This window comes from Nicotiana tabacum, chromosome 8 (genome assembly GCF_000715075.1).
Source record: "Nicotiana tabacum cultivar K326 chromosome 8, ASM71507v2, whole genome shotgun sequence".
Taxonomy (NCBI): Eukaryota; Viridiplantae; Streptophyta; class Magnoliopsida; order Solanales; family Solanaceae; genus Nicotiana; species Nicotiana tabacum.
In genome coordinates this window covers 2,139,657-2,283,835 of record NC_134087.1, presented here as the reverse complement: position 1 = coordinate 2,283,835, position 144,179 = coordinate 2,139,657, and the positions used below count along the sequence as shown (strand labels likewise).

The 144,179-nt window shown below is 38.4% G+C and overlaps 5 protein-coding genes, 1 long non-coding RNA gene, 1 other non-coding gene and 2 pseudogenes across 9 annotated transcripts; 2 read left to right on the top strand and 7 right to left on the bottom strand.

Annotated features, from left to right (window-relative positions):
- The first annotated feature begins 51,418 nt into the window (after positions 1–51,418).
- On the top strand, positions 51,419–63,303 carry LOC107773463 (suppressor of mec-8 and unc-52 protein homolog 1-like; annotated as a pseudogene). The gene is made up of 16 exons (XR_012693849.1): positions 51,419–51,600; positions 52,438–52,648; positions 53,064–53,216; positions 53,533–53,581; positions 54,282–54,365; positions 55,134–55,238; positions 56,375–56,461; positions 56,571–56,624; positions 57,459–57,554; positions 58,242–58,369; positions 58,589–58,715; positions 58,837–58,896; positions 59,022–59,129; positions 59,674–59,774; positions 61,138–61,189; positions 62,848–63,303. The product of XR_012693849.1 is annotated as a suppressor of mec-8 and unc-52 protein homolog 1-like (transcript).
- Positions 63,304–63,784: 481 nt separating this feature from the next.
- LOC142162627 (uncharacterized) lies at positions 63,785–72,409 on the bottom strand. Its single transcript, XR_012693850.1, has 3 exons — positions 72,294–72,409; positions 71,304–71,362; positions 63,785–63,920 (listed from the first exon to the last, which is right to left on the bottom strand). It is a non-coding gene; the product is annotated as an uncharacterized LOC142162627 (long non-coding RNA).
- On the top strand, positions 65,149–70,095 carry LOC107773473 (GDSL esterase/lipase At1g71691-like). The gene is made up of 5 exons (XM_016592889.2): positions 65,149–65,495; positions 66,216–66,337; positions 67,669–67,908; positions 68,793–69,042; positions 69,780–70,095. Exons 1-5 carry the CDS (start codon positions 65,234–65,236, stop codon positions 69,998–70,000), a joined length of 1,095 nt encoding a protein of 364 aa, XP_016448375.1. The 5' UTR covers positions 65,149–65,233; the 3' UTR covers positions 70,001–70,095.
- A 15,187-nt stretch (positions 72,410–87,596) lies between the features above and the next one.
- LOC107816116 (uncharacterized) lies at positions 87,597–90,904 on the bottom strand. The gene is made up of 3 exons (XM_016641797.2): positions 90,645–90,904; positions 88,434–88,548; positions 87,597–87,793 (listed from the first exon to the last, which is right to left on the bottom strand). The coding sequence occupies exons 1-3, from the start codon at positions 90,867–90,869 to the stop codon at positions 87,720–87,722; spliced, it is 414 nt and encodes a 137-aa protein (XP_016497283.1). The 5' UTR covers positions 90,870–90,904; the 3' UTR covers positions 87,597–87,719.
- Positions 90,905–92,218: 1,314 nt separating this feature from the next.
- On the bottom strand, positions 92,219–93,286 carry LOC107816114 (glucuronoxylan 4-O-methyltransferase 3-like). Its single transcript, XM_016641796.1, has one exon. It carries the CDS (start codon positions 93,270–93,272, stop codon positions 92,424–92,426), a length of 849 nt encoding a protein of 282 aa, XP_016497282.1. The 5' UTR covers positions 93,273–93,286; the 3' UTR covers positions 92,219–92,423.
- A 5,499-nt stretch (positions 93,287–98,785) lies between these two features.
- LOC142162877 (putative late blight resistance protein homolog R1B-12) lies at positions 98,786–100,610 on the bottom strand. The gene is made up of 6 exons (XM_075219911.1): positions 100,382–100,610; positions 99,993–100,206; positions 99,712–99,906; positions 99,096–99,523; positions 98,928–98,989; positions 98,786–98,812 (listed from the first exon to the last, which is right to left on the bottom strand). Exons 1-6 carry the CDS (start codon positions 100,608–100,610, stop codon positions 98,786–98,788), a joined length of 1,155 nt encoding a protein of 384 aa, XP_075076012.1.
- Positions 100,611–106,547: 5,937 nt separating this feature from the next.
- Positions 106,548–107,489, bottom strand: LOC142162872 (putative late blight resistance protein homolog R1A-3; annotated as a pseudogene).
- Positions 107,490–107,875: 386 nt separating this feature from the next.
- LOC142163708 (small nucleolar RNA U3) lies at positions 107,876–108,090 on the bottom strand. Its single transcript, XR_012694650.1, has one exon. It is a non-coding gene; the product is annotated as a small nucleolar RNA U3 (small nucleolar RNA).
- A 7,026-nt stretch (positions 108,091–115,116) lies between these two features.
- On the bottom strand, positions 115,117–119,698 carry LOC107816117 (putative late blight resistance protein homolog R1B-16). Of its 2 annotated transcripts, none has more exons than XM_016641798.2 (3): positions 119,463–119,698; positions 115,882–118,350; positions 115,117–115,508 (listed from the first exon to the last, which is right to left on the bottom strand). In XM_016641798.2, the coding sequence occupies exon 2, from the start codon at positions 117,777–117,779 to the stop codon at positions 115,887–115,889; it is 1,893 nt and encodes a 630-aa protein (XP_016497284.1). In that variant the 5' UTR covers positions 117,780–118,350; positions 119,463–119,698; the 3' UTR covers positions 115,117–115,508; positions 115,882–115,886. The 2 variants fall into 2 exon arrangements, with proteins under 2 accessions (XP_016497284.1, XP_016497285.1); XM_016641799.2 differs by lacking the exon at positions 119,463–119,698 and adding an exon at positions 118,627–119,444.
- Positions 119,699–144,179: the final 24,481 nt, after the last annotated feature.

Sequence of the window (144,179 nt, the reverse complement as noted above, 5' to 3'; positions counted from 1 at the left end):
TGCCCCTGATGTGGATCACCGCTACCTGCTTGCCTTGGCATTTCCCGAAGACTGATCGGAACGTCTTTCTTTGGACCGTAATGTGGCTTTCGGATGGGTTTAGAAAGGAAGGGTATAAAAATCTCAAAACAATTTGATTGGGTTCAAATTTACAACCTTCGGAATCAGATTTCTTACAACAACCACAATTTCTGCCCTAGTTTCTTGCTTGAGGACTTTTGGATTTTTATTTTGATGGGACCGAACCGTGAGGCTGCCTACGCATCCTTAAAAGGTATCAGGTCGAATGTAGTTCATGACATAGGAATTACTTTGTTGTTGTGACTTTCTCTTATTTTCTTCTTTTGTTCTTCTTTTGTTGTTTTCTTCTTCTTTTCTTCTTTTCTCCTTTTCCTTTTCTTTTCTTTTTCCTTTCATTCTTTTCTTTTTCTTTCCATTCTTTTCTTTCTCTTTTTATTCTTTCTTTCTCTTTTCTTTTTCCCTTCTCTTTTCTCTCCTTACTTTACTTATCTTTACGCCTGTGTTTCCAATATTTACTATCAATTCCGAAGGAGGGGTATGAAAGAAAATAAATGAGGCTCGAAGGAGTAATGAGGGATAAAGTTTTTAGATAACAGAACAAAATGCCTTTGTCATTTCAATATTCGAGACATGCCAAATACAAACAAGTACAATCAAAGACAGAAATCATACATAGTATCTCTTGACTGCATCAGAATTGATAGTCATTTCTACACATTTGCCTTCTACATCTATCCAATACAATGCACCATTGGACAACACTCTAATCATAACGAACGACCCCTACCAATTTGGGGCGAATTTTCCTTTTGCTTCAACTTGATGTGGAAGAATGCGTTTCAATACTAACTGCCCCCACTTCAAACTTCCGTGAACGCACCTTCTTGTTGTATGCTCTTGCCATTATCTGTTGATACAACTGGCCATGACACACTGCTGCCAGTCTCTTCTCATCGATCAAACTCAATTGTTCTAAGCGGGTTTTGACCCACTCCTCATCATCGATCTCAGCCTCCGCGACAATTCGAAGGGATGGATTTTCCACTTCTGCAGGTATCACTGCTTCGGTGCCATACACCAACAAATAAGGAGTCGCCCCTACTAAGGTTCGAACCGTAGTGCAATAACCTAACAATGCAAACGGTAGCTTTTCATGTCATTGCCTAGAACCTTCCACCATTTTTCGAAGTATCTTCTTTATATTCTTGTTGGCCGCCTCAACTACTCTGTTTGCCTTAGGGCGGTATGGGGTAGAATTGCAATGTGTAATCTTGAACTGCTGGCATACCTCTTTCATCAGATGACTATTGAGATTAGACCCATTGTCTATAATGATCACCTTCGGTATCCCAAACCGTCAGATGATATTTGAATACACAAAATCAACCACCGCCTTCTTGGTTACAGACTTGAATGTTTTAGCCTCTACCCACTTAGTAAAATAATCGATTGCCACAAGAATAAACTTGTGCCTGTTGGACGTTGCTGGCTCAATTGGTCCAATGACATACATTCCCCAAGCAACAAAAGGTCATGGTGCAGACATTGTATGTAATTCAGATGGTGGAGAATGAATCAAATCTCCATGCACTTGGCATTGATGACATTTACACACGAAACTGATACAGTCTCGCTCCATGGTGAGCTAATAATAACCTGCCCGGAGAATCTTTTTTGCCAGCACATACCCACTCATGTGCGGTCCACAGACTTCAGAATGTACTTCGGTCATGATAGTCGTGGCATGTCTGGCATCTACACATCTTAATAACCCAAGATCTGGAGTTCTTTTGTACAAAACTCCTCCATTGAAGAAAAATCTACTTGCCAAGCGACAAATTGTTCTCTTTTGATCACCTGTTGCTTGTAACAGATATACTCCCCTTCGGATGTATTCCTTTATGTCGTGAAACCAAGGCTCCCCATCGAGCTCTTCCTCCACCATGTTACAATAAGCATGTTGATCATGAACCTGAATATGCAACGGGTCAACATAGGCCTTATCCGGATGATGTAAGATTGACGTCAAAGTAGCCAAAGCATCAGCGACCTCATTGTGGATCCTCGGAATATGCCTGAACTCTATTGATTGAAACCGTTGGCAGAGATCTTGCAAGCATTACCAGTACGGTATGAGTTTTACATCTCATGTTTCCCATTCTCCCTAAATCTGGTGTACCAGAAGGTCCGAGTCACCCAAGACCAAGACTTCCTGGACACCTATATCCACAGCCATCCTCAAACCCAAAATGCATGCCTCGTATTCCGCCATGTTGTTAGTACAGTAGAACCGAAGTTGAGCCATAACAGGGTAATGATGCCCTGTTTCAGAAACAAGCACCGCTCTTATCCCAACGCCTTTCATGTTAGCAGCTCCATCAAAGAAAAGTTTCCATCCTGGCCTTTCAATCTATTCCAACTCATCAATGTGCATTACCTCTTCATCAGGGAAGTAAGTCTTCAAAGGTTTGTATTCTTCATCCACAGGATTCTCAGCCAAGTGGTCGGCCAATGCTTGTGCTTTCATCGCAGTCCTAGTCACATAGACAATGTCGAATTCTGTGAGCAAGATCTGCCACTTTGCGAGCCTTCCCATTGGCATAGGCTTCTGGAAGATATACTTCAATGGATCCAAGCGAGAGATGAGGTAAGTAGTATAAGAGGACAAATCATGTTTCAGCTTCTAGGCTACCCAAGTTAGGGCGCAACATGTCCTCTCAAGATGAGTGTACATAACCTCGTAAGATGTGAACTTCTTGCTGAGATAATATATGGCCTGCTCCTTTCTGCCAGTGATGTCATGCTGTCGCAACACATATCCAAATGAATTGTCCAAGACTGTCAAATATAAAATCAAAGGTCTCCATGGTTCTGGTGGGACCAACACAGGTGGGTTTGACAAGTACCCCTTTATCCTATCAAATGCTTCCTGACATTCATCTGTCCACTTAACCGCAACATCTTTCTTTAACAGTTTGAAGATGGGCTCACAAGTTGTCGTGAGCTGAGCAATAAACCTGCTGATGTAATTCAATATTCCCAATAGACTCATCACCTCAGTCTTGTTCTTTGGGAGCGACAACTCCTGGATAGCTTTGATCTTTGATGGGTCTAATTCAATACCTCGTCGGCTGACTATGAATCCCAACAACTTTCCAGACGGAACACCGAACGCGCATTTTGCAGGATTGAGTTTGATATTGTACCTGCGAAGCCTTTGGAAGAACTTTCTCAGATCTCTGACATGGTCAGACTACTTTCTAGACTTTACAATCACATCATCCACATAAACCTCAATCTCCCTGTGTATCATGTCGTGGAATATGGTCGTCATTGCCCTCATGTACGTTGCCCCGACATTTTTCAAACCAAATGGCATGACTCGATAGTAGTACGTTCCCCATGGCGTGATGAATATTGTCTTTTCTGCGTCTTCTTCATCTATTAAGATCTGGTGGTAGCCCGCATAACAATCCACAAAAGAACCAAACTCATGTTTGGCACAATTATCGATCAATATATGGATGTTCGGCAGTGAGAAGTTATCTTTGAGACTTGTCTTGTTGAGGTCTCGATAATCAACACATACCCTGGTCTTGCCATCCTTCTTCGGCACAGGCACTACATTGGCTAACCAAGTGGGATATCGAGTGACCCCAATGACCTTGGCCTCAAACTGTTTGGTGACCTCTTCCTTAATTTTTACACTCATATCAGTTTTAAATTTCCTCAGCTTCTGCTTGACAGGGGGGAATGCCGGATCAGTGGGCATTTTGTGAACCACAAAACCAGTGCTTAGACCTAGCATGTCATCATAGGACCATGCAAAAACATCTTTATACTCGAACAGTGTTTTAATTATCTCCTCTCTGAGTCGTGGTTCAAGATGGACACTTATTTTAGTTTCCCGGACATTATCTTGGTCCCCTAAATTGATTGCTTCTGTATCACTCAGGTTAGGCTTGGGTTTTTCTTCAAAATGGCTTAATTCCTTACTAATCTCTTCAAAGGCTTCATCCTCGTCATATTCTGATTCAACATCACACTCTATTTCTTGAATTACTATTTCAGAATTAGATTGGCTTTTAATACTTGGCCGGAGATTCCGCATGCATGTCATATCATTGAGGCCAGCATAAAAAGAACTGTACAAGGAAGAAAGGAAAACAAAAATAAAACTATCAGGAAGAAAGGAAAAGAGAAATTGCATTTCATTGAAATTAAAGACAACGGGGTTTATACATCCAAACGGACGGAACATAGAATCTGAATTACAACCCTAGAATACTCCAGATAAATTGAAAGAAAATCAAAGCAAACTACCAAAACTCCCTCCTAGTGGGGAGATGAGTAGCTTCCCAATTGTTAATCTTTGTACCGGGCCCAACAAATTGCACATTCGCCTTGCTAGAACCCTCTCCAGCTTCCAACATGTTCACATTGGTGAATATCCTCTCGAACCTCTCCATCAAATCTTCATCCACATCAACCACCGAAATGGGAACCGCCGTCACTGGGCGCTTTCTAGTACCGGGCTTGACAAATGATCGAGAAAGAAGCGGGACTGGATTTGAAAGGGCCCATGCTCTCTGTTTCATTTTTCTATCTCTTCTCACGTCTGCGACTGTGGGCTTGAACCCCAAACCAAATGTATCCAAGTTTTAAGGAAGAGAAACCGGCTGTACGATACCTTGCAGAGATGCTCCCAAAACTTTGCCCGGTACAAAACCATTTTTCAACATTTCAATGGCTACCATGACTGATGCAGCAGCTACCCTTGGAGTCGGCACGCACTTCTCTTCAGGGATTTTCTCTATCGATACCGTGTCAACAACCTGATAAACCCATGACCCCTTGTCGTCTTTAAACTCTATGAATGGAACAATGGCATCACTGGGAACACACAAATTGTCTTCGCCATGCACAATATTTTCATGTCTATCCCATTCAAACTTAACAATTTGATGTAGAGTGGACAAGACCGCTTTGGCAGCATGAATCCAGGGTCGTCCTAACAATATATTGTAAGAAACAGCCACATCGAGTCCCCGACTGAATCTTTCCCTCCACCATCGAATCCTCGAACACAGATACTATTCTTATGAATTCCATCATCCACCTTCAACTTGTTCAGAGTGGAAAGAGGGCAAATATTTGCACTAGAACCATTGTCAACTAGTACCCGAGTAACCACGGAATCTTCATATTTCACCGTCAGATAGAGGGCTCTATTGTGCTCAGTACCCTCCACGGGCAACTCATCATCAGAAAAAGTGACTCGGTTTACCTCAAATATCTTGTTAGCTATCTTTTCCAAATGGTTTACTGAGATTTTGTCAGGAACGTGGGCCTCGTTCAAGATCTTCATCAAAGCCCGATGCTGCTCGTCTGAATGGATCAATAATGATAGGAGCGAGATCTGAGCCGGTGTCTTCCTTAACTGCTCCACAATGGAATAGTCCTGTACTTTCATCTTTCTCAGAAATTCTTCTGCTTCTTCCTCGGTCACCACTTTCTTCACGAACACTGGATTATCTTTTGCGGTCTTAGCTTTTCTCAACTCTTCGGGGGCAAAGCATCTCCCCAATCGAGTCAAACCATGAGTCTCACACACTTCTTCTTTAACCTCTTTCCCCTTGTAAGTCACTGTCACTCGTTCATAATTCCATGGGACTGCCTTGTTGTTGACTATCAGTAATTGAGTTACCGGTTTGATAACAACTGGATCTGTGGGGGCACCCTTCACAATTACCACAGGCTTGTTCATCACTCCTGGCACAACCACTTTTGCTCTTTGATGTTTTCCTGCAACGTCACTTGATGACACCTTCTTGACCTCCACAGATGGTTCGTTATTTGCCCCATTCAACTTGATCACAGACTTCTCACTTGTTGACTTTTCAAATGGCTTGGCTTCACTAGCCCGAATCATCATGACGGTTTGCGAAGGCTTCTTAGGCTCCCCTCCCTTATGCACTATCTCAATCATATTGGTCTCATGATGGGCCGGCAACGGGTTCTGGTTGATATTGGGTGCCTCCGGGGTTTGGACCTCAATCCGATTAGTATCATTGAGATCTTGAATAGCTGTTTTCAACTTCCAGCATTTCTCTGTGTCGTGACCCGGGGTCCCTGAACAATACTCGCAACTCACCGAGCGGTCAAGATTTCTGGGAGGGGGATTTGGTAGTTTAGCCTCGATCGGATTCAACATACCCAACTGTCTCAGTCGATGGAAAAGACTAGCATATGATTCTCCCAAAGGAGTGAAGGTCTTCTGTTTCTACAACCTCTCATTCTTAAAGGATTAATTTGGCCGAAAACCTATTCCAGATGGATTTCTGTAGGCTCTCGGGGGTGTATGGGCATTTTGTGGAACCAGGTATGGACTTTGTGGAGCTGGCGCACGCTATTGTGCGTGAGCGGGAGGTTGGGTATAGGTTTGTGTGTGATGGACGGAAAAATAGGGATCGGGCGGTGGGTAGTAGTGTTGTGGTGGACAATATGTAGTGTGGGGGTAAATTTGGTGGTAGGGTCGAGGTGGGTTTGTAGTAACGTGGAAGGTTCCTGGATCCAACCCAAGCTCCTGACTCAATTGTAGCAACATCCTTTTTCTTCTTCTTCCCGAGTACACCTTCAATACCGTTTTGAATGACCTGGGTGGTTGCTTTGATTGCTGAATAACTCATGATCTTGTTGGACTTGAGTCCCTCCTCAACCATGCCTCCCATTTTTACAACTTCATTAAAGGACTTACCCACTGCTGACACCAAGTGACCAAAATAAGTAGGTTCCAAAGCCTGCAAGATATAATCAACCATCTCACTCTCTTTCATCGGAGGGTCAACCCTCGTTGCTTGCTCTCTCCACCGGAATCCATATTCCATGAAGCTCTCACCGGGCTTCTTCTAAATTTTTGTCAATGACAGACGATCTGGGATAATTTTGAGGTTGTACTGAAAATGGCAGGCAAAGGCTTGGGCCAAATTATTCCATGTGTACCACCTGCTGTGATCTTGTCTGGTATACCATTCTAATGCCGATTCGCTCAAACTTTGGTTGAAATATGCCATCAACAACTCATCTTTTCCACCTGCCCCTCTCATCTTGCTACAAAATCCTCTTAAGTTTGCTATTGGGTCACCATGCCCGTCCTACAGATCAAACTTGAGCATTTTGAACCCTGCTGGTAACTGAACATCTGGGAACAGACATAAATCTTTATAGGCCACACTTACGTGACCACCCAACCCCCTCATATCTCTGAACGATTGTTCTAAGTTTTTGACCTTTTTGATCATCTCTTCATGCTCGGGATTTTTAGGTGGCTTCTTGGTCTCTGCCGGGAGATCAAGATGAGGGGTGCAAGAATATGGTTCTGGAACTTTGAAGGTAGGTTCAGGGGGATAGTACTGATTGTCGTGAGTTTGGAACAGAGGTTCACTGGAAGATCGATGTAATGTAGTAGGTGGAGGGGCCACAAAAACATGTGTAATTGGTGGGGGAGGGTATGGGACTTGTTTGGGTGGTGGAGCTTGAGAAGTATGGGAAGTGGTGCCATAGCATTGTTGGTAGAGGGGAAAGGCTGGAGATGAGTTCACAGTGGGAGGCTCCGGAGGTTGGGCTGATGGTGGGATATAAGAAGGGTTGGCGGGATAAACTGGTGGTGGATGCCCCTTTGCCCAGACTTGGTACATTTTAGCCATCTGCTGCTTTATCTTATACATCTCTTCCTTCATTGCATTAACATCTAGTTCTTCCACCTCTTTTGACGGGTCAACAATACTTGTCTCCGGTTCATGGTTGGCCATATTCAGCCTGTCTTTTGATCAGGTATTGTATGAGTGAGTTGCCAGAATGCCAATCAACTAACCACCTGCCTGATCTCAACATATCAAACAATAACCTTGTTAGCGATTAGTCTTTAACAGATTGGTAACCGCACATTGGGCATGAATGCACCTAAACAGTTAACTGTTCTCTCTTTGTTTTTATTCTCTCTTAATTTCTTATTTTCTCTCTTTTCTTTCTTGTTTTTCCTCACTTTTTCTTTTCTTACTCTCTTGTTTTTCCTCTTATTTTATTTCTTTCTTTCTCATTTGGTTACGGTTGAATCCTATGGAGATTGCCTACGTATCATGACCCCGCATGAATCAAACCAAGCGTAGTTCTTGGAGATAAAAATAATAAAACATTTTTGGAATTTTCAAATTTTTTCATAATAGGATTCAGAAATAAACTTAAACAAAAACTAACAGACTCTAATGAAAGACAAAATATAGACTCGAAAACAAACAACCCACATATAAAAGAAATACAGACTCCGAGACAAACTGGCAGACTTTAACAGAAAGAAAATACAGACACAAGAAATCACGAATACATCAGTGCCTCAATTGCCCCCAGGACCCGCGGGGCATCATTCGGCCTCACCGCGGGCCGACTCGCTAAATCCCCTTGGAGGTGGTAAAGATCTTCCATTACCCGGCGAACAAAAATCATCACAGTAGCGAAGAACATAGATCTAGTCATATCCTCACAGCTACTGCACTTCATCGCGATGTAGTTGGCGACCCTTTTGACTCGCTCTCTTATGACGCCCTTCTCTTGCAACAAATACCCAATATGTTCGGTTCTGGCTTCCAAAGTTTATTCGGCTACCTGGTTCTGCTCTTGGAGTTGTTGCAAGTGTTTTTCTAGCCATGCCATTAAGGCGTATCAATGTTCTCTTTCAGCCTTAAAATTTTTGGCTTGTTTAGCAATTTCACCTTCGAGGTTGCCAAATGCTTTTTCCCAACCTGTGACCCCTTTTTCATATCTTTCTTTCATCTGTTGAACGGAAGTTGCACGCCTTTCGGTGCTTTTAGCCAACCTCGCCTGTGTTTTTGATAGTTCAGACTCAGCTTTCTGTAGGTCATCTTCATAGTCACGTACCTTTTGAGTAAGGTTATAAATGAGCCTTTCATCTTTCATGCTTCGGCCTGGGTTCTCGGCCTCAATTTTCAACTGTCGAACCTGAGCTCTGAGAGCTTCATTTTCTCGCACCAATCTTCTCCTCTCACCTTCAGCCTCTTGTGCCTGCAAATCATTGTTGAAGGTGACATTTCTCAACTCTTCTCATAGATTATGGATGATGGCCTTATATTCCTTTTCCTTCTCCCCCCAGGCTAACCTCTCCTGAATTTTATCATCAAAGGCTTGAACATGAGACCTTTTGGCGGGCCTCTCGGACTCTGGCTCGTTATTTACATAAGACATTTTCTCAAACCAAGCAGCACAATTTGGATCTGCTTCCCCTTTGGCGATATCTGGTACCTGGGTGCCATTTTTTAGATACTGGCAGCTATTCCAATCCTGCTGAACTACAGCCTCGGGTAATGCAACTTCTGGATGTAACTCTATGACATGGGTGCTTAGATCTTCATCTTCAGGCACAATCTAATACCTTCCCAATTGCCTCAAGACCCTCTGCGGTGCATATGGCTGAATACTCCTTACGCCCATTAACCTCAGGTAGCCTTTGGTAGCAGTCATATAGATGGCTTATGTCCTCGGGAGCCATCCTATAGTCCACTCGACCTGACCTGCGTTAAGAACTTTCAAGTGAGAGATCCATGCTTCAAACCCTTCTGGTGCGTTGTAATCGTTTACCCTCTCCTCGTAACTAGTGATGAAGTTATTCGGGCTCGAACCATAACTCATGAATCTGGGATGATGGTGAAGGTGCTCGATCAACCACATTTGCAGAAGGATGTTGTGACCTTCAAAAAATTGAGCCCCTGCTTTGCATAAAGTCAATGCTCGATAAATATCTGCCAGCACCAACGGGGCAAGTGTATGATCTTCCTTGGTAGTGAGGATTTGTGAAATTCTAGCCATATGAATATCTACCGTCCCTTTCTCATTTGGAAAAACCATGATCCCCAAGAATGCCACAATAAATGCGAACCGACGATGAATTTGCCAAAGGCCCTTGTCTTGTTTGTTGCTCAGACCTTTTTCATGCATTTCAAAACTAGCAGAGTGCCCGAAACTGAAGTATAAGAAATGGAAAGCACAACACCCATTGCTCACACGTTCTTTATTCGTCTGTTTACTGATATTCAGGAGGTCAAAGAACTTGTGCACCAATGAAGCCCTTGGAAATATAAGTTGTTGCTTCCTCAAATCCCGTCTGAATTCAATGTACCCGGCTATCTCCTCCAAAGTAGGGGTGATCTCAAAATCCGAGAAACGAAAGACATTGTGGACAGGATCCCAGAAAGTTACCAAAGCCTTTATCAGATCTTCCCATGGTTTGATGTCAAAAATGTTTATAAGAGCACCCAATTGCTTTTTCACCCATTTATAACCATCTTCATCTAGATCATTCCACCACATACACAAGTGCAACTAAGCATGTTCCCTGACCACTTCTGGCGGATCCTGGATGGTATTCATTCTGTTCATGTGGAAGGTTAAGTTTAGGGTTGACTCGAGTGGACCCTTTTGTAAATAGGTTTTTGAAGAAGAAAAGAAAAAAGAGAGAGAAAAGAAAAGAAGAAAAGAAAAAAAACAAATCAAAGGACCATGATTTCTCCCCCTATATGCCAATTTTAGCCAAGTGACTATTTTTACAAATGCGGCCCCTTCCCAATTTCACTTGAATTTTGAGGCCGGGGAGGATTATTTTATGACCCTTCACAAACTTGTCCATTCTTTTACGAAAATAGCCTTTCGACAACTGAAAAATACTCTCAGGCTATCTCGGCAAAAATGGTTTAAGACATTGCCGAAGCTGGATCGGCTTATTTTGATCAAGAATCCAGACTGCATTCACTCGACCGCCGACTTTCTTTTCTTGTTTTTCTTTCTTTTTTTTCAAAATAAGGCCGAGCCTTATGTAGGTTGCCTACGTATCCCACATCCGGTGAGAATCAGATCTGTGTAGTTCGATTAGTTTTGACACATTTGGAAGAACACAGTGTTTGACTCTTTTGAAATAACTTTCTTTTTTGAAAGATTTTGGCAGAGCTTCGGGACATTTTTCAAATACCGGGGTTTTCTTTAGAATCGAGCTTTATTTCCTTCCCTACATCACTCTTGGTTTTTCTTTCTGCTTTATTTTCCCTAGCGGTCAGCATGCAAGCCAAAACAAATAAATGTACACATAGCACATAGAATGCATCAGGATGGTTTGTTGTTTCGGGAACACCTGTCCTAGACGGACTCAACCCCTGTGTTAAGTCCCCTAAGTCAAATGCACATGATGCAAACAAACGCTCCTATTAGGGATCCGGCATGAAGCTGTGTTTTTCTAGGTTTAACTCCTGGGGTTTTGGTCTAGACTTGGGTACCCGAGCAGAAAATTGGGGCCGAAGAGGGGGCGACGTTTTGGGAGCACTAAAGTCTACCCGGCCTTGTCGCTTGCCAGCCTCATTCTATTTGGTATAATTTTTACAGAAAAAGCGGGTCACGCGAACGTGTGCACCATTTTCAGAAGACTGAGAGAGGTGGCGTAAGAAAACATTTTATATACAATTCAAACAATAATAAAGCAGTAAACAAATAACATTTTGCACAAAAGACTCACAAAATACAGTATATTAGCAATAAATGAAGCCAAGTAAAAATCATTAACAAGCTTGAATTCTTGAACCCTGAACCAGAGATTCTGGGTTCGATCCCCAATAGAGTCGCCAGAGCTGTTACACCTCCTTTTTACCTACACCCCCGGAAGGGTGTATAAGTATAAGGGAGTTTTTCCAATTAAAGGACAATTGAAACGAGATTTATTATAAAAAAGATTCAGAGTCGCCACTTGGGAGATTTATGGTGTCCCAAGTCACCGGTTGAATCCCGAATCGAGGAAAAGCTTGACTCTATTTATGGTTTGCGAACACAGAAATCTAGGTAAGGAATTCTGTTAACCCGGGAGAAGGTGTTAGGCATTCCCGAGTTCCGTGGTTCTAGCACGATCGCTTTGATCATACTCTGCTTACTAAATTGTTTACTTACTCATTTTGGAACCTATGTGCTTTCACCTCTCAACCACTTTTAAATTAAATAAAATATCTTGAAAACGGGTCACGCGTATGTGTACCCATTTGTTTGGCGCGTCAAAAACCATGTCACGCAGACGTGTCCACAATTATTGACCCTTTATTATTATTAAGAAAGTTCAGTCGAAGTTGCGCGAACGCATACTCCGGTTTTCGTTTTTAGAAACCGTAATCATGTCATGCGAACGTGTCCATAATTAGGATAGTATATTAAACGTACATAAGCAAACTCTGTACATTTGTCAATTTTTATATCTAAATTAATACGAAGGCCATGCAATTGGCATTTGTTCGTCAAGACGCATCTTGATTTATTAAAAAACGATACTTAGTTAGACGAGCTTGAGAGGTTTGAACCTATTCTAGACTACATGAGGAGGTTTGGGCCAATGCACCCATTAATTGAGAGCCGATTCGAATAAAACAAACAAAATAAAAAAATGTGAGCTTCATGCATGTACAAGTCCTGCTTGTAAAAGGGCCTTAGACTTGGGCCTGGGCGAGCCCAAGTTTCTTTTGGACGACTCGGCATCGAGTCTAGATAGAGTCTCGTCACCCAATTCGAGTAAGGAAGTTAGACTCCAAATGACTATTGCAGAATCACGACGAACGAGCATGGTTGTTCAAATTAGGCTGCTGTTACGATTCCTAAACAAATTATTCAAGTTCATGCTAACATGATTTCCAAACTCAGTATTAGTATGTTAATAGCTACTCTCACTTTATCTTATTTTCCTGACCATCATTCTCAGACAACTCCAAACCAGCAGTTGATTTTTAACATAAAACACCCAACTAATATTCATATCATACAACTCAACCTATCAAACGGTAACATGAAATCCTGGGTATACATTAGGCCTCAACATTCAAATGAGCTACAAGGGCATAAAGGATATAACACTGCTTAATTACAAAATTTAACTAATGATCAATACTTTGTCAAGTTCACGTTTCTCAACAGTTCAAGACCAGCTATAATAACAGGAATTTCAAAGGCAAACAACATTTAACTACAAGGCCTTATTAATTTCAAACAGATGCAAACTAGCTATGGATTCTCATATCGAACATACAATGCATCAATTAACTCAAAGAAACTGAAAATAAACTAAAGGATCTGAACATGTAGAAGTCATATTTGGACCTCCAGATTTCATTTTACTTCAATATCAGGCCTCATATGAGGTGAGTCTAGAAACATGTACCTGAAATATGAAATGAAAGAAACAGGAGGAGGTCAGTAGTCAAACAGCAAAGCAGCAGAGCCCAACAACTAGGAAGAAACCAGCCAAACCAGAAAACCAATTCGACTAAACTATGACCTCGACAACTTCAAACCAAACCTCTACAAGCCCAATCTCAATTCATTTTAACCAGATTCTTAGCTTTCAGAAGTTTTCCAAAAATTTAAAACCAACAAAATGGCTCAGAGAATTAAAACCAAGCAAACAACATCAGTTTCATTCGACCTTCAACAATTGAAAACTAAGAAAATCAAAGAAGGATTTCGATAGCACGGTCCTTCTATGGATTTCTTCCCTATTTTCGTTGTTCATATTTTCAGAGTTCAGGATTTTAGGTTTTTCTTAACTCTTGGGTCTGCCTTGAAAGGCAAGAAATGGTGCTTTATAGGCAAGTTACTAGGGCAGCCTTGCAGATTTGTTTTTACCTTTTTAGTCCCTTTTTAAATCTTCTTTTAGCTTAAAAGTCCCTCACATATTGGCTTGTTACTCAAGTTATATTGTTAAAAGTCTGAAATTCACAGAGAAACCCTCACCAGAAACTTCCAAATCAGTTACACTAAAGATTCCTTATGCCAATTCCATAGACTAACCCCACCTAGACTTCCCAAGTTGCCCCTGAACCCCTGTTAATATACTAGACAGACCGAATGGGCCATGGGTCAATTTGACCCAACTGTTCAGCCCCAAAAGAGCCGGAATAGACCCAAAACCCAACCCTGAAGATCAAAAATCTATTCGGCCCAACTAGCAATTATCTAATTAACAAATTGTAAACACCGAGTACCACAGGACAATTAACACTTTAGCCTAAATGATTTACTAACTAAACTTAACCAAACTAACAGTTTTAAAACTAATCTAATTACAACCTAACTATACTAACTAAAAACAAGACTCTAATTACTCATGCATGAATAAATAAACTCCAGAACAAATGAAGAATGATTCAAGAATAGGAGAAGAGATAGAAAATCGAAAAACAAATGGAGAACAGATTAAACCAAGAGAAGAAAAGAAGAATACCTAAGAAAGGTTCAGAAAATGAAAGAGGGGGCCTGGGTCTTCAGATCCTCGGATTTTCTGGACAAATCTGATGTTAATCGTGCGTTCTTATGAAGAACACACGAATAAAATCGGATTCGACACCAAATTTCGCCAAAACTTGACTTGAGATTTCTGGGGTTCATTTCTGATCTAAGATTCGAGGAACTATGGCAATATTCGAGGGTAATGGAGTATGGATTTGGAAAGAGGGGAGTGAGGAGGCTATAGGGTGTGATTTTGGTGGCGTTTGGAGGGGGTGCCGCCACCGGAGGCTGGTGGGAAAGGGTGGCAGCTATTAGGATTTAGGTTTGGTCTCCGGCGTGAGAGAGATAATTGAACTAGGGGGAAAGAATTCGGACCTATAAATACTAACGGGAACCCTAGTTCCTGTCTGTTGGATTAGGCACGATCAACGGCTCAGATCAAGGTTTAACGAAATGACGCTGTTTGGTTGGGGTGTGGGACGGACCGGGTTGGGGCCAATCTGGGCCGGATCTGAGGGAAAAAAATGGTTGGGCCTGGAATTGTTAAAACAAAAGCTGGCCCAATTTTGGGTTCTTACAAAGGAGACTCAATTTTTGATTACCTTTTCTTTTCTTTTCAAATTAAAACTCAAAATCTAAATTAATTCTTAATAAAGTTATCCTACAAAGTAAAATAAATTAATTAACTTTAAATCAATATTACCATAAATAATTAGATACCAAATTAAAAGAAAGACTACCAAAATTTGAAGCTAATAATTAAAAGTTACTTTTTTTTCTTTTGATTTTTCTATTTTTATAAAACAATTAAATTACTAATTAATTTTTAAGAAAATGCAAAGTTAAACTCTAAATGCAAATGCAACATATTTTTGTATTTTTCATTAACTAAAATGCACACATAAAATGCAAATAACAGAACATGTCATGAAAATCCACAATATTGCGAACACTGAAAGAAATTATTTTGTTTTGAATTTATGGGAGTAATTCATATATGGCAAAAATCACGTGCTCACAACATGTACCTCCACCTCTAATACCTCTACCTCCACCTCTAGCACCTCTACCTCCACCTGTAAAACCTCTACCTCCACCTCTAGCTGATTGAGCGGGTTGAACGAGTCCCTCAATGAACCTCATCACTCTCTCTCTCTCAGTAGAAGTATAAGAAGAGCATGACGGGTAAAACCATTAAACCTGGTTTCGTACTAAGTAACAGTCATAGAACTCCGCTAAAGGTGCTCAAACTGTCTCGGGCAGATCTCTCTCTGAGTGATAGGACGAAACTTCTCCAAAAATAGTTAAGAAACTGATCCCAAGTCAAAGTTGATGACCTAACTGGTCTAGCCAAACAATAATCTCTCCAACAAGTCTTGGCAGATCCAGACAAGCGAAAAGTAGCAAAGTCGACCCTATTGGTCTCCACTATCCCCATGTTCCTAAAAACCTCATGACAAATGTCTAGATAATCCTGGGGATCCTCAGAAGATGCACCGCTAAAAGTGATAGCGAAGAGCTTGGTGAAACCTATCCAACCTCCGCAAAGCCTCCGAAGATGTAGTTGATATAACACCGGTCTGTGCTGTTGTTAGGCTGAAGAAGCGGTACGTGACCTCGCCATTCGTGAAAGGACAAGAGTAGAGGTTTCAATTTAGCATTGAGAAAACAAAATTGCACGACAGGAAAGAATAGATGAGAAGTTTTTTTTCCTAACTCTGTAGCCTCTGGGATAAATACAGACGTCTCCGTACCGATCCCTCAGACTCTACTAAGCTTGCCCGTGAATTGTGAGACCTATGTAACTTAGAGCTCTTATACCAACTTGTCACAACCCAAATTTTCCACTCTCGGGAGTCGTGATGACGCCTACTCGTGAAAGTTAGGCAAGCCGCGTAATATAGAATCCCTAACTCTTTTATTTAGCCTCTTTAACAATTTAAGTTAACAATGAAATAATAGTGAAATATTAAAAATTGATACTAGCGGAGGACTTAATCTGATAAATTAACCATAACCAATGTAGACACGTGATTTTTGACCCTCCCCGAGAATTTTCATATTTTTAGCGTGAATATTTGAAATTGGGTCTAATATAGCTATTTGGACTATTTTACTTTATTTCATTGCAAAAAAGAAAAATTACAAAAAATATATATATAAATTTTTAGTTTATGTATTTCTCATAAACTTGAAAAATACGAAAAATAGTACCTTATCTTGTACTTTACATAATTTCGAAAATTACTAAAAAATATAGTTCTATTAATGTTTTGTAGTCATTTTAATTTTGAAAAAATACAAAAAATATTACTTTATATTTTATCTTTATATAAAAACGAAAATTACAAAAAAATAGTTTTATTAATATTTTGTAGCTATTTTAATCTTGAAAAAATATTAAAAAAAAGATATAGTTTTGTTTTAAATATTAGTCTTATTTTTGGTAGTTATTTTGCTTACATAGGATTAGTTAAGCAACGTCGTGTTCTTATTCTCGGATCCGGGCAAAAGAATAATATTCGGGTTCAAACTACCCGGTTTTTAGGCCTAATTTTCGGACCTAGCCCATAATAATCCGAGTCCACCACACATGAGGGACACGCGTGGGGAACACGGACGGAACACCGTACACGGGGAACCCCACCGTGCATGGGGGAAACAAATCTTGGACCCCTACACACGTGGGGTCCATTTTTTGGCAATGGGTACAAAAATACACGGGAAGGCAAAGGAAAAAATGGACAGACTTTGAAAATTTTTTGGAGGAGGAGCACTATTCATCATCTCCTCCAAAAGCAAAACCTAAGAAAAACCCTAACAAACCCTACTCCAAAAACCACCAGCCCCCACTCCCCCGACACCATAAACACCACCTCCATCGACACCGCCCAAACGACCCCTCGCTCCCCAGCAATGAATCAAACCCAGCGACCATAACCCCACTCCCCCACGTCGTCGCTGCCCTTCGAGCGTGGCTGCTCAAGCAGTCTAGCAAACGACCACCTCCAAACGACCCTACACCAAACAGACCCTTCCACCACCAAAACCACCATAAACAACACCACCAAACGACCACCCCGTCTCCTCCCAAACTCCATCGCAACCAGTCCGTCACCTTCCCCATCACCCTCCCATCGTGAAACCACCATCACCATCGTCGACCACTGTCCAAACCACCACCAAACAGGCCCGTTAGCATCCCTCCCCCTCGTTGTCACTGCCCAGTTCGTCAGCCTCACGCACAGCCCGAACAAAAACCAGCAGTTTCACCATTTTCAGTCCAACGAGCAGCTATTGCTGCGTGCCAAACAGTCGTTGCTGCGTTTCCGAGCAGCTGTTGCTACGTGTCTTCGCCTTCGTCGCCAACGACCCCTCGTATTCCCAGCAACCAGTAGCAGCGTCGTCACTGCCCGTCGACCCTACGTCCAAACGCCATAACCATTGTCATCACTTTCTTCGTCATTCAGCCCGTCGACTCTACTGTTGCGTCGCCAGTCGGGCAGCAGCTGTTGCTGCTTTGCCGAGCAGCTGTGGCCACATTTCTTCTCCTTCGTCGACCACTGGCCAAACGACCCTCCATAGCTGCCCCTTCCTCAAGCCAAACGACCACCTAAGCCAGCCTCTCCTCGTCTCAAAACCCCCAGAAATGACCAACTAGGCAGCCATGAAACCATTCTTGAGGTTGCCGTTCGTGTTATGAGTTCCGTCGAGGTTGTTGCTGTCCATTTTTTGCGAGTTCGAGATGTTGAAACTCAACGTTGCTGTTAAACGTGAGTATTCATGTTACGGCTCGGTATGTCCTTTGCTTTCACGTCTTGTCTCGGTAAATTTGAGTAGTAGTAATATACTTGTCATATTTTAAAGTTTATATCGTCATGTTAGTTTATCACTGATTGTTAATGTTATGTTCTGTTGTTAATTTTATATTTTGTTTATCACTGATTGTCAGATGTTTGCCATTTATTGTTAGATTACTAGCTTATATTTCATTAAGCTAGATTAAGAAGAAAGAGAATGATAGTTTAAAAAATAGCATCCAATTAGTGATTTGTGGCAACGTTGGTGTTTATATGTAATTAGATTAAAGGAACCGGGAGTACATTTCATGTGACCCGGCTCCAATTTGGAACGAGGTTAAATAGAACTTGTCGTGAACCACGAGTGCATTACATATAGCATGACTTGCAATATGTTTTAAGTAATCTTGAATTAACTCTTTAAATAAGTATAGCAGAATGTAGTTCTCTTTTAAAAAATATAAATGAGACGAGCCTCGCTAAATAAATCACACATCGCCGGGGCCCTCAATAAAATACATAACCATTGACTAGACTTTGGACTTGGCCGTTTAATGAACCTTCACGGCCTCTTCCTAAAATAACAATACGTTAGTCTCTTTAGGACGCGCCTTAATAAACCTTACCTTCTTAAACTCGGATGCACATTTATGTGACCCAAATCCAAATCTCAACGGAGTCGAAATATGTCTCTAATTACGGGTACATTGATTGTGACGTGGTTCGAGATGCGTGTCCATGACGTTGCCAATTCCTTTTAAAAAAATAAGAATGAGATGAGCCTCGCCAAATAAAAAATACAAAATTGCGGGGCCCTCAATAAATATTTGCCTTAAAATTGCTTAGACTTCGGGATGGATCGTTTAGTAAAATTCCACGGCCCTACCCAAAGTAAATGATACGCTAGTCGCTTTAGGCGCGCCTTTAATAATTTAATTTCCTTAAACTCGGGTGCACATTGATGTGACCCAAATCCAAATCTCAACGGAGTCAAAGTGTGTCGACGACCACGGGTACATTGATTGTAACGCGGTTCGAGATACATTTTCACAACGTTGCAATTCCTTGTAAAAAATAATAATAATAATTATGAAAGCGGTCAAAAGTTAAAATTTGCACATAAGTTCATATATGTATAAAATCAGATAATCAAGCCGAATATAACAGTTGAGCGACCGTGCTAGAACCACGGAATTCGGGAATGCCTAACACCTTCTCCCGGGTTAACAGAATTCCTTATCCGGATTTCTGGTACGCAGACTGTAATATGGAGTCATTCTTTTCCTCGATTCGGGATTAAAATTGGTGACTTGGGACACCCTAAATCTCCCAAGTGGCGACTCTGAAATAAATAAACCAATCCCGTTTTCGATTGTCCTTTAATTGGAAAAACTCCCTTGTACCCATGCGGGGGCGGAAAAAGGAGGTGTGACAGCTCTGGCGACTCTGCTGGGGACAAACTCCAGAACCACTGGTTTAGGGTTAGAATTTGAGCTTAGATAAATTGTTATATTTGGTTTTATCTGATTTTTACATATTTGAGCCTAATGTGCTAAATGCTGCTTTTACCGCTTTGATATTATCTGAACTGTATATAAACTGTGCCGAAACCTTTCTCTTCTTACCTCCGGGGAGAAGCTCGCTGGTCGAGGCTCCCTATTCTATTAGTGTCAATACCTGAAATAAGAAAGAGGACGGATAAGTTACGAAGCCGGATGGCCTTTTGGTTCCCGATAAGTTGCCCCCTCCTCGACTCGAGTTGTCCGCTCGGGTACACAGTCTAGAACATATACCCAGGTTATAAACCTAGTATAACGAAACCTCATGCCGGATCCCTAGTAGGAACGCTTATTTGCATCACGTTGCATTTGACTTAGGGGACTCAACACAGGGGTTGGGTCCGTTTAGGACAAGCAACCTGAAAATAATGGACCATCTTTTGGCATCCTATGTGCTACATGTTGTATTTATTCAAGGGTGATTGGGTCATTCGGCGGACCAATGATAGTTGAGGACAAATGACACTCCTTATCATGCTGATCACGTTAAATAAGAAAGTTGCACGATTTTTTAGATAAACATGCTATTATGTTAATTAAGCACATGGGGAACATTGTGGAATTCAAGAAGCCTTGGTATTCCACATGTCCCCCACGCTTCATTTTTTGGGAAAAGCACATGGGGAACATTTGTGGAATCCAAGAAGTCTTGGAATCCTCTATGTCCCTCATGCTTCATTTTTGGGAAAAGCACATGGGGACCATTTGTGGAATCCAAGAAGTCTTGGAATCCTCTATGTCCCTCATGCTTCATTTTTGGGAAAAGCACATGGGGACCATTTGCGGAATCCAAGAAGTCTTGGAATTCTCTATGTCCCCCACGCTTCATTTTTGGGAAAAAACACATGGGGAACATTTGTGGAATCCAAGAAGTCTTGGAATTCCCTATGTCCCCCATGCCACATTTTTGAAAAATAATAATAAATATAAAAAATAAATATATATATAAAAAACATGAAAATTCAAATATATATATATATGTATATATAAAACATGAAAATTCAAAAGATTTTGTATGTTGTCATCATTTTCCACAAATTAAAAAAAAATCGTGAAAAGAGGAGAAAATAACAGTGTAGAGATATAGCTACTTATTTTTAGAAAAAAAAAACAATGTCCAAGTAGTATCGAAACTCTGCCGAAATTCTGGAAAAAAGAAGAAGGAATGTTTTATGTTTTACGTTAGTTTGTTTGTTTGTTATGAACGAAAAATAATAGTTTGTTTGTTTGTTGTGAAAAAAAATAGAAAATAGAAAAGGGTCTTCTCAAAAATAGTTTATTTGCCCGAACTACGCGGGTTTGATTCTCACCAGATGTGAGATACGTAGGCAACCCTCATCGGGTCCAACCCCACCATTTTGCTAAAATAACCAAAAACAAATAAATAACAAAAAATATATATGTCAAATTTTAAAAAAGAAGTCAGGTGATGCTGTTTTGTCATAAATAGCCGAATGTTCCCGAAAGGGACGCCGGAAGGCTAACTTTGCATAAACAGCCACCTTCGGGTTATTTTTAAGATTTGGTCCAGTTGACCCACACAGCCTTAAAAATCTTCGTCCCCGAGACGTTGAAAGGCCGTGTTTGCAATATTGACTTTTTTTATTCGAAAAACGATAAAAAGAGTCATAAATAAGTCAGGTGATGTTGTTTTGTCATAAATAGCCGAATGTTCCCGAAAGGGACGCCGGAAGGCTGACTTTGCATAAATAGCCACCTTTTGGGTCATGTTTAGGATTTTTGGTCTAGTTGACCCACACAGCCTTATAAATCTTCGTCCCCGAGGCGCTGAAGGGTCGTGTTTGCAACACCACGTTTTCATTGTAATTTGAAAAAAAAACAAAGAGTCCGCGGTTAGGTGAATACCGTTTGAATTTTTAGTCAAAAAATAAGTCGAGCCAGCTTCGGTCGCGTCTTAAACTGTTCTTGCCGAAATAGCCTTAGAGTATCTTTCAGTTGTCGAAAGGCTATTTTCGTAAAAGAACGGACAAGTTTGTCAAATGTCATAAAATAATCCTCACCGGCCTCAAATTCATGTGAAATTTGGAGGGGCCTACGTTTGCAAAAATAACCGTTCGGTTGCATATGCCAAACGGAGAAAGGAAGCTGGCCATTTGTTTTTGGAGTTTGTAAATCTTTTTATTAGAATATGTGGGTTGTTTGATTTTCGAGTTTGTAGGTCATCTTCAAACCTTTGAAACCCAGTTTTGTTTAATATGAAAATCGAAAAAAATGTCTATTAATGTTTATCTTTATTGCACGGACTACGCAAGGTTTGATTCATGCGCGGTCATGATACGTAGGCAATCTCCATAAGATTCGACCATAACATAAAAAAAAAAAAAAATCGAAAAAAAAAGAAAGAAAAAAGAAAGAAGAAAAAAATGTTGTTAATAATGAGGACCGACTGAGTCCATTCTAACCTGTTTGTTTCGCAAATAAAGTTAAGGTGGTTGGTTTGTGGTAAGCCGGACAATGACACCCAGAATCCTTTACTGGTATCCCATGATACACACTCTGCGGGGATCAGGCCTGATAACAGAAGCACTCAAATCCTATTTGGGAACTTGTTGACGGAGGTTGATGATATTGAAGGAAATGGTCTTGACAATACTGATGCAAAGCTCAGTGGCTAAGATGCCAGTTTTGATAAAGTGGGAGAACGCTCCGTTCCTTGGTTAACAAGAAAGGGGCATTTGGTGGCTTATTTTGTTGTCATTTCTGTTGTTCGGATTATTAGGATTGTAATTCGGATTTTGTCCTGTGTCAAACCTTCTTATCTTTCCATTTTTCGTCATAGCGGTTTGTTCAAGTTTTGTCCAGGTTGTTTAGGATTTTATTCCGGTTTGTTTTGTTTTTTCAAACCATTTCACCGGTAATCTAATACAAAAGCTGGTCTTTTATTATTTCCAGTCATCTTTTTGTTTAGTCCTTCTATCATTTTTGTTCAGCACCGATTCTAGTGACATGACATGCGCACACAGTTTGGGCCTAATCTTAAAAGTTAATCATAAAACCTCGGAAAGGCTATCAAAGCATTTAAAGGAAATAAGTACGGTTTGATATTATTCGGAGCTCGAGTCATGTGGAACTAGGGCAAGTTAAACACAAAGAAAACCGTTAAAAGCAAAGATTCGCCAAATTGGCATGAGGGTCGTTCATAATAATGAGAATGAGAGTGTCACCCAACGGTGCTTTAGAAGTGACAAATGAACAAACAGATGTTGAATATAATTGTTAAGTCAAGCACCATCAGAAGAGGCTACGAATTTAAATTGTGTTGTTTGCACTTGGCATGTTTTGAAGACTGGAATGACGAAGGCATTTTGTTCTGCTACCTAAACACTTTATCATTCGTTACCCCTTTTGAGCCTTATTTATTTTTCTTTCATACCCCTCGTTCGGAATCAGTAGCAACGAAAAAAAAAGAGAAAGAAAGAAAACAACAAAACGAAAAAAAAGAGAAAAAAAAAAGAAAAGAAAATGATAACAAAGAAAAAAAGAAAGATGAAAAAGAGGAATTGGGAACTACGTTTGACCTGATTCCTCAAAGAGGATACGTAGGTGCTTCACGGCTCGGTCATAGTTTTGGAAAAAAAAATCAATCAATTAAGATATTCCCAAGCAAGAAACTGGGGCAGAGGTTGCGTTCGTTGTAAATAAATCTAGTTCCGAAGGTTGTAATTAATGACCCAAAATCGATGAATTTTTTTTTTGAGCCTTTAATACCCTTTTTTTTTTCTAGCCCTATCCAAAACCCACATTACGGTCCAAAGAAAGACCTTCTGATCGGTCTTCAAAAGATGCCAAGTCAGATAAATGAAGAGTCTTACCGGCGAACATAACATTCTGTTCCACAGCAGAAATGACTCTAACCTCCAGCAGAAAGAGTCATACCGGCGACACTCCAAATCCCCAGCTGGGAAGTGATACAAATGAGAGAGTCTTATCGGTGAAAACCTTCACGGGCACCATAAGGCGATGAAAGCTGAGAGAAAAACCAAAAATGAGAGAGACTTGATAGTGAAAACCCTTCGGGCACTACAAGTCGAATAGGATTGAGAATCAGATGGGGAATTTCCAATTGAGGATCTTGAAGGATGATTGGCGGTAGAGGATAGGCTACATGTGCATGTCATGACCATTAGAGTCGGTATCTGCATTTGATAGGTTTTTACTTATAGTTTCTTTTGTTAAAGAGTCATCTTTTTCCTTTGTCTTTTTATTCTGTCCCCTTTTATCTTTTTCCTTTCATAGAAAAATCCCCAATAGAGTCTGTTTGGTCAGAACAAATGTGAATTGACTTCAAAATATGCCATCAGCTTTCCAAATATGCAAGATGAGATCTGACTAGTACATCCAAGTGGTATAGTCAGCAAGGAACAAGCGCGAGGCCAGTGTCAAAAAAGATATCCCCAGCAAAAGGAAATTGACAAAAAGATTGACAAGTGTAAAGAGGGATACCCTTGCCAAAATCAAAGGTTATAAACCTCAAGGCCGAAGCCCGTGGGCAAATCAAGGAGAGCAATGAGCATGATTTGGGAAATTCTTACTAGACTAAAAGGTCGGGGAAATGCCAGTTTCCGAGCTATGTCACAAAAGAAGAGGGATATCCCCAGCAGAAAGGGATTATCCCCAGCAAATAATATCATCCCCAACAAGTTGTGGAGCACAGAGCAAGGAAGGAGAAAGGGAACTCCATCACAACCAACCACCGCATTTTAAACTAATAAATTTTGTTTGATTTGAAGCAGGTAGAAGAGATGGCATTGATGCAAGAAATGCATGCACAGGGATATTATCAAACTGGGGCAGAAAATTTTCCTTCCATTTAGAAAATTTTCTGGAAGTCAGGTACCCATTCGGGGAAGAATAAAAGATAACGCCAGTCTCGAGGGAAGTGGTCTTAGAACCAGTGTTGCCCCCAACATAATAAGTTTCAATGGAGGAAGTTGTTCCCCAGCAAAGGGATGAAACTTGAGATCAGAAAAAGCAAGAGGCCAACATCATTCCCAACGGCCTTCCGAAGAGTGAAGCACTAGTTCTGAAGGAATCAAAATCCCCCGGCAGTGTTATCCTCAACAGCGTTATCCCCAGCTGATAACATGTTACCCCCAACGGTAAGTAAATAATCCCCCAACAGTGTTATCCCTAGCAGTTTCGAGGAGTCCAACACAAGGTTGGAAAGTCGGTATCCTCAGCGGTTCCTTTCGGGGAAAGGCAAAATGACTCTCAAGGGAGGTAGTCTTCGAAGGAAGAAGCTATGCAAAAACAAAACAAAGAATAAAAAAAATAATAAAAAAAAAGAATAAAAAGATAATAATGAGAAAAGAAAAGAAAAGGAAAGTCATCCCCATCAAAATAATCCCCCAGCAGTTTCAAGGGAAGACAACACAGGTAAGTAAATAATTCAGGAAGAAGGAAATAGTTCACGCATAGGAGACGCACTTCCTAAGCGAAGATTTCATTAATAGGAGACGCACTTCCTAGTTTGAAATCATTGGAGTTTTACCCATAGGAGATGCATTTCCTCCTAAGTTTAGTTTTTACCCATAGGAGATGCATTTCCTCCTAAGTTTGTTTTAGTTTCACCCATAGGAGACGCATTTCCTTCTAAGTTTGTTTTTACCCATAGGAGATGCATTTCCTCCTAAGTTGGTTTTAGTTTCACCCATAGGAGATGCATTTCCTCCTAAGTTTGTTTTAGTTTCACCCATAGGAGACGCATTTCCTCCTAAGTTTATTTTACCCATAGGAGATGCATTTCCTCTTAAGTTGTATGCAAAAAAAAAAGAATAAAAAGTATATACAAAAAAAAAGACCTAGTCTGATGAACCTTCTCCTAGGATCAAAATCTTAGTCTGACGAATTTTTCTCCTAAGATAGAGACCTAGTCTGATGAACCTTCTCCTAGGATCAAAATCTTAGTCTGATGAATCTTTCTCCTAAGATACCAAAAAAAAACCTAGTCTGATGAACCTTCTCCTAGGATCAAAATCTTAGTCTAACGAATTTTTCTCCTAAGATAGAGACCTAGTCTGATGAACCTTCTCCTAGGATCAAAATCTTAGTCTGATGAATCTTTCTCCTAAGATACCAAAAAAAAAGACCTAGTCTGATGAACCTTCTCCTAGGATCGAAATCTTAGTCTGACGAATTTTTCTCCTAAGATAGAGACCTAGTCTGATGAACCTTCTCCTAGGATCCAAATCTTAGTCTAATGAATCTTTCTCCTAAGATACCAAAAAAAAAAGACCTAGCCTGATGAACCTTCTCCTAGGATCGAAATCTTAGTCTGACGAATTTTTCTCCTAAGATAGAGACCTAGTCTGATGAACCTTCTCCTAGGATCCAAATCTTAGTCTGATGAATCTTTCTCCTAAGATACCAAAAAAAAGACCTAGTCTGATGAACCTTCTCCTAGGATCAAAATCTTAGTCTGATGAATTTTTCTCCTAAGATAGAGACCTAGTCTGACGAACCTTCTCCTAGGATCAAAATCTTAGTCTGATGAATCTTTCTCCTAAGATAATAAAAAACAAGACCTAGTCCGATGAATTTTCTCCTAGGATAAAAAAAAAGAGTCATTTTTAGCTTTTTAGATTATCAATGTTTAATTTTCCTAAAGCCAGGTGCCCACCTGTATAACGAGAGGAATACATTTCAGTCTTTTCATTTCAAGTGTCGAAGCCAGGCGCCCACCTGTATAACAAGGGAATACATTCCATGTCGTACCAATAGGAGACGCACTTCCCAGCTTGGCTTTTCAGGTTATATTTTATTTTAGGAGACTCACTTCCTAAATTGAGATTTTACTCGTAGGAGATGCACATCCTAGTCTAGTCTTTAGTTCACTCTCAGCACTGCATCAGTAGTATCGGTGGGTTACGATTTTGCTAACAACTCACAAACCTTCCCAGTGCAAACTGGGTTAGGAAATTTCAGTTGTGTTGTTTGTTTTGGTTGTCAGAAGCCTGCTTGTAGAGCGGAGGTTGTTATACGTCGAAGATTGAAGAAGTTAGGGGTCCGCCTGTAGAACAGAGGAACATCGTTCAAGGTCAAGCCGTAACCCATTGGAAGGCAGAAGGCTACAACAAAAATCCCCAGCATTCAATCCAAGTTAGAAACAACAAGAAGCTCGCCTCAAGAATGCGAGTCAACAGTCTGAGATAGTCAGCAAAAGCTAGTCACAAAAACAAAAAAAAACAAAAAAGAAAGAAGAAGAAAAAAAAAATGAATCCAAAGTACGGAAGTGGAGAACAGATGTGGTCTGCTCAAGAACTAGCACCTACAACTAGCAAGTGTCAAGGTTCAAATCTAAAGTCTGTATGAAGCACCATTCAAGAATCAAGACCAAGTTTCAGAAGACTTAAAGATAGGAATCCTTGTAACTAGTAGCTGATAGGCTTAGTTAGTCTTTTTCAGTTTTCATCTTTGATGAAATGACAAGACCGCGGACCGGAACCTCAACGGAACGGCACCTCGATCGGCTCTTCACCTCGGTACACTTTACCATCTCTCTCATTTCCGAACTACACGTGGCCTGATTCCTGTATAACCAAGGATATGTAGGCAGCTCAGATACCAGGGCTCGGTCACATTCCCTTTTTTTCCTTAGTGTAGTCCGTCCAAGTAATGGTCGGGTCAAAAACATGTCTAGTCGTTCTTTGTAGGAAAACTCTTCGTGTTTCCAGTCAAAGAGGGGCAGTTGTAGACACGTGATTTTTGACCCTCCCCGAGAATTTTCATATTTTTAGCGTGAATATTTGAAATTGGGTCTAATATAGCTATTTGGACTACTTTACTTTATTTCATTGCAAAAAAGAAAAATTACAAAAAATATATATATAAATTTTTAGTTTATGTATTTCTCATAAACTTGAAAAATACAAAAAATAGTAGCTTATCTTGTACTTTATATAATTTCGAAAATTACCAAAAAATATAGTTCTATTAATGTTTTGTAGTCATTTTAATTTTGAAAAAATACAAAAAAATATTACTTTATATTTTATCTTTATATAAAAACGAAAATTACAAAAAAATAGTTTTATTAATATTTTGTAGCTATTTTAATCTTGAAAAAATATTAAAAAAAAGATATAGTTTTGTTTTAAATATTAGTCTTATTTTTGGTAGTTATTTTGCTTACATAGGATTAGTTAAGCAACGTCGTGTTCTTATTCTCGGATCCGGGCAAAAGAATAATATTCGGGTTCAAACTACCCGGTTTTTAGGCCTAATTTTCGGACCTAGCCAATAATAATCCGAGTCCACCACACATGAGGGACACGCGTGGGGAACACGGACGGAACACCGTACACGGGGAACCCCACCGCGCATGGGGGACACAAATCTGTAGGGGTCCATTTTTTGGCAAAGGGTACAAAACTACACGGGAAGGCAAAGGAAAAACGGACAGACTTTGAAAATTTTTTGGAGGAGGAGCACTATTCATCATCTCCTCCAAAAGCAAAACCTAAGAAAACCCCTACTCCAAAAACCACCAGGCCCCACTCCCCCGACGCCATAAACACCACCTCCATCGACACCGCCCAAACGACCCCTCGCTCCCCAGCAATGAATCAAACCCAGCGACCATAACCCCACTCCCCCACGTCGTCGCTGCCCTTCGAGCGTGGCTGCTCAAGCAGTCTAGCAAACGACCACCTCCAAACGACCCTACACCAAACAGACCCTTCCACCACCAAAACCACCATAAACAACACCACCAAACGACCACCCCGTCTCCTCCCAAACTCCATCGCAACCAGTCCGTCACCTTCCCCATCACCCTCCCATCGTGAAACCACCATCACCATCGTCGACCACTGTCCAAACCACCACCAAACAGGCCCGTTAGCATCCCTCCCCCTCGTTGTCACTGCCCAGTTCGTCAGCCTCACGCACAGCCCGAACAAAAACCAGCAGTTTCACCATTTTCAGTCCAACGAGCAGCTATTGCTGCGTGCCAAACAGTCGTTGCTGCATTTTCGAGCAGTTGTTGTTGCGTGTCTACGCCTTCATCGCCAACGACCCCTCGTATTCCAAGCAACCAGTAGCAGCGTCGTCACTGCCCGTCGACCCTACGTCCAAACGCCATAACCATTGTCATCACTTTCTTCGTCATTCAGCCCGTCGACTCTACTGTTGCGTCGCCAGTCGGGCAGCAGCTGTTGCTGCTTTGCCGAACAGCTGTGGCCACATTTCTTCTCCTTCGTCGACCACTGGCCAAACGACCCTCCATAGCTTCCCCTTCCTCAAGCCAAACGACCACCTAAGCCAGCCTCTCCTCGTCTCAAAACCCCCAGAAATGACCAACTAGGCAGCCATGAAACCATTCTTGAGGTTGCCGTTCGTGTTATGAGTTCCGTCGAGGTTGCTGCTGTCCATTTTTTGCGAGTTCGAGATGTTAAAACTCAACGTTGCTGTTAAACGTGAGTATTCATGTTACGGCTCGGTATGTCCTTTGCTTTCACGTCTTGTCTCGGTAAATTTGAGTAGTAGTAATATACTTGTCATATTTTAAAGTTTATATCGTCATGTTAGTTTATCACTGATTGTTAATGTTATGTTCTGTTGTTAATTTTATATTTTGTTTATCACTGATTGTAAGATGTTTGCCATTTATTGTTAGATTACTAGCTTATATTTCATTAAGCTAGATTAAGAAGAAAGAGAATGATAGTTTAAAAAATAGCGTCCAATTAGTGATTTGTGGCAACGTTGGTGTTTATATGTAATTAGATTAAAGGAACCGGGAGTGCATTTCATGTGACCCGGCTCCAATTTGGAACGAGGTTAAATAGAACTTGTCGTGAACCATGAGTGCATTACATATAGCATGGCTTGCAATATGTTTTAAGTAATCTTGAATTAACTCTTTAAATAAGTATAGCGGAATGTAGTTCTCTTTTAAAAAATATAAATGAGACGAGCCTTGCTAAATAAATCACACATCGCCGGGGCCCTCAATAAAATACATAACCATTGACTAGACTTTGGACTTGGCCGTTTAATGAACCATCACGGCCTCTTCCTAAAATAACAATACTTTAGTCTCTTTAGGACGCGCCTTAATAAACCTTACCTTCTTAAACTCGGGTGCACATTTATGTGACCCAAATCCAAATCTCAACGGAGTCGAAATGTGTCTCTAATTACGGGTACATTGATTGTGACGTGGTTCGAGATGCGTGTCCATGACGTTGCCAATTCCTTTTAAAAAAATAAGAATGAGATGAGCCTCGCCAAATAAAAAATACAAAATTGTGGGGCCCTCAATAAATATTTGCCTTAAAATTGCTTAGACTTCGGGATGGATCGTTTAGTAAAATTCCACGGCCCTACCCAAAGTAAATGATACGCTAGTCGCTTTAGGCGCGCCTTTAATAATTTAATTTCCTTAAACTTGGGTGCACATTGATGTGACCCAAATCCAAATCTCAACGGAGTCAAAGTGTGTCGACGACCACGGGTACATTGATTGTAACGCGGTTCGAGATATATTTTCACAACGTTGTAATTCCTTGTAAAAAATAATAATAATAATTATGAAAGCGGTCAAAAGTTAAAATTTGCACATAAGTTCATATATGTATAAAATCAGATAATCAAGCCGAATATAACAGTTGAGCGACCGTGCTAGAACCACGGAATTCGGGAATGCCTAACACCTTTTCCCGGGTTAACAGAATTCCTTATCCGGATTTCTGGTACGCAGACTGTAATATGGAGTCATTCTTTTCCTCGATTCGGGATTAAAATTGGTGACTTGGGACACCCTAAATCTCCCAAGTGGCGACTCTGAAATAAATAAACCAATCCCGTTTTCGATTGTCCTTTAATTGGAAAAACTCCCTTGTACCCACGCGGGGGCGGAAAAAGGAGGTGTGACAACCATACGACAATGCCAACATACATCTTTTGTTACAACCCATATCCACATGTGTTAGTTCATGCCATATATTAGTTAACATAAATCCAAGAAGGAATTATCTTTGACATGATAAGAAGTCAATCCTATTGGTCTTAAGTGATACAAGAGTGCATAAGGGTGATTAACCAGTATTAGAAGTTAAACGAATCAAGGATGTTGTAACTCGTATTTTCAGGTAATCTAGCGGTGCTTAATACACTCAAGAGGTCATTTATTAAGGTATTTTAATCATATAATATCCGTATCATAAGTCTTGAAGTCAAACGAGTTATGAAACAAAAGTCGACAAAAGTTGTCGCAACTTAGGTTCATAATTTTACTTAAACATTAGGTCAAATGTTTCTAATCTTTTCTCATAATTTACAAGGAATTATGGGGTGATCTACCAACCAAATTAAAGATCTATGAGTCTAGTTTCCAACTCATTAAACCGTTCATCGATACGATCTCGGAGTAGAGAGATATTCGCATTTTCGCGAGACTGCGCCAAGCACCTCTCTATGGGGCCCACTAAGTCGGTTTAAGATATTTGGACCTATATAGGATGCCTCCAACCCGTTTTAAGTCATTTCTTTTCACTATTTTCAGACCTTAGAACCCTAGGAACATCCTCTCAAGGTTCTCTCAAGATTCAAGACCCAACAAAAGGGCAAACAACACAAATCAAGTGTCGAGAATTCCGTGGCGCTAGTAAGTCTCTTGTTCTTCTTGTTGTTGCTCATTTTTGTGTCGTTTCAGCTCGTGTGGGAGGTTGTTTTAAAGGGTTTATGTTCTGTAAATACTCCCTAATGTTCTTAATATCAATCCTAGGTGATTTCAAGCCTTCTAAAGTGATTCTAGTGCCGAAAAACTCTAATTGATCGCTAGTTTCGCTTTTTTGTTGTTGTGGCAGCATTGGAGGGATATTTCATGGAAATTTAAGGTCAAATTGGAGTTGTTCTTTCTGTATAAAGGTAAGAAACCTCTTACTCTATATGTATTTAAGATTATCCAAGTTGCGGCTAAGCCATTGAAGCTAGAACTTGTGAGATATATATCGAAAGGCTTGGTAGTAATGTTATTGTTTTGTGGACTGTTTTGCGTTGTTGTTGGGCTGCGTATTTTACTACTATCTTGTGGAGTTTTGGAGGAGTAAGGGTGTGGAGAAACACCATATATATGTAGGGTTATGGGCTGATAGTTATTCGTAACATTTCCAGGTTGTTTGACACGACTACGGTGGTCGTCGTATGTATGGAGTGATTAGGCTATGTGTGGACTATTTTGGGAGGCTCAATATGTTTATTATTGATGTTGTTTGGGCTGTTTGGTGACTGTTTTGAATGGTGTGAGGTCATATATATAGGGGAGGTGCTGTCCGTTTCATCGTAAAATAGGTTGTGGTCGATACATAATAGTTATGACGCTTAAATGATAACGATAGTATCGTTTCTCTTATTGTAGACTAAGGAGTTTTGACAATTGCATAGCTTGAGATTGGGGCAGTATATACAAGGTATGTTAGGCTATCCCTTTCCTTCTTTTGCACGACTCCGATTGCACATAATGTAATGAACGATCTTCCAAGATACTCTACTCTTAGAAGCTAGCAGTACTTACATTGTTTTCCCTCTTATGGAACGATTGATGTTAATGTTGCTTCTCTTAGTCTTATGTTATCAATGTTATTGGTACTTCCTGATTCTTATAAGGTTCATAGTGAAGAGTTAGTCCTAATAACGTGTACAGAGGATACCGACCTTACGTCACTCCGAAAGGTTTAGAATGTGATTCCATGAGTCGAGCATGCATTATATATATGTATCTATTTTACTCTACCGAGCCACGCTATAGTTGGCCGGGTACGACACCTATTGTGAAACCACTGATCAGTTGGGTTTTACCGAGCTCCACGTGGCCGGGTACGATATGATGATGATGATGCCCATAGAGGCGAATGCTTTAAAGGTTTATGTATTTATACATATGTATCATGCATTTCATGTAAGTAGCCCTCAGAGGTGCTAAGATGTTACAGGTTGTATATTCTTTATCCTTGCTTACATTACTGATCGTATTTATGGTTCCTTGCCTTACATACTCAGTACTTTATTCGTACTGACGTCCTTTTATTTGTGGACGCTGCATGTCGTGCTGCAGGTCCTGATAGACAGGCAGGTGCAGCTCCCCCACCACAGTAGACTGTCAAGTTCAACGGTGATTGGCGAGATCCCTTCTCCGGACTTGCCTTGATCTTGGTATGCAATTTTTGTTATAGACATTATGGGTATGTCGGGGCCCTGTTCCGGCTATGTTGCAACACTTATGTTCTTTTAGAGGCTAATAGACAGGTGTCGGCTCATGTATAGTTTGGTATGCCTTGTCGGCTAGTTTTTGTTGTATAGTCTTTCATAGTAGCGTGGTAGCTCATACCTTATATGTAGTTTCTTGATTGTCTGGTCATCCCCTGCTATGTATGTTCATGCCGTCATATTTTATTGCTGGTTGTCTATGATCTAGGTCTACCATTTATATTGATCTCGTCAGCCCTAAAAGATAATAATGAAGGTTATATGAAATGTGCATTGGTGCTCGGCAAGTGTGGTCGGGTGCTAGTCATGGCCCTTCAGTTTGGGTCGTGACAAACTTGGTATCAGAGCAAGTCTGTCCTAGGGGTTGTCTATGAGCCGTGTCTAGTAGAGTCTTGATTATGGATGTGTAGCGCGCCACATTTATAATCAGGAGGCTACATGACATCTAGGGTTGTTACCTTCTTCCTGAATCTAGATCGTGCGTAGAGTTGAGTCGTAAGTGTTCGTCTCTAATATTCACCTTGTTTTTTTTCAGTGATGCCTTCGACTAGGAAGCAAACGATTAGTAGACGGCTTGATACAGCAGCGGGAGAGGGTACCAGTCAGGTGCCCCAAGTCAGAGCAGGACAAAGTGAGGCTCAAAGTGAGATGCCCTCTCATACCTCATCTACTCCATCTCCTCCAGAGGATATTAGAAGGCACCCAGCGCCTCCAGTTCCTCCGTCTGGCACTCCAGACCAGGATATGCGGAGTGCTTTGCAGTTATTGACTAGCTTGGTAGCTGCTCAGAGGCAGAATACAGGTGCTGCTGAGAAACCAGTTAGTACAAGAGTTCGTGATTTTATTAATTTAGACCCTCCAGTGTTTACCGGATCAGACCCCAAGGAGGACCCACAGACTTTTATTGACTAGGTTCATCGTACACTTCGGGTTATGCATGTTAGTGATACAGAGGCAGTAGAGTTGGCTTCTTATCGGCTACGGGATTTAACGGTTCTCTGGTATGATAGTTGGGAGAGATCCAGGGGTCCGAACCCTCCTCCAGCTGTGTGGAAGGAATTTTCTGAGGCCTTTCTTCATCACTACTTGCCAGTTGAGATACGACGAGCTAGAGCTGATAAGTTCTTGAACCTTAGACAAGGTAATATGAGTGTGCGAGAGTACAGTATGCAGTTTGATTCTTTGGCAAGGTATGCTCCCCATATGGTGGCCGAGATGAGTGATAGGGTGCATATGTTCGTGAATGGGTTGGGACCACATCTGATAAATGAGTGTACGACAGCCTCCTTGGTGGAGGGCATGGATATTTCCCGTATTCAAGCTTATGCCCAGACCCTAGAGGATCGTAAGCGCCAGCAGAGGGCAGTTAGGGAGCAGGATAGGGGCCAGCATAAGAGGGCGAGATTTGCAGGGTATTCTGATGACTTCAGAGGCCGCATCCGGCCACAGTTTTCGAGGAGTTCGGCGTCACCTGTAGCTAGTGCTCCTCCACAGTTTCAGAGGCCTCGATATGATCGATCCTATTCTGGTCCAGGTTAGAGTTCGCGGGCATCTGGCTCGCAACATCACAGGGATACTAGTCAGATGAGACCCCCAACACCACATTGTGATCAGTGCGGCAAGGCCCACTTTGGACTGTGTCATCGAGGTTCTGATGCATGCTATTCGTGCGGGCAGCCTGGCCATATGATGCGGGATTGTCCTAATAGAGGAGGTGATGGTATGGCTCAGCCGACTGGATCTATGTCTGGTTCTTCCTCATCAGTTCGACCTCCAGCACGGGGTTTTCAGCAGTCGACAGGTCGTGGTAGGGGTAGAGGTGCAGTGCCGAGTTCGAGTGGTGCTCAAAATCGAACCTATGCTCTAGTAGGTCGACAGGATCTCGAGTCGTCTCCAGATGTTGTTACAGGTATTATATCTGTGTTTTCTTATGATGTATATGCGCTGATTGATCCGAGATCTACATTATCATATGTTACACCCTTTGTGGCTAATAAGTTTGGCATTGAACCTGAATTGATAAGTAAACCCCTCGCGGTATCTACTCCAATAGGAGATTCTGTGATTGCTAGAAGGGTATATAGAGGTTGCACTGTGATGATTTGTAGTCGTCAAACCTCGGCAAATTTATTTGAGTTAGAAATGGTTGATTTTGATGTGATAATGGGAATGGACTGGTTGGCCTCATGCTATGCAAATGTTGACTGTCGTACGAAGATGGTTAGGTTCCAATTTCCGGGTGAACACGTCATTGAATGGAAAGGGAACATTGCTACACCGAAAGGTAGGTTTATTTCCTATCTTAAGGCAAGGAAAATGATCTCAAAAGGTTACATTTATCATCTCGTTCGCGTTAGGGATGCGGAGGCGAAACCGCCTACTTTACAATCAATCCCTGTGGTCAACGAATTCCCAGATGTTTTCCCAGATGAACTCTCAGGCCTTCCTCCTGAAAGGGAGATTGAGTTTAGCATTGATGTGTTGCCTGACACTCAACCGATCTCTATTCCTCCATACAGAATGGCCCCGGCAGAGTTGTGAGAGTTGAAGGTGCAGTTGAAGGACTTGCTGGATAAGGGCTTTATTAGGCCTAGCACTTCACCTTGGGGTGCACCAGTCCTATTCGTGCGGAAGAAAGGCGGGTCGTTACGGATGTGTATCGACTATCGACAGTTGAATAAGTCTACTATAAAGAACAAGTATCCACTTCCAAGAATTGATGACCTGTTTGACCAACTCCAGGGTGCCAAGTATTTCTCTAATATTGATTTACGTTCAGGGTATCATCAGGTGAGGGTTAGGGAGAAGGATATTCCAAAGACGGCCTTCCGGACAAGATATGGGCACTTTGAGTTCTTGGTGATGTCGTTTGGGCTAACAAATGCCCCAGCAGCTTTTATGGATCTCATGAATACTATATTCAGGCCCTATCTTGATGTGTTCGTGATTGTATTCATTGATGACATTCTAGTATATTCTCGTTCGGAGGCGGAACATGCGGGCCACTTGCGGATAGTATTACATATGCTTCAGGATCGTAAGTTATATGCTAAGCTCTCCAAATGTGAATTCTGGCTGAACTCAGTAGCATTCCTTGGCCATGTGATATCTGATGAGGGTATTAGTGTCGACACTCAGAAGATCGATGCAGTAAAGAATTGGCCGAGACCTACAACACCATCAGAAGTCCGCAGCTTCCTAGGGCTAGCAGGATATTATAGGCGGTTTGTAGAAGGATTTTCCTCTATATCATCACCATTGACTAAGTTAACACAAAAAGCTACCAAATTCCAGTGGTCTGACACTTGTGAACGTAGTTTTCAGGAGTTGAAGAATCGATTGACATCTGCACCAGTGCTCACTCTTCCTGAAGGAACAGAAGGTTATGTGGTATATTGTGATGCCTCAGGTATAGGTTTGGGGTGCGTATTGATGCAGCGTGGGAATGTGATTGCTTATGCATCAAGACAATTGAAGAAGCATGAAAAGAATTATCCAACCCATGATTTGGAATTGGCTGCAGTAATATATGCTTTGAAGATATGGCGGCACTACTTATACGGCGTCCATGTTGACATCTACTCAGATCACAAGAGTTTACAATACATCTTCAAGCAGAAAGAGTTGAATTTGAGGCAGCGTAGGTGGCTTGAATTATTGAAAGACTACGACGTCGAGATATTGTATCATCCCGGTAAAACCAATGTTGTGGCAGACGCTCTCAGCCGTAAATCAATGGGAAGCTTAGTACATATTGAGGCAGGTAGATGGGGGTTGATTAAAGAGCTTCATCAGCTAGCCAATATGAGAATCAGATTGTTAGACTCTGATGACGGAGGTGTTACTGTACAGAATACATCAGAATCATCTTTGGTAGCCGAGGTAAAAGCACGACAATATGAAGATCCTATCTTAGTACGATTAAGAGAAAGCATTCAACAGTGTAAAAGTATGGCTTTTGGGATCGGAAAAGATGGGGCACTGAGATACCAGAGCCGATTGTGTGTGCCTAATGTGGCAGGGTTGCGAGAGAAGATTATGAATAAGATTCATCAATCCCGATATTCCATCCATCCCGGCTCGACAAAGATGTATCAATGATGTCAAGGAGCAATATTGGTGGGATAATATGAAGAAGTCTATTGCAGAATTTGTAGCCCAGTGTCCCAATTGTCAACAAGTAAAGATAGAACATCAGAAACCCGGTGGATTGCTTCAAAATATAGAGATTCCGACTTGGAAGTGAGAGGTGATTAATATGGACTTCATTATTGGATTACCTCGCTCTTATCATAAGTTTGACTCCATCTGGGTGATAATTGATCGACTTACAAAATGTGCCCATTTTCTGCCAGTGAAGACAACTTACACGGCTGAAGATTATGCAAAGTTGTATATCAAGGAGATTGTTAGGCTTCATGGTGTGCCCATATCTATTATATCAGATCGAGGAGCTCAATTTACGGCTAACTTTTGGAGGTCTTTCCAGAAGGGTTTAGGCACACAAGTAAATCTCAGCACTGCATTTCATCCGCAGACTGACGGACAGGCTGAACGTACCATTCAGACACTGGAAGATATGCTACGAGCATGTGTTCTAGATTTTAAGGGGAATTGGGATGATCATCTTCCACTCATAGAATTCACCTATAACAATAGCTACCATTCCAGTATTAAAATGGCCTCATACGAGGCACTATACGGGAGGAGATGTAGATCACCAGTTGGATGGTTCGAAGTCGGTGAAACAGAATTATATGGGCCAGATTTGATTCACCAAGCTATTGAGAAGGTGAAAGTGATACATGAGCGATTGAGGACGGCACAAAGCAGGCAAAAATCTTATTCTGATGTCCGACGTCGTGATCTAGAGTTTGAGGTTGGTGATTGGGTTTTCCTGAGGATCTCACCAATGAAGGGTATTATGCGTTTTGGGAAGAAAGGTAAGATGAGTCCAAGGTATATCGGGCCGTATAAAATTCTTCGACGGATTGGACAGGTTGCTTATGAGTTAGAATTGCCATCCGAATTGGAATTTGTCCACCCGGTATTCCATGTATCTATGTTGAGAAAATGTATTGGAGACCCTTCTCGAGTCGTCCTTATCAAAGATGTACAAGTTACAGAGGACCTATCATATGAAGAAGTGCCAGTGGCGATATTAGATCGGTAAGTCCGCAAGCTGAGAACAAAAGATGTAGCTTCCGTCAAAGTATTGTGGAGGAACAAAAATATGGAAGAAATGACATGGGAAGCAGAAGAGGAGATGAAGTCTAAATACCCTTACTTATTCCAGAATGAAGATAACAAGGATGCTGGTGGAAGACAGGATACATTGGAAGAAGAAACGGCTCTATGAGGTAAGCAATAATTTGAGAATACTCCTCCTTAATACAAAATGGTGATATGTAGATAATGTAAATACGCATAATGCTTTGTGTAGCCTTGTGAAGCCATATGTTGGGCTTAATTACTTGCAAGTTTTGCTAGTGACCATTTTATAGGGGAAAATTGATCGGAAATTTCCATTGGAATCCACGATGATTTAAACTCCCCATAAACCCTTACATTCGAGGACGAATGTTCCTAAGGGGGAGGGTGTTACAACCTATATCCACATGTGTTAGTTCATGCCATATATTAGTTAACATAAATCCAAGAAGGAATTATCTTTTAGATGATAAGAAGTCAATCCTATTGGTCTTAAGTGATACAAGAGTGTATAAGGGTGATTAACCAGTATTAGAAGTTAAATGAATCAAGGATGTTGTAACTCGTATTTTCAGGTAATCTAGCGGTGCTTAATACACTCAAGAGGTCATTTATTAAGGTATTTTAATCATATAATATCCGTATCATAAGTCTTGAAGTCAAACGAGTTATGAAACAAAAGTCGACAAAAGTTGTCGCAACTTAGGTTCATAATTTTACTTAAACATTAGGTTAAATGTTTCTAATCTTTTCTCATAATTTACAAGGAATTACGGGATGATATACCAACCAAATTAAATATCTATGAGTCTAGTTTCCAACTCATTAAACCGTTCATCGATACGATCTCGGAGTAGAGAGATATTCGCATTTTCGCGAGACTGCGCCAAGCACCTCTCTATGGGGCCCACTAAGTCGGTTTAAGATATTTGGACCTATATAGGATGCCTCCAACCCATTTTAAGTCATTTCTTTTCACTATTTTCAGACCTTAGAACCCTAGGAACATCCTCTCAAGGTTCTCTCAAGATTCAAGACCCAAAAAAGGGCAAACAACACAAATCAAGTGTCGGGAATTCCGTGGCGCTAGTAAGTCTCTTGTTCTTCTTGTTGTTGCTCATTTTTATGTCGTTTCAGCTCGTGTGGGAGGTTGTTTTAAAGGGTTTATGTTCTGTAAATACTCCCTCATGTTCTTAATATCAATCCTAGGTGATTTCAAGCCTTCTAAAGTGATTCTAGTGCCGAAAAACACTAATTGATCGCTAGTTTCACTTTTTTGTTGTTGTGGCAGCATTGGAGGGATATTTCATGGAAATTTAAGGTCAAATTGGAGTTGTTCTTTCTGTATAAAGGTAAGGAACCTCTTACTCTATATGTATTTAAGATTATCCAAGTTGCGGCTAAGCCATTGAAGCTAGAACTTGTGAGATATATATCGAAAGGCTTGGTAGTAATGTTATTGTTTTGTGGACTGTTTTGCGTTGTTGTTGGGCTGCGTATTTTACTACTATCTTGTGGAGTTTTGGAGGAGGAAGGGTGTGGAGAAACACCATATATATGTAGGGTTATGGGCTGATAGTTATTCGTAACATTTCCAGGTTGTTTGACACGACTACGGTGGTCGTCGTATGTATGGAGTGATTAGGCTATGTGTGGACTATTTTGGGAGGCTCAATATGTTTATTATTGATGTTGTTTGGGCTGTTTGGTGACTGTTTTGAATGGTGTGAGGTCATATATATAGGGGAGGTGATGTCCGTTTCATCGTAAAATAGGTTGTGGTCGATACATAATAGTTATGACGCTTAAATGATAACGATAGTATCGTTTCTCTTATTGTAGACTAAGGAGTTTTGACAATTGCATAGCTTGAGATTGGGGCAGTATATACAAGGTATGTTAGGCTATCCCTTTCCTTCTTTTGCACGACTCCGATTGTACATAATGTAATGAACGATCTTCCAAGATACTCTACTCTTAGAAGCTAGCAGTACTTACATTGTTTTCCCTCTTATGGAACGATTGATGTTAATGTTGCTTCTCTTAGTCTTATGTTATCAATGTTGTTGGTACTTCCTGATTCTTATAAGGTTCATAGTGAAGAGTTAGTCCTAATAACGTGTACAGAGGATACCGACCTTACGTCACTCCGAAAGGTTTAGAATGTGATTCCATGAGTCGAGCATGCATTATATATATGTATCTATTTTACTCTACCGAGCCACACTATAGTTGGCCGGGTACGGCACCTATTGTGCAACCACTGATCAGTTGGGTTTTACCGAGCTCCACGTGGCCGGGTACGATATGATGATGATGATGCCCATAGAGGCGAATGCTTTAAAGGTTTATGTATTTATACATATGTATCATGCATTTCATGTAAGTAGCCCTCAGAGGTGCTAAGATGTTACAGGTTGTATATTCTTTATCCTTGCTTACATTACTGATCGTATTTATGGTTCCTTGCCTTACATACTCAGTACTTTATTCGTACTGACGTCCTTTTATTTGTGGACGCTGCATGTCGTGCTGCAGGTCCTGATAGACAGGCAGGTGCAACTCCCCCACCACAGTAGACTGTCCAGTTCAGCGGTGATTGGCGAGATCCCTTCTCCGGACTTGCCTTGGTCTTGGTATGCAATTTTTGTTATAGACATTATGGGTATGTCGGGGCCCTGTTCCGGCTATGTTGCAACACTTATGTTCTTTTAGAGGCTCATAGACAGGTGTCGGCTCATGTATAGTTTGGTATGCCTTGTCGGCTAGTTTTTGTTGTATAGTCTTTCATAGTAGCGTGGTAGCTCATATCTTATATGTAGTTTCTTGATTGTCTGGTCATCCCCTGCTATGTATGTTCATGCCGTCATATTTTATTGCTGGTTGTCTATGATCTAGGTCTACCATTTATATTGATCTCGTCAGCCCTAAAAGATAATAATGAAGGTTATATGAAATGTGCATTGGTGCTCGGCAAGTGTGGTCGGGTGCTAGTCATGGCCCTTCAGTTTGGGTCGTGACATCTTTACCCAGAATTTGGTGTCACAATATCACAAACTGTCTACGAATTACTACATACAAATGTCTGAAAGGAAAGTACAATCTGTTTCAGAAGCAAATGAAAACAGAATACATATAAAGATAGAAGAGAACGCCAGGTCTGCAGACGCCTGCAGGAGTACCTCGGGATCTCTAGCTGGACCGAAGGCAGCCACCCAATGCTACGGTCCAAAAGCTGCCGCTCCGGGATCTGCACATAGTGTAGAGTGTAGTATCAGCACAACTGACCCCATGTGCTGGTAAGTGCCTGGCCTAACCCCTACAAAATAGTGACGAGGCAGGACCAGACTACCAAATAAACCTGTGTAATTATATAATATGCAGCGGAAAATAAAACATGAATAAACAAGTAAAGATGGGAGGGGTACATGTTGTGGGGGAATATCAGTACCAACAGTAAATTAAGAGAAAAGCATAAGAACAATTTAGAATTTTGCAGCCAAACAATAAGGAACTCGTAACCAATCTATGAACACTTCGTATTACCAATTGTTGCAGCGCGCAACCCGATCCCAAAACATAATAACTTTGTTGCAGTGTGCAACCTGATCCATATCATTCATCACTGTTGCGGCATGCAACCCGATCCAATTATATTATTGTTGCGGCGTGTAACCCGAACCAAATATAGTATTGTTGCGGCGTGCAACCCGATCCAAATATAATATTGTTGCGGCGTGCAACCCGATTCAAATACAATATTGTTGCGGCATGCAACTTGATCTCAATATACAATTTAACACCAATCACACTGGAGCCCCGACAAGGGAACAATAAGGGAATAACAAAATCCCGGCAAGGGAATCAATAACAATATAATAGAATCAAGTAACAACAGAAAATAAGTAAATAAACGTAAAGGACAACATAACTCAATTATCTGCAAGATTCAGGAAAATCAAGGACAAGTACACGACATCACCCTTCGTGCTTTAACACTCTTTTACCAAAACAATACTCACAAGAAATAAGGGTAAGGAAATAAATGAAGTCACAATAAAATCCCGTCAATGGAACAACAATACAACAATCGAATTCCGACGAGGGAACAATATCAAAAATCCTCTTCTCTTTTCCTTTTCACATTTACTTCACAACTCACTTCACAACTTGAGCCAATGCTCTATAGGGTTCAATTGCCAATTATTCTTCCACAATTCATTTTACAACTTGAGTCAGCGCTCTTCAATATTCAAATTCCAATATTACTTCCATGAGCCTTGCTCAACAATAGAAATCCTCACAAAAGGCATGAACAATACAAACGAAATCACATTAATCATAGTATGAGACTCACGAGCATGCTTGATACCAACGTATAGATACTTGTCACCATGCCTATACGTCGTACTCAACAAATAACACATAGCAAATAGAACGCAACTCCTAATCCCTCAATCTAAGGTTAGACCGAAACGTACCTCGATGTCACGAACACAATTCAAGCCTCTACTATCGCTTTACCTCTTGATTCCATCACCAATTCGCTCGTATCTAGACACAAGTTACACAATTACATCAATAAATGCTAAATGAATCAATTCTAATGCATGAAAATGAGTTTTCTAAAGTTTTACCCAAAAGGTCAAAAAATCTCCCCCGGGCCCACATGGCCAAAACCCGAGGTTCGAACCAAAACCCGATTACCCATTCCCCCACGAACCCAAATATATAATTTATTTTGAAATCGAACCTCAAATTGAGGTCCAAATCTCCAATTTTTGAAAAATCTAGGTTCTACCCAAAACACCCAATTTTTCCCATGAAAATCATTAATTTTGAGTTGAAATCATGTGAAAAGATGTTAATGATTGAAGAAAACGAGTTAAATGCGAACACTGTGTCGCATTTGCGACGACTGGCTAAGAGGGGGAAGCATCGCATTTGCGATAGGTCCCTCGCAATTGCGAGGTAGCTGGATTGGGCCATTGTTCGCATTTGCGACAAGGCCTTCGCATTTACGAACTCGCATTTGCGAGATGCGAAGCCCGCAGGTCTGCAATGCAACAGCTGAAGGTCTGCAATTTTTCCAAGTCCAAAATCCACCCCGTGGCCTATCCAAAACTCACCCGAGCCCTCGGGCTCCAAACCAAACATACACACCAACCTAAAAACATCATACGGACTCGCTCGTGCATTCAAATCACTAAAATAACATCAACAACTATGAATTTAACATCAAAATCATGAAATTTCTTAAGAACTTTAAACTATCCAATTTTCTCAAAAATGATCTGATTCATGCCGTTTCAAGTCCGTTTCTTATCAAATTTCACAGACTTATCTTAAATCATATATAAGATCTGTACCGAGCGTCGGAACCAAAATACCGGCCCGATACCATCAAGTTCTAAACTCATTTCATTTCTAAAACTCAGAAATAATTTCAGAAAATAATTTTCTTTAAAAATTCATTTCTCGGGCTTGAGACCTCAGAATTCGATTCCGGACATACGGCCAAGTCCCATATTTTCCTACGGACCCTCCGGGACCGTCAAATCACGGTTCCGGGTCCGTTTACTCAAAATGCTGACCGAAGTCAAATCAATTCATTTTAAAGGCAAAATTCATCATTTTTCACAGATTTTCACATAATGGTTTTCCGGCTACGCGCCCAGACTGCGCACGCAAATCAAAGTGAAAGAGATTTTTAAGGCCTCGAATGCAGAATTTATTTTTAAAACAAGTGATTACCTTTTGGGTCATCACACAATAAAAACGAGAAGAATGGACCACTGTACCTACAAAATAAGGCACATAGCACGAAATGTTCGTAAAAGATAAAAATGCAATCCAAATTTAAATGATTACAAGCAAGCATGTGAACAGAAGCGTATTTGCTTCTTCATACTTCTAACAATACAAAATTTATTTATCTACTTAACAAGGGGTGTACCGGATTCAACTGAACTCATAACTTTTAATGCGGTGCATGAATTCATGTGTAAAAATTTATTGAAATTGTAATAAATAGTACTATAATATATATGAACTCATAACTTTAAAAAATATAATGAATACTTACCCACAATCTTTTCATTCTTTCCGATTTTTGTGGCTTAAGTTTCCAAAATAAGACAAGAAGAGAACCATTAAGTCCAAACCCCAGCCTCGAGAAATGTATAACTTTGGGGCAACGCACCAATTGAGGCTAAAAAAAATAACTAGAATATGCACGTTTCTATAAACCAACTTTTGGCTGTTTTCCCCTTTTGGGCAACCATGATTCCAACAATATGAACACCATATTGTCACTAACAATAGCAAGTTAGAGATTATTCAAGGTCTATTAGAAATAGCCTTTTTACCTGCATAAAAAATATCCATAAATTTTACCTGTGGAACTATATTAATAATTTGTTTGGTCAAATTTTTAAAATTGGTTTATTTTGAAAAGTGTTTTTTCAATAGTATTTTTTTTCTCAAAAGTAATTTTGGTGAGAAGTAGTTTGTGTTTGATTAATTAATTTGAAAAGCACTTCTAAGCAGCAATTAGTATTTGGCCAAACTTTTAAATAATATTTTTAAGTGTATTTTTCTTAAAAGTGCTTTTGGGGAGAAACTACTTTTTCTGCTTCTGCTCCTCCTAAAAAAACACTCTTTTTTTTCTTCCAAAACTTTGCCAAACACTTCAAATTTGAAGAAGCTTGGCTAAACAGTTTATAAGTATGATTGTTGTAACAATAAGTTAGAGATAAGATGATTTGAATATTATGCTTCGAGTTCAGAATTTTAGTATAAGTTATTTGATTTATTAGGTATGAAATCTATATTTGTAAATATTTAATAAATTTTTTAATATATACATAAAGTTTGAACTAAAATTATTGAATTTAAATAAATTCGTAACATATTAACTATATCCGCCTGACCGCCTCTAGATAGTAAATGGATAGTTAAGTTTTATATCGATATGATAAATAAAGTTAAATGTATAATATATGCTTCCTCTAACTAACAAAAAAGAAAGAAAAAAAGCTCTTGCACACTTTGATTTTGCCGGTATTTTTAATCTTTATTTCAGGTACATATTTCAACTTGTAGTCTTGTACAAAGTATACAAGACTGAACATCTTATGATTATTTTACTTGTTATGTTTGTCAAAAGTAATTAACTTTCCCAAAATATCTGTTATATTAATCTAAGGAAGAATTAATGATCTTTTTTTCTTCAAACTTTACCCTAGAGTGAGTATTTATTGAAGGAAGATCAATGTAATGAAAGATCAAAGCATAAATAAGAGTAAATTAATCAAATAAATCTTATCATTACTATTTTCTTTAGTGCAAAACGCTAATAGGACAAACAAATAGAAACAAAGTACTAAATCAAAGAACCTACGCAGAAGCAATAAGGCAACAAGGCAAATCTAGTAAGGCATTAATATTAACAGCACTTTTCTCGTAAGATCATATGATTTCGTTAAATCTACAAGTATTTTTGCCCGTCTTTTTGTGATGACCTTTTTGCTTTAAAAACCTCTTTTAGCGTCACCTCAATTTGCGTGCGCAATTCGGGCGCGTAGCCGGAAAGCCTAAATGTGAAAATCTGTAAAAAAAAAATTGATAAATTTGACTATAAAATGAATTAATTTGACCTCGGTCAACGTTTTGGGTAAACGGACCCGGACCCGTGATTTGACAATCCCGAAGGGTCCATAGGAAAATATGGGACTTGGGCGTATGCCCGGAACGAATTCCAAGGTCCCAAGCCCGAGAAATGAATTTTTGAAAGAAATTGTTTTCTGAAAAATATAAAGGTTTTTGAAAGTGAAATGTTATGTGAAACCTGTGGTATCGGGCCCGTATTATGGTTCCGAAGCCCGGTACAGATTCAATATGATTTATATGTATTGTCGGTAAAGTTTGGTTACCCATTTGGCGTGATTCGGACCTTAAATGCAAATTTGATGTTTAAAGAAGTTTTGAGAAATTTCATTGATCTTGAGGTTTAATTCGATAGTCATGATGTTATTTTGGTGATTTAAGTACACGAATAAGTCCGTAGGATGTTTTTGAGGTTGTGTGTATATTTGGTTTGGAGCCCCAAGGGCTCGGGTGAGTTTTGGATAGGCCACAGGTGCATTTTGAACTTAGAAAATTGCATGTTTTATGCTGGTGTGTTTCAGACCTGCATTTGCGAAGCCTGTCTCGCAAATGCGAGCCATGCGAGAGGTGGCCTGGGCAGCCTTCTTCGCAAATGCGACACCCGCCTAAATCCCTACAGTCGCAAGTGCGAGCCCCCCAGTCGCAAATGCGACTTCGCAATTGCGATTCACCCTTTGCATTTCCCAACCCAGCAGAGGTCGGGGTTCGCAGTTGCGAACCCCTGTTCACAATTCCCACATCTGAGACCTGCAACTTTTATACTTAGACGATTTTAAACCCATTTTTCATATCCTCTCAAGACATAAACACGCTAGAGTGATTTTTCAAAGGCTTCTTCTTCTCCAAATCAATGGTAAGTCGTTTTTAACTCATGTTCTTCAATCATTAACATCTTTTAACATGATTTCAACTTAAAATCAATGACTTCCATGGGGGAAATTGGGTGTTTGGGGAAGAACCTAGGTTTTTCAAAAATTGGGGATTTGGACCTCGATTTGAGGTCCGATTTCAAAACATATATTTGGGTTCGTGGGGGAATGAATAATCGGGTTTTGGTTCGAACCTCGGGTTTTGACCATGCGGGCCCGTGAGCAATTTTTGAATTTTTGGGCAAAACTTTGGAAAACTCATTTTCATGCATTCAAATTGATTCATTTAGCGTTTATTGATGTAATTAAGTAACTTGTGACTAGATACGAGCGAATTGGTGGTGGAATCACGAGGTAAAGCTATAATTAGGGCTTGAATTGTGTTCGTGGCATCGAGGTAAGTGTTTGGTCTAACCTTAGCTTGAAGGATTAGGAGTTGTCTCCTATTTGCTATTTGTTTCTTGTTGAGTACGACATATATGCATGGTGACGAGTATTTATACATTGGTGTCGAGCATGACCGTGAGTCTTATATTGTGATTTTCATGACTTCGTTATGTTATTCATGCCTTGATAAAGGTTTCTATTGTTGTGTAAAGTTTGTGGAAAGAATTGTGACCTATGACCATTGAGGATCGTTGGCTCAAGTTGTATAACGAATTGTGAAAGTATAAGTGATAATTGAAACTCTAGAGCATTGGTTCGAGTTGTGAAGTGAATTGTGAAGTAAATGTGAGAAAGAGAAAAGATCGTTATGTTGCCCCTTGCCGGGCTATTGTTGAGTTGTGGTTCCCCTTCATTGTGTTCTTAATTGATATTACGGATGTTTAGGTTGATGATTCTTTGTGTTAGGTGTTGTAACAAGCTTAGTTATAGCTGAGGTAGTTAGGTGTTGTAACAAGTCTGGTTGTAGCTGAGGTAGTTAGGTGTTGTAACAAGTTTGATTATAGTTGAGGTAGTTAGATGTTGTAACCAGTTGGGTTATAGCTGAGGTAGTTAGGTGTTGTAACAAGTTTGGTTATAGCTGAGGTAGTTAGATGTTGTAACGAGTTTGGTTATAGCTGTTTCTCCCTTGCCGGGATATTGTTTGTTGATATTATTTTTCCCTTGTCGGGATTCCTTGTGATTATTGTTGGCTTGTACATGAGAGCGGGTGATAAGCCTACCACAAGATATAATGAAATAGGAGCGGGTGGTACGCCTACCACAAAATATAATGAAATGGGAGTGGGTGGTATGCCTACCACAAGATATAATAAAATGGAAGCGGGTGGTACGCCTACCACGAGATAAATGAAATCGGAGCGGGTGGCACGCCTGCCACGAGATAAATGAAATGGGAGCGGGTGGCACGCCTGCCACGAGATATAATAAAATGGGAGCGGGTGGCACGCCTGCCACGAGATACAGGAAATGAGATCGGGTTGCACGCCTGCAACAAGATGTGAAAAAAAAGTGAAATCTGCCTTTATTTTCCTTATTCTTGTTAGTGGTTGAATTTTGATTCCTTTATAGTTCTCTTGATATTCTGTTTTTACCTGTTATTCCCCGAAGCATGTTTCCCCTCCCATCTTTACTTATTTATTTCCGTATTTCTTTTCTGCTATATATATTTGAAATGCACAGGTTTATTTGATTGTCTGGTTCTAGCCTCGTCACTACTTCACCGAGGTTAGGCTAGGCACTTACCAGCACATGTGGTCGGTTGTGCTGATACTACACTCTGAACTCTTTTGTGCAGACCCCAGTGTTGTGAACTTCGGACCGCAGTGAGATTGCTGATTCTTAATCATCAGGCGACCCGAGGTAGTCCTGCAAGCGCCCGCAGGCCTTGGCGTCTCCTTCTATCTACTATTCATGTTTCTTTCTTGCATTTCTAGAGACAGTGTTGTATTTATTCCTTTCAGACCCTTTATTTGAAGTATTCTTAGACCGTCTGTGAAACTGTGACACCAGTTCTGGGTAGTCGAGACTCAAATAGTTGTATTAGATATTCATGTTCGGATAGCTTATTGTTTCTTTCTTCCGCTTGTGTTAAATTCCGTTGTTTAAATGTTATTATTTCGAAATTGTTAATGAATATAAAATGGGTAAAAAGGTAAATTGTGCAATTAATTGGCTTGCCTAACTCATACTAGTAGGCGTCATCACGACTCCCGAGGGTGAGAATCCGGGTCGTGACACTTTTTCACTTGTCTTTGAATAAGTTTCATTGCTTCATATGTGAATGAATCTTATTTTATAAGTATGTATGTTTTACTATTTCTTGTGTCGTAATTGATAGAGTTTTTTCTGAAATTATCATTCCAACTTTTACGCCCATATTTTTTGGATTAAGAGTTTGCTCAACGAAGATTGGGATCGTACAGGACTGGGCATATATCGGATAAAATCGATAACTCGAATCGTTAATTTTTTATTGGGTTATTGATATCGGGTTATTGGGTTAACGGTTCGGTAACGGTTTAGAATTTTTTTACTATTGGGTTATCGGTTCGGGCCTCGGTTTGCCAATTTTGTTAATGGGTTAACCGATAACCCAATAAGAATTAATAAAATTACGACTTTATCCTTAAGTATATACAAATGCTAGGGCTTCAGTTCATTCACTCCTATTCTTTCTCAACCCCACTCTTCAGTTGTTTCATCTTCATTCTTCATAGACCTTACTAGTTACTCCTAGCGTAAGTCTTTAGTATGTATATGTGAATTCTTCTCTTTTTTACTTAACTCCGGTGAATTGTCTTTTCTTTTTTGCTTAACTCTTGATTGAGTTATCTTATCGGGTAAACCGATAACCAAACCGATAATGATTGATAACCGATTAACCGATACCCGATACCCTGATATCTTATCGATTCGGTTATCGGTTTATCAAATTTGTAAACCGATAACCGATATGCTAAACCGATAATATTCGTAACCGAACCGAACCGACCGATGCCCACCCCTAGGATCGTAGGCCGATTTTTTTGACCGAGACATCATGGCTTAGTCTTCTTGCACGACAACTACTTATGATACAAATATATCTCAGAACATTGGTTAATATGATACAAATATATCTCAGAACATTGGTTAACTTTACAAGGTTTTGCATTAAACAGCGTATTAAAATTTTCCAAAAAAACAGAAAAAGAAAAAGAAAAAGAAAAAGAAGAAGCTTTGAAAACTTAAAAATGTCTACTAGCTCTCTATGGGAATATATAGGTGTAAAGATTAAAGTACTTCATATGTCTTCTTCGGATTAATGAAAGTGATCCAATGCAAAAGTAAGGAAGGAAGGATTAACCCAAATAGTCGATCACTTAACCGCTTAAACTAAAAATAGCCGATTAAAGTATAATATATACATAATTTATGTATTATATGTGTATAATTAATGTATAATTTATATATATGGCTAGAAAAAATTCATTGCATTTATATTCCTATCCTCCTCTTCTGTTATACATACTAAGCAACTAGCAAGAGAGACAGAGGGGTTTTAGACTGTATTTTCTTGTCTTTATTTCGAAATAAAAGGCCTCCCGACTTTTAATCTTCCCCCACCCGAAAAAATGGGAGAAATTAAAAAATAGCCAGATTTACAAGTGGTCATTCAAAAATAGTCACAATTTCAAAAGTAATCGAAATTTAGCCACTTTTTATGTAAAGATAAATCTGAACGAAAACACTGTTCAAAATCCGGAAAATACTCCATCATAATATATTGGAGTTCCAGCATAAGTATACTAGAATTCCAACATATTATAATGGAGTTCCAACATAAGTATACTAAAACTCCAGCATAATATACTGGAGTTCCAATATAATATATCGGTCTAGCATAATATGCTGGAAGTTCATACACAAGTGCTCCAATCTCCAGTATATTATGCTGGAACTTTCCGCGAGTTGGTGTTCCAGCATAATATGTTGGAAGTTCATACACATGTGCACCGATCTCCAGTATATTATGCTGGATCGGTCCCTGTTGTAGCAAAATAATGGCTATTTTTCAATGACTTTACAAACGTTGGCTATTTTTGAATGATCCGTCCAAAAAATGGCTAATCCGTGCTATTTTTACAGAAAAAAAATGGGAAATAGCCACTTTTTTCGGAAATCTAATTGATATTGTTATTTTAAATTTATTTAATATTTAGCCGCTTTTTGATGCAAAAATAAATTTTGAACAAACAATGCCCCTAGATAAAATACGAAAAACTTCCAGAAATTTGCTTGGAGTTTGAAAGTTGGGGAGTTTGAAATGGACATTTGAACTTTAGGAATTTTTCGAACTCCAAGATATTGTGATGAAGTTCCATTTGTCAAAAGCTTCGAATTCCAGCATTTTGCTGGAGTTTCGTATTTTAGAGAGGATATTTTATTCAAATGTTAATTTCATCTTTAAAAGTATTTTATTTTTTATTAAATTTCAAATAGGGGCTGAATATTAACAAGCGATGAAATGCACAAATAACCCTCAAAAGTAGATGATATTGAATTTTTGTCCTCGCTTGTCCCATTGGCAGAACTTCAAATATAACAAGTGTTGCCCCTCGCTTGTCCTATGAACAATAATTATAACTTTTAACCTTGAACTCCTGCTCAAGTGGCAAATGAGGGTCAAAACTTAAAAATCACCCCAAAAAAGTGTCATATTTCTACAATTCAAAAACTGGCCATCCGGGCTAATTTTTACGTTTACTAGTCTCCAATCCAACAGGTGAAGGAACATTTCGGCCCATCTACTAGGCCCACAAATGAGAATTGTTGAGAACTGACCAATGGTTCCTGCGATTTTCAGTTCATCGGCAAAACCCTTACATCTTTCTGTGTATGTAGTATTTGTATTTGTTCGTGATTTTACACCCAAAGCAGGGCTTAACTAGGGATCTCACCCATCACCATGTCTTCTACCCTCGAAATCGAAGCTCGAGAGTAAGTTTCTAATTCTCTGTTTGTTTATATATGTTTGCATCATAAATATTATGCATGAATTTTAGAATTTGAAATGAGCCCTAATAGAGCTTAATGGGTATTTTTATTGATATAAGAGAGTAATGTGATACAGAAGTCTTATTTGTTACACATGGTGCCCCATGACTAAAGAAATTTGCTTAATCTGACCAAAAATAAAAATTGCAGCTTTAATAGTAGTTCCCTGTACTTTAATCTTCTCAGAAAAGATGAGCTGAATGGATACAGAGGATTCATATAGTCAGCCCATGTGGTTGGGGTGTAGTTGATTGATTTATAATGTTTGTGAGATAGAGATACTGATTAGGATATATCTTAGGCAAAGTAATATAGAGGGTGCTACTATTAAAGCTCCAATTTTTGCTTTGCTTTTGGTGAGGTTAAGCAAGGCACCGCGTATAATAAAGAAGACTTCTTGCAGCATTTGTGATGTGCTTTTACCTTAATGTTAGTCAGGATAAGCAAAAGTTTTGTTATGTAGCACCTTGTGTAACAAGAAGATTCTTGCAGCGGCCGTTGCGTTTACCCAACCCTTTTTTTTGCGCACATTACTGGATAAATGTTGCTCTTGAAGTGTTGCATGTATAAGTAGCAGTTCTAACTAGTTGCGCCCTTTTTTTTTTTGATAAGTAAGTTGAGCCATTTGCTGTTAGGACCATTTTGCTTTCCCAAGAAGACCGTTTTGCATTGTTCTCATTTAAGATATTACCTTTGCAGACATATCAATTTGAAACAGCATAAGAGTATCTTATCCTTATTGTTGTATGTGAGAGATAATGTTATCTTTCTTTCTTGCAGTGTCATTAAGATAGTTCTTCAATTCTGCAAGGAGAATTCTCTGCATCAAACTTTCAAGACATTGCAAAATGAGTGCCAGGTTTCTCTTAATACTGTGGACAGCCTTGAAACCTTCATAGCCGATATTAATAGTGGGAGATGGGATGCAGTACTACCTCAAGTTGCACAATTAAAGCTTCCGAGAAAGATACTGGAGGACTTATATGAGCAGGTCTGCACGTATCATTCTTTCAAAGAAGCATTTTAAATTGTGTGTTTTATGCTTATTATCCTCTTGTTTTTTTGTTTGTTTTTGTTTTTGTTTTGTTGTGTGTGTGTGGAATAAAAATTGCTTGAGAGTTGTATAAATGTTTGATGTGAGAGTGAATAGATTTTCGGTTTAATATTGTACTCTTTTCTTGTTTAAGCAAAAAACATGCATTTTTCTTGTCTGGTTTCTTGTTTCTCTTGATTGCTGTAGTTCCATATCGCTGCTCTTTATTCAGATGAACTTCAGCTTGGCAGAAAAATATTAAGTGCAAATATTGCTTTGTTTTCTTGGTTTTCTCTGAAGTATTTGATCACCTTTTTACTGTCTTTGTTCAATGCAATCTTTTTTGCTCCTGACTCTTTCCGTTGCCTGATAGATTGTTTTGGAGATGATTGAACTTCGAGAGATGGATACTGCACGGGCTATTTTAAGGCAAACCAATGTGATGGGTGTCATGAAACAGGAGCAACCAGAAAGATATTTGCGGCTCGAACATCTACTAGTTCGGACTTACTTTGATCCACATGAGGTTAGATTCATTCTTTAAAATAAATGATTAAGCTATGTGTGTCCCTTTTTTTTGCGCTAGTTGAGATTTGAACATCCTCAGTGCTGTTGTTTGTTTTATTCACGTGTATGTTATGTCAACTGGACAAGTATATGTGTTTTACTTTGATTCTACTTGTGTTCAACCTCCTGTTAGATCTCTGTTGGTGCGAAAGAATTGGCTTTCTTCTCTTGGTTGTCTGCTGCATTCTTAACTGCTTGAAGTTATCTTGATACCCTTGACTTGAGGTTTGACTGGATGTTGCTTTTGACCTTGCCTGCAAATGTTATATGTGCAGGCTTATAATGATTCAACCAAGGAGAAAAGACGTGCCCAAATTGCCCAAGGTTTCCAAAAATTGCACTTTGCTTAGATTGATAAAACATTTAGTTTGAAAAAAAATCTATAATGAAGGAATTTGCAATGTGTTCTATGCTGGTTTACATGTAGCACTGGAGCAAGTTTTATGAGAACAGCAGTTTCATTTAAGTACTCGGCGTAAACCAAATTTAGCAATCTGTCTTGATAGATGCACGGTGCCATGAAGAATCCAAAGGCCATTAACATGTTAAACTCTTCAAATAGGGATTGAAAGATTACCTGAGACGTGATTTGAAGTATAATCCTGAAAGTAGTTTCTGTAAGGTTCCTGCCAAGTAAAGGGAAATGTACTTTTCCTAAGGCCCACTACGTAAAAAGGCCCATCTTACTATCTCTCCTATTACTTTATCCCACCAGATTAACATCTTCTTATTGCAATTCCTCCTATGATCCGTCTATAGTCTAATCTATGTGTTCTTTTAATATGTTATATTCTGAGATCTGTGTATCTGCATAGCAATGCCATTATACTGGTCCTCCGCGTCTTTATAATTGGTTAAGAAGTACAATTACGTTAATTCAACACGACTAAATAGGGCTGAGCAGTTGATGATATTTCAGGGTTGAAATGGTTGGAATGCTGTAATGTCAATTATATATACTTAATTCATAATTTGGTATTTATACACTTAAGATTATAACATATCTTCTTTGGTTGCATTGCAGCACTTTCAGCTGAGGTTTCTGTTGTTCCACCATCGCGTTTAACGGCTTTGATTGGTCAAGCCTTGAAGTGGCAGCAGCATCAAGGTGAGATATACAATCTCATCTTTAGATTTTTGATTGACGTGTTAGTAACTTCTGAGAATTTTCACTTTATTGAAGAGTAAACTAACGTTGGTAATTTTTGAGGACATCAAAATTGATAATTGCCTTTTATTTTCCTTATAAAATAAAATGGTAATTGTTCATAGAGTTGTTAAGTTTGGCTAGTATTTCACGCACCAAAAAATGATCATCCTGTGGAGAGATGACTTTTGGGCTCAATGAGTTTATGCTCCTTCTCTGCCTTCCAATTTCTCTTGGGGGGGGGGGGGGCAGGGAGAGGTGGTTGTTGGTTCTCAGGAACTCAGGTTTACTGCTAGTTTGTTAACTGCTTCAAATTCTTAGTTTAGTATTTACTCTTAATATTTTGATATTTGTGAAATAAGAGAGTACATCTTCTACCTACAGTTATTGCAAGATGATCATATTGGATCTTCTAAGGCTATAAGGTTCATTCATAAGAAAGGCATCTTCTACCCGCAATTAATAACAATTTTTTGTTCTCCAAGTCCAGATGCATGTCTTGATAGAATTTACATATTGCATCAGTCAATCGTGAACATGCCTATTTTAGATAAAGCTTAAATTTGTTAAAGAAGGATGAAATTCCCCATATCTTGTGTCAAGTGTCTAATAAAACTTCTAATGCTTCCAGTGGTGTGACTTTGCATAATAGGTGAATTAGGTTTTTGCTAACATAACCCTATAATGACTTTTATACCATGTATGTTATTTTCTTCTGGCTCTTTTCAGGTTTACTTCCACCTGGAACACAATTTGATCTATTCCGAGGTACAGCTGCTATGAAACAAGATGAAGAGGATATGTATCCGAACAACACTCGGCCACACTATTAAGGTTTGTTGTATTATGTTAAACTCATATATGTTTGCTGTTAGATGGAGACTGTGTGTTGCATGTTAGGGTGGTTATAACTTCATCAAAGAGCTTTCGTTGTTGAAACATCAAACTGTCAATGCTTGGAAATTGCTCTAGAAGTCCCTGTGAAATCAAAAACATGGGGACCTAGATTTATTCAATTTTTTTATTTTTTGCTTTTCATTCTCATGTGAAACTGCTCTCAGCTGGTTAATCACCTTCATGCCTGTGTATCTCTCTGTTTTTCTTTTTAATGGTGTCCTCTGGTACCAGGCTTCTCACTTAGATATGTGTGTCGAGCTTTTTCCCTAATCTCTCTCTGTTTGTTTCTTTTCAAGTTTATTTCTTATGTGTGTATTGTCCTTTGGATAACCATTGTTGTTTTTGTGAAACTATGTTCTATGCTTTTCTTCCTAATATAAAAAAAAATATTGTGTCCAAAGTCCAAACAAGTTCTCCTCAAAATGCAAAGAATTAAATGACATCTCAGGAAGTCACAAAAGTATGATAATGGGAAACAGTTAGAAATCCTCAATGTTCTGATAACACGGGTATCTATGTTTGCCTTCTTTTCTTTTTCACCGTTATCTGTTTAAATTTGACAGAAGAAGTACACAAATAAATAAGAAAACTTGGAACACCACCCCTTTAGTGATTTGGTGGACTATTACACTAGAATTTTTGAGAGCAAATTGGAGTCTGTTATTAGCATTAAGGACAGATGCATATCTTTACTACTTTTTTGGTGCTACGTGGCTGTTGCATATAGACACCATGTTGGGCTTCTTGAGCTCATTACATAGACACCATGATGATATCTTTATTACTCAAGTTCTTCCTCTTGGATGCACGCAACATTTATAATGTGCATGAACTAGGAAATGATTAATCTCACCTGATATATGCTGAGCTTTAAATTCGTAGGTGTTATTTCTTAGTCCTTGTACACTCGTTGTACTATAGCACAGTCCATATATTTTTTAGAAAATCTTTCTGGAGCTGTTTCGTTTTTCCTTTCAAGCTTTCTCTCCTTTTTTCCTTTTCGGGAGTAATAAGCGGGTGTGAATAAGAAATTTAAAGATAATTTTATTTCTCTAGTGGATTTTGTCCTACAGTTTGGGAAGAAGAGTCATCCAGAATGTTCTAGGTTCTCACCTGATGGACAATTCCTTGTCTCATGCTCAGTTGATGGATTTATTGAGGTATACTAAACCTAAGTCTCTCCGAATGCTCACTTTTACCTTTTTCATTTCTTTTATTTTAACTGATGGTATAGTGTTGATTCAAATTTATTCTTATTTGATTCACCAGGTATGGGACCACATAAGTGGAAAACTGAAGAAGGATCTTCAATATCAGGCTGATGTGAGTTATACATTTACTATTTCTTAACGAGTTTCATCTTAATTTTTTGGGCTTTAGTTTCTACTTTCTTTGAATCCTAGCATAATTCCATGGTTGTTTCATCTCTGTATGTTATTATTGGTGCTTATGTTGTTGCTGGAACCTTTACTCCATCTGGCAAGTGCAGTTGTGAAGATATAGTATATCTCAGTTGTATGCAGCTAGTTGTCTTGTGAATTGCCTTAAGCAAGTCTTATCACTTATCTACTTCTCCAATATGTTCCTTCATAAATGTCAATACGCAAAGTTGTTCAAATCTGAATATTAGTTGTTTTTATAAAAAGGGATGTACGCTGTTTGTTACCTATAAATATAGGCTTATCTCTTTTCCCATGTTTTTCTCCCCCTTTTTTGGTTTGGGGGGTTGGGGGTATAAGGGGTTTGAATCTCACTTTTAGAATACCTAATCATATGGTTCGGCTTTCCTACTGGTGCTTTTGTCATTGTCTTTTTTTGAATTTTTTTTAATCATGATACATTTCTTATTATTTGGGTGTATAATTAATTGGGTGTATAATTAATTTCTCATCAGGCTGTTTGGTGGAAAGAGACGTCCTGGAATTGCCACTTTGTATTTTTGAATTTGTATCGTCTATCTTGCTGGGTTCCTGCATCTTCCATTTGTCTAATCAGCAGCTGTTTTGTATTAACCTGCCCATGTTAGGCGGATGATCTCTGAAAGAGGACTTGGTTATCTTGATGCATTTGAATTTGTCTTTAGCTATTGTTTGACTTGGGATGTTCATGCATGTGGTGAATCTTTTGTATTTTCTGACTTGCTGAATATTTATGTAGGAAACTTTTATGATGCATGATGATGCTGTCCTTTGTGTTGATTTTAGCAGAGACTCGGAGATGCTTGCATCTGGGTCACAAGATGGAAAAATAAAGGTAAAGGTTTAGTTCCTGATCAGCTCTATTCAATAAAACCTTTCTAATTCGTATTATCTTCGTCCTGCCCATTGACCGCTGGGAGAACTGAGACACTTGAGGAAGTCTTGAGCTGTTTGTTTGACATTGTTACGCTGTAATTGCACTTCAGATAAGTTTTATGTAAAATGCAGTTTAATGCTGGCGCCCCAAATAATAACATGCTGGAGCATTGAAACGAAGAAATATATTCTGTTGCTTCATATGTATAATCATTCGAAAGCAGCTTTATAAAGCTCCTTAATATTTCCATAAAGATCCTTATAGTTTACTTATCACAAAAAAGACAAAAGTCCTTAACGTTTGTAGGAGCTGGAGAAGGACTCCATAATCAATGAAAAGAGAGAAGGATAAAAAAAACCCATAATGGCTGTTTTTGCTTAAGCTTACCTGTTGGATCAGAAACTTTAATTACTGAATCAACTCAAGAGTCCAAGTTGTCTAATTTATGACGCATCCTCCATATGCCTCTTCATATGACTTTATTTTAACCGTCCAAGTTGTCCAAGTTGTTGCTGTGCAGCTACTTCTCTGTACAGTTTGTTACTCTTTGTTGTCTTCTGTTTTTTTTTCTCTTTTTGTTTTCCTATGTCAACGTGTTAGATCTGGTTTTGGCTTGCTAGTTCTTATGTTTACTATGTGTGATAGGTTTGGCGTATAAGGACTGGTCAGTGCTTGCGCCGTCTTGAACGTGCACATTCACAGGGTGTCACCAGTCTTGTCTTCTCTCGAGATGGAAGTCAGATCTTAAGCACATCCTTTGACAGCACAGCAAGGTTTTTAATCTTTGACCATTTGCTGTGATGGCATGTCTCACTAGATGTTAAGACACAGTGGTTTTGGCTAAATGATATCCTCAGATGCAGTCATCACCTTCTCTCTCTTGGGAAAAGGGAAATAAACTGAAAAATAAAACGTCTGCATAGCCATAAATGGTCTGCTGTTGGTCTTAGTTGGGAGAAGCATGCCTGATATCTCTGTTTCATCTGTTGTAGAATTCATGGTCTGAAGTCAGGTAAATTGTTAAAGGAATTCCGCGGGCATTCATCTTATGTGAATGATGCCATCTTTAACAATGATGGATCTCGAGTCATCACCGCATCTAGTGACGGCTCAGTGAAGGTAAGATTACTGTTTTTCAAGGGATGACTGAGAGAAGCGTGCCATATTTTTTTTCCAATTCTATTTAATTGGGGTTATCTACTCTATTCTGTGTGCATAATTTGTAGTTGCCTCAAAACAGGTCTGGGATGCCAAAACTACAGAGTGTCTGCAGACATTTAGACCACCACCTCCTTTAAGGGTATTCGATTTGCCTGGGGCATATTACTACTATATTATTTATTATGTGTTTGTTTTTCTCAGGATACTTTGTTTTACGAGATTTTGTTTTTTGAACTCGTTTGCTGCTATCTTTTTCTCCTACAGGGTGGTGATGCATCTGTGAATTCTGTCCATCTTTTCCCTAAGAACACAGATCACATTATAGTGTGCAATAAGACGTCATCTATTTATTTGATGACACTTCAAGGACAGGTTAGCATTGTTGTTTGTGGATCATTTTTCTTTCCCATTCTTTAGTTTTTTGTTTTGGAGATTTTCCCTTCGCATAGTCGGGGAAAGGGAGCCTTGGCGTAGCCATAACTGGTAAAGTTGCTGCCATGTGACCAAGAGGTCACGGGTTCGAGCCGTGGAAACAGCCTCTTACAGAAATGTAGGGTAAGGCTGCGTACAATAGACCCTCGCGGTCCGGTCCTTCACCGGACCCCGCGCATAGCGGGAGCTTAGTGCACCGGGATGCCCTTTTATAGTCGGGGAAAGAGGTAACGTCTGCATACACATTACCCTCTCTGATCCCACTTGTGGGATTATACTGAGTTTTGTTATTGTTGTATAGTCAGGGAAAGAAGAGCGAACAAATTGGGAAATGGAAAAACTTCAAGCTGTGACAGACTTTTTTATACTAATCGAAATGTCAAATTCGTTTTCTAAAAGAAAACATAAGGACAATGGACTGAAGTGGAGTTTAATAGAAGAATTCAAATAATAAGTGAACTTATGCTATGCAATTGTCATGTAGGTCGTTAAAAGTTTCTCATCTGGTAAAAGAGAAGGTGGAGACTTTTTGGCTGCTTGTCTATCACCAAAAGGAGAATGGATTTACTGTGTAGGTGAAGACAGGTATAGTTGATATTTAAGTCCCTTGCTTTATGGAGTTTTGAGATTGATGCCATTATTTCTTATTGCTACGGAAAAAGAGAGCAGGAGAGTGTGACTTTGTTGTTACTTGGTGAACTTTGATTTTATTTCATCCTTGAAGATTTCTCTTCTCCTACATATGAAACTTCAAGGACTAGCTGCTATAGATTTGTCTACGATTGAACTTAATTACAATATTATTCATAAATGATCGTGTTATTCTGAAACTACTACTGCTCTCTTGTATCTACTTTTGAACCGCCATTGCTTATAGTACAGTATTACAGTGGAAATATCTTTTTTTTTTTATAAGGTAAAGGTTTTATTGATAAAAGTACCAACATGGTACATAAGATTACACCAGGATCAGACAACACCTATAATAGCATACTATCAGTTACAAGTTGCTTAACATATCCAAAAACTCCATATATTGATCTAGACTTTCAACTAAACAATTTCTTACACGAAAAAAATAAATTTTGAAGACAAGTATTTTTTATTCTAGCAATGTAATTCCTCTTGTCCTCAAAGCAAACATTGTTCCTTTCTTCCCAGATGGTCCAGAAAATGCATAGAGGGATGGTCCACCATAGTTGCTTCTGATTCCTTGATACCTTCTGCCCTTGCTAGCTGACCAGTAAAGATCTTATGTCTGGAGGCATAGTCCACGAAACACCACACAGATTCAAAAAAAGCTCCCAGCACTGTTTAGCAATTTTACAATGGATAAATAGATGATTAACAGTTTCCAACCCTTCTTCACATAAGTATCATCTGTTACTTAGGCAGAATCCCCTTTTTTGTAAATTATCTTGAGTTAAATTGGCTTCTCTGATAGCAACCCACCCAAAACAAGCCACTTTAATAGGTGCTTTGGTTCTCCATAACATTTTCCATGGCCAATTTGATTCATATTGATCATTTTGTTCCTGGAGAAGATGATAACAGCTTTTGACAGTATATCGCAGATCATTGCTTGCTGTCCAAACCATAAGATCCTCCTTGTCTTCCTCCACCACTGTTGTGCCTAGTAATTGGAGTAATTACCCCACTTCTTCCAACTCCCAGTCATTAAAGCCTCTTCTAGGATTTAATTGTCAACCATTAGTAGAATAGAACTCAGCAACAAAACCATCTTTATTCACAGGGCAATTGTACAGGTTTGGAAATCTGTTACTTAAGCTCACATCCCCTAACCATACTTCAGTCCAAAATATCCTTTTTTTCCCCTGCACTCAAAATGTGTCAGTTGTGTGAACTTTATTACGTTGTTGATATTGATATTCAGTGGGGAAGGATTTATCCCATTTATGCTGATGATGTGGTTTGTCTATTCCAACAGAAACTTGTACTGCTTTAGTTATCAGTCAAACAAACTGGAACATCTGATGAAGGTACGCTTTAATTCCGACATTAAGTTTGTCTACCAAATGTTTTTTCCTTATTGTCACAGTACAAGTCATACTTGTAGAGTTAAAACTTTGAGCTTCATAGTGTTATAAATCTCTCTTTTCTTGATTTCTTTATCTCACTTGCTTGCTCACTTAATCATCACTGGGATGTGTACGTATGTACATGAGATGCACGTGTTCACATACACGGATGCTGCCGAGGCTAAATTAAATGTTTTTTCGTTTGTCAAAAGATAATTACAGTGCCAAGAAGATATTGTTTTTTCTCCTTGGCTCATCCTCCTAATACCTTCATTCATGCCAAGAGAAGGGGGGAAATGATAACTTGCTGATGTGTTGTGTGGTTTTCAGTTTCTTACCTAATATTTACATGTAAAATAATGGATACCATGGATGTTTTGGTTTAACACGTCTTATATTACTTCTCACTATACCTCTCCAACCAACCTGCTAGCGAAATAAGAAAATGATAGAAAGGTTAGTTAACTGATTCCGTGGTTATTTCTCTGTAAATTCATCCTCAGTCTCTATTGCACTATCTCATTTTCTTTTTACCAAATCATATTTGTTTTAATCAACATTTATGCAGTGATAATGGTGCATAGACTATTTTCTTTTGTTGCCTCTTAATCCTTCCTAAATAAACTTTTTTACCATTAAGCCCCTTCCCCCTTTCCCTAGCAACAGTAAACATATCTGCCTCCTGCATTCACATGCACATGTATGTACACATATACCTATAGCGGAAATTACTAGTTATGTCAGCCCATAAATAAGTTAGTACAAATATTAGCCAATTCATAAAATACTACCAATATTAGCCAATTAGTTATTTGTAGCCAAAAAAATATCAAATTCTTGCTTTCTTTCGAGTGAGTGTTGTTGGAATAGATTGGATACATCTTAAGGGGTTTAAATCTCAGTTTTGGGATGATTTGGTAGAGTTTTGAGGTGGTTTGAATTGAAAATTTGAAGTAGAAGATAAATATAGAAAGAGATGATGTGTATCACATTCTGTATCATTTGTGTATCACATATTTATCATATTTGTATCAAATGTGTATCCATGTGTACCTATGTGTGAGATACATGCGTGATACATGCGTGATCCATGTGTACCAAATCACTTCCAATCTTCCTCAAATTTTGTATATTGACTCATCTATATATTTTCAATGAATTTCAATCATATATATGTTATCTTTTTATTTTTTTATTTTTTTTTGTATTTCATCACCTTGTTTGTTACCTCATCCATGAAATTTCCTTTGTGTCTAATGTTGCTGATCACGTTTAAAAATATGGAAGGAGATCTTTGCGTGTTACTGTTGGAGAGATAGAATCTTTATTTATTTGAGTTTTCAATTTTTATATGTGCTTGGCTAGTTTTGATAAGTCTATGATTAATGGCTAGAGGTTGGTAAGTTAGGACTTATTTGAGACATTTATGTAAGTTTCCCCGTACTATATTGCATATTGTCAGGTATGGTTGTCGAATATGTTTTTTTTAATCAAGTGATATGGTAGTCATTCTTTGTCAGGGGTGCATTAAGTGTCTAGGTGGGTTTTTAATGTTCTTGGCTTTAGGATCAGGATAAAAAGCTAGTCGCTGAAAGTTATACTTTTCTGCTTTATGGCAGGTACATGAAAAGGAAGTAATTGGTATCACTCACCATCCCCATATAAACCTTGTCGCCACCTATGGAGAAGACTGCACCATGAAGTTATGGAAGCCTTGACACATTCTTTGCCATGTAGTTTCGGTGTAAAATTGGAATAGAGATACCTGTAAGATTGTTTATTGGTGCTGACTTTGGGGTAAAGTTGGGGTTGATTAGTGTGATCTGGTGATAGCCAACTTTTTGTATATGTATATTTATCTCTGATTTTTTTTTAGAACTTTAGTCAATTCAGTTAGATGCCTTGTGCAAATGTCTTCACCATATGTGGAGCCTGTTTTTCTTGATCAAATTTGTTTAAAAACTGACCATTATCGGTCCAATGCACTTGGTTTGAGCTAGGATCCCATTTTTGGGTGCTAATTGTTTTTAGGATCTTTCTTCAATGAATCTCCATTGTGTAGGAGACAAATAAAATGCCTCTAAAACTAATTATTTGGGGTAAGAATAAGTGCGACATCTCTCTATAAGAGGAGAGAAACCACGTACGTTACACTCCAAAACTATATGGAGCTCTTCAAAAAGACCTGTATTGTCTATACAGAGAAATTGGAAAATACAAATATTCAAGTTTGTGTTATACAACCTAACGGTAATTGACATGAAATTAAGTATACTTGCACTTCACGTAGTTAGCACGAAGGTAATAACAGAAGATTCAAGTCAAACATAAAGGCCAGTAGTAGTAAATACGAAGCAACCGTCCCAACTGTCCCCAACACACAAAAATAAGCATTTCTGCATGCACATCATAAAAAATAAAAAGGGCAGCCGGGTGAACTAAGCTCCCGCTATGCACGGGGTCCGGGGAAGAGCTGGACCATAAAGGTCTATTGTATAGAGTCTTACCCTGCATTTCTGCAAGAGGCAATCCGTGACTTCCTGGTGACATGACAACAGTTTTACCAGTTACGCCAAAGCACATCGTGAAAGAAAAAATGATTTTGCATTTAGTTCTGAGAGTCATAAACCTCCCCCTTTTTTCTCTTGGGAACCGTGTTTTCTGCTGAGAAACTTGATACTACTATTACCAGCTGCAAATGGAGCTAAGTATTAATGAAGGAATGCAGCAGCTCAGCATTGTTAAGAGAGGTAGCATCAAATGTAAACACGGCATCAATGGCACAGAGCTCCGCCCAAACGGACCAATCATTTGTTAAATCACAGCTCATCCATGGCTGCAACCTGCAGCCATGCATGATTACTATAGCAGTTACTCATGACGTTGTTTATTTTCTCAACTAATAACTTCCTTTCAATTTTTGTGTGGCGCTGACTCTTTTATCTTTGTTTTAAATGTTTTCCTTAGGTTGAAATATACTCTTTTCCTGTTTTACATATTAGCCGTTTTGCCCTTATTTCTTACTCCCTCCGGTCCATAATAAGTGATCAATTTGCCTTTTTATTTTTGTCCAAAATAAGTGTCTATTTATATAATCAAGAAAAAAGTTAATTTGTTTTATAAAATTACCCTTATGTACATATCCCTAAAAAGTTTTCTTACTTCTCACATTAAATATTTAATTAAGAGTAGTTTAGTCATACTAGATGTTTTGGTATAAAATTTATATTTTTTTAATGGGCGTGTCAAAAGTAAATTGGTCACTTATGTGGACCGGAGGGAGTAATTGAATTTGTTCCATATAACTTGTCAATTTTAAGTAATAGCCACTGATATATGAATCTACTTATATATCTTCTCAAGAATTTTTCCAGAAATACATTGATATGTAACTTCTCAAATAACAATGAAGAACTAGCAAAATTAAGCAAATAATATTAAAAAAAAAATGACTGACTAATATTTAAATTCCTAATGAGGTGAAAAAACCATCAAATCAATAAACCAACCTGAAATATAGTACTCTCTCTGGTTCACAATAAGTGTCCAATTTGCCTTTTCATTTTGGTTCAAAATAAGTGTCCAGTTATGTAATCAAGAAAGAATTCAATTTGTTTTTACAAAATAAACCCTGTGTACATACCCCTAAAAAGTTTTCTTACTCCTCACATTAAATGTTAAATTAGGGGTAGTTTAGTCATAATAGGTATTTTTGTATAGAATTTAGTATTTTCTTAATGGGCGTGCTAAAAACAAATTGGACACTTATTGTGAACCGGAGGGAATAATATAATTCCTATATACTCACTCATCAATTATTACTCATTTACTGCATAAAACAACTTACAGGTGAATTCATTTACTCCTCTCTAACCACCGCATTTCCCTCCTTTATATTAAACCCTTTGCCACCTTTTCATTCCTTCTCACTTCAAGCTAGTTACATTATTATTATTTACACACACTAACCAAAGTAAATAGAGAAAATCCATCTATATTGAGGAAATGGCTAGTAAGTTTAGGCTATTTTCTTTGGGTTTTCTGTTGTTTGTTGTATTGGCTAATAATGCAATATGTCAAGAAGAAGATGGAACGAGGAATGCTTTGGTACCAGCCATGTTTATATTTGGTGACTCTTTGATTGACAATGGAAACAACAATAATTTGCCTTCTTTTGCAAAGGCTAATTATTTTCCTTATGGCATTGATTTTAATGGTGGCCCTACTGGTCGTTTCTCCAATGGTTACACCATGGTTGATGTAATTGGTAATATACACAAATTATCCACTTATTTATATTTGTTTTTTTCTCCAAATACTTCATTTTCTAACCCCTTGTGCATGGAATTTATTTCATGGCATCCCTTATTCTTGTCGATTTTTCCTGCTGAAGTTACCTCTAGACTTTCTATTTTTCTCTAGGTAGAATATTAAGAGCAAGTATCATTAGTTAGAATGATTAAATAAGATAGTAGAGTATTAGCATACACAATAATCAAGCCAAATATAATGTGATACTTTCAAACTCAGATTTAGGTATAACAATATTTTAGACTCTAGTATATGTGGACTTATTCTCAAAATTTTTTCTATATTAACCCGAATATCTGTCCACCCATCCACTTAAATTAAAAGTAGCTCGTTGAGGTATAATATATGCATAATTTGTGTATTATAGGTATATATTTGTGTATAAACAATATATAGTCTGTATAAGGCTAGAAAATGTAGATAATAAATGTGACCGACTATTTGTGTAATGATCCCTAATTTTCCCGCCAAGAAACTTCTCATAACTAGGTAAAATATTTAAACAAGGATAAAAGCAACCATTTATTTCATTTTCTAAAAAAATAGATAAAATTAGAAAAGTGGGTGAATTAATATACATATTTTATACACTTTTTAGCTAGCGAATACAATTAATTTCACCCGACCAGTCATTTTCGTATTTTGCCCTTAGTTATTGACTCATTATTACTTGCAGCTCAATTGCTTGGACTACCCCTTATTCCACCATACACTGAGGCTTCTGGAGACCAAATGCGATTTGGAATAAACTATGCCTCAGCTGCTGCTGGGATTCTTGATATTACTGGCAGAAACTTTGTGAGTTTTCTTTTTTATTTATTTTTATTTTTTGAAATATCTAATTCACCCGTCAGACAAGAGGGGTTGCTCTGATGGTAAGCAACCCCCACTTCCAACCGAGAGGTTGTGAGTTCGAGTCTCCCCAAGAGCAAGGTGGGAAGTTCTTGGAGGGAAGGATGCTGAGGGTCTATTTGGAAACAGATACTGGGTTGTTGTTGTTGTTGTTGTATCTAATTCACCCCTCCCCCTTCCCCCAAAACTTGCATTAATCTACTAACTAACATATTTTAATCAAGCATAAATTTTGAAGGACAATTTTGTCTTTAACTAAGTTAATGCATGCATTAAAACCCATTGCATTGCTAATACCATTGTTTTCTATGCATTAGTTATGCATAGGATAATACCAAATAGGATGTATAACTAATGCTTACATAACTAATGCATACGATCAAAATGTCTACCAAACAATGTATTATTAATACACAAAGCTAATGCATGTATTAGCTTATCTAATGCATCCTACCAAACGACCCCTTGTGCAAAGAACTATCAATGTAAATATAGCCTGCTATGGTAGGGGTTTTTAACTTATTTTTAGGCTACTAATTTTACTTATTATGAACAATTACTTATAATTATTTTTTCCTGATCTGATAGTGTAGTTTTTTTTTTGTACTGTTAGTGTATAGAAAATTTAGGAATTTGATGAATTGAATACAACAACAACAACCCAGTATAATCCTACTTAGTGGGGTCTGGGGAGGGTAGTGTGTACGTAGACCTTACCCCTACCTTGAGGTAGAGAGGCTCTTCCCACCTTGCTCTTGGGGAGACTCGAACTCACAACCTCTTGGTTGGAAGTGGAGGTTGCTTACCATCATAGCAACCCATTTGTCTAATTTGATGAATTGAATGATGAATTGAATTTGATGAATTGAATGATGCATCAAATTCATATAGAACCCAATGGAAGACAATTTAAATGCCGTAACAATAAATCCATGAACAAACTAAATAACAAAGGTAAATGAAGAGCATTTAGATCTAGGATTTAAATTTTATGGGCTTAACTTATCAAATTTTTAGCATTGAATCCATTGTATTTTTAAAGTTATAGGTTTATATTGCTATATACTGCAATATTATTGAATTTTTACACATAAATTTATGCTCTGCGCCAAAAGTACTGAGTTTAGTTGAATCCGGTACCAATAACTTGCGTCCGCCATCTCTATACCACCTATCCAATTGCTGTTACTTTTTACATTTTAAAGTGTCACATTAGTGTCTTTTAATAGAATCTTGCATGTAATTAATTGGACATTTTTATTAATAATGTTATACAGGTTGGACGTATTCCATTCAATCAGCAAATCACTAATTTTGAGAGCACAGTTAACCAAATCAGAAGCAATCTTGGAGTATCAGATGTAGGAGAGGCATTAGCCAAATCTATTTTCTTTGTTGGAATGGGAAGCAATGACTATCTTAATAATTACCTTATGCCTAATTATAATACAAAGAATCAATATAATGCTCAACAATTTGCCAGTCTCTTGGTTCAGCAGTATAATCAACAACTTATGGTAAGACTCTTTTTTTTTTTTTTTTTTTTTTAATTTTTTATTATCTCTTTTGTAATTTTCCAAATTAGTGTATTTTCTATTTTTCTCTAATATAATATACAGTCAGACCTCTCTATAACAACATCTTTATATAATAGAAATTCACTATAAAAACCGAGTTATTCTTGGAAACGAATAAAATATTTCGGAACAAACGAGGTTGTTACAGAGAGGTTTGAATGTATATACTTTTATAGTAGAGGGTTTTTGGTGAAAAGAAAGAAATTATATTTTCTTTTTCCTTTTTATTTTCTTTTTTTCTTTGGTGCCTGGCAAGTGGAAAACTATTTACCTTTTCCTCTTTTATTGGGAAACAATTTTTTATGTAGCAATTGATCTAGCTGGTTCCTCTCATTTTCAGCACAATAAATATTAGAATAATTAAATTCTTTTGAAATATTTTATTTATTTAAATGACGTACACACTATCCTCCCCAGACCCCATTTATGGGAATAAACTGGGTTTGTTGTTGTAGTTTATTATTTGATATTTTGTACCACATTGAATAAATAACAAATTCCTTTTTTTTCAACACTGTATTTGTTTTATACAGGAAGAGAAAACCTTAAAATAAACCTTTTCTGCTAGATTGTTTCTGTTAAAAATCCTTTAGTGACATCATTTGTGGAAAATTCTATGTTTTCTTTTCTTTTTTAAAAAAATATTCCATCTTCATCTATCAGTTTGAGGTGATTTCCTTCACTTTAAATAAGACAACATAGATTTGAGTTAAGCCATTTTTTTCCTAGGACTTTACTCTAAACTAGTACTTTTCATTTAATTTATCAACATGTTTTTCCTTCTATTTTTTTCCCTTTCTTAATTCAATTTATGAAAATTGCAGAGATTATATAATCTTGGAGCTAGAAAATTTGTGATTGGTGGAGTTGGACTAATGGGGTGTATTCCAAGTATTCTTGCACAAAGTCAAAATGGTGAATGTTCAGAGGAAGTGAATCAACTTGTTCTTCCATTCCATAACAATGTTAGATCAATGCTTAACAATTTTAATACCAATCTTCCTGGTTCCAAATTTGTTTACATTGACATCAGGAATATGTTCCAAGATCTCCTTACCAATTACAGACAATATGGTAAGTTAATCTTATTCCAGAAAAGTTCTTATTTATTTTATTCAATATTTTATTTTACTCGGATCCATTATTTGCTACTTGGCTGCTTTATCTTATCTCTATTGTTCCTTGAGCTGAGGATCTATCGGATCATCCTCTCTACCTTTATAAGACCCCATTTATGAGATTACACTGAGTTTTTTTTTGTTTTGTTTTTGTTATTGTTGTTGTTGTATTTCTCTTGGACAAAGAAAGAGACATTTGAAAAGTTCATGTTCTTTACAATAAGTTAAATTTAAAATATATTAATAGTATAAAAATTCTTTAAACTGATAATGTATAAAAGTTAAATCCATTTTTAGTTACTCTTTAACTGAAAAGCGCAACCCAGTACACAAGGCATTTCACGTTCACGCAAGGTTCGAGAAGTGCCGCACCCCAAGGGGAGTGATGTACACGGCCTATTTTAATGCAAACATTAGTGACTGCTACCATGGCTCCAACCTGTGACCTATAAGTCACACGGAAACAACTTTTACCGTTACTCCAATGGTCCCCTTCTAATTACCCTTTAACCATCCACCCCTTTTTCTTGCTTTCCCTTTCTTTTCTTTTTCTTTCCTTCTATTACTGTTATTATTAATGCTCTCCCCTACTACAGTCCTTTTTGTCTAAATAAAGATTTCTTGGAATTTTGTATTAAATCCTTGGAAGAAAAAGCTAACATTCTGTATTCAATATTGTTAATGATGTAACAGGATTTAGTGAAATAAATAATGGATGCTGTGGAGTAGGGAGAAATAGAGGGCAAATAACATGTCTACCATTCCAAACACCATGTCAAAATAGGGAACAATTCATATTTTGGGATGCATTTCATCCAACTGAGGCAGTTAACATCTTGTTTGGAAGGAAGGCTTTCAATGGTGGTCCTGATGTTGTTTATCCCATCAATATTCAGCAACTTGCCACTTTTTGAGTTTTTTTTTTTTCTATGGAAAATTATGGAAGAAATTAACTTGAATTTCTTTAGCTTCTCATTTATTTGAAGTGAACTTAGTTTTCTTTTTTCTAGTTAATTTTTTTCTTTTGGGTATTTTGCTATATTTAGTAGAGAATATAATCTTGTGGAGAACCATGAAGCAGTGGCTGATATATTAGGAATGCGTTAGAATATACAATTTTACTGCAAATTTCTTAAGATCCACAATGCCTCAAAAGATTAAAAAAAAAATATGATTTAAATATTATATTTATTATTCTTTTTCTGATGAAGAGATTTACTTATGAATTGGAAAAAAAAGGTTGTTGCAAGTACTTGAGTGGTGCAGGCAGGGAGATAAAGATAGGGATCAAAAATCATAAGCCATTATTATTTTTTAACATTATTTATAGTTCTTCAATAATTGTTTAATTAATTACTACTCCGTCTAGGTCTGTTACGACCCAAACCGAAGGGCCGCGACGGGCACCCGGTGCCTTAATCGAGTACCAACATAACATATATTTCTTATTATACTATCTTGAGTAAATAAGCCAGAAACCCGTCATGAGATAACAAGAATAAAACGTAAGGGAATACTCAACATATGACGACCCAACATGATATACAAACTTATACATGAGACATACGGGCCTAGAAGGCCGACATGACCCTTTGTAAACTCAACACATAGGCCAACAAGGCCATACAAGTATCCATAAACCCGACATCTGTCTACAAGCCTCTAAGAGTACATAAAATCATAAAGGTCGGGTCAGGGCCCGCCATACCAATCACATATATATACATAAACTTTTAAAAATATACGCGTCTGTAGGCATCATCATCATCATCATCATATCGTACCCGGCCTCAAAGAGGACTCAGTAAAAATGTACCCGGCCATCATAAGGCTCGGTAGAATCGTACCCGACCACGTGGAGCTCGGTAAATCCAACTGATCAGTGGTTACACAATATATATTGTACCCGGCCGACTATAGCGCGGCTCGGTAGAGTAAAATAGATACTATATATAATGCATGCTAGACTCATGGAATCACGTTCTAAACCTTTTGGAGTGACTTAAGGTCGTTGCACCTTCGATTAACATTATGGACATTATACCATCAATATGAGCTTCTATAGGATTCAAGGATCATACATACTTGCTTAAAATAACTTTATAAGGAAAGAATAACATGAGCAACCTTAGTTTCTAGGAGTAGATCCGTTATGAAATAGCGTATTCATTTCACTTTAGATCATGCCAAAAGAAAGAGGGAAGTACCTTAACATACCTTAACCATGGTGAGTCCTTAATACCTCCCAAGCTACTCTTCAGACAACTCAACTCAATCTACCATTGCATAAGGAGATTCAAATTAGTGTTGAATAAAGGCTAAGTCTGCAATTTAAACTTGTAGCTCGTTTATATAAATTCGGGCAGCATCTCCCCTGTAACAAGAGCCTCCTCCAATATCATATACCAACAACAATTACCAGAGAAATCCAGCAATACATAATTATTATAAACAAGACACCATAAAACAACAACAAGTCATAACTATTTTACGACGAGCGATAAGCTCCAATTGGAATTCGTATACCCCATATCATCCCTTATAGACTTTTTACTTTAACTTAATAGTATCATTAACATGATAATGAAGTCATTCATTAATAATTCCAGCCTTATACCATATATCCATAACAAAGAAAATGATCCACAACTCCAATTATTCTTAATTAGCAACTTTATTCACTAGTTCATGTCTAGTTCATCCATTTAACTTAACCGATGTCAATATAACCTTAAGCACCTGTAGGAACACAATATAATTACCTCCTACAGTAGATGAAAGTTGAAATCTATGTTATATTTAGCTTACAATATCCCAATACACCCAATCAATTCATACCCAAAACAACGACTATAGTAGTGTCAAACACCCTAAATATATTACAAAGAATGACTAATCCATCATTTCGCCATTAAGTGGTGTTTCTCCACACAATTTATCCTCCAAAAACTCCATTAAATATCAGAAAATTATACAGCCTAAAAGCTACACGAAACAATCCACAAAATAGTCCATTACAAATCAAATAACTCGAACTTACGGCTTTCGATCGCCGTTCCGTGAGTTCTAACTATTATAAAATGAATTAATCAACCTTACTTGATATTTAAGATCTTAAAACCAGAAATTAGGTATTTTTATTAACTTCAAAATACCTTCCAAAACTCAAACTACAAAGAAAAAGAGAGGCAATATAACAATACTTACGCTGTCGGGATCGTTCTAGTGTTATTGCTTCTTGATTTTGTTCCCGGGATGATGGTATTGTTTGAAACTCATGTAGAGAGCTTAAGGGTGATGTTAGGGGGTCTTATTTAGTTGTGTTATCTGGAAATATGTAGAAAGAGACGAGATAAAGGAGATAATCTCCATTTTGTTGAAAAGTCAAAAGGTGCTACTTGGCACCATTTCATTGGCCTTTTTTTTAAACACTCATATCTTTTTATCCGGATATTTTATGAACGAACAATTAAGAGAGTTGGAAACTACATTCCAAGACCTTCAATTTGGTATATAATATGTCCCAAAAAGACCTCATATAGCATATGAAATTTATTACTCAAAAAGCTTCATTACAAGGCAACTCCTTTGTCGGTTTTTCCGTAACTTAAATCTGATTTTTCTCAAACTTTATACTTCATAAACAAACATCATATATAGTCATATCATGTCTTTAAACTCATTCAAATCATGATTAACAAGTCTCATATTCATCTTAACTTGCTTAACACTTCGGTAACCTTTCTTATCCTTGTAGAAGGATTTCATCCTTTTTGAGCTTACATCAATTGACTCACGACGTACTTTCAGGTACAAAAACATGGGTTGTAACATTATTCCACCCTTTGGAACATTCGTCCTCGAATGTTGACTGATGCGCTTCTCATTCTCATACTATATGACTCTTATGAATACTTTAATATTGTCCTTTGTCATCTAGACAATTGTTCTGTGAATAAATTTAAAAACCAGGGCATTCCCCTTTTTAGTCCTATTCTCACCTCGCGAATTATGGCCGGAGTTCTTCCAATCTCGTAACTTCGACTACCTTCTATGATGTATCCTATATGACTATGTCCTTTTATGCACGACTCTTCTCTCTTTTTTTCCTCCAGCTTTTTGCAAATCTCTTGGCTTCACTTTGTGAATACATATATAGAACTATGACATGATGTCCCTCTGGGCATATATAGGTATATTTAAGCTCTTCGCTTGGTACTTTGCTGAATGTACGACTATTGCTATATTTCGTTTTATAGCCTTGGTATTATTACCGATGTGCTACACAATTCTAGGTTACTTTCTCATTGCTTGTCCCATAACCTATCGGCGCAACCCTGCCACATTAGGAACATATAATCGACCTCGATATATAAGTACTCCATCTCACCCTGCCACATTAGGAACATATAATCGACCTCGATATCTGAGGACTCCATCTCCTGTAATCTCAAGTAGTGTTTTCTCCTTTTGAGGGGTTGTATCTCTTTAATGATCTAGCACATGATCTTCATACTGGCATTCCTTCACTTCAGTTACTAAAGAGGAGGTTTCCATGTCCTAAGTAGTAACTCTGGTACAACCTGCATCTAGTAATTGAATTTCAAGATTAGCTAGCAGATGAATCTCACAAGCTTTCTCACTCTTCTATGCCTGTAAATATGATAGGCTACACATAGATCTACGAGTGAGGGCATTGAATACTACATTCGCCTTCCCTGGATGATATAAAATATAAACATCATAGTCTTTCACTAAGTCCAACCATCGACTCAAATGTAATACATTGTCACTAAGGCTCGCGTCTCATCGGGGAACATCTGAAGTGATTTTATTGATGCACCTAGGGACAATACTATACTTCAATAACTGCATTTTCATAACATCCCAACGTATTGATCTTACGGGGGCATTCTAATACCGTGCCATCCATGGAATCCTTTTTCTTTAAATCATTACTCAATCGAAGGCCCAAACATCATTCTCTTAACTATCACAATTACACCTTTATTCTACTACTAGGGCAGTATTCCATCTCTTCTAATTGCTCCTGTTCTTAGACTCCTCTGAGTTCATTCAGAGTGTACCGAGCTTTCTATAGCTCATGGAAAGCATCAGCTCTCTTGTTTTGATGGGTTTAATCCTGAGACCTTGCCTATTATTGTCACCTTCTCACTCACATTTACCATACTTACCTTTAAATCTCGCACCGTATCTTCTATCGATTTCATAACCTTCCTTCTACATTGATGGAATTCACATCCATACCTTAAATCTCTACTATAATACTTGCAACCCTGGTGCATACACAATCTGGTGGGAGCTTCATATTAACGTCGTATGAGGCTGGTACTCTTTTAATTGCTTTATTGTAGAGCTTTTATAGAATATGATTGTTGTATTGTCTCTCTTATACCTCTGCTATTAAAAGTGTTCCTGCTATGGTTTGAGTCACGATTTCTATAATCATCTAGGTCTAACAATCGGACTCATGATGTAACTTTCGAGCTTCCTCTTCCTTCTCAGCCTTTAATTAAGCTTAGGCTATCTTCCAATCTTTAGCTTAGGGTATTAGCTATTACATTAGCCTTATATGGACGCTATGTAGCATCCATGATATAATCTTCTAACAATTCAAGCCTTTATAGGTGACGTTGACTTAATTCTTTCTTTTAACTATATCAGAGTCTCCTATAGCTGTATGAATGTCAACATATATGCTGCATGGATATAACTTTGAAGTCTTAAGTGCATTCACAACGCAATTAACTCTGGATCATTGATTGAATAATTCCTTTTGTGCCTTCTCAACGTTCTTTAAATGTAAGCAATCACTTTTCTTGGTCGTTATGCCACTTATTGCATGAATACTTGGCTTATCTTATTGCCCACCAATACTTAAATTTCCTATAACTCATATGATCTCAAATATCACTTTTGACTTCCCGTTCATTAGTCACTATAGGTGCCACTTTCGTATTGAGTGCATACAATGTTGTAGTAGGACTGTTGTTACCCGACCATATCTTCTTTATGTCATTATGCTTAAGTTGAAGCCTTCTTCCTTATTTCCTCAGCTAGTATTTCTTTGTAGTACTTAAGGAGACCTTTTAGATCTTGTAAAGTTACGATCTTGTTATACTATATACCCGAAGGAATTTTGTGATGTTCTTACTCACCTACAAACATCCTTAGTTACATACCTTCGTGCCCTTGTGCTCGTAGGGTTACTTCTAAACTCAGATTTTGATTGTCTCCTTAGTGGCACTCTCCATTATTCCCGTAACCCTTATACGGTACCTTTAGTAACCCAACTCCTATCTGAATATTTCTCAAGGTTATGACATCATATCTGCGAGACTGAATTTACTAGATTAAGATTCATTATGTTTATCTCGCATGATCTGTTGATTTGCTTATACCCTCTTTTCTAGCCATAACTAGGCTCTTTCTGAATCAACTACAAACTACTCATTGATCCAATCTCATATCTATATTTAGCGTAATCTCTCTTTAGTTATTTATTTTGTCTTAAGTTACCTCTCGCACTGGCTCCTTATGTATCAAGTATTCATTTGCACTTATTTATCAATATCATCGGGTGTGTAACCCTTACCGCTTCTCTCCGGCGTCATGCTTGCATAATGTTCAGGAGTCATATCATATCTATAGGATCTGAATAGATGCAATCTCATTCCTTTCACCCTTTTACCGGTTCCTCATTTACTATTCCATAGTTACCTCTTCATCTTGGCATTTTTTTCCACATCTTCACTAACATCTTACTCGCCTTGCGGTAACCTCTCTATACCAGGGATAATTGAATTTATTATGCACAAGGGTGACACTTAATGTAACTGACACACTTAGTCCCTTAAGCTTCACTTTGCTCCATGTGCTTGCTTTAGGGAAGCATCTTCCTAAATGAACCTTAAAGGTTATTTTTTTGTTGTCCATTCTATTATTGTCGGAATGTTATCTCTGAAATTCCCATGATACCAACTATTACAAAATCCTTCAGTCCCTAATTCATATTCAGTTTATCTTGCTCACCAGTCCATACTGATTTCTACTACTCTGGGGTCTAACCTTTCCTCCTGGTAATCACGTTAAAGTCACCAACTTATTTCTTGAAATAAGGATATGACTTTATGACTTATACTCTTTTATTGCCTCAAGGCCTGTCACCTCTTGTAATTTCCTTCACTTGACTATGGACTCTGTCACCGTGTCATATTTTGATTTACCGTTATCATCCATTTATCACATCTTACTCATGATGCTTCATTTACTCTCTTCTTATTCTCCGGATAATATCTTTATCTATCACTTTATTCTGAAAACTCTCACAAAATGTTCTTTCCCATTTAGCTCCCCTTTCTTTATCTCACTGGCTGTTTGGAATGCCTAACATTCTCTTTTTTTTTACTTGGGGCTAGAGTCATACTAAGGTAAATATTTGTCCATTCTAGGATCCCACCGCCTATCTTCTGAAATTTCTGAATAATCTAGTATTCATATCTGATTGTACTATTCTAAAGTTCAACATCTTGGTGTCTCACAAGGAGATCTATTACCACATTTGCACTATCCTTCGGATACATTAGTTAATGATAACAATCCATCCATAATTTTGGGTTACTCTAACCCGAATTAATTCTTGGTATCACCTTCTTCTTTTAAACTATATTTGTTAGCTCTCATAGGGCACAACTGAGATGGGTATGGTCAATTGTATATATCACCATTAATATTGAAGGTAACACCAATACTTACATTTCTCTGTCTGAATTGTAAATACTGATAATCTTCATTAACTAGGTACCTCGTACACTTCGTCATCTTGCATGTTTTACTTGCTGAAACTTGTGTCTACTTCCCGATTCTCTTATTCCTTTTTACCATACGAGTGGATATATATTCTTGCCTTATGACTCCTTATCAAGAAGCTTACACATCTTAGTACACACATGATCTGCTGAAGACATCATATTTAGTCATCATAAGCATGATGCAAAATCGAGTTCCTTTGACTCAACTCTTTCGCATCAAAATTCAATATTTTACTAACTGTCTTTCTGGATGTAGGTATCACTGTATTATGAATAAAACAAAATTTAGGAGTTTGAATTCTTACAACTGAGCTCTATCACATGATCTAGGACAAGAAAAAAGAGTAACAGTCCTAAATGCCCTGTAGCCTCCTACTTATAAGTGTGGTGCACAACACACCCATAAGCAAGACTCTACTAGACAAGACTTGTAGACTCCCTAGGACAGAACTGCTCTGATACCACTTCTGTCACGACCCAAACAGAAGGGCCTCGATGGGCACTTTGTGCCTTACTCAACCGAGTACCAACATAACATATCTTTCTTATTATACTGTCTTGAGTAAATGAGACAGAAATCCGTCATGAGATAAAAAGAATAAAAAGTAAGGGAATACTCAATATATGACGACCCAACATGATATACAAACTTATACATGTGACATACAGGCCTATAAGGCCGACATGACCATTTGTAAACTCAACACATAGGCCAACAAGGCTATAAAAGTATCCATAAACCCGATATCTGTCTACAAGCCTCTAAGAGTACATAAAATCATAGGTCGGGACATGGCCCTCCATACCAATCAATACATATCCAAAGCATACTAACCAAATAGGCAACTCCGGAGTAAGTGGAGTGCACCAACACCTCCGCTGAGCTGATAGCCTACTAGGAAGACTGTCAACCAATCAGTCGGGACCTGCGGGCATGAAACACAGCATCCCCAGGCAAAAGGAATGTCAGTATAAATAAAGTACCGAGTATGTAAGGCAGAAAAGCATAAACAAGAACATTAATGTAAAGAGAGATAGAGGAGATACAACCTGTAACATATGAGTGCCTCTGAGGGCTACTACCATGAAATGCATAATACATATATATACATAAACATTTAAAACATAACCCTCTATAGGCATTATCATCATCATCATATCGTACCCGGCCACAAAGAGGATTTGGTAAAAACGTACCTGGCCATCATAAGGCTCGGTAGAATCGTACCTGGCCACATGGAGCTCGATAAATCCAACTGATCAGTGGTTGCACAATAGGTGTCGTACCCGGCCTACTATAGCGTGGCTTGGTAGAGTAAAATAGATACTATATATAATGCATGCTAGACTCATGTAATCACGTTCTAAACCTTTTGGAGTGACTTAAGGTCATTGCACCTTCGATTAACATTATGGACATCATACCATCAATATGATATTCTATAGGATTCAAGGATCATACATACTTGCTTAAAATAACTTTATAAGGAAAGAACAACATGGACAACCTTAGTTTCTAGGAGTAGATCTGTTACGAAATAGCATATTCATTTCACTTTAGGTTACTGGGACCGAGGGGCATATTTCTACTTGTTATTTACCTGCTAAATTACCTGTTTTACTTTGTTTAAAGTCAACTCAATATACCATTGCATAAGGAGATTCAAATTAGTGTTGAATAAAGGCTAAGTCTGCAACTTAAACTTGTAGCTCGTTTATATAAATTCGGGCAGCATCTCCCCTGTAACAAGAGCCTCCTCCAATATCATATACCAACAACAATTACCAGAGAAATCCAGCAATACATAATTATCAATAACAAGACACCATAAAATAACAACAAGTCATAACTATTTTAAGATGAGCGACAAGCTCCAATTGGAATTCGTATACCCCATATCATCCCTTATAGACTTTTTACTTTAATTTAATAGTATCATTAACATGATAATGAAGTCATTCATCAATAATTCCAGACTTATACCATATATCCATAACAAAGAAACTGATCCACAACACCAATTATTCGTAATTAGCAACTTTATTCACTAGTTCATGTCTACTTCATCCATTTAACTTAACCGATATCAATATAACCTTAAGCACCTGTAGGAACACAATATAATTACCTCCTACAGTAGATGCAAGTCGAAATCCATGTTATATTTAGCTTACAACAGCCCAACACACCCCAATCGATTCATACCCAAAACGACGACTATAATAGTGTCAAACACCCCGAAAATAATACAAAGAATGACTAATCCATCATTTCGCCATTAAGTGGTGTTTCTCCACACCATTTATCCTCCAAAAACTCCATTAAATAGAAGCAAAATATACAAACCAAAAGCTACACAAAACAGCCCATAAAATAGTACATTACAAATCAAATAACTCGAACTCACGACTTCCGATCGCCATCCCGTGAGTTCTAACTATTATGAAATGAATTAATCAACCTTTCTTGATATTTAAGATCTTAAAACCAGAAATTAGAAATTTTTATTAATTTCAAAATACCTTCCAAATTTCAAACTACAAAGAAAAAGAGAGGCAATATAGCAATACTAACGCTGTGGGAATCGTTCTAGTTTTATTGCTTCTTGATTTCGTTCCCGGGATGATGGTATTGTTTGAAATCCTTGTAGAGAGATTAAGGGTGATGTTAGGGTCTTATTTGGTGATGCTCTCTGGAAATATGCAGAAAGAGACGAGATAAAGGAGATAATTTCCATTTTGTTGAAAAGTCAGAAGGTGCTACTTGGCACCATTTCATTGGCCCTTTTTTTAAACGCTCATATCTTTTTATCCGGATATTGTATGAACGAATGGTTAAGAGCATTGGAAACTACATTCCAAGACCTTCAATTTGGTATATAACATGTCCCAAAAAGACCTCATATAACACATGAAGTTTATTACTCAAAAAGCTCCATTACAAGGCAAATCCTTTGTCGGTTTTTCCGCAACTTAAATCCGATTTTTCTCAAACTTTATACTTCATAAACAAACATCATATATAGTCATATCATGTCTTTAAACTCATTTAAATCATGATTAACAAGTTTCATATTCATCTTAACTTGCTTAACACTTTGGCAAACCTTTCTTATTCTTGTAGAAGGATTTCATCCTTTTTGAGCTTACATCAATTGACTCACGACGTACTTTCAGGTACAAAAATATGGGTTGTAACAAGGTCAAACTAGCTTATAAGCAATTTTTGACTTATATACGTGTTTGGTAAAGTTAAAAGTATTTATAAGTCAAAAATAAGAAAAAAAACCTTAAGCTGGTCATACCCAGCTTATAAATTTGTAGGAGTAGCTTATAACAACTTTAAGTTTGACCAAGATTTTTACTATTTTATCCTTAAAATATTCCTTTTTAGAACAAAACTCCTATATCGATACTCACTGCCTCAAGTATTTTTTCAACCTACCTCCTCCCCCCACCCCCTCCCCCCTCTTCAAGTCTGCAATTTTCATTGACTATTTAAGATAAGCAAATTCTCTATTCCTTTGCATATTTATATCTATGTGATTATTTATTAATCTTTAAACTGTATGTAATAAATGAGGACATATCAAATTTTTGGTGTATTGCTTTCTAAGTTTTGTGGCGATGAAGACAATGTTTATTTTTCTTCAAATATTTATCCTATTTAGGTTTATTTTTTACTGAGAAACTTTTGTTAATTTATTAATTATTATAACTTATGATTATATGCTTATCATAAAATAAATTATATTTATCATAAAACTTATCTTATCTAAGCACAGTTGTATTTAAAATAAAATGACAAATAGAATATTTTGTTTTGAATCGATCTGGAATCTAAAATTTTGAAGAAATTATGCCCTTATGTGTAAACAGTTCTAAGGTTATTTAAGTCATTTTAACAGAAAAAGAGCTTATCGGCACTTTTTTATCAAGTACTACAACAACTTATTATCAATTTCAGCACTTATACCTAAACACGTAACTGCTTATTTATTAAATCAATTTCAATATTTAAAAGTACTTTTCAGCACCTAATGCTTATCGGCTACTCCAAATCAGAAAATCCAAACGGGCTCGTTTTAAATATGACGAGTGTTGTCACAATCGCTGCCTCGTACTATCTGCCAGTTGCTATTAGGTGTAGAACTACAAATAAGGCAAATTTAGGATTTTGAGTTTGTGGATGCAGGACAACTACCACGACTTATTATATTCTCAATAATGCATGCTTGTAGCAAGAATCAGATTCATGATTTAAAAAACAGTGGATGTACGTACCTTTCTATATATAATATTTTTATAGAAAATTTTCTTTAAATTTTCTACGTGTTATAAAATAAAGACTATAAAGTAAAAACAAGTATTGAGAGAAACTGATATATTATTCGAATTCAAACTGATGTATATAATGAACTGAAATCTCTTCTATTTATAGAAGAAAGGAATCTGTTGTGTAAGCTGCTACGCAAGCTGCTGTGTAAGCTGCTACTGCAAGTTGTTGTGTAAGCTGCTACTGCAAGCTGCTGTGTAAGCTGCTACTATACCAGATATGGATAATCTTCTACTGAGAGCAATGTTTATCCATAACGGAGTACTGAATGGATAAGCTTATTATACCCGGTATGGATAATCTTCTACCTAGGGTAATGTTTATCCATAACCGGGTACCGAAGTGATAAGCTTCTTCAGGAAGCTTATTTCCAATAGAGTACTAAATAGATAAACATATTTACGATGGAGTCCCATATGGATAAGCTTCTTCAGGAAGATTATTTAAAACGGAGTACTAAATGAACATTCATAATATAATATATTTATAATACTCCCCCTTGGATGTTCATTAAAAGATAATGTGTCTAATTAAAACCTTACTAGGAAAAATCACGTGGAAAAAAATCCTAGTGAAGGAAAAAGAGTACACATATTTAGTAATACGCATTGCTAGGTGCCTCATTAAAAACCTTATAAGGAAAATCCCATGGAAAAAAACCTTAGTAAGGGAAAAAGAGTGCATCGCGTATTTTACTCCCACTGATGAAAAACCTTGTTTCAAATATTTGAGTCTCCGCATTCCAATCTTGTATACCATCTTCTCAAAAGCTGAAGTTGGTAAAGATTTAGTGAATAAATCTGCTGGATTATCACTTGAACGGATTTGTTGCACATCAATGTCACCACTTTTCTGAAGATCGTGTGTGTAGAATAATTCTGGTAAAATGTTCTTCGTTCTATCTCCTTTTATAAATCCTCCCTTTAATAGTGTTATGCATGAAACATTGTCTCCGTATAATATTGTGGGTCTTTTATCACATTCCAACCCACATGTTTCTCGAATGAATCACTGATCTCAATCATATGTACTCCCTGTTTGCCGGTTTGAAATCGAGCTTTATGGTATCGGATAAATAACCTGCATCTGCATTACCAATACGATCTGCACCACTTTTGTTAGCATTAGCAAGATAAATAAGTGCACCATCTACATCGAGATAGAGTATTTCAGGACCAAGGAGCTCCTCATCCTCTTCTAGAGGTTGGAACGGATCCTTATTCACTTCAAGTAATTGAATATTCATTGGTGTACTTAATGGGTACACTTTGTCCATGTAAAAGTATTTTTAAGATCCTCTTGGAGCTCTTCCGGAGTTCTAATAAGATTTATGTCACCAACATAAAACAACAAGTGTAACAAATTTTGATGACATTTTCTTTATAAAAATACATGGACAAATAACATAATTTATGTAACTTTCTTTCAGCAAATATTTACTGAGGCGATTATACCACACGCGCACAGATTGCTTTAAACCGTACAAAGATCTTTATAATTTGATCAAGTACATTTCTCAAGACTTTAAATTATATGCTTCGGGCATTTTCAATCCTTCAAGGATCTTCATATAGATTTAGCCAAATAAGTCATATAGGTTAAGACTTGTATCTAAATGGTATGACATCTTCAAGTGTCTGGACTGCTAGTCCGACCCTCACAATCTTTTACAATATTGTGCATTATATTGTATTAAATATATCGTCGACGATCATTTTGTGTCAGTTCCGAAGCGTTATGTCGTGGGCTCTTCTAGAGCTTATTTCCTCCTCATTTTGATCATTAGCTCTTACTATTTTTCAAGGATTGTTACCTTTGGAACTGATTGGTCTACCACACTTCATGCGTACAGTAAACTTTATCCTTCAGGGACTTTAATTTTAATAAGAGCATTTGCAGCTGAAATATGATATTTAATTTTGGATCAGCAAATGCTTCTGGCATTCGACTTGAATTATCTTCTACGTGAGGATCATGATAATTCAATTCATATAGCATATTTTTCAACTGTTTATTCCATCCCCCAAATGTTAGAAAAACTAACATATATCCCCAATCATCTTTGGGAAACATATCTTTGTGTATTATGGTAGAGAAATTAATCATATACCACACAACAAAAGATAGTAAAAATATTTGGTTTCTGATCCTAAACCAATTGTGAAGGGAGGACTTATCATATATTGTTGATCTGATGCATACAAGTGCTGCTATATGCAATTTAGAAAATCTTAGACCAACACATGAAGCTTTGTTCTCATAAGCAATGGTTTAGCCATTAATAAGAGGTATTCAATGCTAAACCAGCTTGGATATAAACCAGCATTATCAAGATGAACTGTGTTGATTTCATAATCTGAAAATTATGTTCTTAATCGAGAAAAGCAATTCCAAATGCCAAACTGCAGGTTGACAATAATTACACATATAACCATCTCATATATGCACCTATAAGTGGTTCACATAATAGGTGAACGACCCATATTCACCTTTTATATATTTCAGAATCAGGGGTCTTAGTCCCAACTTTAGCTGGTATAATCAATTCATTATGAGAACAAGCAACACATGAGAATTCCTGAAGAATCTTCTAGTTCTTTAGTATATGCTTACCTGAATTCTCAAATAGCTCATTTAAAAATGGCAAATGAAAACTTCAAGTTTATCATGTCATGTGCTATCTCTTAGTAAACTTCTGGTTTACTATGGCATAAATTTTTACTTTAGTAAACTTCTGGTTTACTGTGATACATGATATAGTACAAATTAAAGAATAAGGCGGGTAACTTCTCACATACATATTATTTTACCCTCTATGATTGTGGAAACATGAAGATTATCAATCTTCCAATCATTTGTAGTCTCAATATGATAGCCATTTGTATTAGTAAACTTCAGGTTTACTACAACATATGTTTTGACCATAATCATATAATATGAATGACATATTTGCATATAAGCTATTCGAGAGCCTTCATTTATTATCCACAATCTAATATTTATCTGGCACTACTGGTGTCATGTATTCTTTAGGTAAACATTTAGTTCTTCAGGAGTTGTTGATACATTTTGTACTATCAAATATTGCTCAGACATTGCTGGTGTCATGAGAGAAAACCACAATCAAATAAACAATGTAAAACAATTGTTTAAGCACACGAAAACTCCTCTTCATAATATTTTTCCACTTCAGGAGGCAATTTCAATTGTGTTACTTCTTCAGGAGCAAATTTAAAATACGAAATATTGAGTATATATTCTCTCAATTATATTAACTCTTCTGGAGGTGAATTGTAATGTATTTACATCAAGAACGCGTTCATATTTACCCGACTTATTAGTATTGTCACATTCACTTCAGGGAATGGATTAATATTATCAAAAGTTCTTATCCTTCAGGAAATCAAACATAATTATCTGAATGCGCATTAATCACATCAAATTGTGATGCCTCAACCTCTTTTAAAATATTTACTACTTCAGGAGCAAATCGAGGCGTGCATTTAATATAGAGAATATTTATGTAGCTTATCTTCAATTGTAACCATAGAAAGCCTAAATTATCACTTCTGGTGATCATAGGCATTTACCACTTCTGGTAGTTAACAAAATATAATTACAATGAGATATACGAAATATAACCACTTCTTGTGGTTGTATATTTCTTGCAAACTCTGCTAGAGTTTAAGTTGATCTAATAATGTTATCCATATTCTTCAGAATGACATAAACAAGATATATTATAGTAAATATCATTATCAAATCATAATTTTTCTTTATGTACAACAATTACATAACCATACTATCTATTACAAATAACAAAAATTAAAATATTTACATTTCTACAGATTCACCACCGATTACATGACTTGTTTCTCCTTCTGGGAGTGCAAGGTAATCAGTTACATCCAAATGCATGAAGTCTAAATTATCTTCAGAAATAAAATTTGCTTCAACATTTTTCTCTGTCTTCTTTAGGGAGGCTTGATAAAGCTCAACCAGGTGCTTTGGCGTACGACAGGTACGTGACCAGTGCCCTTTTTCTCCACATCTATAGCATGCATTTTCTGCATTTGGTGCTTGCACCGCTTCATGCTTTTGTTCCTTCCTTTTCCACTGCTGGTGGTGAGGAGTGTTCTTTGGTGCATTATTATTACCATGATTAGAGTTTCTTTCCCGACCACGACCATGACCACGATTGGGGCCACGACCTTTTCCACGTTTAGCCTGGTGGAAGTTCGTCTCATTCACTTCAGGGAATGGACAAGAACCAATAGGTCGGCTTTCATGATTTTTCATTAATAGCTCATTATGTTGCTCGGCTATAAGAAGATGTGAGATAAGTTCAGAATACTTTTTAAATCTCATCTCTCGATATTGCTGCTGTAGGAGCATATTCGAGGCATGAAAAGTGGTGAAAGTTTTCTCCAACATATCATGATCAGTAATATTATCACCACGTAACTTCAATTGGGAAATAATTCTGAACATAGAAGAATTATACTCACTGATAGATTTAAAATCTTGTAGCCTTAGATGAGTCCAATCATATCGTGCCTGTGGAAGAACGACCATCTTCAGGTAGTCATATCTATCTTTCAAATTATTCCACAGTATGACTGGATCTTTAACAGTAAGATATTCTATTTTCAGGCCCTCATCAAGGTGATGGCGTAAGAATATCATTGCTTTGGCACGGTCTTGGTTTGATGCCTGATTTTTGTCTTTGATGGTGTCTGCCAGACCCATCGCATCAAGATGAATTTCAGCATCAAGCACCCAAGACATGTAGCTTTTGCCCGATATATCTAGGGCAACAAATTCAAATTTAGAAAGATTTGACATTATTTAGGAAAAGAAAGTTCTTACCTCAGATACTTTCAAAATATTTGCTCGAGATGACAGAGTCTCGTGCTGATAACGTGTTATAAAATAAAGACTATAAAGTAAAGACAAGTATAGAGAGAAACTGATATATTATTCGAATTCAAACTGATGTATATAATGAACTGAAATCTCTTCTATTTATAGAAGAAAGAAAGTTGTTGTGTAAGCTGCTACTGCAAGCTGCTGTGTAAGTTGCTACTGCAAGCTGCTACTACAAGCTGTTGTGTAAGCTGCTACTATACCAGATATGGATAATCTTCTACTGAGAGCAATGTTTATCCATAACGGAGTACTGAATGGATAAGCTTATTATACCCGATATGGATAATCTTCTACCTAGGATAATGTTTATCCATAACCGGGTACCGAAGTGATAATCTTCTTCAGGAAGCTTATTTCCAATAGAGTACTAAATAGATAAACATATTTACGGTGGAGTCCCATATGAATAAGCTTCTTCAGGAAAATTATTTACAACGGAGTACTAAATGAACATCCATAATATAATATATTTATAACACTACGTATATAGTTCACGTTTGATACAATGGGTACATATGCACCCGCTGTTTCAGAAAGATAAACTCAAATAGGGGACCTTTTTTACTAAGCTGAAATAACATGAGTAACTCGTATTTTTTTGCTAAGGAAAGCTTTTTATTGATAAACAAAAACTAAACTATTACAGTACTGAACGAAGAGTTACAGTGCCTTGTAGTTCTAGATTAAAACACAGTAAAGTAAACATCGGAGGTTTTGCAGAAGTTCAATAGATTCGAGTGCATTTCACTTCACTCTCCTCTATCTTTTCTTTAATTTATTTATATAATATATATAACTGTGGCGTCCAAGCCACTTGCATGCACCTTGACTAATTCCACAGGGTTAGGGGCGGAGCTAGCCCTTCCGATACGGGTTCGGCTGAACCCAATAACTTTTATCCAAACTCTGTATTTGTTTTACAAATTTATTGAATTATGCATAAATTATTAATTTAGAACCCAGTAACTTAAAAGAATTAGAATACTGAACCCACAAGTTTCAAATCCTGGATCTGCCTCTGCACAGGGTACCTGCTACATTCCACTAGCACAGATACCCAACAGAGATACCGAGTAACTCTGTCCATTACGGTTTGGACAGATATAAGAAATCACCTGATGTTCTGCAGAAATTATTCTACTATGAAGGTGAACCTTTGCAGAAGAAAACAGCAGTGCTGTTAATATTGTAAAATCCAGATGTAGAAACACCTGTTATCCAGAAAAAATTGTTGACAAGGATCAAGAAGACAAAGAACTTTTCCATTCAGAAGAGATCTCACATGTTTTAAGCTAAATTGGGCCCCTATTATCAGAAGTTCATATCAAAATGTGGAATGACTAAATGGGGCTAGTCGCGTAGAGATTCTCATCTGAATAGGAGGTCATTAGCACTTGTGCTGGTAAACTAATGAGCTTTAAGATTACTTGTCATTTATCAGCAAATGCATATAGAGTACAAAACTGCCTGAGTCTCCAGAAAATATGAGGTACAGCAAAGGAAAAAGAAAACTCAACACTCCTTGCAGAGACTCCGTTAACGGACCTTACGAACTTTTTCTTCCTGTCCTAAGCCAAGAGATTTTTGTGCATTTGCTATTCCTTCTGGATCTGCCAAAATGAAAATTTTCGATTAAAGAAAGGAAATGAAAGATGTCTAAAAGTTTTTAGAACGGCCAAAAAAGAAGAGGGCGGAAAAGGAAACAGATGATCTTCATGCTTCATCTGCTTTCCTTGTACTATCCACCCCTCGATAGCAAAAGAAGATCCAAAAGAACAAAGGGGGAAACAAAAGAAATTTTTTTTTTTTTGATAAGGTGGAAACAAAAGAAAATCTTTTTTCACCTTTCATCTTTTATTCAAACCGCAGAAGATTATGCTTGTCATGAATACATCCCCACCTTAAATTTGCAACTTCCATCAGCTTGCATATATACAACTAAATAAATAATGCTTATTGTTTTAAGGCCCAGCCTAACACCCAAAACTCCAAAGTTCAAGCCCAGCTAAGCTTTACTTGCAAACCAAAAAGAAAAACCTCCAAATAATCCCCAACCTCGAAACAAAAAGATACAAGGACAGAAACCCCAAAAGAAGCAAACAAAGGAGTCTTCATGAGAAGAACAAACAGTTCAGTGGAAACATGATAAGAACCAACTAGCCAAAAGTAGCTCCCAAGGGGACACCACAAAGGAAGGACCCTTTTCCCCTAGAAAAAAGTTAGTAATATGCAACAGACAAATAGACTTACCAAAGAATTGTGTAAAGATACTCGTGAAGAAGGTCAAGTTACGAGCAACATTATATGCCATTGCAGGAGGCAGAGGTTTAACAACAGTGTCAATGCTGAAGACACGTTGAAGAAACTGCAAATAAATGCCAGAACCGTATAAATATTTTGTAACCAAGCAAGAAAAATCAAAGGCTCAATAGAATTTAAGAGTACAACAAACACAGAAATATTCTTTTTTTGTTAAGTATAGTAGATACTGATATTGAAGGTAGTCATCCTTTATCAAAACAGAGAAACCACTTAATTTTCCAAATTTCCTACGTCCTGTACTTCTTAGAATCAGATATGAGTTCCCTTTTGACTGTAATCTCTGCAGCTTTAATTTTAGATTTAGACTGCAATTGGTTTTGAAAATGCAAATCTCTGTAATAAGATTTAGACAAACATATGAAGAATGAATCATCAAGAACGTTTGGATTATGCACTTTGCCATCTTTTTTTCTTCTTCTTTTTGATAAGAGAAATCCCTGAGGATCAGTGGCGCATGGTTTGAAACTCGATTGATAGTGAGTCCGCCCCTCTACCCTTCTGTACTAAAATACAGGCTTTTGTCCGCGGGAGGATTCGAACCCGTGATGTGCACCTAATCTACACATCACACATTCTGCTCCTACCACTAGACCAAAGCCCTGGACCATACATCTGCTCCCTAGCTTCGCCATCCATATGCCACAGTTCCTTCACTCAATTCTTCAATCAAACCTCTATTACACATCCATTTATTTTGGTTTTATACAATACTCTCCATTTTCATCCTTCTTCAGCTTTGATTATTTTATTACCCCAAATGATTCATGTATTCGCTTGAAAATATGCCCAAAATTTCAACTCCAAGGATTCTCGACACAGAAAGACCATCTGGAACCTCCTAAAGCTAATCTGATATTGCTATCATCCAAAAGCGCAAAATATTTTTCAACATATGATTCATTGATGCATGAAAAAAACCCCAAAACCATAGCGAGTATCCTTGTCAAAACCCTAAACTTAAGCACTAGGAGATCATGGGACAAAACCATTGAGCACAGACTTTTGCACTATCAAATGAGACTCATGATATGCTTGATTAAATGCTAAAAAGTAAGTTTAAGCAAGGCATCTGTAAGAAGCAGCCAGGCGATGAGAGAGAGTGAAACTGCGGAAGTAACAAATGTGAGGAGAGGAATAGAGGGCATTGGAGAAGAGCTCAAAGGAGTGGACAAGGGTGGTTGAAGAGTAAAAGGATGAGAGACGAAGGAGAAGCAAAGCAGACAATGGTGTACTGAAGCACAGAGGTGGCTGCAGCTAATTGCAATGAGAAGGGATAGGTACGAATGGAGGAGCTTCCCAAATCCCAATATCATCGCTGTCCTTAGATTCTTCCTTGTGCCTTTATATTTTCCTTTTACTGTAATAGTTTCCCTTTCTTTTTCACTTTATTTTTCATGTATTTTCAAGTTGCTGCAATTATTTATTGTCTTGCTCTCAACGTTGAGGACTAAATAAGAAAAAAACCGGTATAAGGGGAAAACCGCCCGAGTTCAACTATAGACAAGGAACTAATTTAGTACTTTGACACATAGTAACTTACTGTCCCTCCACTTACATAGAAGGGCATAGAGCTGCAATTGAACCATAACAAAGCACAAGTTTCCTCGTTGCGCAGAACTACTACAAATCTACCCTAATATATATTATCTACTAAATGTACTGCTTTTCCTGACACAAGCAATACACTGAAAGCCACTTTGATGCTACAGTGAGTTGTCTAAGTTGTTAAATTAAGGCCTATGCGCTCTATGACAACCAAAATACTTCACCAAAATGAATGTTAGTACCTTTAAACCACCTCCACCTCATAATGATTTAACAATCCTTCTCTACGAAAGTGAAACCATATGAGGTATGCTAATCTCACACATATGACCACTTTAGGTTGTGGAACCCAATTCAGCTCTCCATCTTTTAACTAGAAGACCCAATTCAAGTTCCATATTGTCTTCATGATGGAAAATGCCATGGTCAACATTGGATAACTTGGACCGGTCGTTGATTTTGCTGCTATTAGTTCTACAAATTCATCTACAAGCTTAGGGCCGGCTACATAAATTACACTGCCTGTAACCTATCTGTACATATCTACATAACACACACACACACACACACACACAGAAAGAGAGAGAGAGGGACCTGAAAGTTACGTTGGAAGCTGTAACGAAGTTCAGGGTCAATTTCAAGAGAATCATCAGTTTCATTAACATTGGATTTCACGGATTTTTTACCAGGAACGTGCATAGTCGGCGTTTGACCTGGTTGGCTAGTGACTTTGAGCCTTGCGTCTTTGAATTTGTCGTCTTGTTCTGACTCTACCCTCCATGGTGCTGACGCTAGCAGCTCTTTCTTCCCTTTCGCCATTCTCAAAAATTGCAGTGTTACTATGAGGACGACAACCGATGCAAGAAGATAAAGGAGAGAAGAATTGGAGAAGCAAACGACGTCGTTTCAAATCCAGACCTCTAATTTCACAATTTAACAATTAAGTACTTCAAATTGGTCAAAGCGCATATTTTGGACACCTATGTTAATATAATTACAGTTCTTTTGAGAAACTTTTCCCAGTTAAACTATTACTTTTACCAAAATTGGTAAGCTAGTTATATGCCAAAATTAGATACATGTGGTCTTATTAAACTATCCTAATCACGTGGGATGCTTGATTTATTTGCTTATTAGTGTAGGATATACATCAATTTATGTCATGTGCTGTAATTTTTTTCTGTTACTATTAGTTGAAGCATGTAATTGTTATGGCCAAAAAATCGAGTTATTAGCTTAGAAAGATATCCAAAGAATAAAATGAATCAGTTAGATCAAGTAATTGGTGCAATTGTTATATACGATTGTTAATTATGCATTAAGAATTCTCCAAACTTATATATCTAATTTATTTTAAGGTAAAATAGCGGTATTTCCATTTTCTAAGAACTCGATGTGCATGTTAGGATCGAAATAACATGGTGCATGCGAAAACTAACAATATAAAATTTAGTGGACAATAAATAGATGACAATATACTAAAATAGGATACTATAATAGGATTTAGTCAATTGACCTACGTATAAAAACTAGTATAAAAATTATAAAAACTATTGAGAGAAGATCTCTTCTTAAACAAGGCTCTTTAATGACTATATTGTGATTTTTTTTTTGTTGTTGTTGTTTGAGAAGGAAGTCTCAGTTTATAGAAGTGCCAAATTTCTCTACCAAGAAAAGTATAAGGCATATGAAGGAAATTTAATCCGTTTAAAAGTTTTTTTCCTTTTTTTAAAGAAAGAGAGTCCTAATAGATTAAAAATTTAGGGCAAAATCCTAACAGTTCAGTATATCATCCTTGCCAACTCCAATTAAACCTAATATTGATCTTTCAATCAAAACAATTATCAAGATGAAGCATTAATTTCCTTTTAGTTATATTTTTATTTCATTTCCATTTAATTTATATCACATGTTTTATTTAATTTAAAAATTCTAATCACATATTTGTCTAAAACATTCCAAGAATCAAATGATATCACCAAAAGCCAATTTGCAAAATATATTATGAAAGACCTTCAAAGTGAATAGGTAATTTTTTTTATTTGATTCATATAGAAGAATTACTTCATTTCTTTCTTTTTTGAACCCTCACGATCTTGAGTCGCTCTTATTCAATGGATTATGATAAATTCAACTATACTTAATGCAGAATTTTTTGCATCAACTCACACCAATACTTTTCAAAAATACATAAAACAAGAAAATTAAAACAAATACAAGTAGTTTGGCTTTCCACATACGAATTCCCTCATTCGTGTATTTTTTGACTCAATATATATTATCCCACACTTGAAACTATATGTTAATTAAAAGACTATAGGAAAAAACAAAAAATTCAACGTGATAAAATTTCACCCTCGACAAGACTAGGACTCAAGGGCAGAAGGATTTAATTAAACCACTTCTATAACTTGGGATAGTAAAGTGCCTAAGATAACGAACTTCCTCTCTAATATATTCCTCACAAAGAAAACTCCTTGAAAATTTATCTTCAGCATACCTTTTACAATCATGCACAAATACATCAGTTTCTCCATTTTCTTTATTTCTAGCCAATAATCCAGCAGTATATATCACATTCATTCGACCAGGTTGATCAAATGAAGAACCTGTTGGTGCATCTACCATTATAACATCCCACTCAATTTCATAAACTTGTTTTGGCAAATTTTTTAGGGCAAGTGGACACTTAGAATTTCTTGGATCGCCCACTATTTTGCAAGAATCTTCCCTTCTACCAATATTTAGAAGTTCAGTGGCTTGATCAAGTTTAGTTTCATATGTGTAATGATATGCTTCTATTTTTGTAGGTACTTCTTTAGTAATTTTCTCGATCCAATCTTTATCTTCTTCGATAAAGATAGTTCGTCCATTATGATTGAATGAACTCCACATTAAGCTATCAAATCCAAGTCCAAAGATCAAGAAATTGCATGGTGATTTCTTCTCAAGTACCCTAAAGGTCATCGAAATTTCGTCGTGCTTTTGTTGGGGTGTAATATTGGTAGCTGCATAGTGGAAAAGTGCTTCAGCTAGAGATGGTGGAATTTTGTTGCATGTTGAGGAAGTTGATGAGTGTATTGGTAGGTTTTTTAGGTTGAAAGATGGAGAATTTGTTCTTAGTATCAAATATAAGAGAAATATGAAGAACATACAAGATAATATGAGCTTATTGATAATCATAGTGTGCTTGTTTTTGGATGTTGTTTGGTGTTCTTTCATGGTAATAGGGACTAGATGAGGAATTTGAGAGTATTTGGAGCTAGATGATTTGTTTTTTTAAATAGTTTTGAAATGGATAGGGGAAAGAATCCTCAATTAAACATTAATCTCACATGATTTGTTTCTTAATTTGAAATGAAAAAGATGCACTGTTTTTTGCCTATGTAACATCCAAATGCGTTAATCAAGCTCAAATTCAATACTTAAGTGCATGACCCTAACAAATTAATTAATAACGTGTTTGTTATGACATATAAACTATTTGGAGCAAGCCATGTCTAGGAACAAAATATCAGGGATATTTCAGTAGTAGACAGTCTAATACGTATAACGAGAATTGCTAGTCCAATGGCAGTAATACTCTTAACTATTAACTGTTGGGTTTTATGTATTTAATTATATTAAACACTTAAAAGAGGGTGAATGAGAAATGGAGGAAAATGAAATTTTTGAGTGAAATTTTAAGTTTTCCCCCTTGGCAAAGGGATATTGTCCCATATTGGAAGAGGAAGAGGTTTTTTTATGGGTATATAAGCAATTGCTCTTCTTCTAGCTCTTAAAGAGTTGAGAAGAAGGCAAGCCTCGCGCCGTCGTCGCTCGTTCGACTTCATTGATTAATTTTTTGGACCAAATTTATTTGTTAATAGTAAAATATTAAAGAAATATTATTAAATATTTGTTTTAATAACAGAATATTAATATTAAAATAAATATTAATATTAACTTTATTTTCCCTCTTTATTGTTGAGTATCGAAGAGGACAACAAAGCTGCTGAAAAGAGAGGCCGTGTTTTGCATAAACAACCATTCTAAAGAGTTGCACCTCTTCAGATTTCAACCCAACTTTGGCTATAAATACAACACTATTGTCAAGACCCCAAATCGGCCCGTTCGTGATGGCGCCTCTCGTGAAGACAAGACCAGCCGACACAACACTCATATAACCCTTTAATCATCTAGAGTCATTTTTAAGCCTTTAGTTAAACAATATTTCATAATACGTCTGAACAAACAGTGCGGAATAACATACAAGCCCGACATCGGGGTGTCACTAGCCATGAGCATCTACCAAGGTCTGGATACAACAAAAACAGTCAAAATGTACTTAGTACAGAAATGAAAAAAAGAGAGAGGAAGGTATCAGTGCTGCGAACGTCGTGCAGTCACGCCTTGCTAACTCTGATGACTCCGCGTCTGAGCAACCAACACTCGCCACCGGGTTCCGAAATACCTGAATCTGCACACGAGGTGCAGGGAGTAATGTGAGTACTCCAACCCAGTAAGTAATAAGAGTAAATAAAGACCGAGTAGTAGGAAACAATGAATCCACATTTATGTTAAACTCCATAAGCACACAGGCTGCTAAATCAGAATACGAGTCAATCGCCTCATTTAAAATCCAGCTTTTGGTAAAAATTATTTAAAATGCCTTCCGACAGTTTCAGTAGGGATTCAATACCATTTTTGATAAAAGAGATGAAAAATCATAATCGGCTCCTCGGGCAAAACATAGTTCGTAAACAGCCCCTCGAGCAAAACAGGAGTCATAAACACCTCATAACAAGAAAATCTCAGTGGAAATAACAAAAGCCAAATCAGTGATTAATTTCTGAACATCTCATAAACCCCATCTTAAATGAAAGTTGTTTAAAAACATTTATTCAACGTTTTCGACAGAGGCTAAGTGTAAAGATGAGTGAAAGCAGTCAATAATTCAACATATTCGATAGAAACTCACTTAAAGAGGAGGGAAAATCAATAAGTTCATAACCAAGCCCCTCAGGCAAGCATCACTCATGTGCATGTATATATCTATCGCCCCTTGGGCTAGCCTCTCAGTCACTCGTGACTCAACTCTTACCAATCAGCGCTCACACTCAGCACTTACGCTCAATAGGTACCATATAGTAACCGCTGCATCGTGCAGCCCGATCCACATATCGCTGCGGCGTGCAGCCCGATCCATATATATAGTCGACTGCGCTCACTGGGGGTGTGCAGACTCCGGAGGGGCTCCTACAACCCAAGCGCTATATCGCTGCGGCGTGCAGTTGGATCCAACATATCGCTACGACATGCATCCCGATCCATATAAGTGTCGTTGCGGCGTGCAGCCCGATCCATATACATACATACATATATATATATATATATATATATATATATATATATATATATATATATATATATTGTTGCGGCATGCAGCCCGATCCATAGATATATAATTCTCACAGTCAGACCCTCGACCTCTCTCAGTCATTAACCTCACCATCAGACTCTCAGTCTATCTTAGTCATCAACCTCACAATCAGACACTCGGTCTATCTCAGTCATCAACTCACGATCACTTGGACCATCAGTAAAACAGGAAACTCAGCCCAAGCAGTTTTTACATTTTTAAGAAATATAGTGATAAAACCAGATTTTAAACAATAAACAGGTAAAACATGACTGAGGATATGCTATCAAACACATAGAGTGAGGAAAAATAGTAAAAATGCCCATAAGGGTCTCAACAGGTCGGCATAAGGCCCCAAACATGGCATACATCCAAAAATATAATATCAATCTCTAAAATATAGAATATCATAAGATATCGAATCAAATACGCGACTTAACAGTCATACGGGACGGACCAAGTCATAATCCCCAACGGTGCACAACTCCACGCTTGTCATCTAACGTGTGCGTCACCTCAAAGTAACACCACGATGTGTAATCCAGGGTTTCAAACCCTTAGGACAGTATTTACAATCATCACTTACCTCGATCCGATCCAAAATCTAGCCCGCGATGCCTCGCCCGCATGAATCGACCTCCGGATGCTCCAAATTTAGCCACAATCAGTACATAATCATTAAAATATGCTAAGGGAACGAAGCCCACTTGAAAATATCCAATTTAACATCAAAATCCCGAAATTGCTCAAACCCGGCCTCCGATCCAGCATCCCGGAACTAGAAAAACTTTATACCAAAATGTTCTTCATCATCTCACGAGTCCGTACATATAAAGAACTCGAAAATCGGAGTTCATTTGACCCCTCAAATCATTCCTAGAAGGTCTCATAATCTCAAGCCCTAACTCCACCTTTTTCTACTGATTTTCATGAGTTTACACTGATATTTTCGTACCTTAATCACAACTAATCAAGTTTAAGAGTTCAAAATCCTTACCTCAATGAAGAACAATGATTTTCTCTCTTCAAAATCGCCTCCAAGCTCTTTTCCCGTTCAAAAATGGTATAAAAAGGGTTCAAAGTCGCGGAACAGGTCTTTAAAACATTCTGCCCAGGTATATACTCTTCGCGATCGCAGAAAATGCTTTACGATCACAAAGCACAACTTTTCTCAGCCCAAACTTTGCTCTTCGTGATCGCGAAGAACAAGTTCTCAGCTTTTCTAGACAATTTCCAGTATAATGGTCATAACTTTTTGCACACAACTCCAAATGATAAATGGTTAGATGTTCTGAAAACTAGACACCAAGAGATATAATTTCATATATTGCTCATTTCCTGACTCTAAATATATTGTGATATAAAAGCTTCCAAAGTCAGCCCTGTGCATTAGAGATTCCTAAACCCTTCCCGGACTGCCTATAGTGTAACCTGCATAACTTTTTGTACACAACTTAAAATTCTAATTAATTTACATTTCTGAAAACTAGACACAAAGGGCTACAACTTTAATTTTGGATCATTTCCAAATTTCTTATAGATTGTGAGATATAAGCTTCCAAAATTGGATCGGTGCAGCAGAATATTTACTCTATGCGATCACGAAGGTTCATCCGCGATCGCGAAGCACTGACATTTTTTTTCTTTTTTTACTCATCGCGATCGTATCCAATTCCCCGCGATCGCGTAGAACACTGCTGTAGCCAAAAACCAGTAGCTAAAAATAGCTTAGAAATGGTCCGGAACCACCCCGAAACTCACTCGAGGCCCCACGGGACCTCAACCAAACATGCCAACCAATCCTAAAACATCATTCAAACTTGTTCCACCCTTCGGAACGCTCAAAACAACATCAAAATATCGAATCACCCTCGGATTCAAGCCTAAGAATTCCAAAACTTCCGAATTCCGAATTCGATCAAAAAGTCTATCAAACCTCGTCCGAATGACCTGAAATTTTGCACACACGTCACAAATAACAAACGGACCTACTCCAATTTCTGGAATTCCATTCTGACCCATATATCAAAATCTCACCTATCAACCGGAAAACTTTCAATTTCGCCAATTCAAGCCTAAATCTACTCCGGACCTCCAAAACACATTCCGATCACGCTCCTAAATCCCAAATCACCTAACAGATCTAACCAAATCATAAAAATTCCAATATGAGATCATATGCTAACAAGTCAAAACTTGGTCAAACCTTTTAAATTTTTAAGCTTCAAACTGAAAACGGTTATTCCAAATTCATTCTGATCATCCTGAAAACCAAACCGATGATTTAAATAAGTCATAATACATCACACGGGGCTAGTCATACCCAAGAACTGGCAAGCAAAGTGCAAAAGCTCAAAACGACCGGTCGGGTTGTTACAACTATTCTGCTCAGAATTTTCATACGATTTCCTGAGTTTCTCCTCCTTCTTCTGCATACTTTTAGCATCAAACAAAGCAACAGTAAGTGTGATTTGCTACCGAACTTTGTGTTCGCTGAGACACTGGGGTTTGAAGTACCACTATACCAGTGTGTAATTCGTTTTATCCTGGGAGAAAATAATCCATAACTTTGGGTACTAGGAGGGGATTAAATTCCTTAAGAAAACATTGTGAATTCAGTGGGCTCGAATTGGTTTTCTATTATTTTGTTGTTCATTTCTGTTTATGTTCATTTCTGTTTATGTTCATTAATTATATTTCCAGAATTATTTTACATATACAGTTTACTAACATTAACTCCATTGCAAAACTTTAACCCAAAAAAAGAATGGTGAATTGTTTATTAGGTCTATTAACTTATTTAGTTGTAGGAGAAGTATAGTTTTATTTTTAATGTCTAGGCTTTTTAAATTTAAAATTCCGTTGATGATATGTTGAGCTTAAAGAAAGAAACGAAGATTCATATCATCGATGCCAATTTATTTGTGACTAAAGCATAGTTATTATTGTTGAGATATTTTAGTTTGCTGAAGATTTATCTGCAGATTTTTTTGCAAGTTTCCAGTTTTCAAGTGGCTATCCAAAGCCTTATGGTTCATAAAATTAGAAGCGATAATATTTAATCATACATCTTTTTTAGTTTAAAAATCCACAAATATGAAAGATTTAAGGGGCTGTATTATTACATTCAAATAAGCAAATGAATATGGAGTCGACAAATTCTGTCTTCCCACCAAATAAGAACTTTCACAAATTACTGTTACAACAACATTACACGATTGAAACATATGCATTGATAAAAACAATAAAAGAACTAAAAAAAGGCATTGATTAATCCAGCCTAATTTTCAGCAAATTACAGAACTAAAAAGATATTGGAATCCAACAGACATAATTAGCTCGTTGATGACCCATTGCTAACCTGAAATAACACAGAATGAAGCATATCAGAACAACTCAATTCATCTTTGTGTAGCTATGACGAAGCACAAACATAAGCATTTGATGAAGTATATGCATGAAACTTCTATGTATACTTTCCAATATGCTTCTTGAGTATGATATAAATAATAGTAATGCCGATTGGATAGTAGAACTTCTGTATGCAAGATGCAAGTTACTGAAAGTTGTTATGCAAGACATGAGAGGCTACTAAAATTTTTTTTCCATATCAGATGTAACAAAGCGGTGCTGAAATGTCTTACCAGCTTTAATTAGTTGTCTGTACTTCTTCGATATAAGAACTTGGAGATTATCACATCTAGTGGTTTCTTCTACTTCTCTTTTAATATCCATAGCTGAATCCCCAATAGAGTTCAAGCAGTCTTCCACTTCAATAAGTTGGAGTGTTGGAATATCGGCAAAGCTAAGAGGGATCTCCTCGAGGTCGCGACAACCGTGGATAACTAGCTGCTCAAGCATGGGAAAGGATTCCTCTGAAGCATTCCGTCCTCTCATATCACGCGATAGTAATGATAAGTATATGAGTGCAGGGAACTCGACATCTGTGGCATCCCAACAGTTTTCTCCCAAAAAATCTGTCTTAGTCAGTTTCAGACTCTCAAGCTTCCGCAATCTTGCAATGTTTGAAGCCATTTCTTCCGTTAGACAAATTTCAAGAAGGGACAACTGCCTAAGATTTGAAGGGAAGACAAAGCAACTGGTCCATCCAACTGAAGACTCGAATCCTGACGCTTCCAGGAGATATAGTTCAAGAGATTGAAGTTGAGTATGAACTTCTGGTATGGGAAATAATGGAATAGCAGATATACCTACAATCCCGAGGTTGAGTCTTCAAGATTCGAGAACCTCCACCAAAACCTTGGATTTTTCTCATCCTCATATATCGTGCAAGTGCTAAATGTCTTCAAATTCTCCAGCATTGTTTCTGAAGATTCTTCAAACAATACTAGGTCACAGCTATCTTCCCATAACAAGAGAAACTCGGTTAGATTCACATGCCTTAGCTTCATCATTTTCCGGATAGTTGCTGGCGATGTCTTTAAATAACCCCATCTATCTGAATGAACCGTTAGAGTTTGAAGATCGTGCATGTGAGATACCCGCTTGAAGTCAAATCAAAGACTTTAATTGGAAGGTACCTCAAGTGAGTTAATGATTTTACAGCTGTAGCCCAAGAACGTGGAAACTCCACATCCAAGAAATGCAACACCCGAACAAGTCTTAATTTAGCAAGTAAAGGTAGAGGATCTGATCGGCTCCATGTGTTGAATACTAGATGAGCAATGTACTCCAATGACTTTGTTTCCTCGGAGTCCAACAATGGAACCTTATCCAGTCGATATTCAGAATGATCTAATTATTCAACCAGATCATCATGAATATAAATGCATAACCGCGATTCCTTGGAATATTGCAAATGTTGATATGGATTGTATGGCTCTGCGAGCCACTTAAAACTTTTTTTCTCTAAGTTTTCCACCAAAAAGTTTACACACAACATCGTGCAATATGCAGTATTTTATGTCACCATCGAGTCTCTTCTCAGAGACCATTACTAGGCTTCTGTTAAGCAGATCATTCAAGCAAACTCTAGCTGCTTCCTCCATATTTTCTATGACAACATCCAGTACAAACTCTTCACCCATCCAAAGCTTCAGCAAATCAGACACTGGAATCCTATAGTCTTCTAGAAACGATCCCATGTACAGAAGGTAAGGCTTTAAATGATCTTCCAAATGATCATAACTTGACTGCATTACCTTCATGCCTAAAACATGAGAACTGTTATGCGGCGCCTTCCTGAGATTCCTTGGAAGGGCGACGTAAGGCTAAGCAACTGATGTCAGTGCAGTTATTGTCCGCCAACTGAGGTCCCCTCCGTACGCTAGACGTGATTATCAGTGCCGTACGGAAAAACCAATGTCAAGAGAAATTGAGAGAACAGAAATGAGAATTGAGAATGAAAAAACGTTTGATTGTATTAATGAAAGCTATTACAGAAAGGCAACGCGGTGTCGAGGGGGAGAGACACCAATACAAAGAATTGTTTGCTTGCTAGAAAGTTTGATTGCTTGAGCCCCCCTAATAATACTTTAAAAAAATAAACCAAAGCTACAAGACTAGACTTGATTAAGCTAGAGAAACATAATGGAAGTACATGGAATAAAACTACTCTATATTTACAATGAAAAGGACTTAGTTTTCTACAAGGCAGAAACAAGTCCGTTGTCAGCAACATAGTCTTTGGCATCAGGGTCTGTGTGCATGGCATTGTCTGTGTGTGTGGCGCTACTGGCATTTGCCTGAGGTTGGGCACTGGCGAGAGATATCGGTAGGGTGACAGAGGCACATGCGCGCTTGTCACTTGGCACGGCCAAGACCACGGGGCCGTCCGCGGCGTTAGGCATTGAGAGGCTTACTAGGACGCCACGGGGAACACCCAAGGGGTCATGGGGCATGGTTGGAAAGCCGCCCATGACATTCTCCCTCAGCTGAGTTGGAGACGTCCTCGGGGCCGTACTTGCAAAATAATCTTCAATTAGGCTCTTGTAGGCTTTGAGGTTTGTTCCCCTCTCCCAAGTGTTCTCCTCTGCATCACAACCATGCCATTTCACCACGAACTCTTGGTGATCTTTCCTTGAGGCATGGATCACTCTATCATCAAGGATAGCTTTAACACGCCTTTTTTCGGTTGAATTGGGACCTCGAATACTGGGTATTGTGAGATGGCTCAGTGAAGGATCCTCCGTGTCTTCCAGGAAAGGTTTCAGGAGGATGACATGGAAGACAAGATGAATTTTCCACCAAGCTGGGGTATCCACACAGTATGCAACTTTCCCAATGCGCCTTTCAATGGACAAGGGTCCAATGTATTTTTGCAATAGGCGAGGGTCATGGACCCCCGCAAATAAGTACCACTTTGGAATTTTGACCATCACTTTGTCTCCTACTTGGTATTCAACAAAGTGACGATTCCGATCAGCATGCCTCTTCATCCGCTTTTGAGCTTTGACAAAATAGCTCTGCACTATCTCCAAATTTTGCTTCCACTCTTTTGAGAAGCTAGCAGCTGGAGGATATTTAGACATATTTGGTGTATTGATTGTGTGTGGGAGTAGCGGTTGCTGTCCGGTAACAATTTCAAAAGCGCTTTTGTTTGTACTAGAGCTCTTTTGTGAATTGAAACATAGTTGAGCAGCATCCAGAAGCTTCACCCAATTCTTCTGCGATTTGGTTACAAAGTGGCGAAGATATTCCTCCAACATACCATTGAATCGCTTCGTCTGGCCATCAGATTGTGGATGAAAACTTGAGTTGTCACTCAGCTTTGACCCAAGGCACTTAAAGAGTTGGGTCCAAAAGTTGCTAATGAAGCGTGAGTCGCGATCACTAACAATGTCTTTGGGCAGGCCCCAATATTTGACGACATGAGAGAAAAAGAGTCGAGCTGTATCTTTTGCTGATATATATTGTGGGGCGGCAATAAAGGTAGCATACTTGGAAAACTGATCTACCACAACCAAGATAGTTGTGATATCTCCGACCTTGGGCAATCCGGTGATGAAATCCAAGGAAACGCTTTCCTAAGGTCTCTTTGGGACAACTAGTGGTTCCAAGAGTCCCGCTTGTGTCAAGCGGTCTGACTTGTCCTTCTGCCATACTAGACAAGTCTTCATATACTGAGGGATGTGATCGTCCATTTGAGGCCAATAATATACACGGCGAAGTAACGCCGTGGTTCATTCCTCATCGGGATGGCCGACCCACAGAGTATCATGACATTCCGCCAGAAGAGTCCTTCGCAGATCTCTTCCTTTAGGAACATAAAGTCGGTTCCCTTTCACTTTTAGGAAACCATCTTTTATGTAGAACTGGCGCTTGCCCTGTCCTACCAAATTAACCAAATACTGTGCAGCAAGATCCTTGATGAGTAGATCCTATATCTGGTCCTTGATGGAGGTGGCTACTTCGCTCCCTCTTAGGGTGGCGAGTAGGCACACCAATGCTAGATCAGCTCTCTGACCGAGTGCATCAGCAACGTGATTGGTCTTCCCACCTCGGTACTCCACGTTGAAGTGGAATTCAGCTAGGAGTTCCTGCCACCTGACCTGTCGACCATTCAACTTCAGCTGGGTCATGAAATGGCTAACAGCTGTGTTGTCTGTTTTGACCATGAACGGGGTCCCCACCAGATAGTGCCTCCAAAGGCGCAAGTAGTGGACGACAACCATTAATTCTTTCTCATGGGCGGCATAGCGCCGCTCTACATCCTTAAGCTTTCGACTCTTGTACGCTACAGGATGCCCTTCTTGTAGCAAGACTCCTCCGAGGGCATAGTTGGATGCATCTATTTGTACCTCGAATGGCTTGGCCAGATCAGGGAGGGCCAAGACGGGGCTACTAGACATAGCCGCTTTCAAAGTGTTGAAGGCCTTTGCTCGCCTGGGTCCCTAATCCCAAGGCGTGACCTTCTTAAGGAGTTTTGTCAATGGTACTGCAATGAGGGAGTAGTTTTTCACTAATCTCTTAAAGAAATTGCATAGGCCAAGGAATGCCCTCAAGGTGTGGATATCCTTAGGCGGCGGCCAATCTGTGATTGCCTGAATCTTCTGTTGGTCTATCTTGATCCGCCCTTCCTCGATGACATGTCCAAGGAAGTCAATTTGCTTCTGATCAAATGAGCACTTAGATAGCTTCGCATATAGTTCATGCTCCCGCAATCGAGCTAGGACCTTCCGCAAATGCACCAGGTGTTCCTCCAATATTTGGCTATATACCATAATGTCATCCAAGTAGACCACCACAAATTCCTCAATGTACTCTCGAAAGACTTGGTTCATCAAGGTGCAAAACGTAGCTGGGCCGTTAGTCAAGCTGAACGACATAACCAGGAAGTTGTACGACCCATACCTTGTCACACAGGTCGTCTTGTGTTCATCACCCTCTACAATCCGAACTTGCCAATAACCTGTCTTTAGGTCTATCTTAGTGAACACCGTCGCACTACCCAATCTATCAAACAAGTCTGCCATTAGCGGAATAGGGTACTTGTTCTTCACATTGATTTTGTTTAGAGCTCGATAGTCCACACAGAGTCGCAGGCTACCATCATGTTTCTTTTGGAAAAGCACAGGGGACCCGTATGGGTATTTGGAGGGAACGATGATCCCTGTGTCTAGCATTTCCGTCAATTGTCTCAGAAGCTCAGTGAGTTTGGGTTGTGACATTCTGTAAGGCGCCCGGGCGGGTGGCTTCGCGCCTGGCACCAGTGCGCCTAGGCGGTAGTCGCTTTGGCATGTCTTATGGCATGCCATCTTCAAACTCCAGTAGTAGCTCCTTCACGGGCTCAAGAATGGGACCCGAGGAGTGTTCTACATCTTCAATGCAGAGGGATGCCAGGAATGCAGGTTCATGTCTTTTGACCCCCTTCTTCAACTGCAAGGCCAAAATGTTCTCAATGGCCATCTTCATGGTCATGCACGGGATAATGCAGGGCTTGGTCCCGTTTGCTCCCATCATTAGTAACATGTCAGCATACGGTACATGCATGGTATTGGTTTGCCTCAGGAATTCCAATCCAACTATCAACTCAAAGTCATCTATGATCACCACGCGCAGGTTGAATTTTCCTTCGTAAGGGCCAAGCTTCACTGGTACCTCTTTGGCTATCCCACCCACTGGCTGAGGAAGTGAGTTGATAGCCTTGACACTGCCTCTGCCTTTTCCTACAACTAGACCAAGGCGCTCCACCTGAGTCGAGGCTAAGTAGTTGTGGGTAGCACCCGTGTCTATCATCGCCCGAATGGGCTTGCCATTTACTTTTATCTCAACGAACATTAAGGTCCTCTCTTGTTTAGGAGGAGTCCTCTCATCTGCCTTCTTTTTCCCTTTCTTGGTGCTTGGGCAGGGGTCCTTCTTATTATAGATACTAGCACTAGTTCCCGCAAAGGCCTTAGAAATGGAGCCAACAATTGCATTAAAGGCACCTACTGGTTCGGTCTGGTCTACATCGTCTGTGTCATCATCTGTCCCATCATCAAAGGCTTGATGGGCGTTCATCTGTGCATGTGGACACTCATTATTCTAATGTGGTCCGCCACAATGACGGCACCCTGAATGAGGCTTTCTTTCCCTGTCATTGGTGTTTGACGCATCACTATTGCTGCCTGAGGAGGGAGCCTTAGATTTGGTTGCACTCCGATCTCCCCCACTTCTACTAGGGCCACCATTGCTAGGTTGGCCCCCTTTGAATCTTGCTCGGGCAGGCGGCTGAGGCCTATCCTTCCGAGCTTCCACTTGATAGTCCCCAAGGGATTCAGCTGCTTGGATCGCCTTTGGTAAGGTATCTACCCTTTGTTTTTGTAGTTCCATACGGGCATAAGGTTTTAACCCTTCTAGGAAGGTGAAGAGCTTGTCTTTGTCCCCCATGTCATGTATGTTTAGCATGAGCGCAGAGAATTCCCGCACGTAGTCCCGTACTGATTTGGTCTGGTGGAGCTCCCATAGCTTTCTCCTTGCATTGTATTCAACATTTTCGGGGATGAATTTTAGGCGTATGGCTGCCTTCAGTTCTGCCCATGTCTCGAGAGCATCTTCACCGGTCTTGATGGCTTCATACTTCACCCGCCACCAAAGTTTAGCATCACCCTGAAGATACATGGCAGCAGTTGCTACCTTCTTAGCTTCTTCTAGGCCCCCAACAACATCAAAGTACTGTTCGATGTCAAAGATGAAGTTTTCCAATTCCTTGGCATTCCTAGATCCACAGTATGTCTTTGGCTCAGGAATTTTCAGTTTTTGTGTCGCGGAAGGGGGGTTCACAGTGCCCCCGATTTGGTTTCCACCTCCTCGAAGCAGGCCCTGTAAAGCAGCATTGACGGCATTGAGCTTTTCTGTCAAGTCGTCAATAGTTTGTTGCATGGCAGTCACCCTGTCTGCCTCTTGTGCCCTGTAAGCTAAATCCTCGGCACGCTCCTGTTGGAGTCCCTCGAATTTGCCAAAAATTTTGGCTGCCTATGTGGCTGCCATTTTCCGGTCTCTCTCGGAGTCGCGACTGATGTTTTCTATGTCAACTTCGGCCTGGAGCACCCTGCGGTCTAGGTCGTCCAAACTTTGCACTAGGCTGGTTCTTAGTTCAGGCACCGTATCTACGATGGGCTGTAATTCGTCAACTGTCTGTTCAAGGGCCGCAATGCGGTCCCCATAATTCACCATGGTCAGAAATGGTGGTAATGGCAATACGTTTCCTCGTCCGATGTCGAGCCTAGGGTTTGATACCAACTGTTACGCGGCGCCTTCCTGAGATTCCTTGGAAGGGCGACGTAAGGCTAAGCAACTGATGTCAGTGCAGTTATTGTCCGCCAACTAAGGTCCCCTCCGTACACTAGACCAGATTGTCAGTGTCGTACGGGAAAACTAATATCAAGAGCAATTGAGAGAACATAAGTGAGAATTGAGAATGAAATAAAGCTTAATTGCATTAATGAAAGCTATTACAGAAAGGCAACGCGGTGTCTAGGGGGAGAGACACCAGTACAGAGAATTGTTTGCTTGCTAGAAAGTTTCGAATGCTTGATCCCCCCTAATAATGCTTAAAAATAATATACGAAAGCTACAAGACTAGACTTGATTAAGCTAGAGAAACATAATGGAAGTACATGGAATAAAACTACTCTATATTTACAATGAGTTTTCTACAAGGCAGAAACATGTCCGTTGTCAGCAGCATAGTCTTTGGCATCAGGGTCTGCGCGCACGGCGTTATCTGTGCGCGCGACGCTGTTGGCATCTGCCTGCAGTTGGGCGCTGGCGAGGGATATTGGTGGGGTGACAGAGGCACATGCACGCTTGTCACTTGGCGCGGCCAAGACCACAGGGCCGTCCGTGGTGCTAGGCATTGGGAGGCTTGCTAGGACGCCACAGGGCGCGCCCAAGAGGTCATGGGGCATGGCTGGAAAGCCGCCCATGACAGAACTTAAGTCATTTGCAACCTCCAGCCACAAGGATGCCTCCCTTTCCATTTTCACAATAATTCCAACAATCAGGACAACCACATGAGGCAATCCCTTACAGTGTTGGGCAACTTGTAACCCTACATCCCGTAGATCCGGAGGACACCTCTTTCCTCGAAATACTTTCTTTTGCAATAATTCACAACTCTCTTCCAATCTTAGAAATCTAAGAGAATAAGGATCACTATTGTGCTGGAGATGCTTAGCCACTTCTTCAGTTCGAGTTGTTACCATTACTCTACTTCCATCTTCACCTTTAGGGAAACATAATCCCAAATCTTCCCATACATCGACTTCCCATATATCATCTAACACAATGAGATATCTCCTGCCTATTAGACTCTTGCGCAACTTGTCAGCTATGTCTTCACATTATATGTTTGTGAGACAGTACACCATACTTAAATATCAAAGTGATTAACAACAGAGGGATTGTTGTACACCTTCCTTGCCAAAGTTGTTTTACCGAGTCCGGCCATTCCAAGATTGAAATAACATCTATCTCCTTTGTTCCTCCCGTCAATTTCTGCACTATACTTTCTGCATCTTTCACAAAGCCCACAACTTCCTCATCAGTTGATGGGAAACTACGTTTGGTGGAAGGCTCCATGTCAATTAGCCTGGTGTCTCTCACGATTGTGGAAACAAAAGTCCAATGGTCTTATATTTAATAGCTTTATCAGCTTCAATAAGAGCAATGAAAACAAGATTAACAATCCATAAAATAGGTAAAATGAAGTTTCAGATTATACATAAAATAGGCTAAATTATGTAAGAAAAGAGAATACATGCTAAATTTGGTTGATTACCTTTATTTCCTAACAGTAACATTTATTTTTTAAATACCTCACATGTATTTCCACATAAATTATTTCTTTTCATATTCACGCATGTAACATAGCAAAAAAGTTGAAAGAGTCTGCCATTAGACCATCCCAACACCTATAATTAGGGGCTGAGAACGATCATCTACAACACCATGACCCGAGGGCAAGCAAAAAAATTGGAAGAGTCTGTCAGACAGCCATTAGACCATCCCAACACCTATAATTAGGGGCTGAGAACGATCATCTACAACACCATGACCCGAGGGCCATGGGAGCTATTAATCACGCTCTAGTCTAGTGGCCATGTCTCATCAACCAGACTTGGTTTCCTGTCTCCTTAGAACTCAAGGATAAGGTGGTACGGGCCTATAGAACAGATCCTGTTCAAGTAAGGTCGTATCCATCCAAGTTGCTTCACTGATATATAAATAGTTCCTTGCCTAGGTTGCTTGTCGATGTGGTACGTTGGCCAAAAAAAGAAAGGACTAATTAATTATTATTTTATTGTCTCTACAAGTCGATAATGCTGACAAAGAAGGAAAAGTACAACCATGTTTTTGTCTACGTCGAAGGATGTTTTAGTTCAGACGTTTGTGGCTGCGAAGAATTCTTCGGTTTCCAATTAATTCATGTGAATTCTTAGTTGCAAATTTAAGGGATTTATAAATAATCCGAAGTTTCTTTTTAATATACTCATGGAATTCCGCCTTTAAGAAACTCACAATTTAAATGCTCGAGAAATCAGTTATAATCAATGGTGGCTTAATTACCTAGAATTGTTGCAAAAGAAAGTGCTTTTTATTCTTGTGAGGATCTTATGTCTTTTTAAGTGTTGGGCTTTGAAATATCTGGATAAATATTATATTTAATTTGTGTAGGATTTCAATAATAAGAGAGTGAAAGTATTTGATTTTAGAATTATTGTAGTGTATATTTTAGAATACAAGTGGTATATTACAGTTGATCCATATTATATGCTACCAAGTTTGGGCTCAATAATATTCAAATACAAATTAACGTGCTTTCTTCGTAGAGATATATAAATATTGGGAGTCAAAGAACAAAAAGCAGGTAAAATAAAAAAGAAAGAAGGTTCAATCTTACATTAAAACGAGAAGAAGAGTTCCAGTATAATATACTGGATTTTCAGTATAATATACCGGTCTAGCATAATATAATATGCTGGAAGTTCATAACAGGTGTTCCAATCTCCAGTATATTATGCTGGAACTTTCCGTGTGTTGGAGTTCCAGCATAATATGCTGGAAGTTCATACATAGGTGCACCAATCTCCAGTATATTATGCTTTAATTTTTCGTGTTTCAGAAAAATAGTGGCTATTTTTCAATGACTTTGCAAACGCTAATTATTTTTCGATGACTAGTCCGAAAACTGGTTAGCCCGTACTATTTTTACCTTTTCTTTGCCTAACTTTATATATAGTTCTAGATCTGGTGGGTGAATTTTGGAAAGAAAAGAAACCCATAATCACAACATAAAGAAGACATAAAAAAGTTACTTAACATTTTTCTACAAAAAATCAGAATAGAAGAAATAGCAAACTGACATAAAATAAGTGGAAAGCTAAGAAGAAATCTCACCTTCCGTTATTGAGAGTGGAAACAGAGAAATTAATTGCTCCAAGTTTGCTTAATTTGATGGTTAGAGAAATAAAAAATGAGAAAGAATATTATAGGAGATGGTGGACTTCAATCTTGAAAAATGAAGAGTGATATATATAGTTTTGTTGTGGGAATAACAAGTAAATTAGTAAACAAATAAATGGAGTACATGTTAATTAATCCTACACGTTAAGAAGGTATACAAACTTAAGATTAGATCTGACTACAATTTAGAACTCCCAAGCTAGGGTGCTCGGTGGGCCGGGCCTGAACCGGACGGGCCCGGGCCCGCGGTCCTAACGGGCCTAACGGGCCTGGTGGGCCTGTCCTGGGTTGGCCGGTCCTGGTGGTCCTCCTGAGCCCGTCACGGGCCGGTCTTCAAGTTTGAGCCCACGAGCCCGGGACCGTTTAGCCCGGGACCGTCAGGCGGGCCTGGGCCGGTCCTGGCGGGCCTGGCGGGCCCAACGGCTATTTTTTTTTTTAAAAAAAATTTAAAATTCTCCAACGGCCATATTTAAAATCTAGCCGTTTGGGCTGAAAATATGACCGTTTTTAAGTTTAAAAAATGGCCATTTGGCCCCCAAACTTTGTTTTAACCCCAAACTTTATATAATTACACTTTTCCCCATTTCTCAACTATAAATACCCCCTCATTCTTTCATTTTTATTCACCAATTCATCAATATCTCTCAATATCTCTCAATCTCTCTCAATCTCTCTACTACAATTACTTAATTTATTGTTGAAATTTCGTGAAAAATTGTGAAGTTGTTGAATTGAAGTTTTCAAGTGTTCAACGATTTTCAATTTTCAAAAAGTTGTTCGGCAATCCGGTAAACTCGTTTCAACTCTTACGTTTTTAGAATATATTTTTGTGTGGTTTAGTTTGCATAATTATAATTAATATGTCATTTACTTTGAAAAAAATATTTGGTAAAGGAAAAGATAAAACCGGTGAAAGTAGTGGCCAACCAACTACCCTTCCCCCGGCTTCCCGACCTAGAAAAGATAAGCAAGTTGAAAGTAGTCGCCAACCTAGACGTCCTCCTCCTTCCGTAATTCTTGATAGTGATCACCCTTGTTTTCAATTTACCGATAGTGAATTTTATCATAATGTTGCACCAGGTGAAAGATTAGATGATGAAATTATGAATGCTCTTTATCCTAATGAAACCATCTTAGAAAATAATGAGGAAAATGAGGATGATGATGAAACCCAAGCACCGGATTTAGATGATACACCTACTAGTCCTCTTAATAACCCAACTGATGCACCGGTCGACCCACCTGTAAAAACTCCTACTTTTAATAGAGAACCTGCTAAACGCCTAGAAACATCATTAGTTTGGAATTTTTTTACTCAAGTAAGAGAACAAAATAAGGCTAAGTGTAAAACTTGTGGGAAATTAATGGTGCATAAATATACTGGAGACCGTAGCGGCACAGGTAGTTTGACTAGGCACATAAAAACACACCCTAGAGATAAGGCTAGATTTTTTCAAATGAAAGCGCAACTAGAGGGGACAAGTGTAGATTCTGCGGTTAACCCTAGTACAGGTTCAAATCTAGTTCAACCAGGAATTAACACTGTCACCGGAGGTATTTTATATTACGATCCAAATAGAGATCGTGAAGAATTAGCAAAGATGATTACTGTTATGTGCTTACCTTATACTTTTGCATCTAATCCTAATTGGGTTCATTATATTAGAAGAGTTTTTAATCCTACTTATAAAGGTTGGCCTCGCGCAACAGTTAAGAGTGATATTTATAAATTCAAACATGAATATGAACAATATTTGCGGTATTTATTTACTCATATACCTAATCAGATTTCTATTACTACTGATATTGGTAGAAGTGGTAATGATTGTGATTATCTAACTGTTACAAGTCATTGGATAGATGAGGAATGGATAATGCAAAAACGCATAATTGCATATAGAATAATTAATTCGCGTCACACAGGTAAGTTTATAGCTAACACTGTTGCAGATATTTGTAGATATTTTTGCTTTAGCAATAAAATAATGGCAATTTCAATGGATAATGCTTCTAGTAACACCAGTGCTATAGGCATGCTTACAACAACACTAAATCCTGCATTTACTAATATTTTCCATGTTAGATGTATTTGTCATATTTATCATTTAATTGTCGGTGATGGTATGCGAATATTAAACATAGAAATTGAAAAGGTTAGAATGACTCTTAATTGGCTTTTTTATTCAAACCGTAGAAGTAGACTTAGAGAGTATTTTAAAAAATGTGATGAATATGGCCTTAGAGAAAGAAAGGTTCCTAAACCTTGCCCGACTAGATGGAATTGTATGTACGAAAGTTTAGTAGTAGCATATGAATATAGAAACCCAATTAATGCAACGTTTAATTCTCGGGTAGGTGGTGAGGATGATGATGAAATGCTTACCACTCAAGATTGGACTAATGTTAAAATTCTTTTAGATTTTTTAGAACATTTTCAAATTGCTACAAATGCATTTTCTGGGCAATATTATCCTACTATTTCTAACTGTTTAGTTTATATTGCAGCACTATCTGATTTGTTTGTTGAATTTAGTGAGGGTGAGGATATTTATGAACTTGCTATAAATGAAATGAAACAAAAGTTTAAAAAATATTCTTTTCTTATCCCTCCTATTTATGGTCTTGCTGCAATGCTAAATCCTACAATGAAATTGAGAGGTCCTCATTTTTGGTATTCAAATATTTATAAGGCTTTAGATCTTTCAAATGAGGAAATTGCGACACTTGCAGATGCAAAAGCTTCAATTAAGATTAATGCTCAAACATTTTATAATGCTTATCAACTTGCCTTAGAGCATGCTAGGCCAACTATTCCAACCCCTACTTCGTCTAGCTCACAATCCTCTAAAAGAGTTGCGGGCTTAAAAGCTCTTAAATCTTGGACGGAGTTCAGGGGGTCAAAGGTGAAAATTATGATGAAACTTCACATCTAAATGAGCTTCAAGTTTATTTGTCTCAGAGACTTGAAAAGGAGAATCCAGACGGCTCTTTTGATCTTTTGGAATGGTGGAAGGCAAGGGAAAAACATTTTCCTGTTCTTGCAAGGATGGCTCGGGATATTTTATCAATTCAAGCTTCAACTGTTGCATCAGAGAGCGCTTTCAGTCAAGCAAGACTGCAAATAGGTGATCATAGAGCATCTATGAGGGATAGCTTGGAAAAATCAGTATTGTTTAGAGATTGGATCCGCTCGGAAAGAAGAAACTTTGGAATTGCAGAAGCACAACCGGCGATAGATGAAGCTTATGAAGAAATGATAGCGGAACTTGCGGAGGATTCGGCTTCGCCCGGAAGTGGTGATGAACAAGCTTCTTTTCCACCACCACCAACGCAACCTCCTCCGAACCTTGAAGGATTTATGAGATTTGTTAGAGATAATACATAGAATAATATGTAACTTGTATTTTGGCACATCTTCCTTAGTTTTTTTCCTTCTAATGGTGGTATTAGTACCTTGTTGTGCTCATTCCATTGGGGGAAGGATGACTAAGAAAGATATGCCATTTTTTGGTAATAAAATTTATTGCTTCTACCCATGAGCTTCTTTTCGCAATATTTCTTTGTCTATACTTAGAATTATTTATAAGCTACAATATATACATAATATACAATATATATACTACAAGAAAATATATAAGAGAATATATATACATAAGATACAATATAATATACTACAAGAAAATATATTATGCGAAAATATATACATAATATACAATATATATACTACAAGAAAATATATAAGAGAATATATATACATAAGATACAATATAATATACTACAAGAAAATATATTATGCGAAAATATATACATAATATACAATATATATACTACAAGAAAATATATTATGCGAACATATATACATAAGATACAATATATTATGCGAATATATATACATAAGATACAATATATATACTACAAGAAAATATATAAGAGAATATATATACATAAGATATAATATAATATACTACACGAAAATATATTATGCATGACAATTTAGTGTTTTACTATTGTTTTGTTATTTTCTTTTTTGTCAATCACTTTAATAATTAGTTGGTAATAAAATTTATTGCTTCTACCCATGAGCTTCTTTTCGCAATATTTCTTTGTCTATACTTAGAATTATTTATAAGCTACAATATATACATAATATACAATATATATACTACAAGAAAATATATAAGAGAATATATATACATAAGATACAATATAATATACTACAAGAAAATATATTATGCGAAAATATATACATAATATACAATATATATACTACAAGAAAATATATAAGAGAATATATATACATAAGATACAATATAATATACTACAAGAAAATATATTATGCGAATATATATACATAATATACAATATATATACTACAAGAAAATATATTATGCGAACATATATACATAAGATACAATATATTATGCGAATATATATACATAAGATACAATATATATACTACAAGAAAATATATAAGAGAATATATATACATAAGATATAATATAATATACTACACGAAAATATATTATGCATGACAATTTAGTGTTTTACTATTGTTTTGTTATTTTCTTTTTTGTCAATCACTTTAATAATTAGATATACATATATACTACATATATATTTTTAATATAGCCATAAGCCCGCTAGGCCTGCGAAGCCCACGAGCCCGGCCCGCGAAGCCCACGAGCCCGGCCCGTTAAGCACAGGACCATGTGGGCTTAGGCCCGTCACGGGCCGGTTCCACCCATTGAGCCCACGAAGACCGGGACCGCCAGGCCTGGGACCGCCAGAGCCCAGGACCACGAAGCCCGGGACCGGCCCGTTAGGCCCACTAAGGCCCGGGCCCGGGCCAGAATACAACATTATCCCAAGCACATAATTATATGTACGTCTCGCACATGATATGCGACTTAAGTGGAATATATAATTCAAAATTGGACTATACTCTATGTTTTTCTGCAAACATTAACTATAAGGGGTCGTTTGGTAGGAGGTATTAGAAAAAATAATGCAAGCATTAGTTCTATGCATTACTAATACCTTGTTTGGTACATTGTTTCAACTTGTATATAACTAATACTTGTATTAGTTATACATCATACTTGCATTATCCTATGCATAAGTAATGCATAGAAAACCATGGCATTAGTAATACCAAGGCTTTAATGCATGCATTAACATGGTTAAAGACAAAATTATCCTTAAAGTCCCTTAAAGCTAGAGAATATGGAGGGCATTTTTGTAAGCAACTATTTTTCTTAAAAATTATGCAATGCATTATAATTTTAATACACCACATCAAACAATAGATAAGAAATAATATTTGCATAACTAATGCTTGCATTACTAACCCATGCATCACTAATCCATACATTACTAATACACCTTATTCCGCACTATTCTAATACACCCTACCAAACGACCCCTAAGGAGTACTACCTTCAATTCAAAAATGATTGTCCAATTTTACTTCCCAACTCCCAAGATTAAATAGACTAATATTAATGACTCATTCTAGAGTTAGAATACATTGTTGGTGGTGCTTGAATAATAAGATTATAGTAAAACTTGGTTTTAAGTAATAATTTAGAGTTGAGTAACATCAATATATCTTATTCTAGATCTAGGATTAAGAAAAAGAATAGAGAAATTGAATGTGCACGCATTCACATCCATGATTCGTGATTATCACAAAACTGACGTGGGACTATTCAGATTAAACTTGAGCCATATAAGCTCACGTTTGAGAATGCCTACGAGTAATCTTGAACTGTGACATTAATTGAGTCTGACTGACTAAACATAGTGACGACTATCCTTATAACAACATTATAAGAATATTGGATATCACATACATACATTAGTTCATAGATGGCATAAGATAGACTGAAGGGAGAATGCCGCTTTAGAAAAGATGCAATAGTTTCCGACTCTCCCGTAATTGACCCCTAAGCTCAGGGGAATTGGTCAATCAACTCTAGGCTGAGTTTCTAGTGAAAAGCCAACCTTAATTCAGGACGAAGCCATACAGAAATCAGAAGAATTCCTTTCATCTCTTTAACAAATGCTCAGATATGGCGCAGAACAAAAAATAAGAATGGTTGTCTCCTCTGTTGAGAAGGTCGCAGACCCGAGGATGGATATGTCGGAGTCTGCAAACGAAATATGGAACAATGTTAGGAAAATGAAATCAATTATTGCAACAAAGCTACATCTACAAATTAAATGTCAAACGATTGAGAGAAAACTATATATAGAAATGCCAAATGAGTTGTATGAATGAATAATGATAGTATTGTTTACTTAAATTCTTTCTAAAAAGGGAGTACCTGCTATGCTATATGTATTGATTGGCATAACGTAATTTTTGAGAATAAGGATATATGACATATGAGAATCATTAAACTATTATACTTTCCCAAATGTTGCCCGCTCAAGTATGATATAAATAGTAATGCCGAGTATAGAGTTGAGTTTCAATATGCAAGACACAAGTTACTAAAATTTGCAACTAAAATGACTTACCAGCTTTAGTAGCCATTGTATGATATACGAACTTGGAGAGTGTCACAGCCTGTGTTTTCTTCTATTTCTCTTTTAATATCCATAGCTGAATCCTCAACAGACTCCATGCAGTTTATCACTTGAATAAGTTGGAGTGTTGGAATATCGGCAAAGCTAAGAGGGATCTCGTCGAGGTCTTCACAATTTAGTACAACTAGCTTCTCAAGCATGGGAAAGGATTCCTCTGAAGCTTTCCATTCTTCCATAAAGAGCACAAATAACGTGAAGAATTTGAGTGCAGGGAACTCGACATATCTGACGTCTAAACACTGACCATTCCCCACAAGATATCCTCTATATACTTCGAGACTCTCAAGCTTCTGCAGTTTTGCGATATTTGAAACTATTTCTTCTGTTAGAAAAATGTTGCGAATGCACAACTTCCTAAGATTTGGAGGGAAGTTAATGTAGCTGGACCATCCAACTTCATATTTTTCTTCATATGAGCGCCCGGCTTCTAGTTTAAGAGATTGAAGCCGAGTATGAAGTTCTGGTATGGGAAACAAAGAACAACTAGGTACACTTAGAATATTGAGGCTGAGTTCTTCAAGATTCGGACACCTCCACCAGACCTTCCGAGCCGCATCGCTCACAGCAACACGACAAGTGTGCAAAGTCTTCAAGTTCTCTAGCATACTTTCTGAAGGTTCTTCTAAAATTGGTTGACCAGTTTTATCATCCCATTCGCCCGTAAAGGAAAATAAGTTTATATTCACATGCCTTAGCTTGGTCATTTTCCAGAATGCAGCAGTCGATGTCCTAAATGGATAACTTGAATAATCTACCACTAGAGTTTGGAGATAGAGTAGGTGTGATACCCACTTGAAATCAATTTTTTTGACAAAAATTGCAAGGTACCTCAAGTGAGTTAGTGATTGTACTGCCGTAATCCAAGAACTTGGTAATTCCCTTTCAGTCAAATGCAACGCCTGAACAAATCTTAATTTAACAAGTGAATGCAAAGAATCTAATCGGTTCCATATGTTGGATTTTGGATGAGCAATGAACTGAAAAAACTTCGAACATTGACCAAAACGCTTTGTTTCCTTGGACTTGACCATTGGAATGTTGTCCAACTGATATTCATAATAATCTAACTGCTTGGACTCGAACATTGGAATCTTATCCAACCGATATTCATAATGATCTAATTGTTTAACAAGTTCATCATGAATATAAATGCATAACCGTGATTCCTTGGAATACAAATGTTGACTTGAACTGCATCGCACTGCGAGTTGCATAAAGTACTTTTCTTCTACAAGTCTTCTCAAACAAAACTCACGCACTAAATCATGAAGTGAGCAGTATTCTATGGCACCATTAATTTCCTGTCGGCCAGAGACCATCACTAGGCTTCTCTTAAGTAGATCATTCAAGACAATTCTAGATGTTTCTTCTAGATTCTCTGTGTCAATATTCTCTACAAACTCTTCAGCTATCCATAACTTTAGCAAATCAGACACTGGAATCTTATAGTCTTCTGGATACAATGCCATATAAAAAAGACAAGGCTTTAATTGGTCTTCTAAATGGTCATAACTCGATTGTATTACTTTCGTACCCTGCTCTCCTAAAGCAAGGGAACTTAAGTCATTTGCCACCTCCAGCCACAAGGACGCCTTCCTTTCCATTTTCACAATAATTCCAGCAATCAGGACAATCACAAGAGGCAATCCCTTACAATGTTCCGCAACTTGTAATCCTGCTTCCAATAGATTGGGTGGACAACTCTCTCCTCGAAATACTTTCTTCTGCAACAATTCCCAACTCTCTTCCGATGTCAGAAATCTAAGAGAATAAGGATCATTGCGGTGCTGAAGATGCTTAGTCACCTCTTCAATTCGAGTTGTCACCATTACTCTACTTCCATCTTCACCCTTCGGGAAACATAACCCCAAATCTTCCCATGCATCGATTTCCCATATATCATCTAATACAATGAGATATCTCCTGCCTTTTAGAGTCTTCTGCAACTTGTCAGCTATGTCAACATCCTCTTTGATTTGGCTCTAATCACGTGTTGCTTGTTTGAAAATCTCAAGCAACAAGGTCCTCCTATTATATGCTTGCGAAACAGAACACCAAGCTTTAACATCAAAGTAATTAACAATAGAAGGATTGTTGTACACTTTCCTGGCCAAAGTTGTTTTACCCAATCCCGGCATTCCAAAGATTGAGATAACGTCCAGCTCCTTTGTTCCTACAATCAATTTCTTCATTATACTTTCTGCATCTTTCACAAAGCCCACAACTTCCTCATCAGTTGATGGAAAATTATGTTTGGTGGAAGGTTGTGCAGAATAAATAGTTCCTTTTCCACATGTCTCAACAACCTCCATCTCAATTGTTGAAAACTACTGCTAATTGGTGTCTTTCACACGATTGTGGTAACTTTAATCTAACTGCCTTGAGCTATAGCTCTGTCACCTTCATAAAAGAAATTAAAACAACATCAACATTCTTCATAATTTAGAGAAAGAATCCAAACCAAAAAATAATAGTAATAGTAATAAAGTAGTACCACATGTGAAGTCTTATGGGTCTAAAGGCCACCAGACCACCAATATATACTCGAGATGACTAAAGGAGTCAAGCTCCAAAAATCTCAATTTATAACAAAGGGTAGCCCGGTGCACTAAACTCCCGCTATGTGCGGAGTCCGGGAAAGGGTCGGACCACAAGGTCTATTGTAAGTTGCCTTACCCTGTATTTCTGTAAGAGGCTGATTCCACGGCTCGAACTCATGACCTCCTTGTCACATGGCATCATCTTTACCAGTTACGTCAAGATTCCCCCTCAAAATCTTAATTTATAACATTACACCTTAACCTCTGTTGGATGTTTTTTTTTCGTCACTGAAGGTATGCCAGGTCCCTGCCCCTCCTTACATGTGTGTGAGAGTATATAGTTCCGTTTATTTCTCCCTTTTACATAGTAAGTGTGCTTTAGATATACGCCCATATAAGCAAGTAAACATTAATAATTTTGCAAAAGGTTAATTACATTTCAAAAAGCCTGCAATTTAGCATTAAATTTCCCACAAGAAAAACTTTGCCTTTTTTTTGGTAATCAGTTAAAAATGAACAGAAGAAAGAGGGAAAGGAGGACGAAGTTGAAGAGTTGCCTTCAACGTCCAAGATTGGGAACTAAGGAAATATTTTGAAGTTCCAAATTCATAGTATTAAATTGATGAAAATATTATGAAAGTTTCAATGTTCAAATTATTTGAATTACGGTAGGAGACAAAGGAAACATAAGGAAATTTCCTAGTTATTAAGTATTTTGGATAAGAACAACGAACAACTTGTAACATTGAGCTTCTCATAAAGTAAGAAGGAAATTAGAAGGTGTGGATATCATTTGAAGGACAAAGAAGACATATCTCCAGAATTTAAACTCAGTGGGTTAGTGTAAACGAACAACTTAAAACAGAGCAGAACCAGTGTATACAATTACATAAAACAGTAGGACAAAAAAGAAATCGAAATTGAGAGTGGCAACAAAAAAGAAAAAAGTGGAAACCTGAAAAGAAATCTCACCTTCCTTTACTGAGAGTGGCAACAAGAGATTAGTTGCTCCTCCAATTATATCAAAAATATAATCCGGATACCAGAATTTTGTTTCAGTTTTTCATGTCCTGAAGAGGCAAACCATACAAAGAACTTCAAACTTCTCACGGATCTCTCCCTTTGGTCAACTAATACTGATATACAAAAGAAAACTAAAATAACTTGAAATAGCCACCGAGAAATGGCTTTCCACTTGCGAAATTTTATGTTTCTCTTCTTTAGAAGAGAAAGAGTTTGGACATGTGTGTTTCATGTCATTTTTAAAAAGCTCGAGGGTATATTAGTAATTCTTCTCAACGCTTACAATATGCATATAGTACGTGTCTAGGTTTGTTTATACAAACTCTACGCGTAAGTTATAGATGGCTCCACCTGTATTTTTAGCAGACTACATAATTAAGTTTTTTTTTTTTGGCAATCCGCTAGGCAAACGTCTAGGGCTAGTTTTTTATTAATAAAAAAGAAAAGAAAAATACTATAATTAGGAAAAGTACAAATAAGGGGGACAATAGCACCGGTATTGTTACCCATATGCCTTGGCTATTTAATCACTCATTTGCGCCTCACATTGCCTTATGATGGCAGCCTCATGTAGAGGATTCATGGTGTAGCTGCCGGCAAAGTCTCACGAGGGCATATAATCTCATGGCCGTGTGGATATTTTTCCAAAGGCATAGGACCAAGACAACACTAACCGGGCTAAACCTTACCTTACTAATCCTATTGAGGCAAAGAAAAATGTCTCACCTACTAACATGCATGTAAGAAATAAGAACTTGATTGGACCAAATATTCAATGATCATCACAGAGTGTATAACATACTCTGTGATGATATTACAAATGATAATACTTATAAAATGATAAAATAGAATGTAGTAGGAATTAAATTCTTGTCCTTTCTTGTCCAAACTCGTAAAATCTTCAATTTGTAATTCTTTGTTGTTTTCCTCAACCGTGTTCAAAATGTATTCAAAAATCATCATTTCTTTTTTGAACGGTTGGACCTCGTTGATGTAGTTGGAGCAGCCTACTTTTGTTTGACAACTCTCATTGGAGGTCGCCTAATATTTAAAAAATCACTAACCTTATCGTCCCAACTATTTTTCCTTGCATGAGTCTTCTTACCTTTGCCGCTATGCATTGGTGATAGATCCCCTTTTCTTGCTGCCTCTGCCCGGCATTGATTTATAATATCTTCTTCCTCACCTTCTTCATATGTATCTCTGCCCACAATTACCGGATTTGGCATGTCATGATCAAAACCTTGTGTCACCAAAGTGTTTCCATCATGAGAATTAGTCATGATTGCCTTTGTTTGTTGTTTTCTTGTGATTTGCATTTTGTTTCTGCTTCTACTCATGCGTCCGGTGCTACCAACAGTAGGATTTATGGAGTTTATTGGATTGGAACTTACCATTGCATCCAATAATTTCCTCTCCTCTGACGAGATTAGTGGATTGGTTGTCACAATTTGCTGCTGCCCCAAGCTTTGAATTGTTACTGCTTTGCATTCACCAGTAGGATTACTAGCTGTGGTGTTTCGATGACTTTGCTGCTGCAGTACAAACGTTGTAGTTGGTACTGCATTTTGGCTTGTAGTATCGCCTACAGTACCCTGGTTGGAAAATGTTGCTGCATTTTGAATCAAACTTCCCGCTACTGCCTTTTGAATACCAGCTGTTGGATAGTTTCTAGGAGCGAAAACTGGTGCATTGAGGTTCCATTCGCTCGTGGGAGTTGACTTTGTTGCTACTTGAAGTTTTGACTTTACTGGAGAATCAAGCTTCTCACCTGCACTCTCTTGATCGACTTCTTGTTCACCTTCTTCAGATGAGTAGCCAACAAACCCATCACTCCAATCCTCTTCATCATCCTCTTCACGTTGGTAACGCCATAGCTTGGACTTTATACCCATTTCCCTTATCTTTGCTTGGGTAACCTCATTATTATTCCCAGTTGACAGGACTAGCTGCCCAGAGTCACCTTCAAACTCCCTAAAAGACTCCACTGATTGAGAAGGGACAGCAAACACGGAGGTGTTCAAAGTCACCATTGGTTGTTTCACCAAGGTGGTGTTCATTATCATATCTGTCTGGGCCTGTTTAATAATGTTTTCAACTTGTGAACTGGAAAAAAAACAATGATGGAGCATTGGTGCTATGTGCCTGATTGCTTATTAGGTGTTCCGTCAAATTCTTCTCCGAACCCTTTCGTGGAACACCAAAATTTTCGACCAATTTATCACTGCCTTGTCGTTTTATTTCGTTGCTGGTGCATGGAACAATTTGCTTGTTCATAATGTCATCTTGAAGGGCTGTTGGTATCAGTTGATCATCCTCTACGGCTGCCAATGCTTCAAAAACATTTGAGTTGGACATAATGTTAGCATTATTTTGATGAGCACTTGTGGATTTTTGCCTGGATGTTACCACATTTTTCGTAGGTGATTTCCTAGTTGATACCAAGTTCAAAGTTCCTTCCTTTGTGGTTGCATTATTGACCTTGCCCTCCTCAATTGTACCACCAGATATATAATCCAAAGATGTGCCCTTTTGTCCCTTGTTTTTATTTGCAAAGGTCTAGTCCTCACCATCACGTAGAAGAGGCTTTTGTGTAACTGCTTGTTGCCCAGTCCTATGATCTTTTTTATGCACCTCACCTACAAATTTTTCAACTAAATCAACTACTGCAGAATCTCGATCACCTACTGGTTTGGCATTAGTTGCTCGATCAGCAGTAGGTTTAGCAACCCCTGCAGCTACTCGATCACCAGCTCCCTTCAATGCAACAGTAGCCTTCGAATTTGTAACTTCAGCAGTTCCACGATCATCTCCAGCTTGCTGCTCCTTATGTACATTAGTAGCTATAGGACCTGCTGGTTTTACAAGAAAATCAACCACAACAGCAGGTTTAATACTCCTAGATATAGCTCGATCAGCAGTAGAATTTAATGCAATTGTATCATCCAACTTCGAAACAGTAGCAGCTGCACCAGTTTTACATGGTATTGCAGTATCTTTCAAAGTCACATCTGCATATTTGCTTGATAATTTTGTCGGTTGTACATCTCTATCCCAGATCGCATTCACTGAACCTGCTGTCTTTAATGCTACAAAATTCTCCAAAATTGAGCATTCAGCTCCTGTACCATTGTCCTTAGCAACTACAGTTGAAACTGAATTGCTCCTCTGGAAATCCTGCGACTGAGATTGCATTTGCTGCCCCGCAATTTGTTCAATTGCATCATTTGGTAATGTAGCATGAGCTGTTATTGGTTTAGTCATCTCTGAGTCTTCAGAACTTGGCATTTCATTCCCAGCTAATGCAGTAACATTTGGTACAACATTCTTATTAACCAAACCTTCCACCCCTGCTTTCTCAATCAATGAGGTATCAACTACAGAAATACTATCAGTTGTTCGACAAAGGTAATGTAAAAACTGTTTATATATCTGGAGATATTACTCTTTTATGTAACATAATAGTTTCAAGAGTACTAACATTCCTTGGCGCGATAACATATTTCATTGTCTATATGAGAAGGCACGGGAGAAAATATGATATATATTGATATTGTGTGTGATGCAATACAAGAGGTGCTATTTATAGCTACTCTATACAAAGGGGATACTACTCATATTCCAATGTGGGACAATTACATAGCTATCTCTAACAGAGCCTATGGATGCACCAATTTTTCAGCTAACCACTTTGCTTCCCATCAACTAATTAATGCGAGGACTAGTGAAGGACTTGGTGAAAATATCTGCAAGTTGATCATTCGATCTCACAAACTTCGTAGTAATATCTCCTAAGAGTATCTTTTCTCTGACGAAGTGACAATCAATCTCAATGTGTTTAGTTCTCTCATGAAACACCGGATTTGATGCAATATGAAGTGCAGCTTGATTATCGCACACAAGTTCCATCCGACTGATTTCACCAAATTTCAGCTCCTTGAGCAATTGTTTGGTCCAGACTAGTTCACATGTTGCCATAGCCATTGCTCGGTATTCTGCTTCTGCACTAGACCGAGCAACTACATTCTGTTTCTTACTTTTCCAGGACACCAAATTTCCTCCTACTAAAACACAATATCCAGACGTAGAACGTCTATCAGAAGGTGATCCTGCCCAATCAGCATCCGAGTACCCAACGATCTGCTCATGACCTCGATCCTCAAACAGTAATCCTTTACCTGGAGCCGATTTTATATACCGGATAATGCGGACAACTGCATCCCAATGACTATCACAGGGAGAATTCATAAATTGACTTACAACACTCACAGGATAAGAAATGTCGGGCCTAGTCACTGTGAGATAATTTAATTTACCAACCAGCCGCCTATAGCTTGTAGGATTGCTAAGCGGCTCCCCCTGTCCAGGCATAAGTTTAGAATTCGGATCCATCGGCGTGTCAACAAGTCTGCAACCTGTCATCCCTGTTTCCTCAAGAATGTCTAACACATATTTCTTTTGAGAAATAACAATACCTGAGCTAGATTGAGCAACCTCAATACCTAGAAAGTACTTCAATCTGCCTAGATCCTTAGTTTGAAAGTGCTGGAAGAGATACTGCTTCAGATTAGTAATACCATCCTAATCATTGCCCGTAATAACAATATCATCAACATAGACTACGAGATAAATACATAAACTTGAAGTAGAGTGCCAATAAAACACAGAGTGATCAGCTTCACTACGAGTCATGCCAAACTCCTGGATAACCGTGCTGAACTTACCAAACCAGGCTCGAGGAGACTGCTTTAGACCATAAAGTGACTGACGCAAGCGACATACAAGGCCACGAGACTCCCCTTGAGCAATAAAATCAGGTGGTTTATCCATATAAACCTCATCCTCAAGATCACCATGAAGAAAGGCATTCTTAATGTCCAACTGATAGAGGGGCCAATGACGAACTGCAGCCATGGATAGAAAAAGGCGAACTGATGCCACTTTAGCCACTGGAGAGAAGGTATCACTGTAATCTAGCCCAAATATTTGAGTGTATCCTTTGGCAACAAGACGTGCCTTAAGTCGATCAATCTGGCCATTGGGACCAACTTTGACTGCATAAACCCAACGACAACCAACGGTAGATTTACTTGAAGGAAGAGGAACAAGCTCCCATGTACCACTTGTATGTAAAGCAGACATCTCGTCACTCATAGCCTGTCGCCATCCTGGATGAGACAATGCTTCACCTGTAGACTTAGGGATGGAAACCGAGGACAATGAAGATATAAAAGCATAATGGGGAGATGACAGACGATGATAACTCAAACCAACATAATGAGGATTAGGGTTTAGTGTGGTCCGTATACCTTTTCGAAGTGCAATCGGTGTACTAGGAGCAGGATCCGCAGTAGGAGCCGTGTCAGGTGCAGGACGAGAACCAGATGGGCCTGATGTAGGGCGCGAACGACGATGATAAGTCAAGAGTGGTGTTCCTGTGGCTGGGGAACTAGGAGGGATAACACTGGACTCCTCAAAAGTTGGTATGGGTGAAACCTCTGTGGTTGAAGGTGGAGGAGGATTACTAAACTCCTCAAAAGTCGGTATAGGTAAGACCTCAGATATGTCATGGTGGTCAGCAGAAGTGACATCAGTTGTGAAGAAAGGTTTAGACTCGAAAAATGTGATGTCAGCTGACATAAGGTACCTATGAAGATCAGGTGAATAACAATGATATCTCTTTTGAACACGAGAATAACCAAGGAAGACACACTTGAGAGCACGAGGAGCTAACTTATCTTTCCCCGAGGCTAATTATGAACAAAACATGTGCTCCCAAAAACCCGAGGTGGAAGAGGGTATAAGGCTGACTGAGGAAACAATATTGAATGTGGAATCTGACCCTTGATGGGAGATGAAGGCATCCTATTAATCAAATAACAAGTTGTGAGAACTGCATCTCCCCAAAAACGCAGCGGAACATGAGACTCAATTAGAAGTGTGCGAGCAGTCTCAATAAGGTGCCTATTCTTTCTTTCTGCAACCCCATTTTGCTGAGGGGTATAAGGACAAGATGTCTGATGAATAATTCCATGAGAAGACATAAACTGCTAAAACTGAGAAGATACATATTCTAAGGCATTATCACTGCGAAAAATGCAGATAGAGACACCAAATTGGTTTTTGATTTCAGCACAAAAACTCTGGAATATAGAGAATAACTCAGAACGATCTTTCATTAAGAAAAGCCAAGTACATCTTGAGTAATCACCAATAAAGCTAACAAAATAACGAAATCCCAAGGTTGAACTGACTCTACTAGGACCCCATATATCAGAGTGAACCAATGAGAAAACAGACTCTGCATGACTCTCAATACTACGCGTAAAGGAAGCTTGGGTATGTTTCCCAAGCTGACACGACTCACAATCTAATCTAGACAAACTAGATAAACTAGGCACCATCTTTTGAAGTTTGGATAAACTCAGATGTCCTAAACGTCTGTGGATTAGATCTGGAGGATCTGTAACTAGACATGTTGTGGAAGGACTGAGCGAGTTAAGGTAGTAAAGACCTTCTGATTCACGACTGTACCAATTGTCCGTCCCGTACTGTGGTCCTGCATAATAAAAGAATCATCAATAAAATATATACCACAATTGAGGGCACGAGTCAAACGACTAACAGATGCAAGACTAAAAGGACAACCAGGAATATAAAGAACGGAATCTAGGGTGATAGAAGACAATGAGTTGGCTTGTCCAACTCCTTGTGCCTTAGTTTGACATCCATTGGCTAAAGTAATAGTAGGAAGAGACTGTGAATATACAATATTCGACAAAAGTGATTTATTACCAGAGATATGATCAGAAGCGCCTGAGTCCATGACCCATGGTCCAAGAGTACTAGTCTGGGAAACACAAGCAAAAGAATTACCAGCAATAGGAGTATCAGTCTGGGCAACTGAGGCTACTCGTGGAGATGTTTGCTTACTTTCTCGATACTGAAGGAGCTCATTATATTCTTCTTTAGATACAGAAAAGCCCTGGTTACCTGTAGTCTCGCTCTGAGCAACGTATGCATTTTTGGGTGGATGACCATTTAAGGAATAACACATTTCGCGAGTGTGTCCAAGTTTGTGACAATAAGAACACTTGGGTCTAGATCTCCCAAAACGACCGCCTCCTCGTCTATTCTCCATAGCTTGAGATGCCCGAACATCCAATGTCTGGGATGCAAGAACGGAGGAATCAAGTATCTGTGATGAAATCACTGGGTGACTTGGTGCTGCAGCAAGGCGAAGTAATCGAGAGAATAATTCATCAACTGTAGGGACAGTCGGACTCGCCAAAATCTGGTCTCGTACTGAATCAAGATCATGAGGAAGTCCAGCGAGTGTAAGAACTAGAAACATTTTCTGTCGCTGCTCTTGTTGTTTTGACACACTAGCAGAAACTGGCATCAATGTCTCAAATTCCTCCATGACTGCCTGTACCTGACCCAAGTAAGTAGACATATCTAATTCTTGTTTCTTTAAGTTTGTCATCCGTGATATCACATTATAGAAGCGAGATATATCATTAGTGTATAACGTACGAGCCTTTGCCCAAACCAAATAACATGTCTGGAATGGCCGAAACAAAGGCATCAACTTAGAATCAATAGAACACCACAAGATGCTACATAATTGAGCATCAATTTTTTGCCCAAAGCGCTATCGACTTTTCATCTCCTTCGCTAGACTGTTTAATCAGATGATCTTGCACACCTTGACCTTTACACCATAACTCGACAGATGAAGCCCAAGCTAAGTAGTTTGAACCTCCCATTAAAGGTTCCGAAGTAATCATAACATTAGAGTTTCCAGAACTCATGCTTTTAGACCCAAAAACATCAATTCCCAAAGACATCTTGTAAATTATTACCAAATAAGAGAAATAATCAACTGTAATCCACTGAAAATAGAGTAAGGAACACTGAACCAGAATAGGAAACTACTGTAGCAGTTGGAAAGTTACTGTTGCAGCCGGAAAATATTCAAAGTGGTCGGAATGAAATAAAAACAGTAGGGGTATGATCGAAATTACCAGAAGACCCAACTGTTCTGAAGGAACTTTTCAAAAAATGGCCGGAAGTCCACTTTTTTTTTTGAAATCACTATTCACGCCGGAAAAATAAAAAAGTGGTCAGAATTTGGTGTAACCTGGATGGGTAGGCTCGGAATTGCAAGGGAAACAATCTGTCCTGAAGAGTCGTCGTCAAAAAATGGCCGGAAGGTGGCCCACGCAACGTTGGAACTTTGCCGGAAAATTTTCTTTGGACAACTACAGTACCGCCAAAGATTTTCACTGGGATTTGGTCGCCGGACATTGACTACTCTTGTGGTAGTGTTGGATTTTGTGCACAACACTGACCGAGACAAAGCAGACGGAAAACAACTTTGAAAGTCGCCGGAAAAAAAAGGTTCCGGTGACTGATTTTACTTCCCGGAATCGCTGGAATTTATGCACAGCGATAAATCTCTCACGATAGCTCTGATACCATGTGAGAAGGCACGGGAGAAAATATGATATATATTGATATTGTGTGTGATGCAATACAAGAGGTGCTATTTATAGCTACTCTATACAAAGGAGATACTACTCTTATTCCAATGTGGGACAATTACATAGCTATCTCTAACAACATCGAACAAATGAGCGAAGTGATGCATCTTACGATAGTATTTCTCAATCAGTTGTTCGATGCATCACTCTCAAAGCCACAGTCTTACGATTTAGTACGTACTACTAAAAGTTGACATTCTTAGGAATACATCTTCTGAGGAGGAAGAAGAGCTTGGAGGCAGAAGATGATGATAAATGAAATTCAGTGGCCCTGCTAAAAGATATGTTTTTAATGCTTTTTTAGATGATAGATTAAATTCGTTGCCCTGCTAAAAGATAAGTTTTTAATGCTTTTTTCGATGATAGATAAAAGATGACATGATAATTTCAACTAATATCTAATTTTCAGGGAAATATTCCGCATGAAAGAATTAGACTAAGTGAGATGCGTCGTAACATAAAAGGAAGCACCATATTGGTGGAAGTTCTTGATGCCAAGGTCTCAGGATTCAGGCTTATAAAGGCCTCTTGAGAACAATATCCATTCAAAGTTAGATGAAAGGCAATTTGAATGTTTTTATGCCTTGATGTTACATGTGTTATCCAGCAGTTGACATATGGTATTGTCTATATTTGATTTGATAATAATTTACATGTACTAACTTTTAGTATTTGCAATTTCATATTAAAATAAGGTTGATAAAAAATTATTGTTTCAACTTTTACAATATTGGGCCCGTATTGACACGGGCCATCAAAGTCTAGTTTAATTTAAAAAAAGAACAATGTTGCTTCCAGCTAGAAAGAAAATTCTAATTTAAACGGAAGAGTGGGGAATATTTTATTTTGTGTGTCGTACAACAGACACTAGTTGTATGAGATAACTTTTTTATCTCACAGTTTTGTGGACCCAGATTTCTGTAGACCCAGAAGTGTAAGATTGGGGTCCACAAATTTATGAGACAAAAAGAAGTCTCATACAACTAGTGTCAGTTGTATGAGACACAGAATAAAACTTGTCGAGGAGTGGGACTGTGGGAGTGGTTAGAGCTTATCACATTTTCTTTTGAAATTATAGCCTGTACTTTTGCTAGCTTTCCTTTTTATTTTAATTAAGCTATTTCGACTATATAATTTTGATTACTACTTTCATAAATTTTTAAAAAATTGCTGACACATATATATATTGTATATTTCCAAGCAGTGTTGTCCCTAGGTCAAGAGCTTATCACATTTTCTTTTGATCTTATAATCTGTCCTTTCGTTTTTGTTACGACTCAATACTTACCAGGACTATACAGGGAAAAGGTCTAAATTTACTCTTCTACTTTTGAATGTTGTTTACATCTAATCTTCATTATACTATTTGGCGAAATTGACCCCAATCATTATATTATTCGGTTAAATTTACTTCTACCATTAGCAAACTTTTAAAAATTACTCATCAGTCCGTCAGGTGACTCAGAATCTCCCAAGTCATTTTAGTTAAGCCACTTATTCTTAATCTTGATCCACTATTTTTAAAATAATTAGCATTTACCTGCTTTCTTAATTAGGAAAAAATAAGAGAAAGAAATATTAAAATAATACAACGGTTAGTAAATGATGATAGGCTATAATTTTGTATTTTAGTCGCTTATTACACTCTAATGTACTGCACTTTAATTGAATTTGAGCTTTGATCGCTAGTGTTTTGCACTAATTATGTATTTTATGCCTTGTAGGAGTGATTACGAGCTATGTAGATGTTATGGAATGAATTAAAGTGATTTGGAGCTTTAAAGTCTAAGTAAAAGCCCAAAGAATTGTTTAGGTCATCGCTTGTTTTTAAAATGAATTCTACGTTCCGAGGCCTTAAAAACATCTTTTAGCACCACCTCGATTTGCGTGCACAGTCGGGGCGCGTAGCCGGAAAGCCTATATGTGAAAATCTGTGAAAATGATAAATTTTGATTATAAAATGAATTAGTTTGACTTTGGTCAACATTTTGGGTAAACGGATCCGGACCCGTGATTGACGGCCCCGAAGGGTCCGTAGGAAAATATGAGACTTGAGCGTATGCTCGGAATCGAATCCCGAGGTCTCAAGCCCGAGAAATGAATTTTTAAAGAAAATTATTTTCTGAAATTATTTAAAGGATTTGGAAAAGAATTTTGATTAGAACATGTTGGTATCGGGCCCGTATTTTGGTTCTGGCGCCTGGTACAAATCTTATATGTGATTTAAACAATTCTGTGAAGTTTGATAAGAAACGGAATCCATTTGACGTGATTTGGACCTTAAATGCAAATTTAATGTTTAAAGAAGTTTTGAGAAATTTCACTGATCTTGAGGTTTAATTCGATGTTCATGATGTTATTTTGGTGATTTGAGTACACGAATAAGTCCGTAGGATGTTTTTGAGGTTATGTGTATATTTGGTTTGGAGCCGTGAGGGCTCGGGTGGGTTTCGGATAGGCGTCGAAGTGGTTTTGGACTTAGGAAAGTTGCAGAATCTGTTGTCTGCTGGTGTCCAGGTGTTTGTGCTATGTGATCGCATAGGGAAGCTCGCGATCGCATAGTGTAAACTTCAGGGGTTCTATTTTGTGATATGCGATCGCATAGTTCCTTCCGCGATCGCGTAAAGTGCAATCTGAGAGGTCCATTTTTGTTCTATGCGATTGCACTGTTTCCTCCGCGATCGCAATGTGTTAGCTTAAGCCTGGGAAGGAATCCATTTTACTCTATGCGATCGCATAGCCTTGTCTGCGATCGCAGTGCCCAGTCACATTTACTCTATGCGATCGCATTCCCTTGTCCGCGATCGCTGAGAACAAATTTGTCTAGTCATTTAAACAGAAACCAGCACATTCGGGACTTAATCAAAAATTTCATAACTTCTTCTTCACACCTCTTGGGCGATTTTTGAAGAGAAACTTCACCATAACATCATAGGTATGTAATCCTAAGCTTGTTTTCTTCCATTTTTATCAAAACACACTAGATTTCTAAGCCTAAAACATGAGATTAAGGGTAGAAAATTAGGGATTTGGGTAGAGTTAAGGCTTTTTGATTATTTGGAAATTTGACCTTGTTTTGGGGTCGAATTTCAAAACAAATTATATATTCGGGCCCGTGGGTGAATGGGTTGTGAGCACGTGATTTTTGCCCTATATATGAATAATTTCCAAAATCCCAAACAAAATAATTTTTCTTTATTTTTACAATTTTTGTGCGTTTTGGTGTTATCTTCTGATAATTGTTGCATTTTATTTGTGCGTGTTAATTTTTATAAAATACAAAAAATACGCATTTTTTGCATTTAGGTTTTAGTTTTATATTTTAATATCAATTAGGGATTAATTTGTTTAGAACAAAACATGAAGAATCACAAAAATAGTTCACTTTTGCATTTTAATGATTTTATTGTGAATTTGTCACAAAATAGTTTTTGAACAATTTTAGAAATTAATTAGTCTTTGTTTTAAAACAATCAGGATTTCGTGTTAAGTTTTACATCTTTATAAAAATTATAAAAATTATTATAAAAATTGTAAAAGCAAGAAAAGGAAATGAAAAATAATAAGAGTATAAAAGTGGTCTTATTTGAGACCCAAAATTTGGGCCAAATGCACTAAAACATTTCAGGCCCAAACGCCTCAAGCATTTTAATTCAGTCCAGCCCAGGTCCTTACCCGGTCTGCCCCCATTCTAAATGAAACGACGTCGTTTCGGGGTCCTTGGATCAGGACCGTTGGATCTCATCAATCCAACGGTCCGGAACTAACTAGGTTACCTATATTTAAGTGTCTGAACCTTCCCCCTACCCCCATTTGCCTCGTCTTCTTCACCCCACCCCTTCTCCTCAAACCCTAATCCGCGCCGCCTTAAATCCCTTGCCGGCGGTGAACACAAACTATGTCGTTCACCCTGAGATTAACACCACAGATCCCCCTCACTCTCCTCTTTCCATTGCACCCATTGGTTCACCTCGAACAAGGCCGGAACTCTTCGAATCTTAATTTGAAGTTTTCCGGCCAAGTGACAAGTTCGTCCAAATCAGTCCAAAATCACACCCCACAACCCCCAGCCCTTCCTCAACACTAATCCGTGGTTGTTTTCTTTCAAATCACCATGAAGCGGCCCAAATCTTAGATCTAAGAATTTCTGGCCAAACCCTAAAACCAAATCCTTTTGATTTCGAACCGTAGTATCCTTAACCATGTGTTCTCTTGTCAGAACACATGGTTAGGGATGTTACGCGTCAAAAATCTGAAAGGATTCTGATGTTTATGACTGGCCGGAATCCCTTATGCCTTTGTGAGTTTTTTTACTGCTTCTTTTACTCGCATGATTGAAGTATTATTTACAATTGTTGTTTCGTTATTTGTTCGGTTAATTTTATGGTTTGAATGTGTTAGTTTAAGTTCTGTTAATTACTGTTGATTCTGAGCTTGATATTGGGTTGAATGATTATAAGTTCATGGTTTAAAAAATTAGTTTTAAGTTCATTCAATATTAATCGTGGTAGCTTAAGCTCAATTTAATTTCGTTTAGCTTGATTAAGTGGTATAATTGAACATAATTGGTCCAGTCAGTCTGATTAGCTAGTTTCTGAATGCTAGTTGATTAATTTCAGTTGGTTTCAGAATGGTTTAGGATATTGGGTATAGTTGTTAAGGATGAGGGTAGGTTTAGTGGTTTTGAAAGGCTTTCAGGGGTAATATGGGTAGGGAAAAAGGTAGTTCTGATAGGAATAGTAATATCAAGGTATATGGAAGGACAGTATAGGTATTGTATGGGTAGAGGAATACCTTAGGGCCTTCTAGAATGGGGTGCAAGTGTAGATTTTGATAATTGTAATGCAGTTACTTGTTTAGCAAGATAAAAATAGAGGGACAAAATTGAAAATAGGGAGGGACTGATTGGAAAATCAGAATCTAGTCTATTCTCTTTGGGGTTGCCTATAAAAGGGCATAAAATGCCTTGGGAAAGGGGGCTGCTCTCAATTTTCCTGCCTTCAGCCCTAAGTTTCAATTTAGGCTTTCATTCCTGCTTTTAATTTCAGTCAGCATTTCAATTCTAAGATTTTCAGAAAATAAAAACCTAAAAAATGGAGAAATTCGAAACAACTTCACAGTTTCATCACTAGTCCTGGATTTCAATTTTGGGCTTTGGGGTTTAGCCTGCTTACAGAGGTACTCAGGTGCAGCTGTAAGGGTCAAGGGTATATTTGAAGCATGTTAAACTGATCTGTGGGAGTCTGCTTGCATATTTGGTTTTTCAAAGCAATCAGCCTGTGTTTCTGTGGTGTAACATTGCTGAGTGTGTTGTTGTTGTTGAAAGTAGCTAATTCTTCACCTTTTCTCTATTTTCATTTCAATTTCCAGGTACTGGTTCTGTAACTCTCAAGTTTGTGAAAATTGAAGTAAACATACTGTCTGAAGTTAGTCTCTGAATTTTTATGTTGTTACTGTCAAATTGAATGTATGAAACAATTAGTTTACCCTTGTCATTTAGGTATTGTACTAATTTTGGTCTGTATGAATTGGACTGATAAGCTGTCAAGTATAAGCATGTTCATTCTGAGTAGTAAGTGGATATTTGGGTATTTAGACTCATGTATATAGTCCAGGGTGTGGACTATTTAAATTATGCATTTCATGTTTATGTAATTGTCATTTTCAATTTGTTTAAGTTCCATAGTATGCTGAAGTCAAATCTGCAAAGTTGTAGTTGATTTGGAGGTCCATACGTATGGCTGACTTTAAGTTTGGTCTAGTATGCATTGCATATTTAACAGCTTCATATTGGGCCAGTTTTGGGCCTGGCATACTAGCAGGTAGCCCAAGAAATTAGTTAAATCAAAAGGTGCCCAAGGATTCGATCCCTGGGCTGTACGATTGCAAGCCAAATTTTGGGCCTGCTTTATACCTAACGCCTAAGTGCTCTAAGGGCATGTGCCCGCAACATGTGCAATGGTAGGAGTTGGGCTTTGTGGGCTCAGAGCCCATTTATTCGGCATTCATGCCTGAATGTTCAAAGTCAAATTCAACAAATTGTAGGCCTAATCAATTAGGATCCTCAAGTAATTAATAGCATAATTATTTCATTGTGTAGATTTGGAAAGGTTGTTTAGTGAATTTCACTGCCTTCCCCAAAATAACAATACGTTAGAATCTTTAAGCACGACTTACTAAAAAATTACTTTCCTAAACTCGGGTGCGCATTGATGCGACCCAAATCCAAATCTCGGCAAAAATCAAAATGTGTTGATAAATCACGGGTGCATTGATTGTGACGTGGTTCGAAACATGTTTTCATGACGTCGTAATTCCTAAAAATAAATAATGATAGAAAAGAGTTTCACAAATTGAGACGAGCCTCACCGTAAAAAAAAATATAAATAAATGCGGGCCTTTAGTAAATAATTATCGAAACAATTAGAATTTGGGATGGCCGTTTAGCGAACTTCATGGCTCTTCCCCAAAATAACACTACGTTAGTATCTTTAGGCACGATTTAATTAAATAACCTTCTTAAAATTAGAGTGCGCATTGATGCAACTCAAATCCAAATCTCGACGAAGTCGAAATGTGTTGACAACTACGGGTGCATTGATTGCGACGTGGTTCGAAATGCGTTTTTCATGACGTCGCAATTCTTAAAAATAATGATAATAAAAGCGGTGTAAAATTAATAAAAGGCACATGAGCTAGCATGTATTAAAATCAGATAAATTCAAATACAACAATTAAGCGACCGTGCTAGAACCACGGAACCCGGGAATGCCTAACACCTTCTCCCGGGTTAACAGAATTCCTTACTCGGATTTCTGGTTCGCGGACTGTTAACAGAGTCATATTTTGCCTCGGTTCGGGGTTCAATCGGTGACTTGGGACACCATTAATCTCTCAAGTGGCGACTCTGAATAATTAATAGTTAAACCCCGGTCCGATTGTCCTTTAAATGGAAAAACTCCTTTACGCCCTTACGAGGGTGTAGGTGAAAAAGGAGGTGTGACATGGGTGATCGGGTTTTGGTCTGAACCTCGTGTTTTGATCAAGCGAGCCCGGGGTAGATTTTTGACTTTTTGGGAAGAATGATAAGAAAGCTATTATTAAGCATTGGAATTGGATTGTTTAGCATTTATTGATGTTATTAAGTTGATTATGTCTAGATACAATTGATTTGGAGCCAAATTCAAAAGGAAAAGCGGTGTTTGAGGCTTGAGTTGGCCGTGGAAGTTCGAGGTAAGTGTTTGGTCTAACCTTAGCTTGAGGGATTAGGAGTCGAGTCCTATTTGCTATGTGGTAATTGTTGAGTACGACGTATAGGCATGGTGACGAGTATCTATACATTGGTGTCTAGCATGCCCGTGAGTCTTTACATTGTGATTATCGTGACTTTGTTGTATCTTCCATGCCTTGGTGATGGTTCCTATTTATTGTATAAAGTTTGTGGAAGGAATTGTGACCTATGAACATTAAGGAGCGCTGGCTCAAGTTGTATAACGAATTATGAAAGTATAAGTGACAATTGAACCTTTAGAGCATTGGCTTGAGTTATGAAGTGAATTGTGAAGTAAAAGTGAGAAAGAGAAGAGATCATTATGTTTCCACCCTTGCTAGGTTATTGTTGCTTTATTTGTTATCTCCCTTGTCGGGATGTTGATATTATTGATGTTGTTCCCTTGCCGGGACTAAATTGTTGAATTGTTGTTCCCTTGCCGGGATTCTTATTATGATTTCATTTATTCCCTTGCCCTATTGTTTGTGATTGTTGTTTGGGTGAGGAAGAGAGTTAAAACACGAAAGGTGATGTCGTGCATTGTTTTGTGAGGAAAGAGTGTAAAGCACGAAGGGTGGTACTGTGTATGATTTGTGAGGAAAGAGTGTAAAGCACGAAGGGTGATGTTATGCCGCATGATGTACTATTTCGTGCCAATTATATTGATTATATGGTGAGGAAAGAGAGTAAAAGCATGAAGGGTAATGTCATGCATGTTTTCATTATATGACTGCTTTGGTGAGGATGAGAGTAAAAACACGAAGGGTGATGTCGTGCATTTATTGCTTTCTGTTTCTTTTGGTTGATATATGAGATTTATTGCTTCTTCCATTTACCGGTTGTCTTTCTGTTTGGAATGAACATCTTCCCCACAATATGCCCCCCTCCCATACTTGACTGGTTATTTCTGTATTTCTTTTCCGATGTATATATATATTTGAACTGCACATGTTTATTTGAGAAAACTTGTATAGGAGAATTTTGTACGAGAATCAAAGGGGCTAGTCTACCTGAAGGAGTTACGGCTTGGGCATTATTATTTCGGAACCTCAAGGCTAGCCAGATACAGTGGGTGCTTGGATGGTTGCCTATCGAAGAAGTCATATATATGCCAGCATCTCGACCGCATTTTTTGTTGATGTGACTCAAAAGCATACAGCCCTATGCACTATATCGAGTTCTGAGGCAACTCGGGAGATATCAAGTAATACCAAGAGATGAAGATCTGAGTACCCAGGTGGTCGAAATTAGTCCTGACGGTCGGTTCCCCGAGGAAGAGGTTCGTCAAATCTGGAGTGAATGTCAATATCTGATGACGAACACTTGTGTGTCTGATAGGGTCAAAGGGGAAGTTGCCCCAGGGTATCACGAGTGGTTCAGGGGTGACGTAGCCTATGGGAGACCGGCTAAAAGACCTCATCTCGAAGATTTCGCCAAGTCGTCCCAAGAGCAGTGGGATTGGTTAGCAAAGGAAGAAAGCTATCGAGTTGAGATTGGTAAACTCAAGCAGCAAGTTGAAAATCTGAAATTCGAGAACAGTGTACAGGTTGCCGCGGATCAAGGTGAAAAGAATAGACTGGCTCGAGAAAATGAAGCGCTTAGGACCCAAATCCGGCAGTTGAAGATAACCATCGATAAGCAACCAAGGAGCCGATCCGATGAACAATTGGTAAAAAGATTGGAAAACGAAGTCAGGGAATGGCGGGATGAGTTAGAAAAATCTAAAAATGTCATGGCAGAACTTAAAGCACAGTGGGCAACAAGAACCGAAGAGCGTCGCCAATACTTGAATCAGTTGAAAAGGGACCATGAGAAAATTGTTGCCAATTTAACGAAAAAAGTGGTTGCCCTTTAGGGTAAATCGGTTAGGCAAGCTAGAGATTTTGAAACTAAAAGTGGACATTGTTACAACTTGTTGGCCCAAATGGAGGCAGAAGTGCAGCAGCTGCAAGACCAGCATTTGCAAGGCTCCCGAGCTTTAAAGATGTGCAGCGATCAGATAAGACGCTTGCTCATAGAAAAGAAGCAAACAAAAGACAGGATTAGAGCCATTGCTCATGCTATTGTCAGGAGATGCCGGGTTTGTGAAGACATGACCCGTACTACTTTTGTCTCAGCAGTGGTGATCTATGTGAAGCGAACCATGAACGAGTTAGAGCAGCTTGAAAGATATTTGGATCCTAGACCCGCGGCGAGGCCGAACGACGCCCTGCGGACACCTAAGTTTGAAGCACTAGAATATGCATAGTCCGTGTCTGTAAGTTTCTACCATTTCGAGTCAGTCTTTTGTATGTCCGTTATCTTTCTGGATTGAGTATGTTTGCAGTCTTAGAGTCTGTTGGTTTGCTTTTAGGTTGCGTCTGTTAGCTTCTTTCCAAAAACAAAAAACGTGGAGTTTGTAAGAATTTGTTTTATTAATAAAAGTTGACAATTTTATTTTCACCCTTTTTGTTGCATTTATTTGCACGAACTACGCTTGGTCTGATTCGTGCGGGGTCACGATACGTAGGCAATCTCCATAGGATTCGACCATAACCGTAAAGAAAACAAACAAAAAATGAAAAGGAAAATAGAAGGAAAACCGAGAAAAAGAGAAAGAAAGAAAAGAGCGGAAAAACAGAGAGAGAAAAGAAAAGCACAAGAGAGGGATAAGGTGAAAGAATAGCAAAAGGGAACAAGGAACGAAATGCCGGGATGACGCATGCAATCGAGCAAACGCATAGTAGAAATGAATAACTGTATAAGTGCATTCATGCCAACGTGCGGTTATTAAAATCTGATAAGACCTAATCGCTAACAAAGTGGTTGTCTAAATGTGTGAATCCAGGCAGGTGGTTAGTTGATTGGCAATTCTGACAACTCACCCGTACAACACACGGTCAAAAGATCAAGTAAAAATGACAGGGCAGGATTCGGAAATCAGCATCGTAGACCCTTCGAATGAGGTTGAGGTAACAGATGTGGGTGCTATGAAAGAAGAGATGAGGAAATTAAAGGCACAAATGGCTGAAATGCATCGGGCATGGTCTCAAGGACATCCGGCACCACTATATCCTGCTAACCCATCTTACATCCCACCCCTGGCTCAAGCTCAGGAGCCTACCACTCCCCACGCATCTTCAACTTTCCCTTATCAGGCCCAGGGTTATGGTACCACTTCATACGCTCCCCCAGCTCCACCTCCTAAGCAGATCCCTCCACCACCCATGGTTCCCGTCTTTGTGGCACCTCCCCCAGCTCCACTACATAGATCATCCAGTGAGCCGCTATTCCAAGCTCATGACACCCAATATTACCCTCCCGAACCCACTTTCAAAGCGCCTGAGCCATATACCTATTATCCCCATTTTGAAATCCCGGGAGAAGTTGAGAAACCGGTTAAGAATGCAGAACAAGAGGAAGTGATTCGTAAAGTCAAAAGCCTGGAGCAATCCTTCAGGAATATGCATGGTTTAGGTAACCAAGTTAGCGTCGCATACAAAGATTTGTGCCCTTTTCCGGATGTCCAATTGCCTGCGGGGTTTAAAATGCCGAAGTTTGACTTATATGAGGGGCACGATGACCCAATAGCCCATCTGCATGGTTTCTGTAGCAAAATGAGAGGTGCTAGGGGAAAGGATGAATTGTTGATAGCATATTTCGGTCAAAGCCTGAGTGAGTCAGCGCTAGAATGGTACACGAGGCAAGACCCCGGTCGATGGTATACATGGGATGATTTGGCACAAGCATTCATTGGCCATTTTTAATATAACCTCGAGATAGTACCCGATCGTTTGTCATTGTTGAAACTGGAAAAGAAACCTGGGGAAAGTTTTAGAGAGTTTGGTTTCCGATGGAGGGAACAAGCTGCAAGGGTTGATCCTCCCATGAGGGAGAGTGAGATGGTAGACTACTTCTTGCAAATATTGGAACCTACCTATTTTGGTCATCTAATAACATCTGTCGGAAAGTCGTTTAACGAAGTGGTAAAGATGGGAGCCATGATTGAAGAAGTATTGAAATCTAACAAGATATTGAGCTACTCGGCGTTGAAAGCAACCACCCAGGCCATCCAAAGCGGTACTGGTGGTGTGCTTGGGAAGAAGAAGAAAGAAGAAGTTGCTGCAGTTGAAGCTAATGCTTGGTCCAGGCCCAATAACCCCTCACTCTACTACAACCAACCCAGACCCCACCACCCAAACTACCAATATACCCCATATGGCCCACCGCAATACTATTATCCATCACTAGAACCACACTTTTCTATTCACCACGCCCAGACCTACACTCAGCCCCCGGTGCACTCGCAATGGCATGCACCAAACCCCCAAAACACACATCCACCCCCACAAAACACCTATCCACCGCCCAGGGCAAACAGACCAGGAACCAGCTTCCGCCCAAAGCAAGATTTTAGAAGTGAGAAGGCCCCAAACAGAAAAACATTTACTTCGTTGGGAGAATCTTACACTGCTCTCTTCCATAGATTGAAACAATTGGGAATGTTGACCCCAATTGAATCCAAAACACCAAACCCCCTTCCCCGAAACCTGGACCATTCTATTAGCTGCGAGTACTGCTCAGGGATGCCGGGGCACGATACGGAAAAATGTTGGAAGTTGAAAAATGCAATACAAGAGCTCATTGATAATTGCCGTATTGAAGTACAGGCTCCAGAGGCCCCGAACATCAATCAAAATCCGTTACCAGCACATTATGAGGCCAACATGATCGAACTGATACATAAGGGGGAGGAGCCTAAGAAACCTTCGCAGGTGGTTATGGTGATTCATTCTACGGAAACCAAAGAAAAGACAGTGAGTGCAAGGCCAATGGTTCAGTTAAAAGCAATAAAAGACAAGCCAGTATTAGTAATGGGGAAGGGACCGTTTGTGGCCAAGAAAAAGCAGGAGCCAGTCAAGATAGTGGTACCAAGGTCAGTATCTGCGCCCGTGGTGGTTGTGAAGGGAGCTTATATAGAACCGGTTGTCATAAAACCGGTAGTCCAGTTACCCATGGTTGATAGCAAAGCCGTACCGTGGAAATATGACAAGGTAGTGGTGACATACAAAGGAAAGGAAATTAAGGAAGAGAGTTGTGAAGCACAAGGACTAACCCGGTCGGGACGTTGTTTCGCTCCCGAAGAGTTGAGAAAGGCTAAGGGTGCTAAAGACAATCCAGTACCAGTCAAAAAAGTTGTAACGGAAGAAGAGGCAGAAGAGTTTCTGAAAAAGATGAAAGTACAAGATTATTCCATTGTTGAACAATTGAGAAAAACACCGGCTCAAATCTCGTTGTTGTCATTACTGATTCACTCTGATGAGCATTGCCGAGCTTTGATGAAGATATTGAATGAGGCTCATGTGCCTGACAAAATTTCAGTGAACCATCTAGAGACGATTGCCAACAAGATCTTTGAAGTGAACAGGGTAGCATTTTCTGATGATGAATTGCCTATGGAAGGCACATAACATAACAAGGCTCTCTATCTGACGGTCAAATGTGAAGGTTCAATGGTTACTCGGGCTCTAATCGATAACGGGTCGAGCTCTAATATTTCCACGTTATCCACATTGAACAAGTTAAAGATCGATGAGTATAGAATCCGAAAAAATAGCATTTGTGTTCGAGGGTTCGACGGAGGAGGAACAAACACAGTAGGGGATATTGTACTCGAATTGACTATTGGACCAGTCGAGTTCACGATGGAATTCCAGGTGTTGGATGCTGCAGTATCCTATAATCTTTTGCTGGGTCGACCATGGATTCATGCGGCCAAAGTCGTGCCCTCTACGCTGCACCAAATGGTCAAATTCGAGTGGGACAGACAAGAAATTGTGTTACATGGGGAAGATCCCACATGCGCCATGAATGATGCCGTAGTACCCTTTATAGAGACTGAAGATGATAGGGGACCATGGGTTTATCAGGTCTTTAACACGGTTTCGGTGAGCAGGGTGCCCGAGGGTAAAAGCATGCCATGTCCTAGGGTGCCAGCTGCGACCGTCATGGTAGTGTCAGAAATGCTGAATAACAGGTTCGTGCCCGGGAAAGGTTTAGGGGTTGAACTTCAGGGCATTACTCAACCTGTGTCTTTGCCCAAAAATCTAGACACCTTCGGGTTAGGGTTCAAACCAGCAACGACAGATGTCAGAAGGGCCCGTAAATTGAAGAAGAAAGCCTGGGTGCTGCCTAAACCAATTCCTCGATTGTCCAGTTCCTTCGTCAGGTCGGGTATCAAGAAACAGCCATTGGCAAAGATGTCAGGTTCGTTAATTGGGGCAGAGGGGAGTTTGGATGAGGTGTTTGAGAAAGTATTTGCTGAAGTAAACATGGTTGAGGCCGGGGAAGGGTCAAGTAGAGCAGACATACAGTACATCGGACCACATGCTAACATCAACAATTGGGAAGCTAATCCTTTTCCAGTTCGGAGGGAGTCGTGGTAGTGGGTTTTGTTTTCCTTTTTTATCACCTGGATTATTCCAGGATTTGTAATCCAGTTGCTATGTTCTGTCCGTTTGGACGAGTTAAAACCTTGTTGTCTTTACATTTAATGAAATGCAATTTTCTTCGTCCCTAATTATCTTTCCATTTTCTTTTCTTTTCTTTCTTTGTACAGTTCTTTTTATGTTGGTATCAATGATATGACATGCATGAGGAATCTTCGGCCCAGTTTTAAAAGCCAATCTAGCTCAGAAGTAGTAATACAAGAGATTGAGTGTGATGATGGGGTGGATCTTAACAATGATGATGCTTATAATGAAATTAGTAAAGAATTAAGGCATTTCGAAGAAAAACCCAAACCTAACCTAAATGACACAGAAGCAATTAATTTAGGGGACCAAGACAATGTGCGGGAAACTAAAATAAGTGTTCATTTGGAGCCACAACTCAAGGAGGAGATAATTAAAGTATTGCATGAGTACAAAGATGTTTTTGCATGGTCATATGATGACATGCCAGGTCTAAGCACTGATTTGGTGGTTCATAAATTACCCACTGATCCAGCACTCCTTCCTATCAAGCAGAAGTTGAGAAAGTTCAAAACGGACATAAGTGTGAAGATCAAAGAAGAGATTACCAAGCAGTTTGAGGCAAAAGTCATTCAGGTTACGCGGTACCCCACTTGGTTAGCTAATGTCGTGCCTGTGCCAAAGAAGGATGGCAAGACCAGGGTGTGCGTCGATTATCGAGACCTTAACAAGGCAAGTCCAAAAGATAATTTCCCATTGCCCAACATCCATATACTGATCGACAATTGCGCCAAACATGATATTGGCTCTTTTGTGGATTGTTATGCGGGTTATCATCAGATTCTAATGGACAAGGAAGATGCAGAAAAGACGGCATTCATCACGCCGTGGGGAACATATTGTTATCGGGTCATGCCGTTTGGTTTGAAAAATGCTGGGGCAACTTATATGAGGGCCATGACAACTATCTTCCATGATATGATACATAAGGAAATCAAGGTATACGTGGATGATGTGATCGTGAAGTCTAGACAGCAATCTGACCATGTCAGAGATTTGAGAAAGTTCTTTCAAAGGCTCCGCAAGTGCAATCTTAAGCTCAATCCCGCAAAGTGTGCTTTCGGGGTGCCATCCGTAAAGTTGTTGGGGTTCATAGTCAGCCGGCGGGGTATTGAATTAGACCCGTCAAAGATCAAAGCTATTCAGGAGTTGCCACCTCCAAAAAACAAAACTGAGGTGATGAGTTTGTTGGGAAGATTGAACTATATCAGCAGGTTCATTGCTCAGCTCACGGCAACTTGTGAACCAATTTTCAAGTTGTTGAAAAATGATGTTGCGGTCAAATGGACTGATGAATGTCAGGAGGCTTTTGATAAGATAAAGGGGTATTTGTCAAACCCACCTGTGTTGGTTCCGCCAGAACCAGGGAGGCCTTTGATTCTATATCTGACAGTTGTGGACAGTTCATTCGGCTGCGTATTAGGGAAGCACGATGTTACGGGCAGAAAGGAGCAGGCTATCTACTATCTCAGCAAGAAGTTCACATCTTACGAGGTTAAGTATACTTATCTGGAAAGGACATGTTGTGCCCTAACTTAGGTGACACAGAAGTTGAAACATTACTTGTCATCCTACACCACTTACCTTATATCTCGCTTGGACCCATTGAAGTATATTTTCCAGAAACCCATGCCCACATGAAGGCTTGCAAAGTGGCAGATCTTGCTCACAGAGTTCGACATTATCTATGTGACACGGACTGCCATGAAAGAACAAGCATTAGCCGATCATTTGGCTGAGAACCCCATCGATGAAGATTATGAGCCTTTGAAAACCTATTTCCCTGATGAAGAGGTGATGCACATTGATGAATTGGAACAAGCTGAGAAGTCGGGATGGAAACTTTTCTTTGATGGGGCTGCAAATATGAAGGGCATGGGAATAAGAGCGGTACTTATTTCGGAAACAGGTTAGCATTACCCTGTTACAGCTCGGCTTCGTTTCTACTGTACAAACAACATGGAAAAATATGAGGCGTGTATGTTGGGATTGAGATTAGCTATGGATATGGGTGTACGGGAAGTCTTGGTCATGGGTGACTCGGACCTACTGGTATACCAGATTCAAGGGGAATGGGAAACACGGGACTTGAAGCTTATACCGTATCGGCAGTGTCTGCATGAGCTTTGCCAGCACTTTCAGGCCATAGAATTCAGGCACATCCCAAGGATTCATAATGAGGTTGTTGACGCTTTGGCGACTTTGGCGTCAATGTTGCACCATCCAGATAAGGCTTATGTTGATCCATTGCAGATTCAGGTCCGTGATTAGCATGCTTACTGTAATATGATAGAAGAGGAAATTTATGGAGAGCCATGGTTCCATGATATCAAAGAGT

Coding starts and splice junctions, on each gene's coding strand:
- LOC107773473 (XM_016592889.2), top strand. CDS start 65,234: ATGGCTAGTAAGTTTAGGCTATTTTCTTTGGGTTTTCTGTTGTTTGTT. Junction 67,909..68,792: donor AGTATAATCAACAACTTATG/GTAAGACTCTTT, acceptor TGAAAATTGCAG/AGATTATATAATCTTGGAGC. Junction 69,043..69,779: donor TACCAATTACAGACAATATG/GTAAGTTAATCT, acceptor ATGATGTAACAG/GATTTAGTGAAATAAATAAT.
- LOC107816116 (XM_016641797.2), bottom strand. CDS start 90,869: ATGGCGAAAGGGAAGAAAGAGCTGCTAGCGTCAGCACCATGGAGGGTA. Junction 88,549..90,644: donor GCTTCCAACGTAACTTTCAG/GTCCCTCTCTCT, acceptor ATTTATTTGCAG/TTTCTTCAACGTGTCTTCAG. Junction 87,794..88,433: donor TATCTTTACACAATTCTTTG/GTAAGTCTATTT, acceptor TCATTTTGGCAG/ATCCAGAAGGAATAGCAAAT.
- LOC107816114 (XM_016641796.1), bottom strand. CDS start 93,272: ATGAAAGAACACCAAACAACATCCAAAAACAAGCACACTATGATTATC.
- LOC142162877 (XM_075219911.1), bottom strand. CDS start 100,610: ATGCAGTCAAGTTATGATCATTTGGAAGATCATTTAAAGCCTTACCTT. Junction 99,524..99,711: donor GAGGATGAGAAAAATCCAAG/GTTTTGGTGGAG, acceptor TTCAAATCTTAG/GCAGTTGTCCCTTCTTGAAA. Junction 98,990..99,095: donor CAGACAACTAATTAAAGCTG/GTAAGACATTTC, acceptor TCTTGCATACAG/AAGTTCTACTATCCAATCGG.
- LOC107816117 (XM_016641798.2), bottom strand. CDS start 117,779: ATGGTGACAACTCGAATTGAAGAGGTGACTAAGCATCTTCAGCACCGC.